Source organism: Perna viridis, chromosome 8, assembly GCF_037379345.1.
Source record: "Perna viridis isolate PV_CMFRI_1.1 ecotype Kerala chromosome 8, ASM3737934v1, whole genome shotgun sequence".
In the NCBI taxonomy this organism is placed as follows: domain Eukaryota; kingdom Metazoa; phylum Mollusca; class Bivalvia; order Mytilida; family Mytilidae; genus Perna; species Perna viridis.
This window is the reverse complement of record NC_142452.1, coordinates 22,402,524-22,542,077: the sequence shown is the minus strand read 5'-3', so window position 1 is coordinate 22,542,077 and position 139,554 is coordinate 22,402,524. Positions and strand designations below refer to the sequence as shown.

The following is a 139,554-nucleotide window of genomic DNA, read 5'->3' as shown; positions in this document are numbered from 1 at the left end:
GTATTTTCAGTTTCAATGACGAGTTTTTCTTAAGTATAAGTGTTTGTAAGAATCAGGCAAAATGGAAAAAATCGGAAACATGCATGTCAAAATCTCTCTGATCTAACAATAAAATATCACTCAAGGATGCTTTCTCTATTTGAAAAGACCATTATTTGATCTCTGCATCATTGGATTTGTTCAGAATTTTTTCAAAAGAATCTTAGAAAAATTATGTTTTTGACATAATTATCTGCCCTTGAAATGTTCATTTTCAGTGTTTTTCAATGAAATTGTAACTTAATAGTCCAGCATGATATGGAGATTCTTCTCTGTTTTCCTTGATTCTGATGGCGCAAATCGTCAATTAAACTATCAAAATGGTGTTTTTTTCATATGATGTTTCACCTACTGTCGGTTTCTTACAGGGACTGACACTTAAAAAGGGAAGTTTTCGGAGTTTCATATTTTCTTCCATTTCACCTGTAATGTACATTTTTCAAGTACTCTACTTCAAACAAGCAATTTCCTATATTCAAACACATTTATGTAGCATCATAGCTTTTTAATGAGCCAAGGCAATGCATAAGTTAACGTATTCCTGGCCATTTAAGTATTTTTGTTTTTTGTTCATGGGTAGGGTTGCCAATTTTTTTTATCTAACTTGACTTGAAATTGTTCAAATATCTGTTACCTGGGTCCATATGGAAAAGGCAATGTGATAAAGTGTTCAATAATGGTCACGATTTATTGAATAAAGATATGCACAGTTAGACTAAGTTCTTTTAAACAAAGCAATACTGAGAATTTATTTTCTTCTTTGTTTAATTAAAATATATGATTTCACTCTTAACATAACAAGGACCTTTGTTTTTACATATCAATTATTCAAAATGCATCAAAATACTATACAAACCTGTTCGACTGTTCTTTCTCTCTGATTTCAAAAGAATCGATGTACGTTCTTCGGGTGCATCTCCCAATGAGCGAACTTCTAAATCGTCATCAACAGTGTCCCCGTATATCCTAGCAATTGTGTTATATTTACCTCGTCGTTGTTTTGTCTCTAGAGAGAACAAACACATGATATAACCAAAACGAGGAACACAAAATGGCAGTATAGTGAAGGACTAATTTAGGTCGGTTTAAAACATGTTAGAGCTTTTAAGCAAGTCCAGTAATAACCCAATGTAAGATTTCAGACCGGACATTTAACTAAGTTTGGGTGCACGACTCGGTTGATATCCAGAAAATACATGGCGAGCTAACATAAAATCAATATTAGTGTACTTTGCTACCCTTGGACCTTCTTCTGGGGAGGCATTACCTGAACTATGAATGGCGAGGTCGTCTATGGTGTTGCCTTCTACACGCTTGAATAATTGTCGATCTTTGCCCCAGAGATCTTTACTACTGTTAGGCACGTATGCTGTACACAGTATGCACATTGACAGTAGTCCTATCACCCGCATCATAGTGATGATGGATTTCGGACAGGAACAGGTCTACAAAAGATTTCATGATTGCTTGATTTGTTGATTGATTAAACAGAGAAAAGGGAAACCAGTATATACTCCTAAATTAACATTATGTACCGAACGGAAAATCCAAGCAATAGTCAAAAGGAAAGTCCGTATAATAAATGGCAATACCGTGGTCAAAACAGGAAATTTGAAAACCACTGCAATGGTGCTGACTTGGTACAAGCATTTCAAAATGAAACGCGGGTCAAACCGGGTTTTATAGCGCAGCACTTAACCTCACGCTTCCATCATTGTTCATTTTTACGGTTTATTTCAATACAAATGGGCAGCGTAAAATTGCCCCCATTTACAATCTGTTAAATCAGTAGTCAAAACACTACAGAAGATATATACAATAAATTAGTGAAAATAAAATGAACTAAATACAACGGAAATTGTGTCAGTCAAAGCCACGAGTTTCAAAATAAGTCTTGGACTTTAAGGGAAAGGTGAGTCACATTCAAGATGAAATAATAATACACAAGTACACACTACAGAAACAGTATGAAATTCATCATCTATAAACCGAATAATTTTATAAGATATGGATACTGGAAATTAAACTTTTAGGCAGCTTATGAGACGTATTTTCTTGTAACTTAAGTCCAAAAGCTTGCCTCTAAGGCAACGGTAGCGTCTCACGAAGTCAGAATATTCGCTGCTAGCTCTGCTATACCTTAGGTAGTACTTTACGTTAGTTCAATTCTGAATATTTGGTCTCATTTAGTTTAATTAAAACTGTTTTAGGCAGTCCATACAGAATTTTAAATTTTTTTTTCATAAAAAAGTACTTATTTTTCTGATCCTTGCTGTGTGGTGGTTCAAGTAATTTACAAGTAAATTAGTTATTACACTCAGTGCCGTGAATGAGCCCGGTTTAGAATTTTTTTAACCTGGTTTCAATAACGCAAGATGGCGGACGGCGTCCGCTTTGACGAAATGTAAGTGTCTTATATATCTTTCTGGTACGACCTTATGCATACTTGTAACTGCTTAAAATTGTAACGCACAATGAGCAATGATATTTTTTTAATTAACCATACTCCGATACGAACGAAAATGCTTTTAATCTCAACAGAACATCGATTGAAATCTTGTTTATTGTAAAAAAAAATTAAATCAAGCGGAGGGTCGAGCATTCTTTCCTTCGTGTTACATTTTGTATCTTATAAGCGCCCATATTTTTTTTAATGAAACCGTTGTCTTTGATAATTTTACTCAAGCAGTAATCATTCCTGCTAGCTGCAGTCTGCCCTGTAGTGTGAGGGTTTCATCGTCATTCATTTGAGATCCGTGGGTACCTTTACCTTTTTCATCCCGGTTGAATTGTTGTTACTTTGACATATTTACCATATCCATTCTCGTTATATGTTAATCTTACTCGCTATACATTTTGATAATACCATTTTTTTTTTTTTTTTTTTTTTTTTTTTTTTTTTTTTTTTTTTGTTGCCAAGATAACTAAACTTACAAAATACACTGAGTATTCCTGATTTATTGGAAAATGTCAAACACAATTTTCAATTTTCATAACTTTTTAAGTGTATATTCATGGTAACGAGCTTACAGGTCTAAAGAAAACCAATGGTAGTAAAAAAAGTCAATAATTCAGTCCTGTTATAGTGTGGGGTGTTAGGCTTGGTGTAGACTATGTAGACTACTAACCAAGCTGATCAACCGAGAATTAAAAATGGGGTTTCTAATCCAGAAATTTACTAAGGCGAATCCAGACTGTCATTTACTCATTTTTGTTCAAATTTTACACAAAATGGTCAAATATTCCAACAACTAGAAAAATATATGCTCAAGCACTCCATTAAAGCATGCAAAATTACATAAATAAAACTCCTATTTACAATCCCTGGAAGACACCAATGATGTCTCCGCACATGCATGTACATTTTGTATGACACAATGCCCTTTATAAAAAAAATGGGCGTATAAAGCAATGAAGTGGTGTCCGGTATAACAGGAATAAAATGCAGTAAAAGAATAAGTCTTTATGAACTTAATATTAAAATGTAAATGAACAAATAAACTAATGAATGAAAAATAAGATAAAAAACAATTTATACATGCATCAGGGTGGACTATAGTTATAGGCAAAGGCTGGCCCAAGATGTTAACATTCTTGCCAGACCCAGAATCAGAAGACACAATCCGAAAAAATGGACTGACAGGGGAGAATTAAGATGCCTCTCCAGACTTTTAGTTTTGTGGATACAAAAGGAGTTCTGCCGACCCAAGGCCGGACCCCATCTCTTTTGACCCACTGCTAACAATATGTATTCGTGAAAATCAAGAGATTTACAGCCATTACACGTTTACTATAATATATGTTTTACTTACATTTGCTTCTTGGTTTCTGTTGAAAAACGACGACCGGATAGATATTAGATTGATCTCATGAATGAACGAACAGACACCAACTTAACTGGTAAAGTACTCACTAATTAATGCTAAAATTAAGCATTTAAATACGTAACGAACCAAATTTGACTGATCGAGTTAAAGGTGTTGAGATATGAAAAAATTAGACTAATCGTTTATTAAAAGGGAGAAATGGCATTGTCATAATAAAATTTTAACAAACAAACACAAAGAAAAAAAAAATGCCAGGGTCAAATTTGAACTAAAAACTTTTCAGCTAACAATTCAGTCATTTGGGCTACGAACACAACTTATTACATTTGATGTAAATATGAAGAGTTACTTGTGGTTTTACAGTATGTTTCTGTGTTTTACTATTAAGTCAACATCGTAAGGACGATGTGTTTGCCTCAAGCACAGAACGCTTAAAACAATGCATTGTAATGGTTACAATTGTGCTTCTTTGGAAATCCCCGACCCAAAGAGATCAATTTAGAGCAGAAAGATCGAGAAAGTATTTTCAACTATATGTGTCGCTATTTTTTCCTCCATCTGAGATTTTTCACAAATTTCCATTTTTTGGAAAAGAAGGGTTTTAGATTCTAATGAAAAGTTTGGATATTTGAACATTGTTTTATTGACCCTTCTTCTGGGGAAAACGACCCAGGTCCTTTACATATTAGTATATCAATGTCAGGAGTGAGATTGTGTAATGATTGACATGAGCGAGCGTGACTAACTTATTATAGAACACAAACTTTACAGAAAGTTTTCTTATTTAATGACTGTTAAGAGGCTTTTAATGTGTCATGTTATAACACTAACAGTAGATCAACACTGAACAGACCTTTATTTTGAACTCTTCTTTTATACAACTCTTGTGACACATTTTATAAAAAAATGATGAAATGGTGACACTTTTTGGGGGTCCAATTTGGATGGCATATTTCTATACAGAATCATGAACTTTTGTCACTTTTTTTGATAGATTAGGTCGATTTTCGTCCTTTATGAATATAGTTCAACATCATTTTTGGGTCTTTTTCACCGTGCTTTATGGTATATGGGTTTTCATTGCCCATAATTGAAGAACAGTGTGGTGACCCTATAGAAATTTAATCGTTCGTTACTTGGCATACCTCATTGGCAATCGTACCACATATCCTATTTTGATTAAACTATTTTTTGAATTGCGTTTGAAAAAAAACAATGTTTTTTTTTATTATGTGTGTATATCAAATTAACATGCGTAATCATATCAATGTTCATCCAGGGACAAATGCCAGACATGGAAAACAGACAAACACAACAAAGAACATAAAATGACCAAAATAATTAGTTTGTTTTTTAACATATGATGTTCTTGCTACATACCACGTTTCGTAAAATTCAGTTCAGTAGTTTCAGAGGAGTTGCGCTGACAAAGTAATTTATGAGAATTTTTGGCAAATTTTTTAAGTTCAAAGGGACATAACTCCTACAATAAAGTAGGAAATCAAAATTTCCTGGTAATATGCACAACTACATTATTATGTTCTTTCTACATACCACGTTTCATAAAATTCGCTTCACTAGTTTCAGAGGAGTTGTGCTGACAAACTTTGTGGTGGACACACGGACGAGCCAAAAACAATGTTTCCCCACCAAAGTAGGAGAGACATACATAAAGCCTAAAAAGCAACAAAAGTAAATGAGCAAGTCTAACCCACCAAATGTTGGGAGCATGGACCAGATGCACCGGTAGGGTGAGCGACCTTTGCTTTTCTAGAAACACCCGCCGAGCTGCTAAAAAAGCCAAGCCCGGATTGACGAAAGGGGAAAGGAAAACTATGACACGTTGTCAAACAAATCGGTTCTCATGGTCTAAATGGATACACCGTAATGATCCACGAGTTTCTGATGATACCACCGAGTAAATATGGACCTTATAATCAAATAAAGAGAAAGAGTAATGTTTTTGTATAATTTAGTATGATTTTCATTTGTCATTTTAGGAATTACAGTACATATTTTAGCATGTTGGTTCGCAGTACTTTTAATGTGACATTGAGCTTTGTTAGTTTGTAACGTATCATAAATTATGCAATTATATTTGAGGAATTAATCAAGGTGAAACTAAGCTTAAGTAATACTAATTATAAAGTCAATTGAGAATCATGTGAAAGTTAACTCTGTTACTTATTAGGATATCTAAGTTGTCATGTTAATTTGGCTATAGTTAATTCAATTTGATCAGGTTTAATTTATACTGTGAACTACCATTGTATCGTTGTTGTAATTAAATTATTGTTTGGCCGAAGATAAGCTACTTCAAGGTCTTCGTGTGGAATCTCTGCCTCTCGAGTAACAGACACCAAAACAAACATATAGCATTGACCGAAACCGCTTGGTTATAATGACGACCATAAAACTTCTGTAGTGACCACTATTTCAATCTTGTAGCAACAAAACCCTGTTCCAGAAGGCTTTATTGTAAGAAGTCATATGTGGTACAAAAAGTCTGCATAGGTACGGCAAGCTCTGACATAACGTATGAGTTGTTATATGAAAACTCCATACACAGTTGCTGAAGGGAAAACATATATAGCTAGACATCCATTTTGCCCTGGACTCAGTGTGTGTTGGGACAAAACTTTAAGATCACAACAAAAGACTTAAGAGTCTGACAAACCAATATTCAAACCATCAATTCAATTTGAGATATGTTCAAATTCCTGACTGGTCTAAAATTTGCATTACCACTATTTAACTCCGGGAAATATAGCGGTATAATTTTGAAATGTTGAGAAAATGGCTGCTCATTACTTATTTTCCTCGTTACCATTAGAACTTGGGAAAACGTGTTTTTCTTTATACGCACCACGCAGTATAACTCTGTAGTCGTAACTATGACATCTTGGAAACAAATTATAAATTCGAAGTCTGAACTTTGAACCATTGAGTCACATCTTACTTTCTGGTTCATCTGGGCGAGTTCTCGCCTCCGATACCTACAACTCCTACACTCCGTGAAACTTCGGGGAATTATAAATGGGTAATGCAACCATGCACTTTCGATTTTTTTTTTTTTTTTTTTTTTTTTTTTTTTAATTTTGTATCTGAATTAAGTTCACACATTCACGTGTATAATGAGTTTTTCGGGAACAAGGAGGGGACATTTAATATGTGATCTCGTGAGTTCTATTTTTTTTCTTTTTATTATTATTTTTTTTTATTATTATTATTTTCGTACATCTCATTTTCAAGCATATACCTTTAGTTAGTTTTTGGATAAGGCTAAACGCAGATTCTAGAGCTACATCTATTCTGTCCTAAAAGGGGCTATGGATTTTGTTTGTTAACCTTTGAATTCACCTCGATTGCTCCCAGCTGCATTGAACAAGACGTTCTGTTTGGAATTACTTATATATAATATGGCTGAACGCCTGAACTTAAATATTATGTATATTATAATCAAAATCAAGGAGAATCGCGAGAATTTTTAAATAAGGGTTCCAGGCCAACATTTATTTATTTTTGACCATATTTTGCACCGAATAAACTTTTCCAAAAAAAGTGGGTTCCAACTTCTAGTTTTCTTTTTAAAGTTAATGAAAACAAGAGCAATCAACCGAATATGTATTTGTCGTTTATACAGCTGTTATTAGCTTATTTGTATTTATTCAACGTATTTTGAAACTTCGTGAAGTTAATCCTTTCATAATTACTTTGTGAAGATCTTGATAAAGTCACGTTTTATATTCTTAAAGAAGTTTGTCAATATCATGTTACTAAAGTATATCAAAAATAACATTGATGGCTTGATTGTGCAATTTTTATGTGCAATTTTTATATTATATATATAATGTTGTGGTCCCGTTTAAATACCAACAGTTTTTAGCACCCAATCTTTTTTTTCTTTTCCTTATTCTTTCGTTCGTTTTTCTTTTCTTTTCTTTTTGTTTTTTAATTGGTAAAGCTATTATATCACATTAAACAGAAACGACACAACGTAAGTTAACCTTATGACCTTTTATTAATACACTCTTCCCAGAGAATTCTTAGACACCCACTGTATGCACCACCTTCAGCTTTATAGCCGAACAGTATGCTGCCTTATAATCACACACCATGGTAATCTGAAAAATATAAAGAAAACTTAATGTTCACTAAAGAAAGACTAAATACTGGAGCCGTGGGTTTTACGGACATTTGGTGGTAAATCACTGCTAGTAAACCCCTCCTCCACGTGCGCATATATACGACATCAAACGTTTGGGTAGAAGAAATCATCTGGCTGTGGAAGGATCTTTCGTATTCTTGGGTAATTAATGAGATTCCAAACATCAAAAATGGAGATGGTTCAATGCAGCTTTATGAAGATTTCGGTTTTATGAAAAATTCATACAAAACTAGAAAAACTTATATGACGAAGGTTTGTAAAGTCTTCTTCTGATATTTGCTACAACGTTTAAGAATGGTTTTAAGTGAACACGAACGAAATCATTTTAAAATATCATTGTAACTATGAAAACTTATAGTCTTTGAAGTATTCACTAAATTCTTATTGATTCAACTTGCTGGTCAAAATTTAAGAATCTTGTTTCATTGCAATAGAAACAGTTATCGAAGATTTTTAAACAGTATTACATGTACTGTAATAACTTGACTGCAATACAGCGGCGATACCCAAATGGCACGTATAGTCTTTCGAACCTTTACAACTCAAATCATAATTGCATTTTTTTTTATATCTAGGTATGTTTCGTTCAAATGAACAAAACTGGGGTTTTTTTTCAGATCAATTCTTAATGAAAAAATCTTTAGACATTTACAGTGTACTTCGTAAAAAATCAAGTTCAAGATTGTTAATAGCAACAATAAACATACTACTACAACAGGTATTTCTTCTTAACCTCGTGTCTTCTGGACCAGGCGACGTAATAGCGAATCAATGCTGGCGTACTTCAGCGATACAATGTCTTCTTCTGAGGCCTCCCCCGAGCCACGAACAGCTACATCATCACCTGAACCTCGAGCAAACAAATCGTCTCCAGATCCCCGATCAAACAAATCGTCCCCTGGGCCGCGAGCAGACAAATCATCACCTGATCCCCGAGCAAACAGATCGTCTCCTGAACCTCGAGCAAACAAGTCATCTCCTGAACCTCGTTCAAACAAGTAAGCTGAGCCACGATCAAACAAATCAACAGCTGAACCTCGTTCAAACAAGTCAGCTGAAACACGATCGAACAAATCATCAGCTGAACCTCGTTCTAACAAGTCGGCTGAACCTCGATCGAACAAATCATCGGCTGAACCTCGTTCAAACAAGTCAGCTGAACCACGATCGAACAAATCATCAGCTGAAAAAAAATAAGCATTCTTAAGATAACTTATCAACTGAAAATATTTTATAGGAATAAGCTGTCAGGGCAATATACATGTATTTTTGCAAAAGTTTAAACCTTTTTCATAAGCTTTTACACTAGTTTAATATGTTCCAGGAAGCTAAGCGATAGATAAATCCAGAAATGGTAAAATGTGTGCGGATTCGATATACTACGGGCCCGAAAAAATCTTCAAGGAATCATATGTAGCATAGATAGAGTCACAACTTATGTCTTTGAAACGTCTTTAACATTTATGAATTCGACAGATTTTATGAATTAAGACTGGTGTTGTGGTTCAGAATGATCGCGGACTGTGTTTTTGTTTCCAACTAAAGAAAAGGTAATTTGATAACAGACACAATAGCATGAAACCAAGTCTTTTTTCAGAAAGCGCAATATAATATCATGTTTTTTGTTTTTTGGTTTTTTTTTCGTCCCATCGATTCTCAAATAAAACTGGATGCTCACGTAACGGTTGCTTAATAAACGATCCGAATGAAACATTTAAAATACAACCTGTACATACCAGTATACTTTGATAAACGTTTTGATTTGTATGCTGGAAATGCATGGCGATGTGACAAGAAAGCATCATTGCTGTTCTTCAATTGTCTGAGAAAATCTTCTGAAGAGGCATCAGCTGAACTACGAACTAGACGGTCATCATCCTCTTTCTTTTCATCTCGATGTTTCAACAACCGACGCTGCGTGTTCCGGGGGCCTGGTATATATGCAGCACATAGTATACATAAGGACAATAAACCCACAAATCGTATCATATTGATAAGTGAATTCAGACTGGAATTTGTCTAAAAATATAGAGAATTGTTACATCAGTGCATATACACAAAAACAAAATATTTTTATATTATTATGAATTGTACACGTATTTCTTATATCTACGAATTGAAAAGACCAAAACTTGATCCACTCACCGGGCTCGGTACCGTTTCAGTCATCTTTAATATTTTTTTTAGATTAAATAAAAAAGTAATTATCTTCTAGTACACATAATCATCGGTGTTATTCTATCTCAGGATGTAAACATGAATATTGACACTTTACATTAGATAAAATTCAGAACCAAAGAAAGTTCAAGCGGAACAATGAAAAATCCTAATATGGGTATTGCATTTGACTAATTTTGAAAATGCATGCAAAGTGTGGAATGACTTTTATGTAACATAGCTCTACGAATTCAAATAAGATGATTAAGTACAGTGGAAGCGGCTAGGATTGTACAGCTACCACAAGAAGACCGAACACTGAAAGAACACTCTGAAGCCTTCTGTATGATACGCCAAAGTAAAGCAAACACACCTGCACCACAGTGCCTAAATGATATATTTTTTTTCAAACCCTATTCAAAATACATTTTCATTTTTATTATTTCAAAATGCAAAACTGTTTACTTTTTAAAGGCGCGAAGAGCAAGTGTGACCTTACGTATAAGTCGCAATGTTTTTTTAGTTTGATAAAGAATAAATACGTTTAAATATGTTGTATTTTCAACAGATCAATTGACTTAAGTGGTGTTTTACTTGTAAAGAAGATATATTACAAGTTAAAACAACATTACTATATTGCCCACTTCCTAAACTGTTTAAAAAATAGAATAAAATATGAAATTTTCCAGATATGATAACTTTTCTTTAAATTTGCAAATTTCATCGTCTGCGAAAAGTATAAATGAACAACAGACTACAGTAAAACGAGATATATGATAAAACTCTTTGATAACAGCGAAGATATATTATTTCGAAAAGAATTTTGCTCTCTCACACATGGAACATGCTATCATTTAAAGCTACATTAGCTGCCAAATTTGTTCAGTTTTGATTCTACTGAATTTTGCTGATAAAATGAAAATTTGTTCAGTTTTGATTCTACTGAATTTTGCTGATAACATGATACAAGTTTGTAGTAATGCAACTGAAGCAATAAATGTCGATAATAGCTACAGAATATTGTGAAAACAACGTTTTTTTCAAAGAAGATCGATAGCTCAGATCTAATTATTTTTCGTCATTGCATCCAAAGATTGCCGACAGGACATTAACCCGGGTTACATGTGAAAATACTTATTACTTTGGTAAAAAAATAACAATAACGTATACACAGTTAAGCACGTGTCTTGTTTACATTTCATTTCATCTATTTCTTGATTAGTTTTCAAGTGAATAATGACAGTTTCTGACCATATTTGTGCCATAGTATATCACAATACGTAAATTTCAAAAGGATCCTTGTATTATATTCGAACTGTTTCCTTTTTACGGCTTGAGTCCGACGGTCTTTCTTGCCATTGATTAACCACTTTTGCTTTGCAATCAGATTAGTTTTTGAAAAAAGCGACCCTTACAGCACATGTGTGGATTTAAGATCACCAGAAGTCACATGCATACGATTTTTTTGTCTTGCAAGACATTAAATATATAGACACCTATATCATGTATTTAACACATTTTATTTGTGGATATCGAATGAAATTATATAGGAAAAGTGCAATTTAGTAGAATTAAGGCATATTTCGACGGATCTTTTTTTACGAAAATGCAGCTTTAAATAAACATGTATTACTTTTAAAATTCTAATTGAAACTGTCCAATACTGTGCTCATTCAAGAACATATCATATCATTTCATGTTTAAAGTACATTTTTTACATTACTTTTTCTCATTATATATGTAAAAAGGAACAAAGACTTTTTTTATGCTATGACACCTTAAATAGACATCTGTTGTCAGGGAATTTGGTTTGAAAAATAGCCTTAACCATCGGTAGTACTTGTTAGGTCAATTCTGAAAAAAAATCCTTGAAACAAAGCTGTTTTAGTGCAGACAAATAAAGAAACATCAAGGTTTTTTTTCCTATAGAAAGTACATATCTTTTTAATCCTTGATTTGTTGAAGTTAAAGTAATTTACTAATCTCCAAGTGAATATTGTCATAAACGTAGTAGCTAAGGTAACATACCGAAAAAAATGCTGAATTTTAGTATAAATCAGGGTGCTCTTTTCCAAAAATTGAAAGCTTTAGCTACCTACGTTTTATAAAATATCGTGCACTAAGAAAATACCACAGGATGAAAGCATGTCTTAAGTGGTGAGAAGTAGGTGAAAATAACATTCATGATACACTTTCTTGCAAAATCAGCCAGCTGATGCTAAAGTACCGCATGCGCAAAATTCGTATTTATATTTCAGCAACAACCGAAATCTATAATTTGAAAATCTGTCTTGTTAAGAAATGAGGAAAATATAGATTATTTTAATTTTATTTTCAATGGATGAGTAATTATGTCCCCAATTTTTTGAACTTTTTTTTCAAAAAGATGTCCCCCACCACTTTTCGTTGATAAAATTAGAGAACCTTGTACGGTAGGGGCTGAAACATTCCAAATGCCATTTTTTCATTTAGATTACATTTATCACAGATTGTATATCTGTATATGTATAAATAATCAATATTCCAACAAAATTTCGAGTTTTTAAGTTTTACAAAAACAGGGTCAGTTTTGTGAACGTCACAGTGTGTACAGCGCACCCTTTACAAAGAAAGAAATTGATAAAAATGACTATTCGGGTACACCTTAAGATGCACTTGAATTAATCATTATATATGGAGGCTTTATGTGTAAATTACCGGCATTGTAATAAAAATGCATATTTTCATAAGACAGGAAGAAAGAAACCTTTTTAATTTTCAGTATGTATTAATGGCAAACTGGCAAAATTGTAGAATTTTTTTTTTCAATCCAAATTATTTTGTCTAGGAAAAGTTGCTAAATTTCAATATTTTATATGTGTAAAACAAGAGTTACGAATTATTATCTTTTTGTATATATTATGCAATATTTTAAGTAAATTTTGCTGAATTGTTGGTCTATACCGGGAGTTTTAACCATTTGTTTAGTCTCTAATTACTTGATATACAGATATATACATATTTTACTTACACAACCCACACGTCACCTTACTGAATGCCAGTTCAAAAATGATGGCTGGAACTGAAGCTATATATATATATATATATCAAATCGCGCGGTTTAAGTCTCGTGCGTGCACGAGTTTAATATATTGTCGCCAGTCAGTGATTTTCTTGTCGTGACTGACAATTTTATTCAGTTACACGCATGTGTGGATATGATAAAACATAAAACGTTCTGGTACTGATCTATTATACCTGCCAGTGTAACACTCGAACACGATCAACTTCTGTCACCGGTTTAATCTGTTCATCTTCAATCAACACAACATGATTAGGGATTTTATTTTGTGCCTGTTGTCTTGTTTTATTTATTTTATTGTATATTTGAAAGTATCACGGTTTGCTCGTCTTTTTTTAAATAATATATTGAATAATATATAAGTTGTATCGAGAAAAGACGATGAAGTAAATAGACAATTTTATTTCCACGAAAATTACAAAAATCATCATTGTCTGTTAAGGCCAATGTCCAAAATTCTTTCAAGAATTATATTGTCAAATGTCGTAAAAGTCTAAATCTATTACATGTACTGAATTTCAATTCTGGTTAAAACCTTGTATATATTAGCTTCAATTAAAACGGTCTTTTTTCGTTTATTTTGGACTAAATATGATCATGCTTGTTTTTTTTTATCTTCTAAAATTTTACATGATTTTATTATTTGTTCATTTTCTTTTGTTTTCTCCACATTCTGTTTTCATTTTTATTTGTTCGTCATGATAATATTTAGTCATTTATTAATACCGTAAATTTTTACGATCGTTGCCTTCTGTTATAAACGGGTAAAAATAATGGCGCCATAATGAAAACAACGTCACAGTGATCTACGTCCTTTAATTGTCGTCGCCATAGTTTCCCCTTCCGTCAATTTTTTCTCTGAAGATGCATCGGGCTTACCAGCCTTTGACTCCTGCTAATAATTACTATCTCAGGCATCGATGGGACCAAAGTTATTATGATGCACACAGGAAGAAGGTTGTGACAGGTATAAAACGGGTGCTCCTTACTTTGTATCACAGCATGTACATTGACCGGGGTATGACAACATTCTGTCCTACGTGGAAAATGGCGACAAACGAATGAATATATTATGTACATAAAACATTTGTTTTTAAAATTGTTTCATATAATTGTGGATTGGGTATGTTTTCAACAATTTAGCTCTAATTTAGATATACCAGTAGTTTTTCAGCATTTCCTTATGTCATGTGTTGTAAAATGCAGATTTGTATTTAATTATTTCGATTCCTAATTTTATTTTAGTATGGAATTCTTTTTCGAGCTACTAAGCTGACACTTCCATTGAAAAGAGCTTATACTCTGACGACCCATCACACATGTGCTTATTGTAACATTTCCTGTGTACATGTATATGTCTCAAAATGCATGAAGATCTCACCAAATACCATAATTTTATCACTAAAATGTCTTCCTTTGATGTTTTTTTTTTCACTTCAATAACATGTCTGAGGCTTCAATTGTTTACTATACTTTCTTTTTTTTCTATTTAACCTCGGATATTAATATATACTCATAATAATCAACTTCCATCTGTATATGAAAAAAACCGATGTTTACTCAAACTACTTCCAAACCTCATCCGTACCTAAAATACTTTATGAAACACAAGGAAATGATCATTGTTGGCTCCTATATTGGTTGTAAAATCCCGTAGAAAAGTACATTTTATTGAAGATGAAAATTAATAAATTATCTTTTTTTTTAGCGAAGCCTATGGTAGACAATAAACCTCCAAAAACGTACATGCATCTGCATATCAAGTTAAAAAAGCTACAAGTAAGATACTTGCGAAGTATATTCATCTGAACACTTTTTTAAGTCAAAATTAAAAGAAAAATAGAACTCTTGATTTCATATTATAAAACCGAAATTTCGATTTTGACATTTTCGTGTTTTAACACTCACTTGAAAACGTGTGTTGAAATTAACAACTGACTTGAATGTGCTTTAATTTGCGAAACACATTTTCCTTCGTTTTTATTTAAAGCATGTTTAGTGTGTATCGGAAACTGCAAAAATAATACACATTTCTTATGAACCCGCCTACCGCTTGTGGACGAATCATAACATATCACATCTAAAACCTTTTAAAATGTTTTAGAAGTAAAAGTTCATTTTGATAAAGCATGCCCCCAACTGTGCATCAGTACTGAAGAACTGACCTACTCTTTACAGATGGAAGAAGAACGTTTGACAACAGTAGAACGTGATAACAGAATACTACTACAGAAAATGGCCTACATAATGAAATATGGGGGTAGTGTAGATAATGTCAAACACGATTACATGAAGAAAAGGTAGTGCCCTTAAAATAATTACAAATATGATTTAATATGACTTTAGATTTTTAGGCGACTTCAATTCCGGAGCCCAAATATCACCAATAGAAACCACTCAGCGTTTCGTTTATATATGGTCGAGTATTCCCATTCCCAATTAAAGGATTAGCTCAGTCCTTCAATTTCAATTTCCGTTAGATAGATGATGCATCACTTCTGAAAATTCTCAACTTTAAGGATTGTTGGTCTACCTAAGTAAACCTAAATCGATTACTATAACACCTTGGTCTGCTTCATACATACATATACACAAATATGTAAACCTATCAATACAGCGATTACTGGTATACCCTGACCTGCCAATATACATACACAAATGTGTAAACCTAAAGTGATTACTGATACAACTTGGTCTACACAAATGTGTAAACCTAAAGTGATTACTGATACAACTTGGTCTACACAAATGTGTAAACCTAAAGTGATTACTGATACAACTTGGTCTACACAAATGTGTAAACCTATTAATACAGCGATTACTGAAACAACCTGACCTGCTTTTATACATATACACAAATATGTAAACCTAAAGCGATTACTGATACACCTTGGTCTGCTTCATACATATACACAAATGTGTAAACCTATTAGTACAGCGATTACTGATACATCTTGACCTGTTTTTTTTATATATATACATACACAAACCTTAAGCGATTACCGATACACCACCTTGGTCTGCTTCATACATATACACAAATGTGTAAACCTATACATGAAAGACAAGTGATGTTTGATATCGAAACATCATGACAAATGTCATTGAGATTTTATTTCCAATTGTTATCTTGCTCTTTTTATGACAATATGCCAACACCCCCCTACGTATGGTGTATGCATTTTACAGTTGATTCATTACTGTCGCACATTGACAACAAGGTACTTCCAACATTCTTCTAAGACATCATGACATATTCAGCCTTTGTTGCTATCATCATCATCCCAAGTCAGGGGTTTGAGTCCACCCACACTCCCTCATTCATATTTAGCGGGTATCGTCCAGCGCCATCTAGTGAGTTACCTAAATTTAACCCGGATCCAAAATCCAATCAAATCACTCGTAATAGAAACTCTTCGATATAACTTACAAAATGGCTACATACACATAACGTCATTTTTTCGCTAAAAACTCTAAACAGAATCAACAGTTATCAACAGTTATCATTTTTTGGTTATATTGATTCATTTGTAACATTTTACAACTATCAGTTACTCGTATCATTTTGATGCTTTCCGCATTTTACTCATTAGCAATGTGACGTGTCGCTTAGATAAACAGGACCTAAATACCCTTCCGGGCACTGAATGCCATTCCCAGTTTGTATGAGAATTCATACTTAAACTTTTTACTGTTTATAAAAAATTGCTTTGTCATGCATGTACATTCATCAGAAATGCCTCTTCAGAGTTAGGACCATTATTAATTTCCAATAAATTGCAGTCACATTTGAATGGTAGACTAGGACCCATTCTCGTGAAATTACGGGGTCACACGACGAGACTTACATACCCTATATTATTGTTGTTACTTTTGAATGTTTCTACAGGTATATTCTTTTTATTATTATTTTTTTTTGTTCTTGTTTCCAATTGTTTTGAGGTGATCATTAATTTGATATATAATATATTTTAATGATGTAATTGTGTCTGTTATATAGTCTCAACAAAATCAAAAGACAGAGCGAGCTCTTGCGTATAACACACGAAAACATGGCCATTCTGAAAAGAATCAATGCAAAAGAACCACATTACAATCATCTACGATGGAAGCGAGAAAATCAGGTATTATAATGATTCAACGTTTATAATTGTTTAATTTTATATTTCCGTTTCATGAACTATCTTACAGGGCTATATTTGGAAGAATATAGCAGTGACGCTTTTACATGTTAATTATATACTGAACATTTTTATTTGGATGGGACTGGTATCTTTTGTGTATTGTTAAAATGAAGTATATGATATACCGAATGCTAAATTAAGTAATTAAAAAAAAGCGGTTAACATATTCAACGATTGCCATGCATTCATATGTACTATGCTCCAAATTGTCTTTTTAGGTGAATCAGCAATACATGATGAATATATCGAAGTACCCAACCCAGTGGAAGGATCAAGAGCATTTTGAAATACACAAAATGCAACAGATAGCAGCCAACCAAAAAATCAGAGAACGGGTTAATGGTCGCCAGGTACGTAGTATTCGTTTTAACCCCAGGAATTAAATTACCAACGCTCTGCCATTTCCGTTGTGATTGCAAAATTGTACCGCGTCTGTAAGTTTGAAACCCACTAGTTTTTATATACTCTCCACACGAAGTGGCTAGGTATTATGTGATACTCTCCTGTAAGTTGGGTGTCCGTCCTTCTGTCTGTCCGTCCCCGACGGTTTCCAGGTGATTACTTGAGGACGGATCAAAGATTTTTTTTAACTATGCACAGTGATTGTTGTTTTAGAACTTAAATAACATGACATACAGTACAGGTATCTTTAACGAAGTCCTAAAATGTGGTTTCCGAGTTTTGCCATTTTGAACATTTTGCCATCCATTTTGTTTTTCGCCCTTACGTGGTGGGGTGTCAGTTAAGGTTCGATTAATGCCCTATTTTTGTCTGTAGAATTCTTAAGCGAAGCACACAATCGAGAACTAATGAAATTATCGAGTGACTTTATCATTGCCCCCAGTATCAAGACATGAATATGTTAACCCGACAGAATCCGCGAAAATCAATGAGTTTAGTACTTCTAAGTTATCTATGATAAAAACTATAATCAAATATAAAACTTCATTTTTTTATGTTGCTCTCTCGCAAATTGGCTTATAGAATGGTGACCATTCCTTGCTTTTGCGCAACAAACCATTTTCCAATTGTACCAAAAATAAAGTTTTGTATTTGCGCCAATTACAAATGATTAAATAGTAAATAAATGTAGCATTCGTTTTTATACCATCATTTTATTTGTACCACATCCGTTCGCCAGCAATATTTGTTACCCCTTCTGTTCCACAGCAGTATCTATTACCACTTCTGTTCCATAGCAGTATATATTACCCCTTCTTTTCCACAGCAGTATCTTTTACCCATTCTGTTCCACAGCAGTACATGTTAACACTCCTGTTCCACAGCAGTACATGTTACCCCTTGTGTTCCACAGCAGTACATGTTACCCCTTGTGTTCCACAGCAGTATATGTTGCCTCTTCTGTTCCACATCATCATCTGTTATCCCTGCTCAGCACGGGGAGGTGGAAGTAGGAGGGTTAAAATGGTTAAAACATTAAAAGTGCACTATATACCTTTGTCATTTTTAAATCATCATTTACAATTTGTCATCATTTTTCAAAATGTTTGATATAAGGCCGTCAAATATTTCATCTAGCTGCAACAGATTGTATTACGTCCATTTTGACACTTTGAAACTTTGAGAACATATACAATTTATTTTCACCCGAGGCTTACAGTTTTGTATAAGTACAAATTATTAAAACTTTACCTAACGTTTAATGATAAGTCTTTGGCGCAAAATGAAATTTTGAATATTTAAAAAATTGGCGCAAACGCATGACACTTTGATGGTGAAAGTCGGGAAATATTTTCGTTTCATTTTTCTCAACAACTATAATAAATCTATTTGGTACGCAACTTACTACAGTATGGGGTTCCATATCGTGGGGTGGGATTTCAGGTCTGTCGTACTCCTTCTTCCTGTTTACGGTAACCCGGTCATTTCTGCCTCGAACCCATTTTTAATTAACTTTAACTGTCATTGAATTTTGATATTATCACGTAGGTTGTCATCAGTATTTGCATACAAATGTTGTATATAGCAGAGTTGGATTCCATTAAAATAATCTAGTTTTATTGGACTTTTTACTGTTCTGTCTTTTATAGGATCCAACAGAAAATTACAACGCGGCAGAATCCGCCCTGAACGCTATAGCGAAACACCGAGCCAGTATGATGGCTCCGAAGTTAACAATAGAAACTGGTTCACTTTACAAAATGTAAAATGCTGCATGTCGAAATAAACAACAAATAATATCTGTTAGATGCTCCTTAAGCCTTTTTGTTAACATCCAGGGGGGAAATCTTTATGCAAGAAAGAATGCACTAATTCAGCAGGGTAGTGATTTGTTTGTTTGTTTTATTTTATTTTTTTTTTTTGGAGGGGGGAGGGGTTAGTGCATTGAACACTCTCAACTAATAACCAATGGACGACAAATTGTCTGTTACATGTATTTATATAATTTTATTCATTCTTAATATATTTACAAATACAATTAAAATATATTAATACAGTCTATAGTTGTTACGTAATATCACAGTTAGCTTGGTTTACACTTGCATGCATTTTTTCCCTTGTCGTAAATGAGTTATCCAGATTCTCGATGTGAAGATGGTAGTGCAGCTACATGTAAATGATTCTCCTATGTTAAAGGAGGAATTCCAACGCATTCGCATGTTTGGACCATGATGTAACAAATCATAGCAGAACATGTATCATCTCTGATATATACATTCATTTGTACTGAAATAACATTTCCATAGCAGCTTCGTGTTCGCGTGCCTTAAGTCTAAGAGCAGCAATACTTCCTGTCCTCTTAGGTGCAACAAGACCTTGACTTCCGGTATGAAACGGAAATGGCGCGAGACCGTAAAATGGTAACAAGGTTGGAAACGCTGGAACAGCTGAGGTTGAGAGGTTCAGTGGAATGTCCTGTTCTTCATCTGATTTCTTCATATGGTTTGATTTCAACTAGAATATTGTGAAAAAAAAATGATTTATTAACTTAACCTTTATTCACACGAAATAAACCTGTTTTGTTCGGAAAAGAATAAAAACTGCAAAATTTCACGCAACAAAATGTGATGAAGTAACAGTGTAATTGATTTCTCCCGATTTTCGTATTAAAAGTAAAACGCAAATTAATTTTAAAGAAAACCATTGACTTGAAGTTAACTGTTTTGATTTTGGTTTTGTTTTTGTTTGTTTGTTTGTTTGTTTGTTACTGTTTTGTATTGGGTTTTTTCACTATGGATCTTACAAATGTTATAATTTATTTAATCTAAAGCAAAACAGGGAATTTTTCTAACACTACTATGAATTTTTTGCTTTTTAAATCATGACACCCAAACTGTGCCTAGTTACCTGGGTTTGATCTAGTCTCAATGCTAACTCTTCATTTCTCGGAAGACTGGACTTTGGAGCAGGTACGAAATCAGTTTCTTGCAGTTCTTGCAACCCTCCAAAATTTCCAAGTTTTTCGTATTTTCTCCATTTTGCCCGCCTATTCTGGAACCATATCTGAAAAAAAAGGGAAAAAAAAGAATCTCAAAACACGTTTCATTTTTCCAGTTTTCTTTCAATGAGAAGTTCCTACATTTTGTTCTAACAGTGCTTAGGGCGAGGAAATACATGAATATATTATATGTATGATATCGCCTTTTAATTATTATTACAATAGTTTTCAATCTAGTATAGCTCATTGCTTAAGTAGTTACATTTAGTAGTTCTCATTAAAAACCCGACATTGTAGCTTATTACTAATCAAACTAAAATCGAAGTTCCGAACGGTAGAATTCGTCAAGTAGAAGCTACTGTTGATGGTGCTTACTTGAACTCTTGCCTCGGGTAAACCCGTCTTCTGTGACAGTTCCTCTCGGGTGTTTACATCAGGATAATGAGTTACTCGAAAAACATCTTCAAGAGCCTGTAACTGGTCTGCGGTGAATGTTGTCCGAACTCGCCGTTTCTTATAACAATTGTCATTCAAATCTACAGTAAATTAAAAATTATAGTAAAATTGCGTAATACGTTCATACTAGTTAAGTAGTTGGCACATAAGACACCGCTGAACTGTAAAAAGCAGTGAATATTTTTTGAAACAATAACTTGTGTTAATGCTTAGTAGAATGCATGGTTATGGGAATCGGTACAATAAACCTAGCCATATTTCTGTCACGATGTGGTTGTGACACGCGGCGAACCTATCCCCCATTCACCTGAATTAAATTTGTTTCCATCTCAAAATTTCACTAGTAATGCATATACACCATAATATGTGATCCAATGATAACCACGCTTAATTCAGTCTTACCAAAAGAATTCGAAGCGTTCTTGAATTTTGTGGTTTGATTTTTAAAATGAAAAAGCCTTTAAGTTGAATGAAAATGTATGCTTTCAAACTGCGATACACACCACATCTAGGGGAAAATGGAATCGTCTGGTCATCTGCTCCTCTCTTCTCCGTCCATTGTTCCTCGTCACTGATGTCGGAGCCATCTGACTTTGGTGACAGGTCCTCTCCTGGAAAACACATAAAATATTTTGGATTTTTCGCTAGGTATACAACAGTTAGTACTGATTTCCCTAAATACGATAACGTAACCCCCTTCTATACTACGCTTGAACGTAGTGTAGGGGGTATGTCATCGTATCTATGATTTCCCCTATTCCTACAACATAAAAGATTGGAATTCCGTTCCTCCATACTCCAACGTTAGGATGGCACCTAGTCAGAAAATATCTTGCCTGACAACATCAAGCATTGCTGGAGAAAATTTCACTAGACCTTGCTTTCTTTGCATATACTCAAATGTAAGGTTTAAAAGTACTTAATCAAGGTCGCCAGTATCCAAGAAAAAAGGTTGCATGGTCAGAATTAAATATTTTGTCGTGATCGAGTGTAACTAGTATTCTCGTTCGAATTGGTGATTAATAATAGAATAATTTATTGGAAAGAGTGATTAACCAAAATATGATCATGAGTGCCGAAGACCGCCTACATTAGGTAAACGAATGTGGAACTTGTTTCGCGCATGAGTTGTAATTTTAAACACAAATTTAAATAATTTTGTGAACGGCGGATTGATGTTCGTGTTGTGACGTATAGAGTGAAATTACCGATTATTTCTGTTTAAATCATCAATAATTTTTACACAGGGGAGATTTGGTAAATCAATACTATCTATAGAACATTCAATAGATTATACAGAATGTTATGTGAACAAAAAATCAAATCCGTTAGAAGCTAGCTACGATTGATTCTGAAAGAACGTGTTTCGCAATATTGCGACTGTCAGAGAATTTATTTTCAACTTTTTCAAAAGTTGATAGAGGACAATATTTTTATATGAATTTGTCTTAGAATCTGGAAGAGAGTCGAGTTTTGCTCTAAAATGTTCAGTTTTCACTAGTCGGAAATTAGATTTTCGGTCTCAACTAATCGACAGCCCCTGAGGCAGCCCTTCCTCACAGAATCAAGTTCGTTCATTGATTTCTGAACGTTTTTTTTTACCCCAAAAGCAAAAGAAGGTCAGATTCAAACACTTTGTCAACCCTCCGCCTGGATCCGCCACTGCGAAAGGTCCAAGGGAGTCTTTCAATTGTCGGTCTTGTGACACCGGAACTCCAACACGTGCGTGGTAAAATTACATTTTCGGCATGATTCAGCAATATTGATTTTAGAAAAAGAAAACCTCAAGTTTATTGGTGGTTATAAATGGTCAGTTTCATCATAAATACTTTGTCATATTTTCTACAAAGCGCTTCATTTAATATTTCTATAATTTACAGGCTTTTATTTTCTAATTGTTACACAAAACGACCGTCTGCAAATTGGTATAATGGTGATTTTAAGTGTCTTACGGACATGTTGCTAGGGTTTACTCGAGTACTCGATTTCGTTCGAGTCTTTGAAGGTTTAAACATTATAAAACTGAAACTTCATTTATCGTAATTATTAGAGATAAGATAAAATATTGGACCTAATATGAATGGACTAAAACACCCTTCAAAATGATAAATCACCCAAAGGTGCAAAGTTCGGAATCATTCTCGTCCAGGTGTGAAGCCAATTTTGACCAATATCAGTCATGAATGTTTGAACACACCTGGATTCCGAATTACAAAGATTTGATGTTGGTTCGAACCATGGGTATCTATTAGTCTTTTATTAATGAGTATTGAAGGGCCTCTAATCTATTAGATGCTTTTCAAAGTGTTTCCATTTCTTCATTATAGCCTAAAGACTATTCCCAAATAGATATCACACATTTTTAGAATTAACTTTATTTAAAAAAAAATGGACTTTGCCTCCTGAAAAGATTTAAGTCGCATTCTTTAAAAAAAAATCATATATGCTGTGATTCATACATGAAACTAAAATCACTTTAACTTTTTAATTCAGAAACAGTTACAGACCACATAACTAGTCTCAGTTTGTCATTCGATTGTTGCACTTTTATAGATTGTGCATGAAATTAGCACTTTGCAAGAGTTACTATAGTTCTTGATTTGGTTTGGCTTTGGTTGATTTCAATTCGAGATTAAAGTATGTTTAGATTTTCTTTAAAAAAATGTATAGATCTGAATACGGAATGGAGTATTGTTAGGCAAAATATAGCAGGAGTAGATTGAAAAAAACAACGTTTGTTCTGTGAGTATTTCTATGCCAGGAGTTACTTCTCTTATAGCATCAACCTGTGAAGGTCTAGAACCATAGACAGTCTGAACTTGAAATGGATTAGTACTTAAGCATCAACCTGTGAAGGTCAAGAACCATAGACAGTCTCAACTTGAAACGGATTAGTACTTAAGCCTCAACATGTTCATTTCCGTATAAAATGCATGTACGTGTAACGGTACTAGACCTTTGGGGATCCGGGAAACTGAGTTTCTTTAAACATTGATTTATTTTGTCTTTTTTATTGAATGAGTATAATATACCAAAATACCTAAGCATCGATACTTTATTTTAATTATATTTATTTTTTTTTTTTTGTTTCACTTTATCTTATTTTATATTTATTATTTTGTTACAATATTATATCTCTTGATATGAAATTAATCTGGTGAGATAAATGGTCATTCTAGGCTGTTCAAAGAGTAATCAAGGGAACCAAGGTTATAGCGGTAATCAAAAGAATGGACAGACCAGACATGGAAAACAGACATACACAACAAAGAACATAGAGTAACTAAAATCATACATACAAAGTAACAAAAGCAAATTAGAAACTCGGACTCCACTAAAAACTGGGAGGATCGACCAGGTGAACCGGTAGGGTAAGCATCCTCTGCTTTTCTAGAAACACCCGCCGAGTTGCTCATAAAAAGTCAAGTCCGAGGTAGACAAGCGAGGAAAGGAAAACTTTGACCCGTTAAATAAATCAGTTTTCATGGTGCAGATGGATACACCGTAACGATCCACGCATTTTACGCATTTGTTAGGCTGAAGTGCAAAATTTTTATTTCTCAAAATATCTTTTAGCGAGTAAACTCAAAATATTGAAAACCACTGATCAAAAAACTGATACGAAAAAATTTCTATCTGCACAGCTTTTTTTTCGTCTTGAGAAATTGAAAATTTACAGTCTGACATAAGTTACACATGTTAACACAATTCAGTGTCCAACTTCAGGCAATATGGACCGTTTATAGTAACACAATAACACAAATGTGGTTAAATTGTTATGGAACATTGTAAGTTATCTAAATTCTTCAAATAAAATTTTACATTATTAATACCTAGTTCGTACATATAAGTTACCACCCAGCCGTAAAACATATGCATTTGCTCCGGTGCGATTAATTTTGAACAGTGGTTTAGGGACCACAGTGGTAGATTGGGAATTTCAGTTTGGGAAGCGAGTCCAGATCATTTTTGGGGTAAATTTGTGGAAAAAGAGATTTAATGCAATTTTCCCCCACTTTTAGGGAGACGTAAGCAGCGACGTGCCGTTCCTTGCATCCGTGCCTGGATCCTGTTATGGGTATACAAAAATACCATTAAATTGTCAAGGAATTCATCCCGATATGTTTATGCAATTCAATCATTTAAAGCTTAATTTTGAATCTTTAAATATTATTTGTCAAATTTCTGGTAGGTTGGTTCTCTTTGGACAAACATGAAGGCAGGTTTTTTTTCTATAACATGCTGCTGTTACTGTGTCGTCATAAACGTCGATTTCAAAACTAAAGCAATAATTCTTATTTTGAGAAACTGAGATCATTTTCATAAATTTTGAACAGTATACAAAGGACAGTTGACACTAATAATAAAAAAAGCAAGCTGCTTCGGTTTATGTGTAAACTGCCCGAAACTACATAAAATAGTAGGTTTTTCGTGTACATAAGCTGTTAAAAATATTTAAAATTAGTATTCTTCTAAGCAAAATGGAAGAACAATAATTTTATATTCTACGTGTAAATTCAGTTCAATACAATGTTCCTCGAAAAAATACATAATTATTTCATTATAATGGATTTGATGATAGGATGTTTTTATATAAATACTATAATATAAATATTTTATTATTCGTACAAAAGTGTCCAAATTTTTATTGTTAAAATATCATTTTTTTCTGTGGTGCAACTTTCTAATATTTTAAAACAAATTTCAACATTAGGTACCCCCCACAAAACTGGAATGTAGCTTTTACAATTATACTCTACAACATCTCGATAAAAAATCACAAGTGTATAATAAACCTTTAAATTCAGAATAAAATGATATTGATTTCAGGTTATTCAAAATGATTAAATCATTTCAAAAAGATGGTGGCAATAGATAAAATAATAACTTGATTTGACCCTGAAACATTTCTATAACACTTCCTTAATTTGCATGGCTATATAAGAGCTCATTTATCATTTCATGATATAAAACTTACTGTATTCAGACTTTCGTGGATCACTCTTCTCTTCATTCGTCCTCAGTATAGAATCGATAGAATGTTGAGTAACTTTCCCCACATCTGGGCTCCCCTTAACAGAATCTTCAATTGGACACTTCAGCATTTTTTGATGCAACGTTTTAGACTCACACAAAGACAGATTTTCAAAGTTTGTATAACTTGATATACATGCAAAGGGGGGATCAGTAGAAGTAGACCTGGGCACCTCTTAATCCATTAGTTAGGTTTGCAGAAGAATTTTCTCAATAAATATAACTATTGTTTGAACAGTTCGGCGATATGAGCCATAAATTACTATTATAACAACGAAACTCTCTCAGTTCTTATTTCTCACTGGTCAAAATTTCAAGTGTTTATTTATTCAAATAAGACCAATTTCCATATTTGTCTTAACGACATTCACTTCAAAGTTTTTAATAAAAAAGATTAATAAAAAGAATGATTTTTGTAACTCGAAGTTAATTGATTTATATACACTTTAAAAAGACTAAACTGTCTTTTGATGTTTTCATAAAAATATGCTGATTCAATAAAGGATTGCCCTTTTTTATAAAGATTAGGTGTAAATCTGTCCTTTTTGTTGATTGTGTGAAAGATATTCTTAGATGATAATAACACCCACCATTAATCATTTGTTTAATAATGAAAAAAGCGAAAATAGATAAAAGAATCCCATGTCATGGATCTGACCCTTCACTGTAAATGCATGTAATAACTATAATATTATGGATTATTCTTTGTTAATTATAATTACTAATGCCATAGTTTTAATTACCGTCGAACAGTGAAAAAAATTCATTGTACATCAGCATATAAGCAAACTATGAAAACTGGAACAAAAATAATTTAGTACTTAAAATTCGTCCGTATTTTTTTTTCATTTTTATACGTTAGGAAACTTGCAACCCCGTTCATTTTTTTTATTGACAGCTAGGTGATTTAATTAATTGACTTTTGATTTCAAAAGAGATATAGATAAGCATCAAAATTAATAATAATAGTAATAATAATAATAATAATAATAATAAATTCAAACGATTTCCTGACAGCTGTTTACATACTTGCATATTGTATACTCTGGTACATATTCATTAAAATACGTTTACAGGTGGACGGACACAAACTAGTACAGGTAGATGGGGACAAACTAGTTTCCCAGTCTTGCGCTAGCAATTTTTTTCAACATTGTTTTCAATTATGTTGCACAACCTCTAAAAGTATGTGATTGGTGCAAAAAGTTTCATCCCGTTTTAACAATGTGTGTTTGAAATGTTGACGAAACATAAACATATGTTCTGTTGTGAGAAACCTCCGATATGTCATCTGCAGAAATTTCATAAGTTTTCTATAGTTGTGCATAGCAGAACTTTTGGCTTTCTTTGTTTCGATACTTTGGGTTAAGTATTGTTTATTAATGTTAGATTTCTAACTAAAGTAAATTGCATCTAATGCTGTGATGAGAGGTTGCTTCTTACAACATCTTTCTTTTGTACATTTGCAAAGTAAAATGTTTATGATTGGTATTTTTATATTTAGAAAAAATGGGTCGATGCCACTACTTTTGGACCAATGGTCACCGAGTGTACACACCAACCAGTAGTAAGATGCAGAATCGCAAAATATAAACACCCCCCCCCCCACCCCCACCCCATTCCCCATGCTAGAATTTCTAGAAATTATATATTTTGATACTTTTGGGTTTAAGAACCAAGTTTTTTAGATATTCCTATGTACTTGATTCTACAGCTGATGATTTATTTTGTAAGATTCTCTTTGAAACACGTCGTAGTATACAGCATACCGAAATTTTCTATATTTATAGGACTGGTATCTATTTATTTACACAACATTAAAATCCATTACTACATTGTTCATATAATATATTTTACTTCAATATCAACATGGTCATTTTGGGTGTAATGCATGACATAGTGGACGCATAACTGGTGGAAACATGCTATGATGAAAATGATTAAACATTGTACATGTATAGCTTGTTACTTTTTTGTTTTGTAGGGGCGAGGGATGGCAGTCTGGTGTAAAAGTGGCTAACCTGAAACTTTTGTGAAAGGGCACATTTACATACAGTACTTTAAGTTTACTGAATTATCGACTCTCCTGCAAAACTGCAACGACAAAATGCTACCTGCAATAGCTCCTCCCAAGCCTATAAAATTGTCGATAAAAACATATGATTGAAAATTTCGTAGTAAGATGTCGTTTATAAAGAACGAGTTCAGGGGTGGGTCTCGAAGCTATCTTAGGGATAAGACGTGTCCTAAGACTATCTTACCTAAGACTATCTTAGGATTTGTCTCTGTCCTATGTCGTGTTCTCGAAGCCATCATAAGTTAAGACGAGTCGCAATTTTCATCCTAACTTTAGGACAAATAATTAGGTGTCTTAGGATCATCTTATAGCCATTTCTCTTATTCACGCTCAGAATTTACCACAGAATGACCGGCATGCGTCGTTTCAAACATGTTTTTAAGGAATGTGCATGATTTTTTGATTGAATGTTTAACGATTCAGCGATACTGTATTCAAATAAATGTTGTTTCTGTTTCTAATACGTACATGTAACAATCGAAAATCAATAACTTCATTCGGTTTTTAAATTCACTCACATGCATATAATTAGGAAGCAATCATTTTATTTTCTTTTGTTCACCAAAAATGTGAATTTCCTGCAAAAAAAAAAAATAATAATATAATCCATCTCCCCCCCCCCAACTAATCAAATGGCTTTTGCCTTATCATATATGCATTTTTATTCATTTGATATTACTGTATAAACCATTTACCCGTATTTATATTTTTTTAAATATAAGTAATAATTTAAACATTTGACAAAATATTCTTAGGATGTCTTTATGACGTCTTAACTTGAGATAGCTTCGAGACACAACATTGTCATATGATGATCCTAACTCCATCCTATAGTTGATCTTAGAACGTGACTTAGGACATATCTTAGGACAGCTTCGAGAACCCCACCTCAGATTTAGACAAAGGTGTTGTCATTAAGCGATAGCTCAGGCATATAATACATGCTAACTGTGATGTGTTAATGGTAGAGGGTTTCCTATAATTACTATGCAGTCCTTGTGAGGAAAAGTGTTTTCTCGGCATGGCTGTAAGTCATTGTAATTTAATGTCCAATACTTAAGCTGAGCATGTATTACCGAAATACTTAGTTCTTCAGTGTTGTTATATAATTTAGGCCTTGAGTTTTAACCTTACTGGCCTTCCAGGGGGTATTATTTACTGAACAAGAATCTATCACCATATAATTTGCAATTTATTTCGAATTCATGATAATAAAATTCTAAGTCGTCTCAGAACGTGACTGTTACTGCAGTATAATAGGTCAAGATGCAACGGCGTCAATCGAATTTAAAAGTTATTCATCGTTTAATAAGTCCGTTATCGGTGTATATATGTTTAAAGTATACTTAAGCTGTGGTTGTATATATGCCACATATCAATAAGTTAGCAATGACATTAAAAATGATAAACTATTCAATTCTTCAGTTCGTCTTAGATATACACACTTGTTTAATCTTGACAAGGTACTTCAGCGTTGTCAACGAGTTATCGTTCCTTGCGCTTTATCACTAATTCTAAGTAATTTAACGGTTTTATTTTCCATATAAATACCAATTATTATTTACAACACGGTAGATGTTTCACTTTTATATCTTACTGAGAGAGACGAATTATGGTAAACAATTGGTAATTTAAAGTAGATAATTTGAATAAATACCCCCATAATTTGGCAATTAAGGAGTATGAGGGCGAATCTTACAGATCACGGATAGTATTTCTCATGCATTGAAGGATATTAAAAGATATAATTTTAATTTTTTTATAAAATGTGCGGATTGCTGATCATATTCTAGGACTAATAAAAGCTAACTGGCCAAAAACTCTTAACAAATGAGGACTTTAATATTGATCTCGAAACTAAGATCCGACAATATATCGAGCACTAATCAGTAGCTCACTTCAAGCAACAATGCAGCGGTCATAATGAATGTTTACATGTCGTATGGTATAATTCACGAAATAAAAAAATACAAAAATACATGTACGTATGAGTGCTAAAATAACATCTAGAGTTACTGATCTACTAACACAAAACTCAAATCTCCATAGCAACGATTCAGGATACAAAACAGATGGCGCAGTCATGCTTTCAGCACGGAATAAAAGTAAAAGCAACAAATATGGAAATTTGAACAAATATGTCAACAAATATTGTGCGTTTAAAACAAACATGATGAAATTTTCAAATACTTAAAACACACCTGTACGAAAGTAATAAAAAATCTCTATTAAAATTGTTTATAAATACTTATTGACATAAGAAAACGAAGTATTTTTGTAACAACTTTCCACATATCATGTTGACAAACTTCTGAATCACCTTATATTACAAATGGTCATTGAATTAAAAAATTCATTTTAACAGGCTTTCAAAACCGCGATGGGGAAATCAAAAGATGAAATGAAAATGAAAATTAGGATTTGAATGGTTTTATCAACTAAACAATAAAACTATCATTATCATGTTTATCTGTAGATAGTCTCTACAAGGTGACAAGTGTCAGGATTCGTCAGAGGACGATTTATTTAGTTATCAAAGGGAGTGTTTGATTACTTTCTACTGATAAGAAACCAGTTTTGACCGTTGCAGTTTTTTAATGATAGTCACCATTTACAAAACCGATGTGTCATATCATAGGTGGATCTACAGGTGATGCAATGGACAATACCTTGGGTACCTAACAATCGGAACTTGCTACACAGAAGAAAAACGTTTTCAGTGTAGTGGAAATGGCCGAGTAGTTCCGATGGTATCTATGTGACGAATCCAGTGGAAGTGTTTCCCCTGTACCCTCCCACCAAACCATGTGTATTAAATGTAATTGTCACGGGACCAAATAATTGTGGTTGCATAGGATCGAAAAAAGAGCGTATATGGCGAAACGACACAAATACATCAGTATATAACCTAAATCCAAAATAGTAATGACACTTTCAAAGATCACCAAAAGGTCTTCAACAAGTGAAAACTTTTAGAAATACTATCAGTCGAGGATACGAAAAAGCAAATCAGAAAGACTACCCCAAAACCTACGGTAGTTAACAGAAATATACACAAAACTTTCTTACCGACGCATGCACGTCATGCAGCGGCGGATCCAGAGTTTTGGGTACATGTACGGGGGTCCCCAAAAAAAAAAAACAATTTCTTGACACGATCACCGGTGAAAATCACGAAATGATACGAATTTGCTAGGGGGTTTGGTGGCATGCCCCCAAGAGAATTTTGAAGTATTAAACCTAAAATCTTGCATTCTGAGGGTATCTGGAACAATTTTTCAAAACGTTTTGAAAATTACAATTTTCAAAGGGGGTCCGGGCCTCCGGGGATGAAAATTATGATTTTTTTTTCACCTTTTTTATTATAAAATTTTATATTGTATGAAAGTTTACCATAGACTATGTCAGTATATATATTATATACTTTTTTCTGTGTTATGTTTGTAACTGTCTGGTAATTATCATTATATGTTAATGTCATATAAGTTATGTAAAAGGCTCATTATTAATCATTTAAATAAAACATATCCTATACCATAACCTTAAAACTATTTTATTTTATCTGTATCTTTTTTATCTTGTATTCATAAGCTGTTGCTTAATTTGTGTTATGCCTAATACAAATATCTAATCTGTTTAAATTTTCAACATATTTTAAGCTAATGCGATCCTGCTACACGTACTAACAGTCGTTACAATAGACTATGAAGTTTCTATTTAAGACATATAAATATATATATGATATTTTATATCAGATTTTATTCATCATATTTATCAAAATTTAGAGTATTACAAATTTCAAAATAAATAAAACACAAGAGCTTCATTTCTAGTATTGCACATGGTAGAACCCCTTAGTGATGGATTTGGCTGCCTTTTTCGATTGTTTTGGTTTAAAGTACTTCTTTAATACAATTTATTTTGGAATTAAATCTTGCTATATATTTGATGCTAATGGTGCTGATTTGGGGTTACTCCTTGAAACACGTGTACAGCATATTGAAATTTGAAATATATATATGATTAGTATTTTTTGTAACATGTATTACTTTACTAAAAACTCAACAGAAAATAATTGAACATACACCAGATAAGATAAACGAATTTAACAATTTTCTTGTACTGTTTGATTTTTTATAATGAAGGCAACTTTGTGAAATAAAATTAGTAAGGCACTGCTCCATTATATCTACTTGAAAGTAACAGCCGAATGTATCTTAAATCATTTGGTCGCGATTCACGACAAGTTTGGAATTCAAGGTTATTTTTAAATATTATCATATTCTTAAAAATTATGGGATGCATACCTCTTAAAGTTTACAGCTTTGTAGTTTTAAAGAAGTAAAAGCCCTTTCGAAAAAGGCTTTCAGCCGAGTCAAGTAGACACTTGAAACAGGTGGCCCTATATCTAGGTCTGGACCTCTGTACACCTGGGCGATTAATCTCAAAATACTCCTAAATTGAACAATATAAATACTCTTATCTCCATTTTGAATTAAATTTATTGCAAAATTATGATTTGGGGCAAACAAAATGAAAACATTAAAATTTGAACATCTTACAAGTTGTTACAAATATATAGGAATCATAATCTCCATGGAATAAAGACTTGGATCGTTGATATCTTCTATACGACCATATTGAAGTTTTCGTATCTTGTATGGCCATATTGTAGTTCTCAAGCCTGTAATGTTATCACAAATGAATACATGTAATTACATTGAAATGATACAAGAATTTCACAATGAAACTAAAGAATATAGTAATTATAGTAAACTTCAACTATACATATTAAGTGTGTAAATATAGGAGTCTTATAACTTAAAGTAATTTTCTTGGAAACAAACTTTGCGAAAAAATATGCTTTATATATATTTTTGTAAATAAATAATAGAAAAGTCTGCACAATTAGAAAATAAATCAGGAAATACATGAACATGTAAATTATTTAATTGTCAGAGCAAATTTGGTTTTAAAACCAGCAGACCAAGAATGGCGTTGTGTGATACATCATAAAGTAAACTTTTTTATAGCTTAACCGGTTCATAGACACACCAAATCGTAATTTTTCTCGGTTCTAAAGATAATTGAAGACTCACTTTCTATTTCATGTTGACCAATAACATTACGTATGTTGATTTTTTTCTATTATGGATACAGTGTGTATATATACTAACATATAAAAACACGCAGGGCGAATTGATGTTGCTCTTAACAGTTTCTGAAAAAAATGGGTTATGATTTCTTCATTTCCTTTGCAGGAGATGAATCATTTTTACAGAGATCCTTCATTTGTACATAACTCACGCTTTGGTTTTTCAGTAAAATATATTCCATGAAATTCTTGAAAATGAGTTGCACGGACATGCTGTTTTAGTAAAACATTTTCGGAAACTTGTAAGTCGAACATATAAATACAACAAAAATAAGTGGATCAAGTTTCTCTGCATTATGCATACGTGAAAAGTGTCTTGAAATACATTTCAGGAGTTTCAAAGAAGTTGCACTTACAAACGCTCTGTAACGATCTGACGAATGAATAGACGGACGGGCATGTGGTTTAACCGACAAATAGGCGTACGAAACATCAATGACTCTTCAAAGTAAGGGAGTTAGTTAGTTGTAAGATACCCAATCCCAAAGTCCGAAAATCACTTTTTCGTGCATGAGCTTATTAGAGTCTCCGTATTTTGCTTTTTGAAATCATATTTAATTCATTACTGAGACAGTAGTCTGGAGAATGTACATTGCCGAACTATTAAAAACTTGGCTGACATTGATTCAAACCAGCAAAGCGATTTTCGATAGGCAAAAACAATTTTAATACCACCGTTTCTTTTTTTGTATTTTTTTATAAACATTTTTGTCAGTTTTTCTCTTCAATTCTTCTGTAGCTGCGTTTATTCTTTTATTATACATTTTGTAAAATTTGTTAATAATGTTTTTTTTTTAGTTTTGGCAGAATATTTTTTAAAATTTTTAGTATGGATATCATATTTTTAAATGTTTTATACAAGTTTTCATTCTCTTATCATATAATGTTTTTATTCATTTATTTATTTTTTTTGAGAATTGCATTAATTTGTTTATATTGCATGATAATCCTAATAAAAAATAATCATGTGAGTATATATAATATATAATAAAAATCTTCGTCTAATGGTGAATTTTATAGCAGCACACCAAATGAATATTTGTCGCAGGCAATTGAGGCGTTCCAAAAATGCAGCAACCTCTTTTTCTGAAAAAAAAAATATATTATAGGTTACCGAAACTATACTGATTTAATGTTATCATTGATGCTGCAAATTAACAGGAGCTGACAAAATGTGTAATTCATAGGTGTTTTAAGAAATGCTGGAGACATAACCAGAAACACAGGAATATGTAGGCTACTATGGGTATACTTGTAGGTGCTGTGCCTCTGGGAAAATTATATAGATTGTACGACCAATGCTTGTGTGAAAGAGTGAAATACTGGTTGAAGTGCCACAGACAAGTCGGAAACTTGTTTCAGTCCCACATGAGGGGTGTCAGATTTATTTACTTTGATAGATTTGTATATTTATGGCCAATTTTGACAATAGATATAAAGTAACAGAACAAATTGAAACAAAGCAATAAAATAGGTCTACAAATTGGGACTTTATTGTTTCTGATCAGGTGTCAACTACTTTGATAACGGAGAGTGAAGTCACTACTCGTATACATAATTGACCATTTTATCTACTTGAAGGAGTTGATAGATGTATATTGGGGTGTCAATTTCTTCGCTTATGGAAAAACACTTGATATGAACTTTGGTTGCACGAATGTATTAAATGGAACCCGGCTATAAAACGAGTTTTAAAACTTCCATCGTTACGTCACGGCTTTAATAATTCCTACATTATTTCAGTTTGAGTCTGTTATTTCATTTTATGACGGACATAAAGTATTCAAGTGAAGTGCATGACATTATAAAGAAACAAGGAAACTTATCGTGTGAAAAAAATGCCTAGTTAAAAAATGAACCCCATGCTGGGACTGTAATTGCTTCCTTATTTGAAGTGCTTACTAGAGATGGAGAATTATCTTCTTCTTTTCCACATCGACTTTATTCTTAAAAAAAAAACACCATATCTACATAGAATATTACATAATATATAACATATATTCTCATTAATCATGTGTATTGTATGTTTTATTTCTGACATCTTTAACAAGGAGTCCATAATTTACTTTATTAAAAAAATATTTCGAATATTGGGTAGATCATACTCCAGCAGTACTGGAGATTGTCTGGCAAGCTATTTTCTGACTTGGTGCCATATTCCAACCTCTTACGTTGTAGGAGTAGGGTAAATCAACGATGATGAACATACAAAAGAAAGGAGGCAATTAACTGATATCAAATGACGAGATCGACGCCGGTGTCTTGAAAACTGGTGGGAGTATGAGTCGGATGCACTTGAATGGTACGGAAGGCTAAATTACTTTGCCATGGCGGCCGAGTACGCGCAAAGCTCTTGGCTGGTATGTTTTAACCACTGATGCCAAGTTGCTCACAATTCCAGACGGGTTCAAAATAAAGAGAATTGTCACTAATCTACAGTTTATTACGATCATACATAAAATACATGTTACAGGATGAAAAGTTATTTTGATATCAGATAATTTTGAAAAACTCACATTTACGGTGCGCTCAATCAAATTATCATCTAAACGTTCTCAAATTCCTTAATACGGATGGGATCCATATGGCACAGGGGACATCAACAATCCAGGAATTCTCCATGTAGCGATAACTTCCTGTTAAGGCAAGTTACGCTATCGTCAACACATACAATCTACGACCTCGGACCACCGTCCGGCACCTCGGACCATTGTCCGGAACACGATAACTTCCTGTTAAGGCAAGTTATATTAACGTCAATAATTCACAATAACCTCGGACCATTGTCCGGAACCTCGGAACATATTGTCCGGAATACAAATACTTCCTGTTAAGGCAAGTATACGTCAAAACGTCAAACAAACATCATCCACAACAACGAGTTAACTTTCAGTTACGGCAAATTACAACTCAAAAATAATATTCCTCTTGCATCACTTGTCTCGAAAAACACATCCCTTAACCACATAATAATAAATTCCAATCTTACATTCAGTCTGCAACCGTATATTCCTAAACATCAAAATCTCCAATCTTCCCTTCGTTCCTTTTCTTCTCTTCTTCTTGTCTCCTTTTTGGCCACATATCCCATTTTATTCCACTACTAAATTTCAATCTCCAATCTTCTTTTAAAACTGAAAATCAAATCCCTTATATACTTTTCAACACCAATTTTACACCAACTATTTTAATTATCATAACTTACATAACTGACCTAAATTAAGCACCAATTCAACACCAACTTAGCACCAATTTCCAATAAATCAAAAACTTTGACAACTACTTAAAACAACATCCTACATGGGTAATATGATACTGTACTTCATCACCTTTCCTATAGAAAACCGCTTAAAATCATAATAAAGGTAAACTTCTGGATATAAGAATGACGGTACAATGACTAAATCAAAATATGCTTATCTAGACATGCAACTAATTATCATGAAAATATACACCTCTACAATTGTTGACATTTGTTTAAACAGCATTACTCCAGAAATGCTAGAGGTTGTCTGGCAAACTATTTTCTGACTTGGTGCCATTACATCCTATGGAGGAACGGAATTCCAACCTCTGACGTTTTAGGAGTAAAACTGTATGTGAAACGTATGTACAAAAACTTTTTTTATTTCCTTGGAGTAATGTACTACTGCTATCAAATAATGGTCTTCAAGATTGTTGTCGGAGTTGGAGTATTGCAATCTCTTCATTCATGGTATGGCCTAAGACATTTGATTGGATTACGTAATTGTGCTGTCGCTGCTTAACTTATCGACTTCAGTAATGTGCAATACTCATTTTGTGTATGCATTTCATACACCAGCCAGGGTTTTCTACTTCTGTAAACTTGTGCAAATATTTCCTGCTTTATCCTCGTCTTCTGATTCCGACCATTGTATTCTCATGCAATTAGTCGACTTATGAACATGCGCATAATGACCGTGTCTAATGTCGGTCATCTACCACCGCCTCAATTACAAAATAAAATCTGAAAAATGATAGACACACAAGTTATATAGAACTTGCAACATTCATACGGTGGCGTAAAATTGTGTCTCTGACGGGTAATAAAACTTAATGCAATTTGAGAAGTTTATCTTTTTGTGCATACCATTTGCCTATAGAATGACTCTTATCGCTATTTTTTTCCTTTTTCAAAGCACTCCAGGTCGTGATTTACTTCAAGTCAGGGGGCAAATCATGCAATATATAACAATTATATAGACCCAAACTCAAACAAAAATTTAATAATTTTTCAGCAAAAAGACTTCAAAGATTTGTGAATAAATCATGTCGAGTACCTTGACTAAATTTAACAAGTGAATTATAAAGTAATTTCAACCATTGACATTTATGCATCTATCTGCATAGTATTTGCACTAGGAAATTCTTAAAAGTTTTATTACTTCTGTTGTGAGGCCTTTACACGGGGAAATGTGCAAATCCATGGAACATATAAATTGTACATGCAGATGTATAATATTGGTAAAAGCGCTTATCTGGATATATGTTCCTAAAAAATTTAAGATTGAATTTCAGTCTAGTAAAAAGAAAAAAGATGTCATCTTGGGGAGCTAATTTTCATTTTGCATGTCGCCCTCCTGTGTCAGTGAGGCATAAACATCAGATAACAAATATCTCAGCGAACGACATGGTTATCTGTACTAGTCTGAGCCCCCCCCCCCACACACACACACACGCGCACAAACACATATACACACTCACACACCCAAAACACATGCATTTATGATTTGCGCTTCATTCGGTTTAAGTTATACCTAGTGACACTCTGCTTACGGTATGAATTCGGGGAGTTACTGAATGGACAGAAAGTCACCAAAAAGTGGAAAGGGGGTTGAAATGTCTTCCAGAAGATGTAAGTGGTCGTGATTGATGTTAGCAATGTTTCCTATTTCTGGCTGAAAGCACGAATGTATAATAAACATTGCTTAAACTTTTCGAGCGTTAGATATTAATATAAAGATCATACATCATGGTATTCTCCTTGGTTTTTATTAAAGGGAATATATACATGCACGATTAGATCATACACTGGTTTATCATAAGACGAAGCAAATAAAACAATTATAGACAGACAGAAACGTCAGACAGAAAGGTCAGATAACAAATCTGACATCTGTTTTGCTCAATCTCACTTGCCACTGTCGTTAGTATATTCAGAGTGAATTTTAGGTTTATGTAAACCAACATGTTTCAAAGAAGCGGGATCAACATAATTCTAGAGTTTTCGTCTAACTATATGTCGCCTCTTTATGGTGTCTGCTCCTTAGTTTCATCAGAGTGTATAAATTGAAATTATTTATCTTGATTTGATTAAAATCCTGTTTCACCTCATGATTCCGCACAGGGGACCAGCGAGAAAAAATATGGGTCCTCTTATTCCTAAAGTCAATAAGATAATTTTCACACCATATTTGAGTCCAAATAAATATATTCTGAGATGAGTGGACCAATTGAGTTGGTCCTAGTCATAAATTGTAATATTTTGAGATAATTTTGAGATGACAGATTGTAACAGAAAAAGGAGAACAAATCTCTATTAATGATGACAAGGGTGGTTATTCAAATTGTGGCATCAACTTCGTGAACCCATAATGGTGGTCTTGAACTCCTCTTCGGTTTACTCTGAAAAAAAAACTTAAATTTTTTGTGTCTTACCGATAAAAATAATAAGTTAATTTACTTACAGGAGGTTGCGTTAAAAACCGAAGTCTGTCAAGTCGACTAGACTTGTACTAGAAAGGGGATACATGCATTGACTTATACAAATCCAGTTTTATCTTGGGGAATACGTATATCTTTGAATTTACCACACGACTTACAAACGTCTCAGAATGTTACGACTCTATTTGCTACACTGCTCTATCGGATTAAATTGATACAGGGAAGATAACGTAAGCTTACAGAAGGGTCTGGAAAATTCCCAACGATGTTAAAACTGTCAAATTTGCGATGCAAATTTTTGGTCGTTCCCTCCGCGGCACTCGAACTCGTACCGCTGTGACAACTATGGCAACACCGCCAGCAAAAGTCCAGCGCCCTAGACCAATCGGCCAGCTGGGCTATTGATACAATATTTTTTTTTCATTTCTTTATTTTTAAATATGTTTTTTTTTCTATTTTTTCTTCTATTCACCAACCTCTCATACTACTTCCGAAAAATTAATAAATCTAAATTTGTAAAATAATGTGAAATGCAAAAAATACCAGTTTTATATATAATTGTAAATTTCGATTTGCTGTACACGTGTTTCAATGAGAAACCTCTCATCAGCACCATTACAATCAAATATGTAGAAAGATCATGATCGAAATATATAAGTTGTATACAAGAAGTACTCATAACCAAAACTATCGAAAGAGGAAGCCAAATCCATCACCGAGAGGTTCTATCATTTAAATGCAAGGAAAGAAGCCACAGTGTTTGACATATTTTTTAATTTGGAATACTGCAAGATTTCATAAATAGATAAAATATGATATAATTCGGTGTCAGACAAATCTGACTACTGGGTTGGTGAATACCCTCGGGGACCTCGGGTCCACCAGCAGCGGTATCACAAGCAAAACAATTTCGAGTATACACATCTATAGCTGCAAGTTGAAATCACGCGAGTCGCAAGATGTTTACATGCATTCAATGCTTAGCTTACACAGAGATCTATATCCTATCTAGTATAAAATACTTAATAATGTCTTTAATACCAAATGTTAGAGGATTGGACCTCTTTGTAGTTTCGCCATATAACAAAATTTGTCGGGGAGCTGAATTATTGTAGCCAAACTCTTACTATATTTTACACTGACAACGTGGCTTTTGCCGCTTGCAAGAGTAATCAAGGGAGTCAAGGTTATAGCGGTAATCAAATGAATGTAATCCAGGGACAAAGGCCAGACATAGAAAACAGACATACACAACAAAGAACATAGAGTAACTAAAATCATACGTACAAATTAACATTACAAATCAGCAACTCGGACTCCACTAAAAACTGGGAGCATGGACCAGGTGCACCGGTAGGGTAAGCGTCCTCAGCTTTTCTAGAAACACCCGCCGAGTTGCTCATAAAAATTCAAGTCCGGGATAGACAAACGAGGAAAGGAAAACTACGACCCGTTGAATAAATCAGTTTTCATGGTGCAGATGGATATACCATAACGATCCACGAGTTCATGATGACGACCACAAAACTTCTGTAATGATGACTTCAGTCTTGTAGCATCATAACCCTGTCCAAGAAGCCTATTTGTTAGAGTTCTAGGGCGATACAAAAAGTCTGCGCAGTTTCGGCAAGCTCTGGCATAACGTATGAGTTGTGATATGAACACTCCATACGCAGGTGCTGAAGGGATGATGCCACCGATGAAAGGAAAGTTGACAATTCTGAATGAAAAGTCATCACGTTTGTCGTAAAGTTTGGTCAATAGTTTTCCTTTACCATCAATTTCTAAGTGTAGGTCAAGCTACGAGGCTGACTTCACAGTGTCTGTAGTATCCTTTATCTCGAGTTCTTTGGGTAGATGCGATGTATCAAATCTCTGAAATTAGGGTTGTTTAATGTGCCATCTATATAGCGGAAACTGAGATTAAAGAATCTAGCCAAACGATATTGCAAAGTAAGACATTCTTGCCTTCCGGAGCACCTTATGTCACTTCTTTCATGTTTTCATGTTTTGGCCATTCGTGTACTTGATTTTAAAAACGTCGTTTATCAAAACATGTGTTATGAACAATATACCTCTAACTCATAGGTAAAAAGTTATGGTGACGTTTTTTTTTCAATGCGAGAATGAGGACATTAATGTCAAACAAATATAAAGAAACAAACCATGAAAAGGCAAGAGAGAATAAAAACAACAGAAATACTTATACAAGGAAAAAATATTTAGAAACTTGAATTAAAATTTATATCTCAATCAGTGAATTTAGCATATAGATACAAAACAATTACAAGGGTATTGGTCAGTTTTGGGAATTAATAACGAAAACATGTAACCCACCAGCTAAAATGGTGTTTAACATAAACAATGAAAATGGAACATTTTCGCGGTTTTAATATCACTCATTTACCGTAACGGGTTCCAAATTTAGGGTCTCACTAATTGCCGACAAGAAGCGACAAGACATTGATTTAGCGACAAGAAACTTTGAATTAGCGACAAGAAACTAAAAAATACAGACAAGAGGAGATAGACTATATTTATTTGCTGTTTGAATAATAAAAAGATGAAAAAAAAATTATCTTTTTTAATAGGAGAACTGAAAATGGAGAAGATTGTAAGAAGTTATATTAAAAAAAAAACTTGCATATGCATAGTTAATATGAATTTGCCACGTAAAATTAAAAATACAAAAGTTAGTGACAAAAGAATGAAGAGGAAATGATTCTTTGAGCTAAATAAATTTTGTGACTTTAATAGTAAAGTTACCCATCTGTATATATCAAAATTTCCAATGCTATATTTTATTGTGGTTTGTGCGTTATACACATGCTTAAAGTTAACCAAAGTTCCAAAATGATTGTTAGGTTTTTTTTTAAATTTATTTTTGTTTAGTTTAAAATGGAGTAAACGTGTTAAAAAAAGTGTTTCGACTATTGAAGTCTCATCAGTAACGTCAACGCTTTGTCAAAAAATAGCGGCATAATTGCATATCATTTTATTGTGGTTTTTGTGTCATACATGTGCATAAAGTTGACCAAAGTTCCAAAATGATTGTTGTGTTTTTTTTTAATTTATTTTTGATTAGTTTAAAATGGAGTAAACGTGTTTAAACATTTTGCGGCACGTGTTTCGACTATTGAAGTCTCATCAATAACGCTTTGCCAAAAATAGAGGAATTTAACGGACCAAATTATTTCTTCGAATTTTCTTTGTTTTATAAATTTGTAATTTGTTCAATTTTTGAATTTAGATATTGAAGTAACTTATGTTTTATAATTTTTATTTTATTTTTGTTAGTCTCATTTTGAGCGCTTTGCCAATTTGGAATGGGTATAAAACAACAGCAAAAAACATTTTCTTTGAATTTTAAATTAGACTAATATAGATAAGCATTGAATTTTACTCAAATCATTTTCGTGTTAAAATTTGCGAATATCATTTATGAATTTTCTAAATTTAGTATATTTTTCTTTTGTCATGCGATTATTTATTTATTTATTTATTTTTATTTTTATCAATGTTTATGTATAAACATGTATACAACATTCACTGACCGTGTTGAAGGGTGCAGGAGTTGTTTTTGTCACATCCATTTTCTCGTACTAATGAAGCTTTTGCTTATTAACTGAGTGTGTTTAACCGACCTTATGCGTTTCCTCTGGCCAGGCTTTCTGGCACAAGCACTTGTATTGGGAATCACCAGTTCCCCATCAGTAGATGTTATAACATTGCTTGATGTCTTAACACCCTTTCCGCCACAGCACATTATTTTTGCAACAGAGTCAATATATTCGGCGACTGATTTAGACATTGTGTCATTTGAATGGCATTTTCTCAAACCAACTTATTCTCTTCTTGTATTGCTTATCCCTTTTCAGGGTTGCGTAGTAACACTTTAGCACAAATAAATTAGAATCGTCTGGTTGAGGTTCTAAAGGAATAAATTCCTTTTTTTATTTTTTTGCAATGAAGGCCATTCTTTTTGACACATGAGTGAAGAGTGCAGTCAACTTTTCGTACATAATATGTAGTTTTTGGTGGATGTTGTTTTGGAACCCCATGTTCCACATCCCAATACTCCATTTTCTTTGATTGCGCTCTCTTATTTATGTTTGCAGTATGATCTAGCACATAATAGACATTTTATTTAACAACTCGAGGAATTGTCATCCAGGAAGTAGCATTCTTACTCTCCAGCATATCAATGAGATTCTCTAATGTCAAATTTTTTTTATTTGATAAAGCGCGCCCCTTATCTTCGACCGATTCTGAATTTGATTCATTGTTTGGCGTCAATATATTTAAATCAATGTCTTCCGACAAATTTGGGTCAATGTCTACTGACATATTTATGTTTTGCTCCATGTCTATTGACATGTTTGTTTCAATATCTACTGATATATTTGGTTTACTTTACTCAGTTTTCTGGTTTATGGCTTCATAAATAATGATGCTAAAAAAATCATTACGGCCAATATTATTTTTTATTTTTAAATCAAAAGAATCAGTGTGTATGATTCTGAAGGTTACAACAACAATTCTTGTTACCAAAACCCTTTGATTGTAAGATCAAAGGGTGAGTGGTTTCTTTTAGGTAATTAATATCATAACTACCTCAATTAACAATTTAACGACCCACGTGCCGGGGAAAGCCCACGTGCCACCATAAGTCAGTGATTAACACCTTGTTGACTGGCGCGTGGATGAATGTCATAACTTAATTCATCCGATTGGCTGATATGCGTAAATATACAAATCTATCAGAATTTAGAATGATCAAGAATCCTGACATATCTGCATTCTTTAAGAATGATTTCAAATATTTTTACAAAAATAAAAATAGTATATAGCATCAAAGAAATAGGTAACATATATCTTAATCTTTTGATAAAAACATAGCATTTTAAAACTCAAATCTTTGCAAATTACATTATTTTTCACCCTTTTCATCAATCTATTTCTTTATTATATTTTAAAATGTCATTTAAAATAGAATATTTGATTAATATTAGTTTCTCGAAATTTTAAACCTTATAAGGCAAATTTTTACCAGGGACATTAATACGTATTAATGTCTATTTTTATCAACTTTGCACGTACATTTTTTTTTTAAATATATCCAGGGGTTTATAACATCTGCAATTATTTCTATTTTTTCATCTTTTTATAATTCAAACAGCAAATAAATACAATCTCTCTCCTCATGTCGGTATTTTTTAGTTTCTTGTCGCTAATTCAAACTTCTTGTCGCTTTTTGACGCTTCTTGTCGGTAATTAGTGAGACCGCAAATTTAGAATCTTCTGATAACATCCGGTGTTTCCAGCGGCATTTTCGAATATTACATGATTTAAAAGCCAAAATATGATAGTCCCGACCTTCAGTTTTGTATAGAACAATACAAGGCTAATTACTGAAGCAATGATAATCTAGGGTAAAATCATAAAAGTAGTGTTAGGGCCAAAAGATTTTTTTTATTGGCGGAATTCCGAACGAAAATGGAGACATTCTCCCGATCGGGCAATGCCATAAATTTGCCAAATAAGATATAGCTTCTGACACTACTGAATCCTACAAGCTTTGGGAATGATTCAGGTTCAGTACTTTTGCAAAACTGTCAAAAAATGCTACTTCTGGTAGGAAGAATGTTAAAACCCTGCAATCTACGCCGAACCCAGAACAGTTATGCCAATAATTTAACAAATATTTGGAATGCCCTTTGTTGTTTCCCACTTATTACCATGATTACTGATGAAAAATTCCTAAAAAAAAATTGGCAAAATGATAAGTGGCATGAAGTTGTCTGCTGAAAATGGATCATGATACTTTTGCTACGGGCTTTGCTCGCACTTAAGGCCATTGCCTTCCTAATATGATACAATTGGCACTGAATTGTGTTCACTTACATGCAGTATATTCTCCACATGATTTTTTAACAGTGCTTACTGCCATAGCACGGCTCTTTTGACCTTCCTCCAATATTATAGAACTGTGCCCATAGTGCATTCTAACTAAGAATTATTAGCACAATGCTAAGTATCATGGGGCTGCAAAGTACAGTGCTATAATGGACTGACTAAAAAGACTGATACAATGTACATATACCCTGAATTGACATGTTTCTGCATTACATACAGTATATATTATACATTGTATTTAGAAATCGAGCCATAATGAGCTTATAAAAAGTCATCCAGCATCATCCATTTGAGTGGATATTCAACATTGACTGCATGAAAATCCACTTTTTCAGCCTGGATGTACATGTTTGTAAATGCATTGCTACGGGTCTCACTAATTGCCGACAAGAAGCGTCAATAAGCGACAAGAATTTGATTTAGCAACAAGAAGCTTGAATTAGCGACAAGAAACTAAAAAAACTTCTTACAAGTGGAGATAGACTATATTTATTTGCTGTTTGAATAATAAAAAGATGAAAACAAAATTATCTTTTTTAATAGGAGAACTGAAAATGGAGAAGATTGTAAGAAGTTATAATAAAAAAAAAATTTTGTACATGCATAGTTAATATGAATTTGCCATGTAAGGTTAAAAATACAAAAGTTCGTGACAAAAGAATGAAGAGGAAATGATTCTTTGAGCTAAATAAATTTTGTGATTTTAATAGTAAAGTTACCCATCTGTATATATCAAAATTTCCAATGCTATATTTTATTGTGGTTTGTGCGTTATACACGTGCTTAAAGTTAACAAAAGTTCCAAAATGATTGTTAGGTTTTTTTTTAAATTTATTTTTGTTTAGTTTAAAATGGAGTAAACGTGTTAAAAAAATTTTTGCGGCACATGTTTCGACTATTGAAGTCTCATCAGTAACGTTAACGCTTTGTCAAAAAATAGCGGAATAATTGCATATCATTTTATTGTGGTTTTTGTGTCATACATGTGCATAAAGTTGACCAAAGTTCCAAAATGATTGTTTTTTTTTTTTTCAATTTCTTTTTTTTTATTTTAAAATGAAATAAAAATGTTTAAAAATTTTGAGGCACATGTTTCGACTATTGAAGTCTCATCAGTAACGCTTTGCCAAAAATAGTGGAATTAAATGCAAATCTAAAGGACCAAATTATTTCTTCGGATTTTCTTTGTTTTATAAATTTGTAATTTGTTCAATTTTTGAATTAAGATATTTGTATTAATGTCAGCGAAACAAAGCGAAACCATATGAAAATACATGTACGTAGCAAAGATTCTAACAAACGTACTTTTGCAAGGACCAGAGTGACTGTTTTGAGTGCGGTATTTATGTTAAAGATGAGTAAAAAGTGTTGCTTCTTCAGCTTGGGTGTATTGAATGCATGTATAAGATGAGTTAAGTTTTGGCTTCAGTCAGCTTGGTAGAAAAACAAGTTCTGTACTAGTAACCCTTTGAGCATTAATGACTAATAAAACAACCAATATCATAACTACCTCAATTAACAATTTAAAAACCCACGTGCCGGGGAAAGCCCACGTGCCACCTTAAGTCAGTGATTAACACCTTGTTGACTGGCGCGTGGATGAATGTCATAATTAATCCGATTGGCAGATATGTGTAAATATACAAATCTATCGAAATTTAGAATGAACTGTAATCCTTACATATCTGCATTTTTTAAGAATGATTTCAAATATTTTTTTTTTTTTTTTTTTTTAAATAAAAATAGCATATGACATCAAAGAAATACGTAACATATACCTTAGTCTTTTGATAAAACGTAGCATTTTTTAAACTCAAATCTTTGCAAATTACCTTATTTTTCGCCCTTTTCATTAATTTCTTTCTTTCTTATATTTTAAAATGTCATTTAAAATGATATATTTGTTTCTCGACATTTTAAACCTTATATAGCAAATTTTTACTAGAGACATTGATGTGCATTAATGTCTCTGTTTTTATCAACTTTGCATCTACAATTTTTTTAAAATATAACCAAGGATTTATAACTCCTTACAATTGTTTCTTTTTGTTCATCATTTTATAATTCAAACAGCAAATAAATACAGTCTCTCTCCTCTTGTCAGTATTTTTTAGTTTCTTGTTGCTAATTCAAACTTCTTGTCGCTAAATCAATTTCTTGTCACTTCTTGATGCTTCTTGTTGGTTATTAGTGAGACCGATTGCTATGAACTTAAATTACATCATTTAAAGCAAAAATGCCAATGTGAATAATAGAGGCTGGTCTCGCACATGAAGAATATAAAGAATGAACATCAGAATAAAAAAGTACAGATTTGGTGAAACACATCAGATGCACCAGCAGACAATTTTGTTTAACTTAAATCAAGAATATGAAATACATGTAGCACACTTGTAGCTTCATCTTTTTTTTATAAGGATTATTATTAAGTAAAAATACATCCTACACTACATGTACATGTAGTTAACAAAAACTTTTGTTTCATAATGAGTGAAAATTGTATATCAAAAAATATCCACTCCAGGTACTGAATTTCAGCATCAACATTTTTTTATTTAATCTTTTTCTCTATGATTTGATTGATATAATTTGGTCTGTTGACATTCCACATCTATCATGGCAGAACTTCTAGTGATCCTCTCTATATGATGTCACCAATTTTGTCAGGAGAAAAACATCAGAAAAGTCACAATTATAGAAAATGATACACAATCACCATGATCAGGCAACAACCAATTTTCATGTCACTAGTTCATACCACATTGTCCAATTACTGGTAATGTATATACATGTCTATATGTATCAAAGCCCATGAAGAAGCAAAATACATGTATACATGCTCATGTTGCATTGATATAAATATGAGTCTTTTTTCTTTGTAGTTTTTTACAGTCTTATGAACATGCCAGAGAAGAGATGTATGGTTTTATGTACAGTTACTGAAGTCAAAGATTCACAGGTTGTCTACCCTTGTTGTCCTAAATGTTGTTCCAAACTAAGATCTGATTGCTTCCATGATAGGTATGCACATGAACACCTGATAAGTATTGTCAGAAATGTCTTCATTCAAATGTATATAGAATGTGACATGTATTTTCTTGCTATTTTTTCATTTTCTAAACTACTTCACCTTTAGACTGAATGAAAAAGATGATGAATTCAGAGAAAAGTTTTCAATAATAAAATATTCATTTTATGATCAAGTCATTTCAACCAAATTTCTTCAACATGCTCAATATCAATTGCAACCAAGAAATAATACAGCACAACTACACAATGTACCTGACATTTGTTTTTATACTTGAAGCAAAAAAAAATTTCATGCAACAATTTTTTTTTCATAGCTGATTCCCCATTCATGATCAAATGTTTAAAAAAGATTGGAATTCTTTTGTTATACCAATGGCTAGATCCCAAGACTTTAGAAAGGGGTTCAAGGCTATCATTTGCTCATTTCTGTCAATATTTTGCCACAAATGAAGGGGTGGTGGTACCAACCCCTGTATCCCTCACTGTGTACCAGTGATTGTAAATCAACTGAATGATCTTCAATCTAATTATTTGAATGCCTTCCATTTACTGTCCATGGCCACCAAATTTCCTTTCTAGTTAGGACCTGTAGTATATGATGTCACTACATTACCAACTATTATTTGAGCCCAAGGTTTCATCAATAATTTAATTGTGTTGAATTAAAGCTGTCCTGGTTTATAATTTATTTTTCATTATGTTTGATATTTCATGTGCTTGGTACATGTAATTTGACACATGGTTAAGCTATGCAGGTTTTAATTCTTCTTTTTACTTACATGATCTGCTAGTGCCTGTTTTGAACGTGAATGTAAGATAGTTGTATGTTTATAAACTAGAGAAATGGTTGATAGGAAAAAAGTTTTCTTCAAAATTTAAATAAGAACATGTAAAATTAAATTGAAAGATTATTTCATTGGATCTTCCAATTGTAATTTGGACAATATACAGAGGTACATTAATGACTTGTACATGCATCATTGATCCAGCTAGAAAATTAGAATAAAAGGAAATAACCTAGGAAAAGATGAAAGTTTGACATGATAAACCTAAATAACAAGGATACACTTTATACTTTATGGGTGATTTTATAGTTACATGCAAAATATTTTAATTTGATTATATTGTGGTGAAAGAAACATTTTTGAGATGAAAAATGATATTACTGGTATATAATGATTGAATAAATTTTTAAAGAGTCACTTCTGACAAGACACATGTCACTTTACCCCTTTATTTTATGTTTAGGCTAGTTGCGACACTTGACTGTATGAAATGAATTTGGATGGAACTGCTAGCTTAAAATAAAGAGGCAGTGAACATTTGCCATAAAAGTTGCCCTTTCTCTGCCCTTCAGATAATCATGTTCTGACTCTAAATGAATTATATACAGGTACCTATTGATCCCTCTATTTCTGGATAGTGATCGCTTGTTCTAACTTTTAAAGTGATTTATTGAATATAAGCCTTTTCATGATAAAATTGAAAATGAATTTAAACTTTTTTTTTTTTTTTCAGATGGCAGTGCTTGAAATGTGGATATAATACAATTGCGGGAGAAATGGACTGGAGATACCGTTTGTCTTTGTTAATTACTGATGGACCAGTCCTTGTCAACATCTGTGTATTTGGTAGTGTCCTTCAACAATATTTTGGTCTCCCACCAAACCAGTTTGTAAGGTAATACAGGGCCAAATCTAGACATAGGTGACAAGGAGAAGTTTTAGTAAATTCTGTTTAAAAAAATAACAATAATGATATTTTGTCTATGTTATCTATAAGAAAAGCCTTTCCCCGTCAAGGACAAATGGGAGAAGTGAGCACAAACAAGGAGAAGTATTTGCTCTTTTCTCCCTCTTGATAAGGCTCTGATAACAGATTAATAAATTTAGAGTATAATTATGTATGTTGAACTTGATGCAAGTTTTACTTTGGTATCAAAACTATTACCTGTTTAAAAAGTAGGAGATATTGTAGTGCACAAAGTGGAAGCAACAAATGTTTTATTTGGTTGTTGTGTAATCCTTATGTTTATTTCTAAATGAATTTTATGTCTAAGGCCTTTGGCAGTGTAGGGCCAGCTGGTTTTACAAAAAAAATATTTCAAATTGAGATTTTCCTAAAATCCTCATTTTTTTTGTAATTTCAAGCATGCTGTTTGGTTCAAATTTTGAACCAAGAGAGATTTGAGGAAGTCCTCAGTCTGAGCTTTTTTTCTGAAACCCAAGCAAGTTGCATGTTTTCAGTAAGCTAATTTCCTTTCAGATTTTTGAGAAAGGTAGAGAGCACATATGGTAACTCAGAAGATGTGGTACTACAAGCACTCAGACAGTGTTTTGTTGGTAATTATTACTACTTTGGATTAAAGGCTTCCACACTTGTTACCAAAGATAATGCTAGAGTGAGTCTGTCTCAAGTGATTACACAGAAAAGAACAGCATGTCAGAATGCTTTACTTACCCAAGAGGACACTTCTAGTACAGTTGTTTTCCAAATGATTCCTGCAGTAGACAGGGAGGCCTTTACATTGTATGAGATTATCCAGAACTTTTTCAAGGTTCCGAGCAATGTTACTCTGAAAACAGATCATATGGATAAACAGAACATAAGTGACAGCTCTTTTATGTGGAGGAGTAAAAATCTAGATAATTCCGAAAATAGTTCAAGGTCAACAATAAATGGGAGTTCCTCTTTTATATCACTTGGTCAAACAACTGCTTTACTTAGCTGTGATATGTCAGACATTGACACATCAACCACCTGCTTAACTAAAAGCTCTGTTTATGATAAAACAAAGAATTCTGTATGCTATATAACTGGGGATGAAAGAATTGATAAAACTACCAACAATATAAACAATTATACACTGGAAAACTGCCATAAGACGAATAAATCTGGGTCTTTTAGTATGTTTTTTGCTAATAATGCAATAGGTTTTACTAAGAAGTTACAGTCTGGTTTTGAAACAGAAAAAGGAGCATCAGTTTTAAGAATTGATTCTGAGCCTTTATTCTCTCAACATGAAACTGTTGCCTCAAGAGATAGCAGACCTGAAACAAGTCCAGTTGGCAGATCAATAGAAAAGAATAGAATACAACTGTGTGTTAACTCAGAATCTTTGTTTTCACAAGATAACTATCCCACTAGTCCTGAAATACTCAGGGAAAACCAAAGCCAGGATTCTTTTATTTGTAAACAGATGGAATCTGTATGTGATGCCACTTGTAGTGTGATGGATCAAACAAAAGATATGGACAACCTGGATAATACAAGCCTTAATGGATCCCTTCTGTTGGAAAAATTAAAACTTCCTGCAATGCCGGGAAATGTTCCTGATTCTGAAGAGTTAGAATTATACTTACTGAATGATTCTAGTTTTGATCGTACTGCTGATTGTATGAACACTCAAGATGACACCTATACTTCAGAATACCAGAATACTGACACTAATACACATATAAGAATGACAGGAGTAGGTTCATCTAAGGAAAATTTATGTCTAAATGAAGACCGTGATCCAGTAATAATAAAGCAATTCTGCAGCAAGGATCCTGACAGTGGTCAGTTGAATAAAAAAATGGACTTGTCATGTGACTCAAAAAATGAAATGGATGTACAAGTATCTAAATCTTCCAAGTTAAAATATGATAACATGCTGATGGAACTTGAATGTGGTGACATGAAAGTTGAAAAATATGAACAATTTTATCAACCAGAAGAACAAAATATTATACACAAGGAATATTTTATTGATAACAATGATGAAGTTATAACTTGTGCTCCAGAACTTGGCAACTCAGATTTAGATGAGCTTTGTTGTCAGTTCAATGAAAACTTAAAAAATTATATCAATGGTAAAGATGATGACAAACTAAGTTATAAGAATGACGCTAATCAGGAATCAATCAGTGACAACAAACCCATAGTTTATATTGACTTACCAGTTAATCATATTCAGGCCTCAGATCATAGTAAAGAAAATGCAGAACCAGATAATACTAATGCTATAATTAGTTTGAATTTGAATGCTGAAAGTCAGTCTGTAAAAAACTTAAGTTCAAGATCATGTAGTATTGTGTCCGAGTCACAATGTTTGAACTGCTCTGAAGATCTGTTTGGAAATTCTGTGGAGGAGTCAAAGCAAACTAACAACGTGTATGATGAATCATGTGGGAATAGTCATTTTAGTTTGGATGAAAAAATATCTGATTGTAAGAAAAAATCAGTAAGATTTTCTAGAAGATTGAGTTTCCAGAAATCAGTGCAGCTGATAGATTTACAAATGAAGATGAAATCAAACAACTGTAATGTTAGAACTGATGCAGAATTAAATAAAAAGTCATGCTTAAAATCAGAACTACAGGTGATAGAAGAAAATCAGCAGTCTACTGAACAAAAGTTGAAAGACTCTCATACTTTGACAGGAATGGTAAATTCTCCTATTTATAATCACAATTCTATGGTTTTGTCACAAGATTTATTTTCACCTAGTCCAGATATATGTTTAAAATTCAAAAATCATACTGTCTATAGAAACCAAATGATAAACAAAGAGAAGGATATAACAGGAAACAATTCATTTAGCCAACATAGACATTCCTCAACTCCAATAGATGTTGACACAGACCAAGTTACTGAGGATATCAATAGTGACTCACTCATCTTTAATGATTCGGTTGACATAGGAGATGATAAAGAGAGCTTTTCCCCACACAATCATCTAAGCAGTCACTGTAGTGTGGGTGAGAATAGTGGCAGTTTATTTTCCATGAGCTGTTCACTATTCTCAAATTCATATACAAAGGGAAATAACTCTTCTTGTTTTTCAAATAGATCAAATTTGAAAAAAGAATCAGTGTTGAGTTCTGTTTCAAGAACTAACTACTCATGTGATCTTTTTAGTCCTTCATTTTGTGATAAAGACTTATCTCCACAGATTCATTTACCTGTTAAAAGATTGTTTTTAGACAAACAGTGATATTTTAAATAAAATATTTGAACATTTGAGCTTTGTCAAAACTTTCCAAAAAAGAACTAAATTCAACTTATTAACAAGAAAAAGGAATTTTTAGAAGTTCTACTATAATAAATTCAACAATCAAGCAAAACAAAAAAAAAAAAAGAAAACAGTAAAAAATAGGGAGATGAAAAAATGAGTCACAACATTCATACTTCCAGTGAAGTTCTGTGTTAAGTATTTTTGTACTAACAAATCATTATTCAGTGCCAACTCAAGACTAAAACAGTGTTTTAAAGGTTCAAAATATAAAATACAGATGTGTACTTCCAGTAACTTCTCATCAAGTAACAGGGACTAGATCTTGGAGAGTCTTTTGGGTTGTGGATGTCGTCACTAATTTCCCAAGTGAAAAAAGAGGTATCTGTATGTGTTCTGTATTCAGATTTTTTACATTGATTAGATTGCCATTATATCTATCGACTGTAATACACCCATTTTGAGGGAGGATATATTGTAATGGTGTCCATCTGTTCTATCATTGACAACTTCCTCTAGAACTATTCATCGAAGCAATTTCATATTTTGAGAAGAGCTTTACAAATGTACATTTTGTATATATGTAAAATTTTATTTCTGACTGAAGCGACATCAACTTTTTGCTCACAGATTTTAGATGAAATTGTGCATTAGAGTCGTTATTTATCTTTTCTTGGTTTTTGTAGTATGTACTGGAACAATGGAAATTAAACACCTACTGATTTAATTTTTTAATTGATTGAAGATGGAATGAGAAATATAACAATCTATGAAACGTATGCAGTGCTGTTGACATACATGTAAGTAGAAATTAGTTTTCATAAATTATGATAAAATACATTGTGCTTTATCCACGACAGATTTGATAAGTATAAGTCTGCATAGTGAATATTTTATAATTATGTTATAGTCAACTCAGATTAGAAAAAAGAATTAAGAAGTGGAATCTTTTAAATACCATGTACATTTGTATATTAAATATAGGAAGTTTTAAACATTTCTCTTCATGGGGAGAGAATAGGCTTGCTTATAAAAATGGAAACTGACAGAAATTTTCAAAGGTACATGTATAACTTTCTTCACTGATAAGAATTGCAAAGTGTCAATTGATATCAACATTACACTGTGGCTATTTAGATTAGATCCAATAAATACACATTAAATACAACATGTGTAGGACCTATTACTTTTACTGGTATTACATTGAACCAGTTGTTCACACCTGTATTGGATGAAAGCACAGACCATTTTTTTGCCCGAGGGTGGGCTTGGGATTTTATGTTGAGTGAGAGATTTTTTTTTCAGCAGCAGCAGTCAGAGTTACATGTAAAACAAAGTATTTGAAATTATACATTGTTAAGTAATGGAGGAAATATTGAATCATATTTTTTTCTGTCCATGACGTGAGTAATAAACAATATTTTGCTCAAATAAGGAATAATTCTTTTTTTTTTTTTTTTTTCAAAATAATCCCAGCCCCCAACCCCTTAGTACAAAAATTGTAGGTGCCTAAAGTGCAACATGTGTCACACACATACATGTACATGTAGATTATACACAAATTTTTTACCACCTAGTAATTAACAGATTTTGACAACATAAAGGCACATTTTCAAATTAAGGTATGTATTGCCTCGCAACCATTTACTTTCTTAGGCCATTTGGAAACAGCAACCCTGGAGTTGAAAATAATAACATCTCTGTTTTAGATGAGAATAATTTAAAATTGTAAATGAGTACTTTCATATACATGTAGCAATACAAGTACATGTACAATGTACACAAAAACTTTTGAAAGACACTATAATACCAATACATGTAGTAAAATATAAAACTCTATATATTTTCCAAATAAACAAAGCAACAAGAAAATTTGAATCAACTGCAGATATGTTGTATAAAAATGGCCTGAGAAATTTTGCGTTTTAAGTTCCTGTCTAATGACAGATGTTAAATCTTATACTGCTGTCTTATACATGTAGCAAATGAAAACTCTGAACTACTTAATAGAGATTTTAACATTTTTTGGTATGATTCTTGTCCTTATGGAGATCTTCCATGAATTTTTCCTTTCCATATATTCTGATTTATTATACCCTATCAAAGTGGAATGTGAAATGATTATGCTGTCTGTCCTTCCATCCATTTATCCATCCCCTATTCCCATCTGCATCTCCTCAGAAACTGCTGAATACAATTTGTTGAAATTTTCACTATTTTTTATAGCATGACACAATTTTTTTCATGTGTTTCCTAAATGATTTCTGAGGAGAATCAGGGATATTACCTAGCGAGCTTTAATCACATTTTCTACTTTATCTTTTTTTATTAGTGTTGATACGTTTCTGAAATAATTCTTGCATAGGTCACTTAAGTAAATTGTTACCTTGCCCAAAATTATCTGAATTAACACTGATTTACATATAAAAGTAGACTGAGATACTACTAGACTGTTACATTTACAGTCAGTTAAATTCTTCCTGAAGCACTTAAAGTTATAATGAATGCGACATTGATATATTTAATGATGTCAATAGGATAATTCATTGGAAAAGGTGAATAACCAAATTAAAATCTAAAAAAAAAAAAACATTAAACGAGTGTGCAGAACTTGATCAGTGCCCCATTTAATCTTATTGGGTTCTTAGCATGAGTGATTATATTTTGGTTATTCACATTTACCAATTAGTTATTCTATTATGTAGAGTTCCTTCATAACTTATTACTATTTTCATAAATTTTAAATATGATGATAGGCAGATTGATATTTGTGTTGTGACATTTTGGCGAGAGAAAGTCTGAGAACGAAATTACTGAATTTATTTCAGTGTGATTAATCAAAACGTTTTAACCAGGTCACATTCAATATATCACTGCTACTTATATAATAAGGTATATTATTGCACATCAAGATGAGGTGAACTCATTGCTTATTTTACATGAATCAGAGCCCTACTTTCTCTAAAATTTGATATCATGTAGCTTTATCATTTCTCTGTTAAATGTGTCCACTACTTAAATCGTTCCTGCAATGATGTCTTAACCTTGGAAAGGGAGAGATATTATGGGATCGACTATGCTCTGCAATCATGAGCTTTTTACTTCATTCTTTACAAAGAGATACATCAGAATATTAAGTCAACATACATGTATGGGGATGTGGTTTGATTTTTCTGGGAGTTAACCATGACAGTTTCAGTGGAAAATTTTCATAGTAATAACGAGAAATCACAGATTTACAATTACTTTTTTCTGCAATCATTAATGTCAACTTAAAAACAAATATTTCTGAAAAACAAAAACAAAAAAAAAACAAACAAACTTAAAATGTTTTACATTATGTTAGGATTACAAATTGTATTAAGCTGAAGGTTTTGACAATCTTTTTGCAATATCATTTAAATTAAGATACATGTAACTAAAGCAATTATGGAACTTATATGTTGTGTCCAATGTAATACACACGTACCTTTGTTTTCACTGTTTATCATTATGCATGTGTGATGTATATATGACACTAATCTTACCCAGTATCATTCAATATAATGCAGCTTATTTCTGGAAATTATACTTTCCATCCAAGATGATGCATGTATGTTTCAAGTACTGGTATTTCTCTTTACAGGCAGTATATTGCCTATATAAAGAAAACATTCACAGTTGTTAACTTGTCCTTTGTAACCTTGAGTAATTTGATCCTGGAAACTGCATTTCAAGTATTGGTACTCTAGTTATAGTAAACTCAAGATTGGGGATACTTGAAGTCATCATAAATGCATCTCATATATATACTTAATGTTACATGATGTCATTTATGTTTATTTGTTAATAGTCTGTATCTTGAACGTCTTTATATTGTAGGCCAAAATTTTATCGTATTCAGATCTGTTTGAGGAGGGGTGGGGGGGTGCTCCAGTGATTTTCCATTTTCCTATGTAACCAACCAAACTTTTCAAGCGTAGATGGGGCAACCACCCTATGCTGGTTAGTGATACATAATTACTGAACTCCATTGTGGATGTTAGCAGAGAAATAGCTACACCGCAAGTTAACAGATGATGGCACACCAACAAATACTAACAATAACGGCAGAGTTAGTAGTATCTCTATAAATTAAAACAGTTAAAAAATAAATTCATTTAATTTTACACATACATTGTGGCATTCATGGTACAGGTGATTAAAAATGACATTGTATTAAAACAAATCATTGCAAAATTTCTCAAAATCATTGATCACAAACCAATTAAAATTCACTTAATTTCATTCTTAATTATTCTGTTAGGTTTTACAATAACAAAGTATGCATAAAATACCATACTTACATTTCATCATCATCAAATTGCAATGTATTTGCATGATAAGAATTGTTAAAAAAAATGCTCAAGAAATGCATTGTCTCAACTTTATTTTTCAGTTTCGACAATTTAAAACACAAAACAATTTGGATAAAAATGAAGTTAAAAAAATAAAATTCTTTCAATCTGGTGCTATATATAGCAGAAATATTATATCTTTAAAATTCATGTATGGCTACAGACTATGGAGTTGGTATCATTATTCTGTAGTTTCATTGTTTAAAAGTTTGGTAAATCCAAACTCCATTTTTTACAAAACATAACTCCCTAAATAAATAAATAAATAAATAAATAAGTCCTAAACATTTGATGATATAAATCAATTTACAGAAAATTTCTGTACATACATTGTTCCACACAGCACTATATTTTCATTAAAAACCTTTCAGTTATTGATTTAAGATTTTATAAATATCACATGGTCCCCTAATACAAGTTTATTAACATCTGGGATAAAATATGTAACATCTATTTTCAATTCAGTGAAAATGTGTCATGTGACCAGCAAAATACATTAAAGAGGTAAAATAATGTATAATGACATCTGTCAAAAAAAACCATAAATATGTAAAATTTACAAACATTTATCCTCTGAATTTAATAAAAGGCTTTTTGTAGCATCCATAATACTTATGTAAAATACTGACGGCAGTAAGATGAACAGTTAAATTTTTCAACATTATAAAACATTTTTACAACTTTTTATGCAGCATCTTCACAACTACAATATGACAAAATTGCTTAGTATCACCAATGAAGTGCAACAGGAGTGCAAGTATCACCAATGGAGTGCAACAGGAGTGCACTGTATCATCTATGCTTTTCTTTGACCAGATAGTGAGAAGAACTACATGTACATGTATTGATATCAATGTTGTGAATTATATGAACCTCGACCTCAATGCTTTAAGTCACAGACTATATTGCATTATGATTTTCAATTCTAGACTGTCAAAGAAGAAAACTGATGGAAATATATAAAGAAAGTGGAATACAGATTAGCCATTACTTCGACATAAACAAAATTGCATGTAAGACTTCACAAATCAGTGTGTCCCTTCACCAACATAAAACAGGAAGATGCCAAGTTTGAGGAAGTAGAGGACTTCATTTACTTGGGTAGCTCCATCAATAAAATCAAATGCAATGAAAGAAGACATCAGCAATAGAATCTGTAAAACCAAACTTAACATAACATGGTGACTAAGTATACATCTGTGAAAAAAAATGAGTTGTACATGTACCTACTGTAAGCCTGGATCCATGGATTGGCATGTTGGGAGTATGCCCCCTCCCCAAAAAACATTTTCCCATGAACTCTTTATTTTTTACATATGCTTTCTCCCAAAATTTTCTTGCCTCACTTGGCTTGACATTTAATAAATCTGTTTCCTAGGATCGCTAAAATATAGACTCAGGTCATCAACGACAGATATGCACAATATATCTGCGCTAAACTTGTGGAACGTAAATATAATCCGGGCTTCCAGGTTAGGCATTTTAATTTGATAAAATATACATTGACTTATCTCAGATGAAGTGAAGCATCAGTGTGTTCAACTCCATTAGAAAGAGTCCCTTGAAGTGGATATCTTGGTATGCAAGGTTGTACTGCCTGAAGCTTCACTTTACTTCAAAATCAAAATAGACATAAATTGCTTTATGAAAATTTTCCTTATGTAAGATTTTCTCAAAATGGCAAACAATTTTAACTTTAATGGCAAAAACTGCTATAAATATTGCCTACAATAATTTCTAAATTTACAGTATTTCTCCAATCCAAACTTTGTGTCTGACTTTCTTACCACAGAAATAGCCACCCAGTGGTTTAATTAAGTATTATAAATCTAAATATCCACAGTTACATAAAATAACTCTATAAATAAAAATGCCATAAAAAACAAAGCACTATAAAATCTGAAACCATATCAAATTAACACATGCATCAAATTGTGAAATGTTTTGAACATGGGTTGTTCCTTTAAAGCACTATGTTTTTAAGAAATATTATTATCATTATTAATAAATAAATAAAAATATCTAAATTTGGCATAAAAAGTATTAAATGGTCCCCTTAATATCATTATATACACGAATATTTATTACTGCAATAGGCATGTAAAATTGATGGGAAACAGTTCCAAAAACTTTTTGAGACTTGCAAAATTTAAGAGATAAAACAATTTAAAATGTTTAAAGTATATCAATAAATCAAACCTTTGTTATACATAAAAAAACACAATAAAAATGTAAAAACAAATTACAAACACTCATGGTTTGGAATTATAAAGTATTATAAACAACCATGAACAGGAGGGATAGTTAAGTAAAATAAACAGAGAGTGGAATTATTTAGTCATTCTGTGAAGACATATTTGTCTTTGGACTGGTATTTTTCACTACTATCCCTGACAATGACAATGGCATATCTGGTTTACTATAACAAATGTATTTTAAAATTTAAGTGGCAGTTCGGGCCCTTTTTACCATTAAAATAAATTTTCTTCTCAATAACATGCTAATACTGATACATAACATTCTATTTAGTGTTATGTCACTGAATGATGATAAGTTACATATTTATTAACAACGGTCATTTACACAGTCCATTTGTCAAATTAATCTACAAAATAAGAATACCATGTACCTTTGGTAGGATGAAATGTACAGTGGTAAAAAAGGGCCATAACATGTTACCATGGTAATAAAGGTAAACAACCATCACTTTCACAAAAAAGTATGTAAAATTTTAATACTTGACTACAATTTTGAAATAGTCAAACTTGTCTTTAAATGATACCCCAAGGGGGAGCAAAATCAATGGTCAGACTGACCCAAGACAGGTGGTCATTATAAAAAGGTCTATCACATAGAACACAATATATGCTGATTGACCAATATCCATCATACTTGCCTTTTTAAAATTATAATCCGTTTGCTTAGAACTACAAATGCTGATGTCCAATATAATTAAAATCAGCTGTTATGACACCCAACATGAATTCTTTTAGAAGAGGCATTTTGTAGTATTACACCATAATAATTGATTTTAATACCATTGCTTAATGTAGATTTTATAATAATTACAGAGGGACCTCTCTTATCCAAACCTTTAGACTAGAAAAGTAATGTTGGCTTAAATGGGTTGGCAGATTAACAGTGGTAATGAATTAAATATTTTTTTCAAAAATATTTTACATTGAGTTAGTGGGGAAACAATCTACACTTTTATAACAGTGTTTGAATGACCATAAAATGTTTAGGTTAAGCACAAAAAGGGGTAGCAGGAAACAGACATATTTTTTTTGTAGGCCTAACATATGATTTGACAAGACTGTGGTGTTGGAATAAACAGGATCTACTGTATTCATAACCAAAAACAAAGAAAACCCAACCCCCCAAAAAACTGGCATTTTTGGTTTGAGATATTATCCAAACATATTTTGTACACTAATATTATTTTCATTCCAGTATGTTGCTAAAACTTCATCCAGAAACTGATCCCATTTGAAATTCCACAGATTGATTGCCTTCATTTTCTCCTGGGGTGACATGGCACTGTATCTAAAAATAGAAGAATAAGGAGACTGACCACACTGACATAGCACAGGTAACAGGATTTTAGACACTATGAAAAGAAAGAAGTAAGCATTTCAAATTGCTGAAAAATTAAAATTTCATTTGGTTGCAAAAATGTTATATATTCAGGGAAGAGGGAAATGAAATTTTTTCTGGAGTGAAAAGAAATTAATTGGTTTGCAATATGCAGCCATATTTTTAACACTGTGTCATCTTCTTATGTTATGGCTTTATAGAGAGAAATCAAAGGAACCAGGATTGAAACAGTAATAAAAGAAGAAAACAATCCAGGGATAGCAACTAGACAAAGAAAATACATGTTAACATACATATCAAAGATGATACTACCAAAATACCATGCACATAGAAATAGAGGTAAATGAGCAACCCAGACTATACTAAAATCTAGAAGCATGGACAAGGTGCACAGAGAGGGTAGGCACTCTCTTTTTTTCTATTAACACCCACCAAGTTGCACATAAAATGTCACATCCTTTTTAGAAGAAAGAGGTAAACTTTGACAAAAGCATTGTTAAAAAATAGAAAACAACCTGGGATAAAGAAATTCTTTGCATGTCTTACTGGTACATTATACCCTGATTTCTTATGGAGTGTTTCATTCTTCTGACTATACAAATACCTGAACAATCTTAACATTACTATACTCACTTTAGTGAATTCAATGCTAACTGTTTGAGAAATTTCAGGTCACCCTGCTTTCCAGCCAGACCCATGAAGGTCATATAAAAGTCATAAGACAAGCCCTTAGCTCCCCACACTGATGGATCATCAGCACTAATTACAACAGGATATCCATCGGCTATTAAACTAGATGCAGGGTGGTTCCGCAGATCATCAACCAACATAAGCACCTACAATATACCTACAACTGCAAAAATCTATTCAAAATTCAACACATTAAATTTACTTTCTGGGTCATGTGGGTATATAATAATCAACCTTCAAAATGTAGTCCTGTGTTTGTGTTTTTTTTCCACTAACACTGGGAAGGGGACATAGATATACCAGTGTCTGTTCGTCTGTCCGACCGTCACACTTGGCTTTATGGATTCAACTCCTCAGATTTTGTTCAGAGTTTGTTGGATTGTTAGTTACCATATGTAATATTGTGCCACAATTTTGATTTGAGAAATTTTACAGGAGTTGTGAGACTTAGTTGTATCTGTACATGCTACACAATAAGAACGTATTGTATTTGTAACTCAGAGACCGCTGTATGGATTTTGTTCAAATGTTGTAGGATTGTTAGTCACAGTATACAGTTGACAATAATCCACTCTGATTTTGATTCTACAAATTTTACAGTATTTATGGGACTCAAGCACTTCATCTTGTTTGGCTACACGCAACAATTTTGTTTCAAAAGTAAGTAAATTCACAGGACCTAACAGACATGTCTGGTATGAATAATCAAGGGAACCAAGGTTATAGCGGTTATCAAAAGAAAGTAATCCTGGGACAAAGACCAGACATGGAAAACAGACATACACAACAAAGAACTTAAAGTAACTAAAATCATACATACAAAGTGAAAAAAGCAAATGAGCAACTTGGACTCCACTAAAAACTGGGAGCATGGACCAGGTGCACCGGTAGGGTAAGCGTTCTCTGCTTTCCCAGAAACACCCGCCAAGTTGCTCATTAAAAGTCAAGCCCGGGGTAGACAAAAGAGGAAAGGAAAACTATGACACGTTGAACAAATCAGATTTCATGGCGATTATCTTACATTTTACCTGATTAGAGATAGGGTTCACTTCCACAGCAATATTTTTCTGTTTGACCTGCTGTAAGACTTTAGGATGCTTTGTCAGAGCATAGCCATGACCAATTCTAGTTGTATTGAGCAGTATTGCATCTATCAGATTGTCATCTGTGTAAGTATCCTGCCAGTCTATAATTATATGTATAGTGCATGTATGTGTAGTTTAACCCTTGTAGCACATTCTTAAAGGATTTTTGTATGAGTATATAACATATGTAAGAAAATCTTGACCAATTCAATTTGCAGTATTTATACAAAAAAAAATGGCATTCATATTAATAGTATACATATATGTAGCTCTATTATCTTTGTCATCATATGTGTCATTGTTTGTAGACACTTGGGTTTGGTGCAATTACTTAAAAGCTGCATCAAGCTTGAATTGTCTATCCATACTTAGCCCAGCTGTTCAGGGTTCAAACTATGTTGTATCAAGCTATGCCCTGCAAAGCATTTTATATACTTCATGTACCATATATTATAAAAGTTGATGGCTTAATTCTACACAATATTTTAACAAACTTTTTTGCATACTATTTACTGCCACTCAGTTTATATTTACCTGTTTCTCCAGCATGGAAGAAATATGGAAGATTAAATGGTGGATTCTGTTGCTGTGGATATAGTAAAGCATCAATGTAATACAACAATGGTTCTCCAGGATCCTCTTGGCCAACAAGATCATATCCAGCAAAGGTGTCTGGGTACTGTTTCATCAACTCCATCGACAGCGCAACATCCTTCAGAATATCGCTTGGTGGACCAAACCTGATAAAACAGTGAACATTGGTGAGATTTCATTTTTTTCTTATTCTCCATTTACATGTACCTATGCTTTGTTGTAGTCTCTGAATACCATTACTGAAACACTGTGACATTGTTTCTTGTTGAATCCCTATTGCTTATTTGTGTCTGTGTGTTTGTCTACCAAATTTGCCAAAACATAATATGTTTCAGGTGTCCCTGACTTTTTTTATTTTCTGTGCCAACTCTTCACACTTTTCTCATCATTTTTATGATATGCAATGATAAAAACAAATAACTGCTCCAAGAAACAAGGTAAAAAAATTCAGAAAAATATGCTGTAAAAAAGTACCCCTACTTACCCTAGTTTAAAAATAAAATGGATGATGGGTGTTTGTAATCAAGTTTTCAGATCTTCTTTAAATTTTATTGTTCATTTAATATTGTGTGTTACAAAGTAAACATATGGGAATAGAAGCATAAGGCTATGTAACGATTCTCAGTTTGTGATTAAAGTGTTACTAGACAACCCTCTACTCATACATTTTTTAGGCTGACAACATGGTTTATCATTACTAAAATTAAAATAAATTCTGATTTAGAGTGGATTATGGGAACTGCATTTGTATATACACATATCAAGTACATGTACCAGCCTCTGCATATTGTTGCCACTTTAAACACAAAAAACAACTTCTAGGCAAAATGTGTGGTAAGAAAGATAGTTTTATGTTTATTGGTTTTTCCAAATTCTACAAAATTCTTTCTCATAGTACCTTATACTTGAATAGATATACTTTCCACCGGATACATCTGAGTGGTCCTTCTTAAACTGTATAAAGACATCATTGTAGATATTCATAACTGCTGGCTTATCCAGTATCTGTCCATTTAACTGATACACCTATAAGAAGATACATTAGAACATGTCAGTAGGCCTTCCATAAATCTTCGTTTTCATTGAAGTACTGTGTCTAAGTGTACAGAATATAAAAGAATAGGTATGATGAATATATCAAAGAGACAACAACCCCCACTGGGATGAAAAATGTAAGCTCAAGGCCACCCATGGGTCTTCAGTAAATGATGAGGAACCCTCACATCACAGGGCTGGCTGCAGCTGGCCTCAAAACAACATTATATTCAGGTGCAGCAAAAATAGTTGAACCATATACTCCAGCAACATAAAAGTAACTGAAAGTGAAAATTAATTAATACATAGAGAGGCCAGAAATTTCTGACTTGGGACAGGTGCGAAAAATGTGGCAGGGTTAAAGTACTTTGGCATGATCACTATCCTCCAACATATCTGTTAAATTTGGAACAGTTCATTTGGGAGAGTCAAATTCTCCCCCATTGACATAATCTCTTGCGTGGGAAAATTTCATGTAAAAGCAAATTTATAATGCAAAAATTCAATTATTTAGTACAAATGTATTTTCAAAAGAAAATAATAGTAATTTTGACCAAACACCTCCACCAATCTGACAGTTTTATGTGGGATATCATAAACTTTTCATTGATTTTGCGGGAGTTCCCCTCCCCTTCTATGGGAGGATTAACAGATATGCTTTGGTGTGTTGAATGTGTTACATTGATGTGTCACTGTTACTGTAAGATATGTCTGATTCCTAAATAGATAGGTATTTAAGGTAATCATTATTTTACACTTTTTTTTTAAATTGGTGATCCTAATTTGTTTTTAAATGATATGAAAAAATATGAGAAAAGTGTCTTTTTTTTAATTAATGTTAAAGAAATTTGTATGACTTAGTTTTTCAATATAAGGAAACTTCCCTAAATAACCTATATAAAAACATGCCAAAAAATATACATTTTGGCTCAATTTTCCCAGTATCAAGTTTTGTAACCAAAGTTTTTTTAAATAAAAAAATTAAGTATGTTTATCCATCATCATTTGTGAGAAAATAATTAGGAAAATCTTTTGATAAAAATGTTTTTTAACAGGTCTCACATTTTCTGTTATTGATGGGTATAATTTTATTGCATATGTGTGTATTAAAATACATTAGGTTAATCATTTTGCTCTAAAGTCATGTCTGGAAGATATCAATAATACATCTGCTTAATGGAGAAGTAGGAAAGTGTCTCTCATTTTTTTTGGTACAAGATCTATTTGCAGTATTGTAGATAATAAGCAATTTGCATAATATATATTAAAGGTATAGTTGAATAGTGATACAATTTTTAAAAGTGGTATTTTTATAAGAAAGCGATTTCAATTTATACCTGAGGTAATAGTCCACGGACTTCTAAATACTGTACATTATCTAGTCTAAACTCATCTAAAGCCTCATAAAAATAGTCCCTGAAGACAGGAGCATAGTTGATGAGACCATTAGCGACATCAAACACATGAAGGAATTGGCGCCAAACATCGTCAATAGTTGGATATACTTTCTTTGGTTCGTCTACAACAATGCTCATACTGTTATATAACCTGTAACAAATGAAATACCTTATTTGTCTGTAAATGTTGTTGATATTCAAATACTGTCAACAATACTATAAACAATGCTTATGTACACAATTTAGTGACCCCACAGTGAGGTATGCAAAATAACCTGGTAGGATGTTGTTAGAAAAGTAAATTTATACCAGATGATGGAGGTCTAGAAATTGATGAACTTTATTTATTGACAATGTGTATCATTTTGTTTGAGATAACTTTAGAATCTGTTATTATAGAGCAATGTTTAACCATAGATATACCCTTACTCATACAGAAAGTTGATAAATGACAGCAACCAGAATTGTCTACAATATATGCCCATCTTTATACCAAATTTTAAATTATTCCATCAATTCAATACAAGTCAGGGTAAATAGGGAAGAAATTTGGATGGATGGATTGGTGGACAAGGTGCACCTTGAATGACTGAGCACACTCACTGTGAAACTTAAATTTTTTTAACTCTTGGAAGATTTGGCATTTTGTAAGAATGGTCCTTGTAGCATCTACAAATGTAATTTTTTTCAAATGTACAGATTTTATATAAATCTTTTGCATATTTCAGAAAGATGTTTTTCTCTACATTTGATTGCTCTCCATCTGACAGCATTTTTTTCCAACTACAAACCATATCACTGATATGTACAACCATGTCAATTTCAGGGGTTCAAGTTAGAAATTTCATATACCTTATAGTTCCATACTTTTTTGAAGTGATGCCTCACTTTAGTAAGCCTAAACCTAGTCTGGCAACAAATATAATACAAGAATTCCCCTCCTGTAATTGATTAAGTCAGAATTTTCCAAAAATTGAACCCAACTACTGTCAACATACAAGTTTTTGCAGTTGTCATTTTGTCATTAACATGTTCATAAAGTATCAATTTCCTCCTGTTAAAAATCGATTTCATGGGAACTATTTTTCATGCTTTCCTGCGCACCATAAAAATAACAAAAATAATTAACCACAAAAGTAACTGAGTATAAAGTAATTATTCAAAAAGCCCTCAGACATTAATTTCATGCTTCAAGCACTGACTATATATAACTAATGACTTTGTAGATGTGTACTAACATTTGATCAAATGCTGTTTTATCTCCTGCATTCCCTCTTGCTTGACTTATTGATGTCCATTTACAGCCTACAAAAGAAAATTGTACTTAAACATTTGTTGATTTATTAATACGAATTGTTTTTAATCTGTTAGACATTTTCTTTTAGAGTAATTTCTAGGGACATTAAAATTTAAAGATTACCCAAACAAAATAATGCAAAGTCCGGGCTAGACACGTGTAGAAATGGATGGATGTCATGACCCGCCCTCAAAGGTCTAGATGCTTTTGTCACTTGTGAAAGCTCCTATATTTCTTCTCTTAATTTCAAATTGCCCCGATGAAGTTTTCATAAACGGGGTTACCTAAGCCATTTCTACAAAAAATATACAGGGATAATTTCCTTTTTCTTTCATACCTTATATTTTAGGTGTTTCATTTTTAGGGTTTATGGTATGTCTAGCACAGTGCATCCTAATGCGCCCATCTCCTGAGCCCTATATTTTTAGATGTTAGCTAGAACACTTTGATGACTTACATACCTGATGGATTACTGGGTGGTTTATCAAAGAAATGGAACTGTATAGATTTGTTAGCACTTTGACACATGTAACAGTTAGGTCGGTATGTAACATTCTTCACTAACCACCATAAGTCTGTGATGGAACAGTCATGTAAGTGTAAGGCGCCACCTAAAAATAGAAATTTATATCCAAGTTTTAGGAAACTATGTGAGTAAATTATCTTGTCCTGACCATTGAACATTACCAAAATCTTTTGGTTAATCATTAACTGTTCATGACCAGCATTTTTTACTGTTCCTGGACAAACAATTGTATCCATACACCCTTGTTAGTGCTAAGGGTCTCCTAAAACAGTTCATTCATTATCACCTCCTGAGGTGGATAGTATATTGAAGAACTGGAGGTCATGCTGACTAACCTAACAAGGGGCATGCATTGTCATGTTTCAGCGGTTTTCTTACATTTCCACCACCATTTTCCAAAAGACTAGAGAGCAAGCACCTGTTGTATAAGTGGTAAATCTTCTTTGACCTATGAGTCTCCATTTATCTTAGGGTAGTAAAATGCTGTGAATGAAGTAGGGTTTTCTTTATTTTTTTACGTGCAGTCTTTTACATGTACTGTAGCTCAACCAATAAAGTAACAAAAATAAAATCACTGAATTAATAAATGAAACAGAAGAAATTAAAGTGTTTTTGTGTCATGAATCCTACAAAAAAATGCAATGAAATGAATGTAGACAAAAAAAAGAAACAGTTTAAAGACATTTTCTATGGGATTTTGTATTGAATAAGGGAGATAACTCTTGCAAAATGCTTAAATTTTGGTCACAACCTTAACAGTAGGTATAATTAGACTTTAAACTTTTACATATAAGCACACTTTTAATAAAATAGTGATAAAATTTGAATACATGTATGCCCATTATGTACGAATGCAATTTTTTATCAATACATTTATTTCTGTCCACAATTTAGGCAATGAATATGCAGTGCCTAACATGTGGACAGAAATAAATGTATTAATAAAAAATTTACTTTAAACTGTAAAATCATAAAATTGAAAACTATAATAAATCAAACAAAACAAACACAAGTTATTATTGTAAATGATTCTCTCAAACACTTCATTGTCTTCTTAATTTTTGTTCACAACTGCCATCTTCCTCAACAATCGTGCAAATATGTTAATGTATACAATAATATGTTTTTCTGTATACCTTTGTATAAAATAGAATAAATATCAGATATATATATATACAGATAATTAGATAATATTAAATGGGAAGCAACATATACACTGGTTCTTGCATCAAATTTAGTTATTTAATTAGTTAAAGCTCCATTTCATTCTTAACAAGAGGAAGAAAATGTTTGAAAAATTTGGGACAATTGCATATAAAAATAAGTGTCATCTTCATTCTGTTGTGTTGAACAGTATGTAGGAACTTGCCACATTTCACCTCCATTCAGATACATGTACATTGAATTATTTTGCTACATGGTAATTTAAAAAAAAGGCTTCATTTTAAACTGAATCAAGTGAATGAAAGTTAGTTACCACAAGTCAGTTTTACTACAGGCAAGTAAATCACCTTTTAAGTACTTCTCCTTCTAAGAATCAGGCAAAATGTGTATACGGTGTGGCACATGAAGGAGAAAAAAAACGCAGAGATATTATTGCATTAACAAAGTATTTATACAAGATGAACTCCCTCCAGAAATAACCACCAAAGTGTTTGTAACATTTGTGAAATTAACCTTCACTTTTTCCCTATATAAGCAGTCAAAAAATATCTACATCACAGATGCTTCAGGATAAATTTAAAAAGCTGTTCAGTTGTTTTCTCAATGTATTAAATATATTTAAGGCAAAAAAAAAACAAATTGAGAAAAAAGATGTGCCACCCATTGCCTGATGTTTACACAGAATAAATAAATAATGCAACAAATAATAAAATAATAATTAATACAATAAAAAATACCTATCATCAAGATATAACAAATTGGTAAAAAAAAATCCCAGTAGACACAGGTTTTAACAATATTTGGTAAATTATTAAACTGACTACTGTTTATTTCAAAGATGCCTGACAGACTGAATTTGCATGACAGATGTCTAAAGAGGACCTATTGATCCATGTGAATCAATTTATTCTCCAGTACATGTAGCTAAACATGTCACCAAAGTCATATGTATTTGATTTCCAATACATGTACTCATATTGATATCATGTGTATTGATTAGTGGTTGTGTAGATGTGTATATTACATATTAGATAAGTGAGAATTGTATTTTTTCCTGTTAAAGTGATGTTTAGTAATTTTCCACCTATAAGAAGGACTTTTAAGCAATAAACATAACTTATTGATCGTACAAGAAAAGAGATAGAAATTTTGAAGTTCAATGAAGATATGACCCACCATATAAGCTTATCTGGAGTCATTTAGTTCGGTCAGTTAGATAAGAATTCTTCTTATAATCAATGTCTAAAACCTTTTGCCTACTTAACTATATTTTATGAGCTTAATTTAGTAGCACAGAATGATAGAGTCAAAAATGTCATAATTCTTAAATTAATTCATTTTTTTTTAATATTTCAATGTTTTTGAAACAAATTTAGAAAGACTCTTTAAAAGTATTTCCCTGTTGATTATGTTACTGTTACATCAAGAGTAGACGAATTCAACCAGGAAACAGGACATATATTTTTTACCATAATCAGGCTGTATTTATGTAACTTTTACCATTAAAATAATGACGTTTTACACAGCACAGATAGTGCTTATTTTAAAAACAAAGCAATACAACAGTTATGAGCGCTGTGTGAAGAAATATTAAGTATCCTCTATGAAAAACTCCTGCCACCACAATTTATTTTACTAAATCAATAGTTACTACATGTACATGTTACCGATTTTTACAGTAGGCGCGTTGGTACTTACCTTTTGGTATTTTCCGTATTATTTTGAAAACTGTACTATTTTCTATTAATTTCTTTCCTTGAAAGAAATGAATACTTGGAGGAAAAGGTGCCCCATGTCGAGATCTGGTTATTTCCGCTACTTTCTTTTCCATGAGAATAGCATTAACCCTTTTTTCTTTAGTTGTAAACGTTATATTTTCTCCTATTTTCATTTTCTCCTCGGCGTTTAGAAAATCTTGTCGCGCTTTCAAGTATGACTGTTTAGACTCTGGTAAAGAGTGCAACGGTACTGAAAGCACACATGGCACAGCTAAAATACTGACAAAAAGAACCTTGTACATTGTCTGCTCTATAACCATTTTGTTTTGGTTTCATTCAGCAAGTGCGCTGCTATTTATAGTATAATTCTATAGTCTGTTTCATTGCGAATGTGAAAGTAGAGAATAAATAAAATAATTGTGTAAAGTTATTGACCAAGTCTTCTCTGCCAATTTACAACCACCTATCAAAAATATTTTTAATCTATTAAGTATTTCAGCTCATTAGATCATTTACAGGTCTTGAAATGTGGGGGTTCCAGTTGGGTCCAAGATGAAAGGGGGAATCCAACTTGCTCGAATTTGCCTAAATATAATCATGAAGGGCCACTGAATTATTGCTGCACTTCCGAACATTTTAACGTGCTTTATCATAGACATCACGGGTCTATGTCGTTATTAATAATGCCCCAGCAATTACTTTACAATAGTTCCAGTTGGAATATAAATTGGGGGAAATGCAAGAGACAGTTTTATTGTTTAAATGGCTTATTCGTGTTCAAACTATGAAAATTTAATTTAACGAGGAGTAATAGCATGCATAGAGAGTAACATTTAGACAAACCTCTCAGATATCAAGCTATAATTAATTCTCAGAGAAATTAATGGAATTCGGCATTGTCAGGTGTCAAAATATGCGATTATTCACGTGGATTATTTTAATGAGTATTCTGGTTGCATGCTTGGTAATTTTATAATTTTATGGTAGTCCGTACAGGCTCAGGATGGGAGTATTCAGGATAAAAAATGCATATTGCGGACTTATTTGTGGGAAGAGGGTCTCATTTTCACAAAATTTTGCATTAGTCCTTGGCTAAGTTTGAAAAAATTATTCACGGGGATTGATATAGGGTGCGTTCAAAAAAGGGTCCATCTGAAGAGTTACGGTAACACCTTGTGCGCAGATAGACTTCACATTTTTTTTCTGATTCGTTGATTTTTGATAAAATGAAAAAAAAAAGAATATAGTTTGCGGTCATTTTTAAGTGCCTTGATATTTTTATATCTTTCATGAGTAGATCAATTAATTTAACGTGTGGCTTTTAGTCCTGGTTGACTTTGACGGGACATTAGGAATTATTTTGATTTGACTTTACTGCGGGCTAGGGCTTTCATGTTTTTCGTACTAGGTAATTGCTTTTCCGGCGTCTGCATTTTAATGTTTTCTTTTTAGGCCTATGTTAGTTTAGTGTGAACCACTTGTACATACTAGGTCAATCACATTTGGTGTGCAATCGCATTAACATCATTACCTCACAATTCAATTCCACATCATCCTCGCAGTCACTGTCTATTGACTTTGAACATGCATTATTGTTAAGATTTTCATGTTTTAAAAGTTTTTTGTTTATGTCAGTTAAACATTAATTGTCCTAGGTCAAACATTTGAGTATGCTATTTTGTATTAACGTCAACATTTGGTGAACACTTGCATTAAACACTTCTACATCACAATTCCATGTACGTTTTCTATGAGTGGCGGTTCATGTCAAAATAAGGATAATTCCATCATAATTATTCCATGGCGATGGTTTTTAACAAGTATCACGATGCTTCACACAAGTATTATGATACTGGTTTAAAGCATCATGATGCTAGTCAGTATCGTGATGGTTGTCAAAAGCATCGCGATCTTTAAGTTTTATCATGATGCTTTTAACTTTCATCGTGATACTTTTGACAACCATCGCGATGCTTTTTATAACTTCCACCATGATGCTTTTAGAATTAACATCCATCGTGATGCTTTTAACTTTCATCATTTTAACTGATGTTATATGGCAAGCCGTTGTGGAATTTATTTCCCATTTATTGATATCAATAAATATTTAATAACATGTTAATAAATATTAATCTACATGTGCATAAATGATTTATTAATATCAATAAATCGATGAATTATTAACATGTTATTAAATAATTATTAACGTGTTGATAAATCATTTATTAATATCAATAAATAAAACGAATTATAAACTTGTTATTAAATCTTGTTGAGATACCCGTTATATACACTATATTTCGTTACCAAACGAGTCCATGTGTGTATTCTGCTATATTATTCAGTATGAAATTGAAGCAGTTTACGTCTGCGACACGCAAAGGGGTGACCATCCATATTCAATTTACTAATAGTATATATAATAATACTGTTTAAGCGTTAGAATAAATCAAATAGATATGGTCGAAGTGTCCCATTCCCTTGAGAAAGTAATTCACTATAAGGGCACAACACGGCTTGGGTTTTGTTGTTGTTTCTTCTTCTTCAAAATTTACGACCCGATTAGATTCCAACGAAATATGTTGGGTCTCAATTAATCTAATACAAATAAAAGAACAATTATACCCCCCACCACACACACATGCGCACAGTGTATTTATATATATTTATTTTTGTTATATTTTTTTCTTTCTTAAATAAAAAATATGTCAATGCCACGTAAAAAATCTATAACGGTACATTACATGTGAGAGATTTTGTTGATATCAATAAAATGATTTAATAACATGTTAATGTTAATAAAATGTTAATAAATTCAACAATTTATTGATATCAATAAATGGGGAAGAAATTCCACAACGGCTTGCCATAATGCTATTTTATATGGCAAGCCATAGTGGACAAAAATGCTTATTTATTAATGGTAATTATAAATATTTATAAATAAATTATAAATATTTATAATTCAATCCAAAGTGGGCAAAAATGCCTATTCATAAATATTTATGAATAGGCATTTGTTGTCCACTTTAGCTTGTCATAATTTTACAAGTATATTGATATTATTGACTTCTAGCATCATGATGCTTTGAACAAGTATCATCGTGATACTTGATCGCGATGGGAAAACTATCATGATGGAAGTATCCTTATTTTTTTTACATATGTTGAAATAAAGGTATACTGAAACACTTACACTAGAAAATCCAACCATTTTTTTCCTGTAAATATATATTTTTCAAAACATTACATTATGCAGATTCATGAAAAAAGACATATTCTTTTCTATTTTGTCATGAAAATCTGTAGCCATGGTAACATAACAAAAAAAATATATCAGTTTTCATGCACATATAGAGTGGAACCTTATTATCGTAATGTATTCTATCTGACGGTGGCCTGGTTCCGTGGCATATATACATTTTATAAAGTTCAAGATCTTTCAAACTATTTTTTGGAACAGACTATAACCTATGATATTACGAAATTTATCTTTAGACATTTGTGATATTTCTAACGGAATACATCATTGGCGAAAAGTTTTTAACCTGTTAAAGAGTTCTCCAATCACGATCAAGTTTCCAGTCGCGTTTCATTCCAACTACAATTGAAACGTAAAATTGTCAACAATCTCAACGTGGCAGGGATATTTAACGCAAAACTCGAAGATTTGGAAAAAGACAAGTGTTGATTGTATATGTACAGAACTTCAGAAAGTGTGACTCACTTCTGCTAAGCTGCTAGTTGCTTACTTTAAATCGGGAGAAGCAAAGTTGCAGAGGCTACAACAACTTTTTGTTGTGAAAATGTCATATCTTTATCAAAGTGTGAAGGGATACATATTCAAGGTAAAATGATATAAAAACTAAAGTGTATCAGCGCATGGTAACAGCTAGGTTAAAAATAAGACACTAGAATTACTTTCCCTTTCTCTATGTATTAAATTTATCCATTTAAAAAATTGCATTAATTCATATATCTTTTTAAAATAAAATTGGGATGTGAAATTATTTGTTCGAATTCTTTTAGGTGGTTGCTGTCAGTAAGCCATGATATTCCATTCTGATTTGCATGGCTTTGGTTGCTGTCGGAGTCATTAGGCCTTGATATCAATATGTTATGTCATTTCAAATGGGTTGTATCCTTATTGTATGACTTATGGTCTATTCTAATTCTCAACCCTTTATGGGAATAATTGGGATTGATTTTACATACGATGGGGACATAACTTTTTGTAGGCTTAAACTCAGGTCTGGAGCTGGCATGTCAGTTAACTGCTAGTAGTCCTTACTTTGTACATTTGTGTATTTATATTCAGTTTCTTTACTTTTGTTGTAACAAGGGACACAGACTTTTTTTAACTGATTTTTAACTGTAATATTTTTTCCACAGTGGCAAAATTTTAAAGGGGAGGGTTGAGATCATGCCGAAGTACTTTAATCTTGCCTGTCCCAAGTCAGGAATTTCTGGCGTTTGTATGTCTTGTTTCGTTTTCACCTTTAGTTTATTTTTTATATCACTAGAATACATACGGGCAACTCTTTCGCTGTACCTGTGTATAATGTTGTTTTGGGGTCACCTGCCCTGTTGTATGAGGACTTCGTTTTCATTCATTAAAACCAATGGATGGCCTTGAGCTGACATTTACATCACCGTGGGGTTGTTGTCTGACATATCACCACACCTATTCTTGTTATATTGATAATGTGGCCTACTTCTATTTAGTTCAGATAATCATGAAATTCGCTGAGACATTTTTCTTTATTGAATCTATTGTTTGTGCCTCACTAAGGGAGTTGACCAGGCAAAATAAAAATTAGCCTCCCAATACATTATAACTATTCATACTAACTTTTTTATAAGCCGCCTCACAGCTGATGTTTATATACATTTAGCAACCTAAAAAAAAACAACTGCCATGAAGCAACATGGTTTCTGTAAGGTGTACAATGTATGTTAGGCCAATCAGAGGTCCTAATGGGCCACTTAGGATAGGACATTTGCATTTTCTATACCAATGCACTAGATTATCATTTCTATTCTTCATCCCTAGCTTAAAAATATATGCTGTAGTCCTATATTCCTTGAATTCTAGATTTTTTAGTCCATCCCCTGCCATGGACTATCTGTTGCACTGCCAGTCCATCAGCAAATACTGAAAATTTCATGCTAGAAATTGATTACTGGTGTGATGCTCTTGTTAAATGTATATATATTATTTCTTTACAGACCCCTCCTCCAGAACCAGATAAAGACAAGGAAAATCCTGATAATGAAAGCGAAAAGGAAAATGGAGACGTGATAGACGAAACTATCCCTGGTTTGTCAGACAAGAAAACAGATGAAGTTAAAGGTACTAAACTTGTTGCATAGTTATTTACAAATGTATGAAGTGCTTTAGTTTCTATATTTATTTATGATGGCTGGTGTACAAGTAGTACTGCAGGTACACTACATATATTTCTTAGAAAACAAAGCTGCAATTTAAGTAAGCATTTGTTTCTTGAACCTTACCACTGATTATATAAGTAATATGAATAATTGCTAAGATATTAGTACATTTTGTTTGGTTAACCTAAAGTAAACCTAAACTTAAATATTCATATAAGGGATAAACAATAAGATATACACGTACATGATATAATAGGCTTTAAATTATCATCTAGTATAATAGATAGCCTGAAAACCTGATCACATGGAAAAATATATGTTATAAAACTGAATCTGTTGTGCACATTTGTCTATTACATCAACTGGTTTCATTCAGCATGAATGTTAATTTTCCCATCTACATGGTGAAGGGAAACAGTGGTTCCACTGTAACTCCACCCTGTCTCGACTAATGTAACTTTTTTTCAGTTCTTTTCTCTGTACATTATTGAAATCTTGTAAAATTGTGTAGGGTGGAGAAATTAAATTGCTTGCCAACAAAAAATTGAATCCAGTATGATTACATGTACATCCAAACAGATAAAGCCATAATACCAAAAGTCTAATAGCTAGCCACACAATCAGATAATGCTTTACAAAGAAATTTCGTAAAATTTAGACCCAAAGAGATGAGTCTGCATACTTATTCTATGAATAAAAATCTTTATTTCAGATGATACACCTCAGGGTAATATAATCTGGAGGATGTCTTCGGGTGTTTATAACACCACAGCCAGTGCTGTTGGAATGGGAGTCGGTGGAGTGAAATGGGTCGCTGGTAAGAGTTACGACGTTGGAACAACGGTAGTTAGTAATGTCAAAGTACCAAAGCTTTCTAGTCTGAAGAGGAAAGATAAAAAAGAATAACATTTGTAAGATTAAGTTTTTAAATTTCATCAATCTGTATTATCTATTCTGTAAACTCCAAAAAATGTTCTTTTTTTTTTTTTTTTAATTTCATGTAATATTATTCAGAGATTAAATTAGTGGTGGTCTGAGGTCTACATACAGAAGCCTCAATTTTTAACATAATGCACACAAAATTTCTTTTACCTGAATGCCAGAATGCTTTTACTTGACATTTTTTGACATTTGATTTTTCGCAAATAGACCATTGATTTGTAAGTTGGAAAAGTCCAGGACCTTCTGTTTTTTTTTGTTTGTTTTTTTTTAATTTTGAACCTCTGAATATTGCCTGAGAATATTGGTGAATTTGAAACATACAGATTTCACAATGTCATATTTATATATTTATTGCAAATACATGGACATAATTTAGTGAGTGAGGATTTTTTTTCTGTAAAATGAAGGAAAAAAAGCAATATGATTTGAAAAGATAATAATGTACTTATAAGTTCATAGTAAATTCATAGTATTTTACACCTATTAGTGTAGATAGTTAAAATGGTCACTTAATTCAGGAAAGTCATACCTAGAGATTATGAATATTAAATCTACCTATGATTATCTGATTATGGTGTATCACTATGATGAATGTTATAAGCAATACAATTCATTTATTCTGAACTTATGATTTTTTTCATTCATCATGCTAATGGCTAAACAGTGTGGCAGAGCTCAGTGTTTTGTTACCCAAAGGTCACCTTTTATTTCGGGCTGGTGTGTCCAACATCAAAATCTTTCAAAACCATGTAACAAAAAATTCCAAAGTTACTTTTCATCCTATACTTATAGATATGGTAACAAATAACCAAAATGACCTGTTTTCCATAGGGGTAGAAAGTCACTGTGTAAAAGCTCTACCTAATTTTTAGAAATTCAATGTATGTGCCTTGTATATGTATATAAATTTTGTAATGAAAGGAAAGGGAGTTAACCTCAGTTTATTGAATAAATCAATGCAAAGTGTTACCTATATAACTTGCCATATCTAATTGTTAGTATGTAGATTTACATATTTATAATAGATATATTAGTTTTTATTTACTCAATAATCATAAGTAGTTAGGTGATCTCTAGTCATTGTACATTGGATTTTATGCTTATATTTTTTTTATTTTTTTTTGTTTTATCTTCTTTATGTTAAAAAGAAACTTGCAGCTCTGTTATTGTTAATTGTTATTCTTCAAATATTAAGGTCTAGCAATGTGCCAAAATAGAAATTGATCTTGTGTATCAAAAAGGGGAAGAAGAATGCTATAAATTCTTGCTAGTGAATTTTATAAGTGGGGAAATATTACTTTAAGAGATTGATATTGATTATTATATTTATTGTATATTATAGGAAAGATTTTTTTTATTAGGTTGTACATGTACATGTATTTTTATATGATTTGTAAACTGAAAGGCAGAAGAAAGAAGATACACCACATGATCTTTTCAGTATCATGATTGTACATTTAGTACATATTAGCAATTCACATACATGTATTCTGTTTATTAGCATTGAAGTCTTGCAACTTCTTTATCGGGGTCTAATCCACAATACTTGAAGTCTGGGAATATATTCTTAACTTCCATGGTAACTCCAATCAAAATCTTGGGACTGTATGACACCATTGGCAGTGACAAAAATTCTCAGGCTCAAGGAATTTTTTGTATGACTTTCAGCTTCACAGGATGAATTATGGCATACTGTTGTCCGTCCACCATTTGACCTCCAACAATAACTCAAGAAAGTTTCTACATCTTCTCATGAAACTTTGGGAAATTGTTTATTTCTGATAATGTAAGTCTTCATTCAATGTTTTGTCAGACCTATGTTTTCCACATGTATTTTGATAGATACATTTTTTAATGTCATGTTTTTTTGTTTTTTGTTTTTTTTTTTTTGGGGGGGGGGTATGTCCTAATTATGTAGTGTTTTTAATCATGACTAGAGGATATTGGATATTAGTTTTAAGTTTATAAAAGGACAGATGTATCATGCTGGGATTGTGCTGCTCTTTATTCAGGTTTCATGCCACTGAGACCAGTTGATGTATAAATCAAAGAGAATTATATTGTCTTAATCAGAAGTCTGTTATAAATAATTATATAGACATACATGTAGCAGGACAGTTGAGTAAGATGCTAATCTAAGCCTGAAAGGGTTTAAATCATTACTGTGTATTGAAAGATTTATAGAAAATCTGATTATTTTTTCAGAATATTTTGATACTCATGATTGTTAGGTTAAAAAATGTTTTACCAGTATTAGATGTATGTGCATGATGTGATTCACCTACTTTCTGTATTCTAACCTATTAAAGAACAATGAATATTCAGAAATAGCTAAATTGCTTGAATTCCTGGATTTCGTGAAAGTGTTGTTGCATTTCTTGAGAATTTCAGTTAGGTTTGCTGTTTTCATTTAAAAATGTAAATAATAATCATATATGTTTTTATAGTAAATCAACATTTTTGTGCAATATGCTGAAATTACCCAATATAACTCAGCTTGGTTGCTATACCAGATGGTTGTACTTAATTTAAATAAGTATTATAGTGCCGGTAATAATCTAGTCATGCTATGAGACATACTAGTTGTTCAAGTTTCATTATAATTGTTTTTGTTCACAGGAGACTGTGTTTTATTTTTTTGTGTATTAGTTAATCGGAGAAGGATAATTTTTTTTATATAAATTCTAGTCAAAATGTGTTCAATATATTTGTGCTGATAGCTTTCCTGTACTTAGATTGTAATGAAAGAAACTTGTAGAGCATACCTGTTAACTCTTGGAATAGTATATTTGGCAGATTCTCCCCTAATGATGCTATCTGATGTGTGTCATTTTTATGAAGTGCAAATTTTTTTTGTGTAAAAAATCAATTATTAAGTATTTTTCTCAGAAAATATTGTAATTTTAACCTAAAGCCTCACACAAATCTTACATTTTTATGTGGGAGGTTCTAAATTTTTCGTTGAGTTTCCCCCTAATGTGGGAGGGTTAACAGATATGGTAGTGTCAAACAGGCCATTTGTTATTTTTTCTCATCTAAGGAGGTAGACCTAGAGTAACAGAAATAACTCTTGACATTAGTGGTATGTTTGAATCATATTCAATTTCACCAGAGCCTTTCAAGCTCTCCTTTGAAACGGAATGAAATCGATCCAAGTTACTTTGATGCTTTCATAAGATTGATATCAAATGCTGAATACAAAAGTTCCAATGATTTGCAAGAGTTGTGTCCCTTACCCTAGGTCTATCTCCTGAAATATGTAAAACCCACCAAGTAAAAGTAGATCTACTGACATAGTTTTCTTTGTGGAAATATTGCTGTTTATCAACCAGCTTTATATTTTTGTTAATGTTGGTCCTACTTCCCTGTATAATTCAGTGACTTGTCCTTGAAATTTCAATGAAAATAAAACTGGTGGGTTTTTTTTTTTTGCTAAAGCCGTTAGAATTATTTTCAAATATGAGAATACAGTTACATATAGTTTTTAGAATGTACTTAATAAGGAAATCGATGTTTTAAGAAACACTAAATTGAAGTTTGATGGTATCATGTAAAGCTTAATGCAATATATATATGTATATAACTTTTATTGTAATCTCCAAAACTTCTTGATCAGAATCTTTATTGTCTTATTTTTTTCAGTTTATTTGTGTTTATCTTTTAAGTTATTAGCTGACTTGTACTTAATTCATAAACAGGATACTGATGGGTTTTCCTTATATCTTTATTTTGTCGCCTTATCTTTGTCTTTCTTATCGGAATATGATAGTTATTTCAAGTATGTAATATTCAACTGTTTCAGCTATGTTCTAGTTATGTTGACTTTATGTTTAGATGGAAAACATCTTCATGCTTTCAATAGGAATCCCTACAATTTTTGGTGATATTGGTAAGGATTATTCCTTCCCTAGTGAAAATTATTAGACAGTCGGAAAAAGTACACAAACTAAAATATCTACAAATTTAACTATTTTAGTTTTTGAGGTAGATCTACACAGAGTATCTTTTTTGGTGATCTTGCAAATATGTATAGAAGTATGTCCTTTCAATTAGCTAATAATGGTCCTTAAATTACATATACTTTAATGAATTTTTTACATAAAACTACATATAATTTAATTGGAAACATTTATTCTAAAAATACTTTTTTTCAAGGGGGAGATAATTGGATGTAAAATGTAAAAGAAATGTAATGGGGAAAAAAGATTTTTTTTTTAAATATGACATGAAAAAAGTTCTCTGACCTCTAACTTGTAATAATGTGGAATATCAAATACATTTTGTACATTGTAAGTACTCTGTTTACAAATGTTGAAGAAATTATATAGACTGTAGGTATTGTATTTGTATTGTTCTCAAAATAGGGAAAATTCTCTACATCTTGAAAAAAATTTCTAATATTTAAAGTTAATTATTTCAAAATCAAGTTTGGTGACCTACGATTCTAAATTATGTTCATCCAACATCATCTATTAGGAGAATTAGGAAGATGTGATCGACCTAAAAGGGTACTTTTGTAGTAGTATTGCAGTAGAGCTTATGCAGTCATGATCAATAAGGATTCCCAAGATAGAGACGAAGAAATATGTGTATAAACTTGAAAAATTGGCTTTAAAAATATACAGCAATATACATTTCTTCTTCCTAGTCAATATTGTCATTATCCTTCTTAGGAAATATTTGTTGAATTAAAATGCTTGTTGAGTTGTTGAAAAAAATTCTCCAATGCAGAAGTCTGTGGTAACATGTTATTTGTATTTCCATGTGTAGAACATGTGAAACATATAATTAGAAATGTCCTTTAAAAAATAATAGATACATTAGGTGCTGGTTAATTATTGCATAATATGCTTGTAACCTAGATTTTTTTATGTAATTTATCATGATTTATGATTATTATAGAGAAGCTATGGTTGTTAGTATCAAACCTGTCTAAGTAGATTTCTGAAAATTTTATACCAGTGGTAGTATTATTTTCTACAATGTCAAGAATTGACATTGTTTTGAAATCCAGATATATATATTTTTTTGTTTTGTCATTGGTGATATGTTATGTGCAGATGTTATGAATAAAACATATTTTGTCTAATGTAATACTTTTGTTTATAAAAAAAACTGTCAACTGTAGGTTCTGAAATTACAAATACCAACACATTGTAATACAACCTATAATGATGTGAAGCTGCCTTTGTGCTGCCATTGCCATTCATAGAGATTTAATTTTTGGTAACTAAGTAGATTTTTTTTCATTTTATAGCAAGGTTCCAAACAATAAAATGATGGTTTTTGGTATTGATTTTGTGGGGGTTATGACCCCAACCATTGTAAGCATTCACTTTTACTGCTAAGGGTAACACATGTACACATAGTACACCAGGGATTTTATATTACTATTAGTATTATCCCTAAGTAAACTGAGGTTTCATTACAAGGTAAAAACCATTGTAGAAACATGAGGAGTGCAACAAAATTTAATAACTGATCAATAAAAAAAGTTTTTGAACTACAATACTGTTTCGGTTAAGCCGCAAACTAAGTTCACGACTTCATAAAAATCTAATTTTTAAAATGGTTTGCTGAATTCAATGTTTATTAATACCCTAAGCGTACTTCCGGTTCGTGAGTAACTTTAAACGAGCTTGGTACAGTGTATGGTAGTTCCTGTTCCTGTGATTTTACGCCGTTATTTAGTCCAAAGTTTCCGTTCTGAATATTGATTCTATTTTCTTCATCTATTTCCTCTTCATTTCCGTTTCCGTTCTGTTCATTTTTTAGTTGGTTCAGTCTCTGTATGTTCTGTCGGTATCTTGGTTGTTCCCATGGCCATGGAGGTCTATTTAAGGGTTTGGAGACTGGAGGATTAACGTTTTCAGATGTCCATTCCGGATGCACTACGAAGTATGCTTTTGACGAAAACGCGTTCTAAAAGAAAAAAAATACATGAAGCTTAATGAACAACCAGAGAATGCCTAACGAAGAAATGCATAATATGTCTTATTGATAAGATAAAGTCTCGGTTGGTTTATAAAAAAAAAAAACAACTAAATGACAAGACACGCCTTATTTTGACCAAATAAACATTATCGTTCACTGGTACAGTTTTTAATTTGAGAAGATAGAAAGCTGGTCATTTAGTCGTACGAGTTCAAAAGTCATGATTATCTTTCGAAAATATAAACTTTTCAAAACACTTATGATTAAGCTAACTCATACAAACATTTTAAGTGTCTGTCACTATAGTAAAAGCACATTAATCTTTCATAATCTGAACATATCAAGTCTAAAGTCGATAATACAGTTACATATAATGAACAGGTTGTCAAAACAGTTAATCTAAGGATTAACGTTCGGTCCTATGTAAAACCATAAAATTACACCATCTGATCATGAAACATTCCACTTTTAATTGGAACCCACGCCTTATGTTCATTACAATAAAATAACAGAAAACAACTCCAAATTTATAGCAGATAGTGCAAAATAAAGCCACGCGTGAACCTGAAACTACCCATTTAAACGAAGTATTTTACCCCTGAACTTGACAATATCCGAAAAATTATTCAAACTAACCACGAACATGACAATGTATCCAAACTAAACACGAACATGGCAATTTATACAAACCAACCGTGATTTTGACAATTTATACAAACCAACCGTGATTTTGACAATTTATACAAACTAACCAAGATTATAAGAATGTATACAAACCAACCATGAACCTGACAATTTATACAAACTTTCTCTTATTTTGAAAATTTATACAAACTAATCGTGAACCTGATAATTTATACAAACTTTCTATTATTCTGAAAATTTATACAGACTGTGAACCCGACAATTTATACCAACTAACCGTGAACCTGACAATTCATACTAACTAACTGAATCTGAAATTTATTCACAGCAACCGTGATTACTTTATACAAACCTACCGTGAATAAGCTGTCTTGGTGACTGTAATCTAAGTTAGGAGGTCGCAGCTCTCTAAAAAAAAAAAATAAAATAAATTCATTTGAAATAATCTCAAGTAATTTTTTCAGTTTTTAAGTGCACCGGAAACTAAATAGATGTATATCAAATGATAAAATATAAATTAAAACGATAATTATTAAATTTTCTCTAGATATATCCAAACGTTTAAGTATATGTAACAAAATTAGAACAAAGTAATTTTCAAACAGCAGCTGAAAATGACGTCTAAATTAAAGATAATTCATTCGAACTGCCAAGTCATCGAACCAATCCGATGCACTTAATGCAAATGTTTGGTTTACCGTGGTTCATAATGCATTGTCGGATCTATCGGGGTAATTCTGTTCGAAACCCCTTTCATTGGAAAATTTTGTTAATTTTGTGTAAAAAGTCGGCGAGTTAGGCCAGTGTTAACCTGAACACCCTCGTTTTTAAATTTATTTCTGAATGGGAACCCCCTTTTATAATTTTCTGATACCGCCCTTGAATGTTTGATTTCAGAAGAGCCTTCAGTAATATTACATATAAATAATTGAACACAGAATGAGAGAAAATGCTATACATGTATTATGATCTCCTTTCATCGCAACCTTATATTTCCACCAATCTTGTACCAAACTATACAAAAAACCACAAATGTGCTACAACATATGCGTTTCTGTGAATATTATGATTCTTTGCAACTTATTTACGGTGATATTAGCAGAAACAATCGCTACCTTCTACGACGTCGATATCTGAAACAAAATGACACCGTCAATAACTTATAAATAAGAAATATAGATAAGAAGAATAATCAAGTGATTTATTTTTGTATATATTTTCAAGAAAAATGTAATTGATTGATTTTACGTAAAACACAAGGAACACACTTTTATCAAGACTATTTTGGTGGGGTGGCAAGAACTGGAATCAAACTCCCTTTTTTGAACCACCAACTATAAAAATGTGCAATGCTTTAATTATCTATTTAGCCTTAAAACTAGACATTATCGTCTCTTTTTACCAACTGATTTTTTTTAATAATGAGATCTGTCTTCCGCTCACTGAATTATCTAGCTTCTGGACAATGTCATAGCCATATTTCAAGTCTATATATCACTAGAATAGCAATTGAGGAATTGAGTTCAATTCCATTATTTTATTCGACATTTAGAGTCAACAAATTTTGTAGGGGTTATGGGATTTTAGACAAAATCAATTAAAAACTCATTAGCCCTGGAGGAAATAGGCTACCTTTAGGTGACACTATGAAATTACATGTACTAGTATGATGGTAAATATTATTGTCATTATTTATAAGTCTTTTATGCCCATAACTTAATGACATATCATACATCTAGATAAAAATATACTTTTTGTATATATATATGCATTATAAGTTTGTTCAAACCCTATAGCGCATACCCTATATCAGACCCCTCCACGGACCAAACTTGAAGTAAAGTAAACAATATATGATATAATGAACATGACATAACAAAATATGTATCCAATGTGGTATCAACCCGAGATTTGGGGTGATATATGAGTCTCGGGTTGATACCTCATATACTAGTATGTGATACAGATTTTGACATGTAATATTCAGTATATATCGCATTGAGATTAATAATAGTACGGCTTTTAAACAGTAGTCCGAATTAAATCGGAAATCTAACGTCATATGCTTACACTTTTACCATGGCCTACTTAAATAATGATTTTATATAATTGCTACTTTTAAATAACATAAAATGCAGATTTTTATTTCCTTTAAATCTCAGTTGGATTTTAAATTTACAATATACTTTTGAACAACAAAGAGAAAGCATGGCTTTTTGATCTTTTTATTAAATCTCTGTTGACAATAGCTTTTCTTTTGAAATGTAGTTTTCTTTTTTTTATAATAAAAAAAATCATTATACGAAAGATTTTGATATTGATATTTGAAGCAATGAAAATATTTTGTAGATGTGATTTCGTTAATTTTTTTTTCAAATACTTGTCTTAAAGATAGAGAAAGGGGTAAATGTTTAACAACTAGGGATATATGAATATAATATCCCAGTATCAATGCATGGTGCCACATACAAAGTCTTCATAGATTTAAGAACAAGAAACAAAAACTATAAAAAATGTACCAATGGTCTCCGAGACAAATGATGACCATCTTAATCATTGCTCAATTAGGTATCGGGTCAATATTTCGTTACGAAAGAAGAACCGACCACTTTGGTAACTAGAGGTGGCAAATGTTACATTGCTATTGTTCCAGTTTTCAGGCCAAAATAAGGTCAATCAAACTGATTCATCGATCAGTCACCTATCACAAATCCAATGCTAATTATTGATCGACTAGCCTTTATCGATCACGTTTCAATCTTATGATGGCCTGATCGATTTTGATTGGACATTTCTGTTCAAAATGCTCAAGATCAAATCTTTGAAAGTCACTGATCACTATGCCTCCATGGTGTTTTGAATTATAGAGTCGTAATCAGAACATTTATTCAACACAGTGATATAGAAATGAAAATCAGCTCAGACAGGGTCTAATCGGGTCACTGGTAGAGTAAGAACAAAGTTTTAAATGGAACAGAGAAAACAATACCTGACCAACTTAAATGGTAACTATATACAATGTAGGTAAAATTGTAAGATAAGAAAAGAAACATTGTAACGATTACGACAAAGTTCATGCTGTTACCATGGAAACGTCTTCCGAACTGGGTGGAAAAAAACTTATACATGTATCTGTTCGTTCGTTTGTCGATGACACCAAACAATATTTGTATGCAATTAAAGCTGATGAACGCGGTCATCTTTAACAAAACATGTATACATTGGCCATTGAATTTGGAGAGCGTCTGAGCATCATATATAGCTTTTCCACAAATACAGCTACGCACCGCTGAGAAAATCGTATTTTGGTAGACACAAAATTTACTTCTTTTCCAAAGACAATTAAATTTAAAAAAAATACATCAATGCTTCTTTGGAAGGCGATGAAATCGTGATTCATTGATGAACGTTTTATTTTCTGGTATTTTATATATATAAATATAGATAAAATACAGACCTAGAGCCTGGTACTATTGTTGTATCGTTCATTGTAAAAAAAACGTTCACATGATATAAACAAATGAAACGTCAATTTTCGAAAACGGGTGTACATAAAAGTCCGACAGACAGACAGGCAACAACATTGGCCCCTATAACACGAAGGAGGGTCGTTACAAATAAAGAGATGCAAACATACTGAATTAGTAGTAACACATGTACAGTAAACATAAGAAAATCTTACTCTGCAATTTTATTCCTCGTTGCTGGGTCTGTTGATTGAGACATGGTTCGTTCTCTGCGGTACTCCGGGAACACCAAACCCTCCCAATACCTCGGATGATACTGGTCTTCTATATCAAAAGTTAAACTCCTAGTGAACATTTTCGTCTCGAATTTCCCTTTTATACCTTCGATAATAAGTAAAAACACAATTAGTATTCAATCAATAAAAACGACTTATAAGCTTCTAATGTATTTATGGTGTATACATTAACTGCATATACATTTAAATATATTAATACTCTGTACTGTAAATGTCCTTTGTAATACGTAAACTTAAGAATCAATCGATTGTGAGATTAATTATTCAATAACATATAACTGTGTTCGGGATAGATAGCACTTTGATTCCTGTGTACATGTTGGTGAATTGAGGTGTAAGGAAGACATTCAATCAGCCTTGGGGTTCTCTACATTTTTTTTCTTTTATTTAAAATACTAACATGGTGCATATTGTTTGCATTAGGTATTGTCGTTGGTTGCGTAACTTTAATTAATGCTATAATTCCTGAGTTGCACAATATTATATACATGCTGTTGTGGTGCATTACAACAGTATGACATTAAGATATACATCCGTTTCACTGGGTACAAAGTTTTAGTCCTACACCGCCCCTTAGGTGAATGGATATAATTCGGTTCCACTGTCCCAAAAGAGCTTGTTGCAATATAACTTTATTTGGTGCATGGGACAAATTTGTGCGGAAACAAATGCCTGTAGTTCGTCTCCTTCCAGACTTTTGAAGAGTCAGCCAGATAAATCAACAGTCCAACTGACAGTGAAACATGTTATAATATGCAATATCTCTTAAAACAATACTATCATTTAAGTTTATTTTGAAGAAGTGTCATCGTTCTGTTATCGTGTATTTTATTTCTTTTGTCGTCGGGGCTTTTTAGTGCTTACTTGAAGGTGTGTTTACACTTGAAAACCTTTTGGTGATCTCTCTAAGCATATTTACTATTTTCATAAAGGCTATACGATGCGTTTGTTGCGTTTCACCATATCTGTTCTTTTTTCTACAGTGTTCAGTAGCGGGTCCAGATAGGGGAACCTGGGACTTGGACCCTCCCCAGCTCCCCTTTTTAAAAATTTGCTCATAATATTGTGCAAATTTGGGAAAACATGAGCAAATAATAGTCTGAGGTCTACTAAAGCCACTAAAAGCATTAACAATAGATCACAAGTTTTAGGACATTTACGGCATCGATCTTTGGATTTGTTGGCATTTAAATTGGGTTAGTAACACCATGTAGATTACATTATCTTAACACCTGTCTTGTGTGTGTGTTGGATATCTCATATATCATAAGATCCGTTGAACAGATTGGTCAAAACATGATAGTCGCGGTAAATACTTTTGGAACAACCCTAAGATCTAATAAATTAGGGAGCTAAAGCATTGAGGGGCTCTAAGACGTTTTATCTTGCAACTGGATATTGCAACAAACGTGCATGTAGCTAAGCAAACAATCATTCTGAATGTACTGAATGGCAGTGCATACAGTGTAGTCCCTTACAGACTGTAGCAACAAACTTAATTAATAACACACGAACAACAACAACAAAAAACACAAAAAATACAATACCAAGCAGCTATCGAATGTACAGAGTGGTTTCTGTATGAATATAAGAAAAGTGATGTAGATTTAACGATTGAAAGAAGCTGAATTAAATATTTGAAGGAAACAGTTATCAGAATGGACATAGCAAACTTAAGAATGTAACTTATCTATAGCTATATATTAATGACAAAATTGTCACAAGAAAAAACGCAACACAACTGTAAACATGGCCAAAGTCTAAAAAATATAAGGGCTATAACTTAGCAAAAGATTAACAGACCAGAAGAAAATTCGTACTTATTCGGCAACTTGTCATGGTTAAATAAATGAATCCAGTATCAAACCAGGGGGTGTATATTAGAACAGTCCTTGATTACATGAATATTACTAGCAAGACCAGAAAAAGCGTAAAACAGATTATTGTCGTTAATTTCCTTAGTCCAAAGGTTATAACTCTGTAAAAGAATAACGAAACAGACCAAAATTTGAATTTGATCTGTAACATGTCATTGTAAAGGAATGTACAAAATATTAAATTAATATATGTAAGCATGACGAACAATGTGAGTACTTACATTAATTTTCCAAGCCCAATTGCATTAACTCCAAAGAAATAAAATAAAGCACCATAACAAAATTCAAACTTGATTTGATTTGTCGTGGAAAAGCAATGTACCAATTATCAAATGAATGTGTAGAGGCATGACGAAAAATGCACACAAACTTATCTTTGCAACTGATGGCTGCAAACCTCAAGTCTCTGTAATTTGCCGATACGGAACTAATAATAATGAGGTACAATGCTTGAACTACTCACATTGGTGTCACGTATGTTTACATTTACGAATAAAAATATAATTCCTACAAGCCCAGGTGGATAGGTCCTGATTATAAAAATCAATCAAAACTTTCTTCTTGTAGTATGCAACAATGTAATTCCATACTTTACGCTTGAACTTCATTTTTTGTACCTGGAAACAAGGAAAATGATGTTTCCCCTTTCAGTCCATAATAAATGAAAGGTTAAGGTTTAAAACACCTAAAAACAATCCATGTCTGACCTCTGTAGTATGGAACCTTGTAGTACAGTTTCCTGGAGATCTATACACTTTCACTTAAGTTTTTTTTTTTCATTTTTATTAAATGTTTGTTTTGGTGCCTTAAACAGTTGGGTCTTAATAAAGCCCCTAAGTCAATTTTTTTTAGCTATGGGACTTCTTTGTATAGTTAAAGTAAGATCCACGATATAATAAAAAACAAAAACAATTGTAGGAAAACTCAGTGTCTACAGACAACATCAGTGCCATACTACCATTAATTGTATGGAATCTATAAATTTGGATGAGATTTATATTAAAAGATTATGGAAGGACTATGATGCCATAAGCTCACAGTGAACTTAAATGAAGATAATCTGGGTACCCATAATGAAAACATGTTTGTTTTAAATTGATTATACTGATACAGATACCTGTATAACTAAGAATTTCATTTTCAAAAAAGTACCATAAGAGAACAAAAATACAAAATTGGTTACAAATATTTATTTTCTAGTAGATTTGTAATACATGTTTTTTCAATACATGTTTACATTATATTAATCCTACATAGTTCTGCCCTATCAGAAATATACATAAATCTGCACAAAAGTATGAAATACAAACTATCATCACTTATCATTTACGATTCACAAACAAAACCAAAGTATAACTAAAAACTTTAAAAAGTTATTTACAAGCAATTTCATTCTTTTGGATATGAACCATATGAGGGTGTGAGACACATAAACCGTCATATCAATTTAGATTTACCAACTATGTCTTACTTTGATATGGTAAGTCAGGATCAGGATGTAAAATGAGCCTGATAATAATAGTAACAAAGCAATAAATGACATCTGTGGATGCAGCTTGATACAATCCCAGATGGCTTAACAAAGAGCAAAAAGTACAAGTAACGACACTTTATCAATTGCTCTGATTTGGATTGGGACATGGCATAGTATTCTGACAGAGTGAATGTCATAGTTGACAAACAGTAGAATTACCATCAGATACCTAAAGTTAATGCATTAAATACACATCTTCTTCTTTACAACAATGGATCATTAAAACAAAACAATACTGCCATTTAAAAGTGTTGATGTTTGTCACCTCTTCAGGGTCTCTTTCACAATATTATCAAGATTAATTAGGGAAATTGTTTACATTTACATACAGGCAAGTTTAATAAAAATAAAAATGAAACCCCATCCTCTCAAATAAAAACACTGTGTGGAAATTGAGTTATCCCCCTTTTTCACCATAATAAACACTTGTACATGTACTAAGTTTTGCTAAATTAAATATCCTTGATCTTTTTTGGCCTCTTATACCTAAAAGTTGAGGTTATACTTCCAAAGCCAGTCAGATCCCTTAATTTGCTTGAAGGTACACACGTACTTTATATACATACTTCATTAAGATTCATTTGCTGTTGTTCAGTTGTTATAATGGATTTGATGAATATTGCCACTTACATATTAAACCACATCAATTACAAAATAAAAATAATTTAACTTTTTTTCTGAACTAGATCTTTACATGTCCCAAAGACTTTATAACAAATCCAATAGAAATTCACCAAGCAATGGGTATTTCCTTACAATATTCTAAGATTTATGACCCCTTTTAGCCACTAATGACTCAACGGCTACGACCATAACCCCTAAAATGAATCCCAAAACTTTTTTGTGGTAAGGAATCTTTATGTAAAATCTCATTCAGATCCTTTACAATGTTACTAATATACAACCCCTCACATTCACACTACATGGAAAATACATCAACTTATAAAAATCTTATGTTTAAACAGAACATTACAGAGACTACTTTGATAACAAGATACAAATGAATTTTGAACTTTGAATAAATAAATAGGCAAATAAGGAAGTAACCATTAGAGCTATATGTATACATGAGTCAGATTTTAAATATAAAGGCATGAATGCCTAATGTAAACAATTTTTAAAAGATAGACTGAACTATCCGGAAAAAAAAAATTGTCACATAAAGTTTGATGTAGATCTCCTATACAAAATCATATGGTTGCTGCTTTACTTGATCTCTTAATTAAATTTGAACAGTTCCTTAAATATAAAAATCTTTAATGCAAATAAAAATAATGATAATAAAAAAAAATGCAGCAAGTTTAAAACTCTTCAATAAAAATACAATGTTAATTAGAAATACTGGGTAAGAAGGAATTTAACCCTATAACAAAAATCAACAGAATCACATATTTTTATAGAATTAGAAAATCGATGAAAAGGAAAGGAAGTTACTTTCATTGTACCAAACATTATTGAAATCTATAACAGTGTTTAATAGTAGTTTGTCAGCTTGATGGTACATGTATTTGCCCACAAAAAAATCCTTCATTTTCATGTATCTACCTAATCCATAAACCAAATTTGTGGTTCTTTAAAAAAGTTTGAGACATATTAGTAATACACAACAAAATAAACAGTAACAATTCAAGAAAACAAACAACCAAGAAAAAAACGAGGTATTCCTTGATTCAATTAAAAGAAACTGGATGTCCTGTTACATGATGGTAATCATACATGAATGTGTACAAGTATTACATGTAAATCATAAAATAATATTGATTATGATAAATTCCTTTATAAAAAAAACAAAAATAAAAAAATGAAGGAAAAAAACCCAACTTAAAAACAGGCCTCACAAATCCATGAACACATAAGTATAACAAAAAAAAAAACAATTAACAAATATACAAGTACTGTAAGAAAATCTACTTAACAATAACATAAATACTGGCAAGATATGAATAAAAAACATACACATACCACAACATATAAATTAATAATGATAAGCAATAACAATAAACATTGTATCAAAAATCTATATCTCCATTAAAATACTTGTTACTAAATTGATCAAACCCTATGGCTAGCTGTCCATTATCTTTTACCCTGACTGGGAAGACTAAAGCACTTCTGTCTTGCCCTTTAGGATGTCGTACTTTTCCATTGACTAAGTCAAACCTCCAACTATGCCAAGGACAGCGTACACACAATGTATTGTCTGAAAGTTCTTCTATGTCTCCTAAGTGCAGTGGCCCACCTGACAAAGGTAAACAATAAAAGTAATGCATATATAACATATTGTAATACTACATATACAATGTACATACAAAAGTTCATCAATTTGATGTAAATAATCATGTGTGCGTGTTAATGAACTGTGAATTTGAGAAAAAAAATTAATGCACGTTGCACATTATAAAGTGCAGAATTCACAAATTGATTTGGCTTTATTTGAATTATATTTTTGTGGCAGTGATATAAAATTAAGGTTACAAAAAAATGTACTGATATTAAGAAACAAGTTTAGATCAGCTGGGTAACTGAAAACAAATTTTAAAGACCATTCAAAATTTAACTATACATGTACTGGTATATGTACCTGCATGCGGACATTTTTCTTTGATGGCAAACACCTCCTCTCCATATCGAAACAAAGCTATTTTCTGTTCATTACAATTAACTAGGGAACCAGTCTGGCTATTTTGCCTCAATAAACCAGGTTGTTTAACCGAAACCACTTTATGTTTCTGGGTTGGCTCAGACCAATCAAACAAATCTGAAAGAATATACATGTATACATACATGTACATATTGAAATAGCCCAGTGTTTCGGTAGGAATAACATTATTGATAACTCTTATCTGAGTCTAAGTGACCCTGCAACCATCCTTTTATACATGTATCTATTTGGACATTCAACTAAAAAAGGAGGAGGGATTCAGGGTCTGAGCTGGGAATTATTCGTACAATAAATGTTACTTTATGTGTTTGGCAAGCCAAAGTGGGCAAAAATGTGAATTTATTAATATTTATAAATAATCATACATATTTATAATTGCATTTTACATACATGTATTTATAATTGCATTTTACATACATGTATTTATAATTCATTTATAAATATTTATAAAGATGATGTGATTTATAAATATTATAATTCAATTATAAATATTAATAATTGTCTTGAATTTATAAATATTTATAATTGAATTATAAATGTTAATAAATGAATTATAAATACACAAAATTCATTTATAATTATTTATAAATATGAATATTGAAATAGGCATTTGTGACAATTGTGTCCACTTTGGCTAGCCATATATGTGCACTACAGCCGGAAATTTACCCGAGCCGATATTCTGATCTTTGCAATTTTTGACAGGTACCCATAGTGACGTTAGACTCGAAAATAAAATTTTGCCAATTTTAAGTACATTCTCCATCTTAAAATTTCCTCCAAGTTTTTCGGTCCATCTGTCCAAGCTTGATATCCAACAACAACTGAGATCTATTTTGTCTCAAATTAAGTTTCGTTTGTTTTTAAAATGTACTTACCATTATATTTTATCCCATCCACGGGAATAAACAACCGAGTTGGACCTTTTTCTTGCATTCTTGTTCAAAAACTAGCGCCATGTGCTTGTGTTTACATTTGTATTATTTACAAAATGTAGGACAAGGTCGCTTTATTTGCCGAGTCGGACCTTCAGGAAGGTAATCCCCTTCATTTGTCGACCCTTATAATTCAGATACAAAGCAATTTTGTTAAACGGCGAAAAATTATTAGTAAAATTCTTCTAAAAGGTTAACTGATGATCAAAATCAAAATATCTTTTTATTAATGTCAACCACTTCGTATTAAAAAGAGGTAAAAACAACCCTTAAAAAATCATCAAACTTTAAAGTGTACTTGATGAACAAGAAACAAGATACATTCTGAACAGCAGAGATATGTATCTAAAAAAATCGAAGTCAGAGTTTATAAAAATTCCGATTAAAAATATCATACTAATAAAGAAACGCATAAATCACAATGTCAAGGCTGCTGCAGTTCGAACTATTGTTTAAAAAGAGGAGATATTGCCGATTCAGGGTCAGAGCTGGAAATTCGGACAATAAACACAACTGATAGTGGATTTACTCGTGGCAATTTTCTGATATTTGCAATTTTCGAAAGGTTTTATGATATAACCAGCAGACATGATGCCTAAAGTATTTAATCTTTTTACCTATTTGATTTCTCGTCACGGTATATATATATTTAATATAATAAAAAAACTAAGTCTATTTTTTAACAGTAAAAATCCTAAATCACTGAGATTGTCTTCCAATTTCATACATCAGATTGCATGAAAAAAAAGAAAAAAGTCTTATCAATTGATATATAAATTGTATTTTCATAACCCTTTATAACTTCAATTCAGTAAGCTACATTTGTAACTACTATACATTATATATAACACATGTTCAATATGTTCAATTCATGTAATTTTGATATTTGCCAAAACCACTTATTGTAACTGCGTTAGAGCTAAATAAAATATTTGTATTTGTATTTGTATATATATATATATAGCACCTGAAGCTACTTTTAGAATTATTCTACGTTTCAATATTTTAAATCAGAACCAGATATTAAGGATTTCACTGTTCCTTATAAATCGATTTTTATACTCCATATAAATATAGGAAGGTAGAAGGAACCATCTGTCACTTTTTAACATAAAATCTATTAACATCATGAGAAAGAGTAATCAAGGGAACCAAGGTTATAGCGGTAATCAAAAGAATGTAATCCAGTAAATGATGAGTGAAAATATGGATTGTAATATATTTAAAGTTCACTTTTTTAAGCCATATACTGTCAATAAGTCTGAAAAAGCCATCAAATTAAAGGTATAACAAAATAGAAACCCTCGTAACACATTAAGTACTAGAGAGGAGGTGACCCGTCCAGCCCTTGACAATTCCCAACGATGTCAGAACTGTCTTTTGCTTGTTCCCTCGGCGGGATTCGAACACGTACGGCTGTGACATTTTTGGCAACACTCCCTGTACGAAGCCCAACGCCCTAGAAAGCTGGCTCAGTTATGCCATATATGTTTTTGTTCGACAGGTCATTCCTCCTCGTAGGATAACTCTAGGGTTTGTACCTTAGTGCACTATGTATGGTACACTATTTCAAAACCATCAAATCCGCCTTTTTCAAAGCCACCTGAACATTTTATCTCAGATCAATTGTCTATTTTGAATTTTGTTTTACTAATTATTTCAAATGGATAAGTTCTTGGATGGCCCCGGCATACATACCACTTAACTGAGACTCCTTGGATACAGGAAAATAAATGCAAAAACTGTATTAAATGGCAGTGGCGCATCCAGAGTTTTAGGTAAGGGAGGGAACCCAAAAAAATTCTTAACATAACAATCTTCTTTCTAAGTATCTGCATGCTTACTTTTATGTCAAATGCAGTGTTACTAAAATTACAGGTAGTCCTCGACAAATGCCCGGATTAAGAAGAAAAAGGGTTTTCCACGGAGCGCCATATTTTTTTTATTATTACTTAGTATATTCTTATTAAATAGGATGATTATGCCGATGACATTTCAATGTTTTACTGTGATGTGAATTTTGACAAATTAAAATGATGAAACTTATTTTAGAAAAAAAGGACTGTGTTAACAGAATGGAATTATTTAACTAGAAAAATACAGGTGTCAAAAACGACATACTGTAGGCAAATATACTATCATTAAAACTAAGGCACTTATACGTGGTCATAGCCATGATAGAGATGTTAGACATAAATGTAGTTAGACATACATGTAGATGTTTTTCATCTGCTTATCAAAGCTGATTCAGAGCTCGCTTGTAACTTACTGACATTTAATATATAAATAAATGTATTTGAATTAATTGCCTTTCGTTTTTATTATTTGACTTACATGCTTTTGTTTGATATGATGCTTTGTTTATAATGGAATGCATGCCTGATTTTTTTTTTTATCTTTTTGCTCTTTGTAGTTTCTCAACTTTGAAATAAATCTAATTAATTTTTTTCAATCACCATTAAATCACCATTCGTCTTTATTTTGGTATCCCGGTTTTACACAAAACGTAACATATGTTCCAGCTCTCATTCTGGTGGGTGGGGTTATATATTTGGTCAGGTTACTGTATTTACAAGATCGATACAACTTTAACCATTAACCTGGACACCAAACAATATCGAATGTTTACAAAATCATAGTAAAGGTTTTTTTTTCTTTTTCTTTTGTTAGCATTTCATACAGCAGATGTAAAGTAAAAATACTATCAACAGCAGAATATCACTGAATCCAAACTGGTATTCATTTAGTAAAAGATAATTATCTAAAAGTGTTTAATCTGGCATTTAGTCTACCGTACATAATTTACCCATACAGCTCAAAACAGTAATGGGTCTATAATATTTTGGATCTGTTTTTGCTTCCTTGTTTTTTTTTTAAATGTAATAATATTCCCAACTAACCAACTCTTGGGTACAATTCCAGATTCAAATATTATATGGAACAGTTTAACATAAATGGGCATAAGGGAATTACATGTAGTTTTCATATACTCATTGATAACTTGATCATCGAAACAGGCTTTTCCGGTTTTCAAATTCTTAACACAATTCAGAATTTCATCTTCAGAAGTCTCAACATTTAAGATAGCATTTGATTCGTTTTTATCATTGTAAAAGTGTATATTTAGTCCTTCATCTTTCTCGGCACTATCTAATTTAAAAAAAAGCTAAATAGTGTATAAATTATTGTTCAATATATCCCTATATTCATTTGTACTGCTGCTTCTAAGGGATTTTAATTTCTTTCTCACTTGAAGTCGGTGTTCAACCATATCTTTATTTAGTTCACGTTTAAAGGCTTATTTTTCATTTTTAAGGTTATTCTTATCATTGAGCGATCTATCATTTTTATGACATTCGTCTTTTGGCTATACGGAATGCCTTTCGTTTTTCCCCAACACTCTTTGTTAAACCAAGGTTTGCTGTCTTTTTGGTTTTTACGATTTTTCAGTAAACTTTTCGGGTTATGCAAGCCAAGCACGTGTTCGACAGGTTTATACGAGTCAAGCACGTGTTCGACAGGATTATACGAGCCCAGCACGTGTTTGACAGGTTTAAGACGAATGTCATTGGTATCAAGTCATTACCGTGCTGCTGTGTAAGGGCTCTTGTATTAATTTGACATAGTTCTTCAACTATTCTATTAACCTCAAGAACATCTATGCATTCTGTATTTTCGTCGACTTTATCACTGTCCCATTTTCCAATTTTCTTTCCAATAAAACTACCATCCTAAATCTCTCCTAAACCTAGGAGCTGTGAACGTATGGGACAGTGAACGTCCGAGTATAATGATGAGAAATCTAGAAGTACATGCACAGTATCAATAAATGACAAAAGTCAGCAGAGCATATACAACAATATACAACACTCATTTTTATCACCGTCAACTCTCCCGTTTAATACCAGCAAATTATTATTTCTACAAAAATCTAACAACATAATTAATAATAATCTGTTTGGTTTATTCACTGAATTTTCTGGAAGTATATAGACATTACCAAGGATGATATCACCGTTCGTTTCAAGCAGAGTTTTATATATTTTAAACAAAGAGACTAGTTAACTCTCTGTATTCATTGCTTGATCATATTTATCAAATTCATTTTTGAATCCAAAAGCAATACCTCCAAATTTTACTCTACTTAAAGATTTTCCATTTTTCAGTACAAACTTATACCCTGGTATCATAATTGCATCTAGCTCATCAGTTTTAGACTCAGCAATTGAAAAAAAAAACATAATTATTCACCATATCTATAAATTCGTGATACTTTCTTTATTTACCACCCCACCACAATTTAACGTCAATAGTTTTGATATTACTAGTTCACTGTTCAAAATGATTTCAACATTCTTGTTTGACCCCCTTGGATATCCTAATTTTAAGAATGTCTGTTTGATGTGGAGAATATTTGTCTGCGCTTATTGGTAGGTCGATTGACAGGAGTGTGTATCGTCGCATCACTGTAAGTTTTTGGTTTAGTAGTCATTTTATCGTCTTCTTCAAGGTTGTCATTATACACCACATCATCCACGTACAGAACATCACGAACCAATTTCACTTGACATCCATACGCTATCTTTTCCTCCATTATTGGATACAGACAACTTCTCGCCTATTCGAACATTTCAGAAAATTGACGGTTAATGCCAAAATGAGTGCCTTTCAACCATCATTAGATAGAACGGCTTCAAGATCCTTCATGTAATAGCGAGCTATGATTGGTCTCTGTCGACCTCTGTGTCAACGTCCAGTCGGGGAACCACTTCCAAAACGATGCACATTTTCAAGTTCATTGTGGTAGTTAATGCGTAGCTAATCCCTAAAGAATGATTGTATTATTTATTCGTCCTTCTCATCAACATGTTCTCTGTAACCCGTGAAGATAAGGTTGTACTTCATTGACCTACACCGGAAGTCCAGGACTGTATTTTGTAACTACTCGGTCTATTCTTGGACATCGCTTATAGTGGCTTTCACTTCTTGATGCTTCTCATCTGCATGATCATCAACATTGCACAGAACTGCATTGGTGTAAAACTTCATTTGCGTAACATCTCGACTATTTTTCTAGTGTTTTCCTTAGTCGAAAACGTTGCTAATTCCTTGAAAATCGATACTATGAGCGCTTAAAGCAACCTTTATACTACTTATCTCTCAGTCGAGCACAGAATTCTGGTATGATTCAGTATCATTTATGGAGATAAATGGATCTTTTAGTTTCAACAGATGGATACGAAACAAAATTTTCACTAATTATAGGATTTTGACATACATTATCCATTCTCATATGTGTTTTAAGACTTTCTCAAGTATTCAATATCCACTGCATATGTTTTTGATTGAAACCTGGTGATTACAAAGCCAGTTTTGAAATCAGTACACTAACGAAGAAATTCTAGTTTGAAGAAATTTTGTAAAATTGTCCATTTCATGAGTAATTCGATAAAAAAAAATCGAAAAAATTGTAATGATTTTAGTTGACCGATATTACGAAATATGTCAAAAACATTTAGTAAAGGAGTTGGATTACATTGGCCTGTATATTTGCGAGAATCAATCATGTTGTGTCGAAAACACAATATTATGGTTAAAAAGTGACTATTTATATATGTAATGTTATATCATGATATATATATTCGTAAACCATTTTGTACCCTATGATCATTGTTAGAAAACATAAACACCTTTGATGGCATAAGAAATACACTAAACCATTGCAAAAAATTGAAAATCTTAAATTTTCCATTTTTTAATTTTGGTTTTTGTTGTCACAAATATTTTTAACGGAATTAGGCATTTTCTACTCTTCAAACATTGTTAAAATGTATTATAATCACTAATTTTTGTTCACTTTGAGCATATATTAGCTAAACAGTCTCGACTACGCGAATTTCAAGGGATTGGGGGTAAAATTTTGAATTTTTAATTACTTCATTTTTGCCAAAGGGTTACCAATTTTTTTTATATCATAACAGTGAACAAGAATATATTGGCTTCTGATGATACCATTTGTATTAACAAAAAGAAACAAGACGCTTCAAAGTCAAATAATTGGAAATGACCCTGTGGCCTACTTTCAGACAATTGTTTCAATGACAACACTGTACTTATTTTTTTAGGCACGCAGGCAGAATTACATTTTAAATAAACTTATCTATCAGCCTATATATGTCTGCAAGATCTCTCTAGGGGGAAGGTTTCCTTGTCTGGTCCATGGATTATAATGAATGTTATACATCAGTATAATATATCAGATGAATATAGATTAAACACAAACGCAACATGTATAATTATATATATTTACAATAACTTATTTTGAAAAAAAATGCAATTTTCAATTTTATAAAGTTCTGGACGCCTATTTGCACATAACCATAAACTTTTACATTGTCCAAGAATACCGGAAACATTGATCGATACATTTTGTCCTTAATCGTCAAGAAAATATGTTACTTTCGTCAATTCTAACAAAACTGTAACATTTACAAAAAAAGAAAAACAAAACAAACAAAAAAAAAACAGGCAGAGATGTATGTCAAAATGATAACTATATGCAAAGGGTGTGTGGAAATGCGTCCATTTTTTATAATCCCTTTTTTTAGAAAAAGCGAAAAGCAATATTTCGTCCCATGTATTTAAACAATTCACACACAATTGAAGTATACAACATATTCCATGTAATAGACAGCAAAAACTGTATAGTGATTCTTAAAAAAAACAAAACAAAACAAAACAAAACAAACAAAAAAAAAAACAAAAAACAAAAAACAAAAAAAAAACCAAAAAAAAAAAAACAACAACAACAACAACAAAAGAAAAACAACAAAAAACAAAAAAAATATAAAAACAAAATCAAAAACAAACAAAACAAAACAAAAATGAAATATTGCGTCTATCAACATACTACATTTATGATTCATAGACCGTAATGTTACCCTTTGCATTTTCTGAAACATGATTAACTGAAATAGGACATATTGTTCTGTATCCTTTGCCAATAGTACTAATTGTGACAGACATTATTTGTTGTGTGTAAAAAAGTAATCAAGGGAACCAATATTCTAGCGGAAATAAAAGTTGCAGTTTTAGGTGAGGATATGTGTAAATAGCACTACGCATGTGGCAAATGAGTTGTACATCCAAATTAAAAAAAAACAAACAACTCTCTATATATATATATCAATGACGGAATTTAATTTATTTGGTATCATGACAATCACTAATATAAATTAGGTAAAATATAATTTAAACTCAAGTCGCGCTTTTCATCATCTTGTATGTTTGCACGTTGTCAACAAAGGCGTATTCACAAACGAAGTAAAATGTTTCAGAACAGGATACATCTTGCCACATGAATTTTACTGGCGGTGTTGCTGTTTCGTTTCTGTAAGCCCCTAACCGATATCCAATCTCTGTGGAATTTTAAAGTTGAGCATATTGCATTAAAGTACACACATATCTATACATAACAGTTTTACTAATCGTACATATGTCCAAGTTAAAAAACTTATAACAAAAATAATTATTACTATAATTAAATTTTCATATATTATCTAAGTGTGTGGAGAAAGAAATGTGTTGGTGTAATTTCATACTTGTTTCATTATTCCGTAATGAAGATTTTCTGTTATACAATAGAAATATGTAAATGTCTGCCTCATAGTAACCAAATTCAATCACAGGATACAGGTTTTTTTTTCTAGATTTCATTTTTAATTTTGCTGCAATAAATCACGACTTACATTTTGTCCAGTATGTATTTCATATACGAAAAGGACTTTCACGACAACTTATTATTTTTTTATATTATTCCTATGAAATTAATTGCTCTCGGAAAATGTTGGCATACTGAACGAATTTTATAGACATCCTGATCACCATATACCGGCCCGCTATGAACATCGGGGTTTGATAAAGTAACCAAAAAAAATGCAAGATTGTGAAAGCGCTTTGACTATTACAGATAAAAACGAACATGAGTAAAATTAAATGTGAAAACTTTTGTGAAAAAATCAAAACGACATTATCGATTTAATTAAATCGGTGTCAATATCTTACTCGCGCCCCGTCAAAATTTGAGATTCTTTAAGAATTCCATATATTGCAGATCCGAACTGGTAGCATCATTCTGAAATTTTAAAAAGTAATATTCAAAAAAAAAAACAAAAACAAAAAAAAAAACAAACTCCAATTAATGTTTTTTAATGGCAAACACGTGGGGACAGGCACAAGTCGGGGCGAGTAGTTTTAATTCATAGCTACTAAGTTTTAATTGAATTATCAACACTGCCACTTCATAAATGAGAGTATGCAATTAAAAAAATGTCAGGCATTTTATATATTAATGTACAAGATTTTGAATAACACTGTTGCCCCGTGCAGGTCCGGGTGTTAAAAGAATAGGCCTGCAGCAGCGCTAAGCTTGTCGTAAAAGGCGACTAAACAGTGCTCAGAACCTTAGCCGGGGGCTAGGGCGCTCTGCCCACAGAGCTACTGGGATGTGTGCCCCAGGTGGTGGAATGGGGTACCCCTGGCGTGTTACATGCTGGGGTTGTCAGGCTATAATACGGAAAACCTGACCGCAAACCATAGTGGTACTCCGTGTTGGGAATGATGCCACGTTCCTCGCACGTTAAAGAACCCTACTGTGGTATTCCCCCGGAGTAGGAACCATAGGGCTCCGCCACAGGAGGCTAAATTGCCCGACCCTTCCCACCTCTCCCTATTTCCAGTGGCAATCAAAATTTGTCGACCCCGTTGTCCTTGTGTCCCATCCCTCTTTCATTTCATCATCATTTCATGTTCATTTATCAATTTCATGTTCATCGTCTGAATATAGCTGAAATATTGCTGCTCGGACGTTAAACCCCAACAAACAAACAAACAAACAGAATAACACTGTTAGCCTATATTAAACAAATACTCTTTTCGTTATAAATGATTCAACTATGTGCCGTAGAAATAGCATACAATTATGGTATAAATCTTTGTTGTACAAACCGCTGTGTACATAGAAATATTCCCAACCAATCTCAGCGTGTTGTAAAACTGTTGTCGTATTGATAAAATCTTCATCGAATGTCGAGCATCGATTGTTTGCAGAATTATATGCAAACGATGAACACCTCAGATTCACGCTACAGACGTAATGACATACTATGACACTTTCGGTGATAACAGTTCCTAAATTTGGTGCTAATATACCGATTCCTACGAATTCCGTATTACCGTTAGCGTTGCTATGACGCTGTTGACCAAGGAAGGCAAGTTAAGGAAAACTAACCAACGCAACTCGAATGAAGCTGTATATGACCATGTTTACATCATTTAACAGTATTTGGAATACCATTATAATGGCTTCTGTAGGTTTATATACCCCTTTCGGAAATATTGATCTATGCTTGACTGAATATCTGAACATATGAAGTGTTGTTTTCTTAAACAACCCCACGCTAAAAGTATTTGGATTTTTTTTTTCATATTGTCTCTTTAACAAAATAAAGAGATAAGATGGAGGTCAAAGATTTACCTTTGTCAATACTTTTTAAAATGAGAATAGTACGATAAACATTATAGCGTGTAGTTTTCTCAGCCAATGCGAAGTTGTTTCTGATATCATACTATTTTTGTCGGTAGCCACTTGCAGGCATATTCATCAGAGAAGGCTTTTCTCCCGGTTTAAGGGTTTTGCAAGTAATGAACCTAGCCGAAATAACATTGCAATTCTTTCATTTGAATGGGCAAATACTCTTATGAACATCATATTGACCAAGCATTCTGTTGAATGGTCGATAATATAACTATACAGACATTTGAATTTTGACATATGAAGCTAATTCAAGATAGACAGGGCTTAAGTAAGCCATATCGTAAGAGAACACTATTATAACACACTGGGGAAGAACTAGGTTCAAAATACCTACAATACAGATATACAAGGGTATATATTTTGGAAATCCACCCCTTCTGTGATATTAAATTAATGCGCCACTGTTTTTTTTTCTTTTTCACTCTTTTTGACAGTCCTCTTGTGGTTTGGATTAATAGATTCGATATTTTAATACTCTGTATGATAAGGAGATTCAATGAACAAGCAGCATTCAAATGACAGCAATGCGTAAGTAGTACCATCAGACCTTATCTATTCGACCTTGAAGTCTTATTAATCAATGGCTCCATTAGAGCCCCGTGCAGGTCCGGGTGTTAAAAGAATATAGGCCTGCAGCAGCGCTAAGCTTGTCGTAAAAGGCGACTAAATAGTGCTCAGAACCCTGACCGGGGGCTAGGGCGCTCTGCCCACATAGCAACTGGGATGTGTGCCCCAGGTGGTGGCATGGGGTACCCCTGGCGTGTTACATGCTGGGGTTGTCAGGCTATAATACGGAAAACCTGACCGCAAACCATAGTGGTACACCGTGTTGGGAAAGATGCCACGTTCCTCGCACGTTAAAGAACCCTACTGTGGTATTCTCCCGGAGTAGGAACCGTAGGGCTCCGCCACAGGAGGCTAAATTGCCCAACCCTACCCACCTCTCCCTATTTCCAGTGGCAATCAAATTTGTCGATCCCATTGTCCTTTTGTCGCATCTCTTTTTCATTTCATCATCATTTCATGTTCATTTTATCATCAATTTCATGTTCATCGTCTGAATATAGCTGAAATATTGCTGCTCGGACGTTAAACCCCAACAAACAAACAAACAAACAAGCTCCATTAGATGGATTCCAATTACGAAAATAAGCTGTGAAAATTAAGCTTATATTACTTTAAAACAATGGTTTACATTGCATAGAGGTTGTAGCAGCACTGATATCAGGTTATATACGACTTAACTTAATCTTGACATTATATTCTAAAGCCCTTGGAATTCTGAATCTTGAATTTTAATGTTTCGCTTTAATTATGCTATAGACCGTTTCCCGCATTTCATATTACCAAAAAAAAAAAAAATAAATAAATAAAAAATAAAAAGCACTATTAGGGACATCTTCAGTTTTTTTTTCTTTAAAAAGTACATATGCTAATGAGCGCAAACAGTAAGTGAAGTCAAATTTCATGCCCTTAAATTAATTAGTACGGTAAACGAATTGCATGGTGAATTAAATAAAGAAAGAATACAAGTTCAGCTGAAGACCACCATTAACAGTATCGAAGCACACACGCTGCGTAAGCTATTTGCTTAGAACACTGATATATCATTGAAACGACCAGAGACGTCGACAGTCAAGTATACCTATTTGGAACTCCACAGTGGTGATTAATCATTGTGAAATGGTGATATTAACGTTGGCGTTGCTATGACGCAGTTGCCCAAGGAAGGAAAATGAAGGAAAACTAACCAACGCACTAAAATGAAGTTGGTTTCCAACTACTGCTCTTAAGATGCCATGTATGTTGCCTTGCTCGAGTTCTGTGCAACTGTTCAGTCGGTTTTTCGTTTGAGTTTTAGCACCACACTAACTGTTCGGGGAAACCTCAACTGTAAAGCTCTTCGTCTGCCATCTTCTATCACTGCACGATGTCAAAAAATGATAATGATTTTTTTCATTGGTCTCGCCGTATCTCTTCCCAAGAGTACAACCGTCACCTATATTGATACTAGTTTGGTACTAGTTTCTTTCTTCCAGATGATTATATATGCTATATGATTTATGGGAACAATATTAGGAAGCTGCTGTTTTTCACTTTGATATGAACCGAACGGGCAATTTCTAATTTGATTGATCATTCTCGATGACAAATTCGTTTTCGATAGATTTAATGCTATGATGCGTTATGTTTCCGTGGATTCTCTACTGTCATTATATGATGTCTACAAATATTGGAAGAATATAAATTTGTCGCTACATTCCTATATTATTATCTCCTTTTACTTTATTTCGTAGTATTTGGTTCACAATCACAAGGCACAATTTGTAAAGGATTGGTACCAACTGGCATGTGTAAGACAAGGGAAGTGAAGTTTCATGTGTAGACAGAGTTGCTGTTGTGTGCACATGATATTGCTGTTGCTACTTTCCTCGAAGTCTTGACAAACAACTCACTTTTTTTGTTTTTTCCGCATGTCTATATTCTTTTCGCTTTGAACTTGATATGTCTCTTTTGGGTGTCAATTTAACTCTTTTATCATCTTTTCGATTTTATAAGACTTTCGTAACCTATAACCATTGTTACAAGTTGAAAAATACCAATTACATAAATATTGCAAATTTCGTACACGTGTTTCGCACCAACAGTGTCAATATCAAAAACTAAATACCTAAGGAAGCTCAATATGATACCTTTATACCTAGTCGTGTTATCTGCTACACTTACTGCTTTGAAGCTTTGTTCTGACTAGACAAGCACTGGTCTTCTGTAAAGTCACTGTGGTCCTCTATCATGTATATATGTTTATATAGATGTATTAGTAACCAGCCATTACATATTACAGATGTAAAGCGTTGACAAACCTAATCATTTTTTGAAAAAAGATCGTCGATGATCTGTTTCCAAATGAGCAACAAGTTGATGTCCTTTTTTAGCAAACTTGTAATTCTTAGTTGAAAGTAATTGTTTTCATATCATTTAAAAAAATAAATTAAATGTGATTTTAATCTATCGAGTGGTATCAATACCTTATAGACAGTCAACAAAACAGAGGACGAGGAGGCCACCAAATCATGACTGTCTCAACTAGAATCATGTTGTGTAACCTACTTATTAAAATATTACTTAATTACTATATAATACATTGTATATGAGAAGACACTAATTGAAAGTAGTTGCTTCAACTGATTCTAGTAGTAATCATCTTAAATCCATTATATTATAGGGAAATTGTACAACAAGGATTTAAAAAAATGACGGAAATTTTACATTTTATACAAATTAAAGCTATAAATTAAAATCACTTATTTTTCATGTTTTTACTTAAACTGGCAATTAGGGGATAAATTAATTCCGCCTTCCGCCTTTTTGCCAATTGTATTCCATGCATAAAACAATTGTTATTGACTGCTGTCCAGTGTCCAATATTTTCCAAGAAATCGTTACATTATATAGTGAATTAAAAATATAGTTTGCGAACAGTTATGAAAAACATAAATAATTTTGAATAATATCTTTTTTTATTTGATCAAAATGCTTTTTTCTACTGCTTTGTCCATATTAAGCACGACTGATCTTCTTAATCCAGCTTGTCATTCCACTAGCAGAATACAAGCGTAACATTGCCTATTCATATAAGATTATAATACAATATAGATCCTTGGTTGTTATTCTAAATCTTTATACTCTTCCTAAAAATCCTCATTTATTTCCAATCACATTCCTTGCAATGGAGTCGCCGTGCTCTCCAAGAGCAAATGAACTTTCAATTCTACACTGATACAATGTTTGCACTCCCAAATGACTGGAAAGCGTACTTTTTGTATAAGATGTAACATTTATAAAGTTATTGCTTTTCACATGCTGAAAATTTCTTATTTGGGTTAAACATTCTCGGTGTCTTATGATTTCAATTCTCAACGGATGCATCGTCTTTTACCAATTATTTCTCAAGGACGTCGTCTCATCATGGTCTTTCTATTAGTTCAAAGTACCTTGATTATATTTTGTCTGTGTAGGAGCAATATTGCATCCTAAAAGTTTAATTTATAGTGTTTAGGTCTTTAAAGGACATTCTAGTGTTTCTGAAAGGATTTATGCAGATTTTTACATGTTGGTAACACATTTATTCCTGACTTTAGAAGGAAATGAAGTTGGATTTGAAGATTTAGTGACCATGGTACGCATAAGGTGTCGCTGTTGTAATATTCACATATTAACCTTACACTTCTGATGAATGATTCGACTTCTTTGTTCCAGTCTGTTTTCTTTTTTTCTATTTTGTCTCTATCGACTATCCATTTCTATTCATTTAGTACCTTTTGATTATATAAGATTTGGGCGTCTTACTGACACTATTCTAACACGATATCTTTATATCTTTGTGAGCTGTCTGCTTAAACTACTGCTTTTGGAGGCTGAAAACAAAATCAGTTTCGACTTGAACACGTGCTGTTCTTACTTGGTCATCTTAAGAGATTTCTGTGCCTTAAGTCTTTTTTCCCTCTCTTTATATAATTATATGTAAAAAATAACAAATAGGTATTCTTTATTTTCCATTTTGTTGAATATTGTAGGTATATCCAACTTAGATAACGCAAGATAATGCGCTCTCTTAAAGGACTTCGAATATGGTTAGGATCTATTTCCTAACTTCTGTTTCAACGTCTGTTGAATTTGTTCATATATGTTAGCCCTATCGAACCATTAACATTTCTTATCATTTGGCTTCATAATTCTTCCTTTTTCGACATGTGTTGTGGAAGAATTTGTTCACCAACATTTGTACTACAGCTGTATTTATTTCCGGTAAAGAAAACGTTCTGGTTGCTCTAATGATTACCCGTATGACTGCTGATTTATGATGGTCAATCTCTCTTACAGCAGGAAAACATTTTTATACACAGTGAATTTATAGTAAACCTTATCTGAGACCCGTTTGTCTACTCTATGTAAACAGTCATTCATATTCATAATTTCCGTACATTGTCGTAATTTTTTCTTCCATGAAGAGAACGGTCAGTTCTATAGATACACATGTTGCTTTCTCCTAGGGCTGCATCTACTGATTGTCCGGTCACGGTGATTATCTATTTAATAATTTTATCCCTATCCCCCAATCTAAACAGAACAAAAAAATACTTGCTGGTATTTTACATGGCCAATCATAAATACATTATTTATGATTTCCAGCATATAGATATTCTCACCTCGCTCACACACTATATTCTTCACATTTGCCACATGGCTTTTATTAAGAAGCAGGGATGGCTGTAGCTTTGATAAACAACCTTTAATTACTTTCATTTTTGCCTTCAAATCTAAAAGTTTGTTTTATTATTGTATATATTACACATGCATCAATACCAGGTAGACTAAATTATAATGTTTAGTTGTGTATTATTCAAATTAATTTGGCTTACAAGTCCAATAATTAAGATTCATAATATCAGGATTCATCTTAACCAAAAGTCAACTAGTGTGTTACTGGCAGTAAAGCATCAGAAAGCACTAAACATGCTTATATTTTTACTAAAAGTAACATACAACTGTGTCCAGCCCAAATTTCACTTGTAAATGGGTTAAATGAGCAACTCGGCGGGTGTTTCTAGGACGCTTACCCTACTGGTGGACCTGGTCCATGCTCCCAGTTTTTAGTGAGTCTGAGTTGCTCATTTACTTTTGTTACTTTATATGTATTATTTAAGTTACTGTATGTTCTTTGTTGTGTGTGTCTGTTTTCCATGTCTGGTCTTTGTCCCTGGATTACATTCTTTTGATTTCCGCTGGAATCTTGGTTCCTTTGATTACTCTCTGAAACATGTAGACAATACTGAACACCTCATCCACAATATAATATATTACTACAATGTAAAAATAAATGACGCCATGTATAAAATTTTATTTAAAAAAAAACAAAAGTGCAACAAATAATATATCAATTCTAATTATAAGAAAATCATCTAAAATATATATAAAGATAACAAAATTATGAAGCCGAATATTTGATTATCCCTAAAATGTATGAAATCATGATAAAATATTCTGACTATTCCTAATATTTAGATTTGATTGTAGAAATATAAAATCATTAACAATAATTTCAATAATGCATTATTGCATATATATAAATATAGATACATACAAATGTTTTACTTATAACTGAACAAATGGTAAGCAAAAATGGTCCAAAGAAAATGTATCATACTCTCAATGCATAGAATATTTAAGGTTACCAAATGGAAAAAAAGCCTCTTAAAAAAAGATAAAACAAGCCAAACAGTTAGTAAGTATTAAAACACCAAAATCGGGATTAAATAGACCATCATCATCTCACTGACTCAATAAACCAGAATGTGTATTTTTTCGTAACTTCTTGTACAATTAATTAAAGAAACTTAAACAAAAAACACTTAAGGATAATTCCTATCTCTCACCCAATTACAAAATGTTCAAAATATAAACAAAGTCATCCAACAGATCAGTACGGCATATCTACATAAAACTTCTTCCAAAATACCAAGTTTCTATGGTAACCGTAACAAAAATTATTGACAGACAATATGATCACTATTTAACTCTAGAAAAGCTGAGGGTATAAAAAGAATTTTAAAAGACTTTGCTAAAATGATGACAACATTCTTTGAAAGAAAAAAATGAAATACAGCTGTTACAGAAAATTTTTCAGTTTTTAAATAGGGATAATGTATAATACAAGGAATGTAGAATACATGTAAACTAAAGATTGTATCATACCGTCTGCATTGCTGCTATAATTTTTATCTTATTTGGGATAACTTGGGACATAATGATTAGCATGTCAAACTTTGGGATGCAAGGCATGTAGTGTCACAGCTAATGGTTTAATATTTCATGAACTATAATTCCGTAACAGACAGGAATGTTTAATTTACTCTAACAGTAAATGAGAGCTATTCATGCTATTATTGTGGTAAATGACCAGGTACTGTATAAAATATGTGACATAGAACTGCCATATAAGTAATGATAGGTGGATCCAAGGAGAAGAGGGGGTAAACCTCCACCTAAGGTTAAAAAGAGATTGGTTGATTTAATACAAAAGTAACCTGAAATTATTGAAGCAGGACCTCCTGGACAAATCAATGGGCCCCTTTTCAGAATTAAAAGATTTTTCTGATCCTCTACTTGCAGTAGAATTATTATAAGTGTTGAAGATTTCTTTTATTGCGATTTATCATACACTTTGCAAACAAAGTTTGAGGGGTACTGGTATATAGGAATCACCCCGCCTATATGTCCATATTTCATGTTGTTAGTTAAAACTGACAATGACATGTGGGCCTTAACTTCAAGCAACAATATCTATTTTTACTCTGACATAGAAAATTATCAGTGGGTATAATCACAGAAATAATTAACAAAATGGCAAATATCACAATAATACATTGAACACAATTTTGAATTGCAGTAAGTAGGATTCTTTTTAAAGCAAACATTTCATCACAAATTATTGTAAGTCACATGATTGTAAATTGGAATCTATTATAAATACCAAAAGGCACTTTTCACACATAATACACTAACAGCATTCACACATATACATAAATGGATAGGAAAACAGTTCACACTACTCTTATTTTGTTTATAATTAAATTCAAGTAATTTGTCTTACCAGATTTTTCACAAGTAACATTTTTTATCAGACTCTGGGCCAGGTGTCATAAAAAATCTCAGATGGAGATTTTCTTCAAATCTTTTCTCAACTCAAATTTCAACCAATCAGCTTGCTAAAATTTTGAATTTGAGGATTTGAGGAAATCTCAATTTGAGATTTTTTTTATGAAACCGGGATCAGATGTTTGATATTGAAATCAATAACCTTAGCATCACAACAACAGAAATTGATAACTATAAAAGGTCTAAAAATGAAACAAAAACAGTTTCTGTAAGCCAAAACTAACGAAGCTGAAAGATAAAAAAGATAAGTACTGCTTTCCTCTTTTAGCAAGTACTCATACTGTAACCAACTTATTTTCAGGAGCAATTTGTTTCCTGTATTTTCAGGAGTAAGAAAGTACTGTGAAAATAACCTGCCATAAATAAGGCACAGAATACTAGTATGTACATCTCTGAGAACATTTACAATAAGAAGTGAAAATAAATAGATGTGGAAATAATTAATTATATGCGAAAATAATTGGTTTACAATATATTCACATTTTTTTAATTTCAAATCAATTACAGTATATATACATAAAAATTGCTGCCAATATAAAATTAAACAATAATTATTTTATCATTCTGGCCTGGGTTCCATTCAAAATCTAAAATTGATATTTGTCTCAAATCCTTGAGTTTTCCCTCAAATCGTCAATAATATTAAAGAGATTTGATTTGTCCAAATTTGAGTTGAGGAAAGACTTGCAAGGTAAAATCTCAACTTAAGATTTTTTGTGAAACCAGGCCATGCTAATTTGTCAGTTAATATCAACGAAATTTTATACATAGACTTTGGAATTCTCATTAATAAACAATAACATCTAACTGCATAAACACTTTTCAAACAATTATTTTACTGGCATATACATACAAACATATAAAAAAATATTTTTTTTATTCATACATGTAATTCCTCTTAAGAGGGTTAAAGGTTATTGATGAAAATTTCATTCTCAAGCAGTATTGTGATGAAACAAGGAATACACATGGAATGACAGCTTGATATAAAATGCTAAAATGTTAAAAGGCACATTTTTTACACTTGTTATGATACACAACAACAAATACATCCATTTCATTGAAGACAGACTCCTTTAGAATAAGGAAATTCAATGGCATTCAATAAATGGTAGCCTTTATTGTAACGAAATAACAAATAAAAAAATCACAACTGTCATCTATTAAATATCACAGTTTTAAGTTTTCTAATATCATTACAGCAGTCAATGAAAAACTTCTAGAACTATTGTTTTTTTTTTCATTTTTCAATTTCAGGGCCTAAATTGATCACCAAAAAAGAATTGGATATCAAGTGGCTATATTATTTTATAAAGATGAACACAAATTTAGTTATTTATAGAGAACATTCCTAATGTATTTCCTACCAGAATTCTTAAACTTTGATTAAGGATATAAGCCACAATGTATTTTCTAATAGCATTTCATTAGCAACTTTGTTGAGCTGCACACATATATGTGTATAATATGCTGACAGCATTGAGATAAACAACCCAACTATGTTTCAAAACATTTACGTTTGTACTTACTGTTTCAGGAGCATAAATAATTACTGTCAGATAAATTGCTTTATCCAGTAGAATGAAAGTGGATCTTTAGAAGAGGCTTTTTATCACAATAATTCCTTCAAAGATTTCATAAAAAATGGGTCAAATACAAATATGGCTGAATTGCGGTAAACAGGAAATAGTAGTGTGACTGACCTGAAATTGCATCCCACGATATGGGACCCCGTACTGAGGTTAAGAACCAAATGTATAATGTAACTGAGAAAAATGATATGAAAATATTTTACCTGCCTGCCTGACAAACATTTACCATTCTGTAGGCCGATTTGCACTAATGCAACCTGGCAAAAATCAGTCAAGGAATTTTAAATGTAGTTGAGCAAAAAGATAAAAGTGTATTGAAGACAGATACAATAGCATAAGCTCAAAGTCCAAGTGAGCAAAAGACACTTTCACCACAAAAATAAATACCGTATAATCTTGTCTGGTCCAATGAGAATATACATTTAGTAGACCAAATGTCTAAATAAACAGTCCCAACTAGTCCATAAAAAATTACCCTGACATTAACTCTACTAATAAGGGATGATTTTTCAGGATAGGCCATTCCAACTTAATTGATTGTGCTCGTTTCTCATTCATCTCTGTAAGTTCCCTGAGACTAGTAATTTTGTCAATAACCTTTGACAAGAAATGATTGTCATCTTTGTGGTGAGTATCACACATGTATTTCAGACATGTCATCATTTTCCACTGAATGCTTTCAACTGCCTCTCTGTCTTGTAAGGTACAGCGATCTGAAATTTTGTGTAAATGCTAAATTAAATACAAAGTACAATATAGGTTTTAATTGCAAAATTTTTCATTGTGAATTTCTCTAAGAATTGTTACAGGAGTTATATTCACAAAAAAAACTATCAAATTCCTGACAATTTTCTGGCTTCATTTACATTCAGAAATAAGAGGCAATATAAGATCATGTTATTGTGTTATTGAGTTTGCATACTTTTAGCTATAAAGACCAATAAAAAAGCAAATAAAACAATAAGTAAGCATTCAAATAAAAAAAATAATACTCAGGCCCCAGTGCCACAAATATTAAAAAAAATACTTAAGTCTGAGAATAATCTTAACTTCTATGGTAACTCAAATCAAATTCTTTGAAATTGATGATGTCACAGTTAAGAATTTTCTCAGACTTAAGTAATTTTTTAAAGTCTTTTTTAAGGTTGTTATAAAATGTTTATCATGAGTGCTAATTCATATAAAATCAGTTATGTGGCACATGATAGGAATTTATTCCCTAATATTGTATGGCTTTGTATTAATTTTATACATTTTTTGCAGAAATTTGAAGTCTCCTGATTACGGCACTTTTCCTTCTGCGATATTTTTTAATGAATGCACTATGAGAAATGATGTAACTTCTTGTATTCTTGAATATTCTTTGCAAATCATTTTTGTTGTAGAAAGAAGCCTTTTTGAATCAAAAGTATATCAGATCAATGCTTGTTATAACTTTAATTCTTCCATATGAACATTTAAACAAGCAAATCCAACTACAGTTAGAAAACCACCATTCGCCACCTACATATAGCTTTTGAAATTTATTTGACTTTTTCAAAACTGTGTACTTAATGGTTTAGCTTCCGACATCAACTATTTAATATTGTAAATTCATAGACCTTTGTGATGTTTTGATTGCTAAACTGTGAAATCTTAAATTTGTGATTGTCAAAACTCGCGTAATAAAATTTTTAACATTATTGCTCAGTGTATTTTGCAGAATTGCTAAAAGTCACATTTTCAGCTAAAATTACATTATAAAAAATGCATGCAATAATTTATGAATACTGGTACATATTAAAATTAATGAAAAAAATATGGAAGAACACTTGGAACTATGATAATGTTCATCTTTGCCAACACAAGTAGAATATTACATTAAATGTACAAACCTGGAGAAACAACCAAGAAAGACCGTAGTATTGCAATATCTTCCACTGTAAGATGTAAGCTTTGTATTTTTTCACTGTGTTGGAACAAAGCTTCAACAAATTCACTTCCTACTACTTTAAACAGTTCAGATTTATGGTGAGTTTGTTTTAGGATACCTGTTGTTACACCTAATTCTGTACATACAAATCTCTGGTAACCAACAAACCAAAACTCAAATCTAGCAGCTGTAAAAGAACATATACATGTAAATGATAATACCTCTGACAAATTTAGGCAGTCTGTTCCCAACACACAGTGTTTGGTTGGCACAGGAGCCCTGTCCATTTGGATGGGATTTAAAGGTGACAAGCTTTTTTACTATCATATTTTCATAAATAGATGTAAATGTTAACATGATATACCTTCTTATTTGTCTCTCTAACATGCTACTTAGCTTTGATGCTGTGATAGTGTCAAATAGATGTGTTTTGACATATTTTTTCCCAGTTTGATTTTGCAGGATCTGGTCATTTTTTGCAACTCATCTGGCCCCCATGGTGGTTGTATCAAAATTAGCCCGTCAGGTATAACATATCTAATAAAAAATTCTGAATCAAATTTATGGCAAAAATCAAATATAAAGTAAAGTCTAGGCAAAAACAAAGATTTAAACTGCTACTTCAAATAATTTGCCTTTAATCAATGCTGCCTGGTCATCTAGTGATAGACTGGAGAATCCAGGGATATGTTTGACAAAGTTGATGTATCTGGAGATACCATTCTCTAAGGATGTTGCTATCTCACTCATCAGTTCTATCCTATTATCTATGTCAATACCCGTAGTGTTGTAAAATCTATTGAACTCATCCTCTGGAAGTTTATCTAAATCCCCAAATATATCAGTCTTAGCTCTGTGTTGCCTCTGAAATGTTGCAATTTTTAAAACAATGTTTATATTACAATTATATTTATATACAAGTAGTGTACAAGGATATACATAATATACATGTTTACCACATCTTTACAATACTAGAAGCCCTGCCTCATTTGTTATTAGTGATTTTTTTTTAGTAAATCAAATGTGTCTGTAAGACACTAATGATGCCCCCGCTCGCTAGATTGCCAAATTAGGAACATGTTTATTTTTGTATGAAGACATGGTTTACAGATTCAGAAATCCTTCCAAGACTTGTGTTACTCATGGTCTGGGGATCAATTTGGAGATAAGAAATTCCTAAATATATGCATATCTACATATTGTATCCTGGTCACAAAGTGTCATGAAATTCTGTTTGGTAGTGGCAGACTAGTTACGATGAGAAAAAGGGAACTGATGGACATATTAATGCACACATAAAAAATGTTAATACCCAAGTCCACAAATCCTTAACTTTGTTGCTTGGGATATATTTCTGACAAAAATAACAAAGTTTAACTATCACCCGGTTCTGTAATATTTCTTGAAAATCATTATCCTATGACCTTGCACACCATCATCATGCATATGAACATCCTGGAAAAAATATTTTAGATGTAGTTCAAAAGCTACAGAAAGAGAAGCCATACAAGCCATACTGCCCTATTTTTGATGAAAATAAGTAAGTCTAACTTTCACCAATTTCCGTAATATTTCATGAAAATCAAAATCCTTTTGACACTGCACACCTTCATCATGTGTAGAAATAAAATGTAAAATATTTTAGATGCAGTTCAAAAACTGCATAAGGAGACAGCCTGACAAGCCATGATCCATATATTTCTGAGTAAAATGATAAAGTGTAACTATCACCAATTTTCATAATATTTCACGAAAATCAAAATCCTTTGGCAATGCACACCTCCATCAAGTGAAGAAATATCCTGTGAAATATTTTAGATGTAGTTCAAAAACTGTACAAGGAGATAGCCGGACAAGCAATGATCATGTGTAATCTGGATGGACGGACGGCACAACAGACGGATGTACAGACAGGGGTAAATTACTATATTTTATTGCGGGGGCATAAAAAGGGCATTAATAGAACATTAAGTGAACCCCACCATAAAATGGTGAAAAAAAGGGTAAGGCAAAACATTCAAAATGGCGTAACACAAAAACTACATTTGGGATTTTACTGTAAACTTAACATATACATGTATGTCATGGTACTAGCAAGTATAAGGCATTCTTTCCATGCTGAAGTTATATAAACATAATCTTATCTTAAAAAATGTAAGAGATTTTCTTTTTTTTATGATAATGGTATGTTATAAATGGTGGCAAACCTTCATGTTGATGGTATAACCTAAAAATTAGGGAGATAGTGAAACCTTTTTACATTGGACCCTTTAGGGACTTAAGGATATGTTTAGTTCTGGGAATTGTTCAGTTTATAAAGGTTCAAAATATGATCTGACTTGACAAGTAATCTGATTTAGAAAGGATTTTTGTTTAATCAGGATTTTATTCAGAAAGGTATTGCTGTACCAAAAAAATGCCATTGGGAATACTTGTGCACTACTGAGCAAGCTATCAGACCCAAAGACAAGAGTACATATTTAAAAGCTCAAATTATCTTCACACAAAATTATTCATCAAGATTCAAGGAAAGAAAAGCAACTGATATTGATTGATTATTGTTTTATGTCTTATGATGGATATTTTTTGTCACGAAAGATGCTTTGATCAATCAAACAGACCTTGCTCAACATGCTGTGTTGGCTTTTTATTGTGCTAGCTCACTGAAGTAACAGCTTGCTGGTAGGCATGTCATTATTCTGACTGCAAGCAAAAAAGTTTTTACTCTATTTCTAAATTGCCATGTACTTGATTTAGAAGCAGTGACTACCAATTTTACCAATGCTACTATGAGACCAATGAGTTGCTTGAAAGAAATTGTCCTAAGATAACAAGATAATGAAATTTTGTTCCTTGCTTTTTCGTAATTTCATCTTTTTTTGTTTATGATATCTGTGGTGTTTACATAATAATCTGTTTCTAGTGATATCCCTTCTAATGTTACTACAGTGCACAAAAAAACAAGCATTCTGAGAGTATTGCATGACTATACAAAGTCCCCTACATGCAAAAATTAGTTGATGAAAATAGAATGCTAACTTCCTGCATAACTTACCAACCATAAATAAAGTTTTGGAAAACTTAGGATTTGGATCGATTGTCCTTATGCTTTGAATAAAGTTACATGATCAACTAGAAATACTGTGAGCTCTGTCAAATATCCTCCCCACCCCCCACCCCCCCTCAAAAAAAAAAATCAAGTAAATAAAAAATGCCTTTTTTCAAAGAGTAAAACTTCAAAACATGGAATCATGAAATTTGACATTTATACAAATCGATAGGGAGCTTACTTCAATAGATATGAACAATTCACCAAAGTTTCATAAAAGTTAGTGAAAGTGTTTTTGAGTTATTGTGCGAAAACTTGAAAATACCCCTTTTTTTTAAGTATAAAAATTCATAATACGAAAAGGATAAATCTGAAATTTATTAAAACTGTAAGGGAGCTTATGTCAATAGATATGAACAATTCATCAAAGTTCCATAAAAGTAAGTGAAAGTGTGTTTGAATAACTTGAAAATCCCTCTTTTTTTAAGTATAAAAATTCAAAACATGGAAATGAAAAATCTGAAATTTATAAAAATCCTGTCTTAGACGGGTGTATAAAAAATCAATGAAGCTGAACAAAAATTGAACTTGATCTGCAACTTGCAATGTACCTAATATGTTAAGGTAATGAATCTTCAAGCATGATAAAAAAAAACAAAAAAAAAAACTGATTTGCCAGACTAACAGACTACAGAGTGGAAACCTAAAGTCCCCTTAGGGTAAAATTGCAAGAACAGGACTAATAACTATCAGTCATATAAATAAATTTTTGTAATTGAATTTTTTACACTTTAGTGATAAAATATGATAATTATCTTAAATTCCATTCTTTAATGATATTTAATGATACTTGACCATATTTTTAAAGTTCAATTATACCTGTTGTCCTGCTTCTTGCAGATATACCCCATCTTCTTCAGCATACTTTTCAATAGAATGGTTGTCATGAGACATAAAAAATGGCAAAATATCCACTTTTTGAAGATCAATCAAAATAACTTATGTATCCCTTATCTACATTTGTACATTGTATATAAAGCCACACACCAGGGTTTGACACTAACCTTTCTCACTAGGTAACCCACTGGACTTTCTGATACACAAATTAGGTAGTCCTCAAAATTATTTTGCAGTCCTGTCCTTAGAACTTATAAAATTTTAAGATTTAATTAAGGTAGCCTAAAGGACTACCAGGCAAAATTTCAAAGAAGTCCTCTTTCAAATTAGGTAGGTACAGGACTACTGTTAGTGTTGAACCATGCATACCAATTAGAAAATCAGTTCATCCATTGGAAATCAAGACAATTGTAATAAAATACAGACAAATGGACAGAAAAGGAGATGCCAACATGAGTGGGGGTATAATTTACTGTGCAACTTACAAAACAGTCCTGAGTAAGTTTGTTAATCATCTCATCATTTGTCCAGTAATCATAGTTAACACCATACATTTCTTTCTGTGCCTTTATCAGGGTGTTGACTAGTTCCTTTACTTCATCAATACTATTATTGGTAGGAAATGTATCATAGATATGGTGCTGTGTTTTCTCTATTCTTTCTAAGCTTTTTATTTCTCTAATATCTTGAGATCTCTTTTCATGAGTGTAACGTCCCGTTTTTATTGCTAAAAAATAAAGAACACTAAGATGGAAATACACAATCTAAACAGGATGTATGTGAATCTGACTTAAGCATATAGAAGATTAGTGCAATTGTATTTAATTTCATGGTACAAGTGTATTAATTTTTCATGAATTCTTATAATCAGTTATTACTTTGCAAAAATAAGCACCATCAACTTTTCAGCATATGGTAACTTTCAGTATTATGCAAACTTTTCAGCATATGGTAACTTTCAGCATTATGCAAACTCAATTACTCACGAAAATGTTTGAAAACCACCAAGTGCAAAAATAAAAACAATTACAGATTTCTGTTATCATTTAATAAAGAGAAATTCTATATCATTTGGTCATATTATCTACTTCTTGGATGGCTAGATATTTTGCGCTATCACATCATTATGATTGATTGTTGTGTAATTGTGATGCATTGATGTTAAAATATGATTGGTCCAAAGTGGCATGGTGACATTTCTCAGGTTGTTCTCTTGTAAGATCTGGTGATGTCAAAGACAGATATTTGCTTAAATTTAATCACTGATGCTGAATGTCAAGAGGCCAAATATTTGTGAGGGATTAAAGAGAAAAAGGTTTTATAACTGGTGAAATTTGAATAATGCAAATTATCAACTTGTGTAATTTAATTTCAACATCATAACAATCTAGCCGAGGCTCTTTTATTATGATGTTGAAATTAAATTACACAAGTTGATATTTTGCAATATTTAACTTTCACTCATTATGCAACCTATCAATGTACTTTAAGAATATGTTTGACACAAGGTATGTTAAAGTACAAATACGAATCAAAATGTAAATTATATATAGGTCTATCCTGACAGCTTAAATAATTCTAAAAGAAAGATAACATACATGTACATGTACATATATTTATGGTACAGATACATACCAGGGTAGAAAACTCACTTAAATTCTAGCCAGCCAATACATTTACTATATGTCTATATAAATTTTTGCTAAAATCAGCCAGCCCTGCAAAAAAATAGCCAGTCTCGGGCTGCCGGGCATGCTACTATTTCTAACTCAGTAGATACCTACATGTTCTTATTTTCTATTCACAGGTATTATTTCAAGGCTGTACCAAAATGTCTTTTAAGAAGAACAAAGAACAAAAAAAAAAAAACGCAACAGATAAAAAAAATGATACAGAGCAAGTATAAGTCATTACATAAACATTATCATACCACTTTTTGACATTCCTACTTTGATACATTTGTCAAAGCGACACTTGGGACATACATTCCTTTTCCCTGGTTCTATCACACACTTGTTGTCTGATTCTACACATTTATATTCTGTTACCCGTTTTATACTTCTCCTGAAAAATCCCTGAAATACAGTTGAGAATGCAATTAATATTACTATAAAAAGAAAAGACTAAAACATACATGTAGTTTTCCAGAAACTTAGAGTAGTTTATTCATGTACTACAATGTGATAATAGGAATGGAGCGCCAGGGACATCCTACATATAGTATGTAGATCCTCTGACATGGATGGTTCAAAATCTTTCTGTCCGTAGTGATGTATTTCTGAAGTGACTTAAACAGTTTAAAATATATTTTTGTTTCTGCTACCAGCAAGGAAAAAATAGGGTAGGTATATGAAGGTAGAGTAATTTTTTTTTCAACAGCATTTTATATTGAGTTAATTGGGAAACAATTTAGACTTTAACAGTGCTTGAGCCAAAATGGTTATAAAATGTTTAGGGTAAGCACAAAAAACTAGGGTAGGAAGGGTAGCAGGAAACAGATATATTATTCTTTTGGCCTTATAGGGAGTCTCCCATTTATATTCATGTTGGTTGAACATCAGCGAAATACTTGTAACACATGCATTGCAACAGAGCATTATCAATAAAGTTAAATGTAATTAGAGTACAAATAGCACCATCTCTAACTAAGTAAAGTCTAAAATTATATCATTCATTAAATTGATACATGTAGCATTGAGTTACATGTATTTGATGTTCCCTGTGAAACATATTTCGATAAATCACATCTGAAATATAGTAAGCAATTTCACTCTTTCACTTTCCCTTGAAAAAACTTCATATAACTTTCTTCATTGACTTAAACTATATTTGATGGCACAAATGAATCGGATAATCAATCTATCAATAACAAATTTGAAATCCAATTGAAAATTTTTAATAACTTTGAAAAAAACATATATTATAAATACATGTAGGATAATCAACTGGTTATCAAGGATAACCAAAATATAGTGACATGTGCACAGAACAAGTTCTACACACTCGTTAAATCTTGATGTTCTTAAGAGACTTGTAATCAAATTTTGGTTTTTCACTCTTTCCACATGTTCCAAGTATTATCCTTTTAATGTTTTACATATACATGAATATACATATACAAAAATGTACATATATGTTTCTAAACATACAGGTATTTGGACAGTTTACCTATGGTCTAGACTACATGTACATGTAGATTGTATATACCAGTACCTACATTGGCATTAGGTCAAAGCACTTGACCTTTTGACTATGAGTACACAGTAGCTAAGACATGTGCATAACTTTTTAAAAATAAATCTGTGAAATTTTTATTTGAAATAATGGCTTGTGTTAAAAATGAAGCAAAAGGCAAACTTATGTCATTACATTATATAGAACAATGTTGACATATACATTTAACTCATATTGAATGAGCTTTTATAGATGGAGCTTTAACCTGCGTTGAAAATCTTACATACGTGTACATTTAACTCCCTACTTTTTGGTAACAAAATGTACACAACCTACTTATACAGATTTCTAAAAAAATCAAGGGCATGCAGTGCTCACAAAAGGATAACTAAGTATGGAGCTAAAACAAGTTAGCATCAATGAATTATATTTTACAAAGCATACCTTACAAGCTTCACATGTATTTACTCCATAATGGAAACCAGATGCCTTCTCACCACATATTCTACATGGAGGTAAATGAGGAGTCCGAGGAGGCTGTCTGTCCTTATTAACAACCTCAGTAGTTTGTAGAAACGTTGTGGGAGAGGAGGAATCATTATTTACAGTTATTTCATCACTGACTACTTCTAATTTATAGATTGGTTCTGGTGAGGATGTATTGATTGTCTCAGAGAAAAAATCTTTGGTTTGTGTAGGTTCAGTTGATTGTGATAAGGTGAACAGTTTACATTCATCTATGTAATGTTCTACTTCAGGGTTTGGTAAAGTTATCACTTTATCACATTCCTGTATATCAATGTCAATTTGACCATCATTTGGAGATCTTTCTTCTTCATCAACGGGTTCAACTTCTAACTTAATTAATGTGTCACATTCTTGTAAATGATGAACATGTACCGCAGATATCTCGGTATTCTGGTCACTGTTATAATTTATTATTGATGTTGATACCTCATTATCTCTATGACATGATACTGTACAATCAGAGTCCAATGGTGTATAATTTGGGATATATACAGATGTGTTATTGTATGAAGTCACTTTCGCTACTGATTCTTTCTTTAGATGATTGTTAGCTTCATTATTGCCAGCCAATTCATCAGTTTCAACCTCTTCCTCACAGCACGCTATTTCATTATCACACATAGTTATTTCTGCATAGTCAGCTACTGAATCTAGTACAGAATTGTCAATTTTCTCTTCCATGTTAGAATAAGCTCTTTCATTTATCAGGACTCTTTTTCCATGACTGTTGCAGCCTGGAAAAGTTTTGGTAAAATATAACACTAAAATGCAGAAGACCATGCACAATTGACAAATTGGAAATACTCTTACATGTATCCACTTTCTCTGTACTGGACCATGCAGAAATTGTGAAAATTACAACCATGCAAATATTATATGGGGCTGAGGAGCATATACAGGTATAGAAAATTTTAATTATGCGAATTTTCACAAAATAAGGGGTTCAAGACTACTATTAACTGTTTTTTGCCCAATATTAGCAACCCTAGGAACACTCACAGGTACTGCAACTGCATAGATGGTACTAACATTCTATAAAAAAATATTCAAATCCATTGGGGAGTTTTTGAATTTTCATATCATGTGCAAATGGATAGACAAACAGACAAAAGAATGAAAATGCATAAATCAACTACATGTAGAACATTCATTGCTGTGATTTAGAATTTTTAAGGTTTCACAGCTGTCAACACTAATTTTAACTTCTCTACTCATCACAGTGGAGATTATCTGAGTAGAATCACAGTGTCTCCATCTAACACTGTGATATCATCATTCATAAATATACTAGTAGGCTAGTACATGTACACATAGTTCAATTCCTATGCTTACATTATAAAATATATTCAATAACGGACCCTTTCTACCAAAGTCTGGGTGAAAAATTCATAGGATTTAAAATGTTACATCTTGATCAATCAACAAACAACAAGAAATTGTTCTGGACATAAAAAAATCAACTATATGTTCATTCTGTACCTTTTTTTTTTTACCTTGATCAGACATTGGATTGCAAACTAGGGTTCAGTTCACATTTACTACTGGGATAACAACCAATTACTTAAAATAAAAACAAAAAAAAGAACATTAAGCAAAGAAAAGAAAAGAAAAGAGACAGATGGTTTACCAAGGTAACTGACATGCAAATGTAGCACAAGAGTACATTGAGTATTTGAGTATGAGCTTCCACTTCTACATGACCTTACATGTTATCTTTATTTGGCCAAAATAAGCATCTTGGAAGAAATTAGTCAACAGAATTGTGCATAATGCTGACCAAAATCTTAGGGAACATTAATATACATTGTACATTGTAATTAGTAGACCTTATTAACCCTTAAAGATACATTGTACAATGTACATGCACTAAAGTTTGGAAATTTCACAGCATATACTGATTAGTTGCATGTCACAACTTTTTTCTGTCACTATGGCAGGGTTTAAATTAGTGGTAGTCTGAGGTCCATGATGTCTAGTATGTTCAATGTAAACTTCTACTTCAGGGTTAGGTAAAATGTGTGATATTTTGGGAGTGTAATTTTATTTTTTTGGCGCAACAATATAGCTGGTGTATATCTTTTTCTAGAGCTGAATAAATTAAAGAACCTTAGTGAGCACGCTCACATACCCCATCTGTCCCCATGTTGGATATTCAAGTAAATTTGTTTGTAAGAGAAATATATATAGAAGGACTCCGATAAAAAAGGAATTGGTGTTTTGTTCAGGCATTAGGAAAGATTGCAACAAAATAAAATGTAAAAAAGGTTTTTGAAAATGATCTTTTCTTTATCTTCTAACGAAATTCTGTTACTCAGAATGGTAGTTTCAAACTCCAAACAGTGATTTCTTTGAGTTTTAATTAATCAAAAGTAAATATCGTAGTGGAACAAAATGTACACTTGACCTGTAACTTATCATGGTGAACTTATATACAAAAATTATGTCATAATCTCAAGCGTTTAGAAAAGAGTCTGAAAAACGGTTACTTCTGTGAATTTACATGTAGCTAAGTTCAAGGCTCGTAATTTCAGTAAAAATCATTGGAGTGGAATGAAAGTTTAACTTGACCTTTAACTTATCATGGTAAACTTATACACCAAAAATCATGTCATATCTGCAAGCGTTTCCAAAAAAAATCCGGAAACTAAAGATGGACTGACGGATCACAAAAAACATTACACCTTCTGCAACTTTGTTTCTTGGGGTATAAATCTATTTGTGTATTTCTATATCCCTAGTATCTGTAGTGACTGTGTGTAATTTGAAGTTTTGAGGGTTTTTTATATAAAATATTAGAGTGTGTAATTTTAAATCACATACATTGTATTATACCCATGACAAGAAAGGCATGCCATATACATGTACATGTAAGAACTTCTACTAACATAATGTTTACTTTTATCTAATAGCCATCATAATTCAAACTCAGAACTCATTAGAAATTTCTTTCAAGCAACTTTTTAATTTTGTACAAAGCTAATGTGGTATAAATATAACTGACAACTGTACCATTTGTCATTTCAAGAATAGTGCATCATCATATGGAATGTACATGTACAAGTATTGTAATACCAATTCAATCATTTGCAGGTAATGATGAGTTCTTGGCATCCTAAAATTAATATACAGATTCAAGTGCACTGCTGAAAGTGCAAGACAGAGAAATCTTTAACGTCCAAAAGTAAGATTTAAAGTTCTCTATCAAGCTAGTGTGTTGGTGGCTTAAAAACCACAGGGTAGTGATATGCGTCTAGTGCAGTAGTGATCGAACGTCTCTAGATCCAGTACATAGCTTCTACACTACCAAGACTCCTTCAATTTGCCTCCCCAAGGTAACACACGGTAACTTGGGTCTAGTACTCAAGGATAACATGAAGGGGATCTCGGAGTAACAAGGACCCTAAAGGTGCAGAGTGCAGGCCCACCGGCGCGTGGAACACGCCCTGGCTCTCACCAACCTTGCCCCACCTATGGGTTAAATAGATCGCTGCCTTGTGATGGACTGTTGAGTTAAAGGCTACGGGAGACAACCCAGACAGAAAACGATGGTCAGACTGGGATCAAACCTTTGGAAGGGAACCTGTCTAGCAGAGGAAACTCTGATGTAAAACCCGGCTAGAAAGGAGTCGTCACCCATGGTAGGGAACCTATCTAGGAGAGCAAACTCTGATACAAAAGCATGTGAGGGACTTGCTGACCAGCACATTAAAATAAAGCTGAAGCTAGAGGGCCAACCCCCCACTAGTGGATACAAATGGTTACAGAAACGATTACAGTAAAAGTCATTCCTCGGACTCGTCAACGACTAGAGAAAGAGGACCAAACAAAACATCGAGGACAGCAAATGACGTGAAAGCTGATGAAGTTGTTCTCACCAAAACAACCAACAACCATAGGCACTTGGAATGTTAGAACAATGTATCAAAGTGGCAAAAGCTTGCAAATTGCGAACGAAATGGATAGATACAATATCGAAATTCTAGGACTCAGCGAAGTAAGATGGAATATAGCTGGAATGACAACACTATCTTCAGGTCATACGGTCATATTCTCAGGAAATCCAAATGAAGACGACATACATGACAAAGGCGTGGGATTCATGCTTACAAAGAAAGCCAAGAAATCGCTTTTGGAGTGGAATCCAATATCTGCAAGAGTGATATCAGCTAGATTTGACACTCGATTCCAGAAAACAACATTTATACAGGTGTATGCACCAACAAACACCGCAGACGAAGATGATAAAAATGACTTCTACAACTTATTACAATCAGTTGTTGATGCCGTTCCTAAAAGAGACATCCTTATCATCTTAGGAGATCTGAATGCCAAAGTAGGAGATGACAGAGGATGTAGAGAAAAGGAGCTAGGACCACATGGAATAGGGCAAATGAATGAGAACGGAGAGATGTTAGCTGACTTTTGCGCTATAAACAGTCTAGTAATTGGCGGTACTTGGTTTCCACATAAATCTTGTCATAAAACCACCTGGATTTCACCATCTGGAGACACTGAAAACCAAATAGACCACATAACAATAAGCCGTCGATGGAGATCTTCATTACAAGATGTATGAACAAAACGTGGAGCAGACGCAGCATCAGATCACCACCTTGTAATTGGAAAAATTAAACTCAAGCTTTTAACAACAAAGAAAAGAGAGACTACAAAAAGGAAGTTTAATGTTGAGAAGTTTAAAGATCAGAAAGTGAAAGAAAACTTCCAAATTACACTCAGGAACAGATTTAGTACTTTATTAGATCTTGACAACGAAGAAATGAACAATGATATTGATGACATCTGGAACTCAACAAAGACAGCCATTCTGGAAGCATGCGAAGAAACAGTTGGTTTCATTCAAGTGAAAAGAAAGAAATGGATGTCAGATCAAACATGGGATACAATATCTGAAAGAAGGGAAATAAAAGAAAAGTTGATGAGTGCCAAAACCAGACAGCAAAAGAAAAACCTGCAAGACCTTTACAGCGCAAAAGACAGAGAAGTGAAGAAAAGCTGTAAAAGAGATAAAAGAAACCATGCTGAAAAGTTAGCAGTAGAAGCCGAAAACGCCTGCTTAAAAGGAGACATCAAAACATTGTATAACATCACAAGACAACTCAGTGGAAAGATCTCTCAAAATGAAAATTTACCAGTCAAAGATAAAAACAACAATACCCTCACAAAGCTAGAAGATCAGCTTGACAGATGGAAAGAACACTTTAGTGAGGTATTGAACAGACCACCACCAACAAATCCACCAATACTTGAAGAAGGTCCAACACTTAACATAGAGACTGACAAAATTACTGAAAATGAAGTAAGAAAAGCCCTAAAACATCTTAAGAATGGGAAAGCAGCGGGAATCGATGGCATACCACCAGAAGCCCTCAAGTCCATGAATGACACTACCATTCAATATCTTCTTGGGCTATTAAACCAGATATGGGAAAAAGAAAAAATTCAAAAAGACTGGCAAAAGGGACTCTTGGTAAAACTACCTAAAAAGGGGGACAAATCCAATTGCAACAACTGGAGAGGAATAACTCTTTTGTCCATTCCTAGTAAAATCCTATGCAGTATAATCTTACAAAGAATGAAAGAAGAGATTGATAGCAAGCTGAGAGATGAACAAGCTGGATTTAGACAAGAACGATCATGTGTCGACCAGATTGCTACACTCAGAATAATTATTGAGCAAACGATCGAATGGCAGTCATCCCTATATCTAAACTTTATTGACTTCCAGAAAGCATTTGACAGCATAGATCATCAGGTCTTGTGAAACATTCTAGGACACTATGGGATTCCACCTAAGATTATTTCCATGATTAAGTTACTGTATGAAGAATTCTCTTGTCAGGTCATACATGCTGGTACATTGATGGATCCTTTCCCTGTAACAACTGGCGTAAGGCAAGGATGCATTCTCTCTCCCCTTCTCTTTCTCATAGTCATCGACTGGATAGCAACACAGCTTACAACAACCCTCATGGTATACAATGGACACTAACATCTCGTCTAGAAGACCTCGAATTTGCAGACGACATATGCACACTATCGCATCGTCTTCAAGATTCCCAACACCAGGTCAACCATCTCGAAGAAACAGCTAAAAGAACAGGATTGTATATCAACACAGCCAAAACCAAAGCCATGAGAATCCAACAAAACCAGATGGATCCAATATTGGTAAATAACCAACAGATAGAGAATGTAGATAAATTTACGTACCTTGGAAGTGTCATGAGTACAACTGGAGGCACTGACGAAGATGTACAAGCCAGAAAGATGAAAGCATTACAGGCTTTTTCCATTCTAAAGCCAGTATGGAAAAGTAGAACACTGAGAACGGCTACTAAGATCAGAATTTTCAACAGCAATGTTAAGTCTGTCCTGTTATATGGTTGCCAGACCTGGAGAGAAACAGAAAACACCATGAAATCTATACAAGTCTTTGTTAACAAGTGCCTAAGAAATATACTGAATATCAGATGGCCAGAAAAAATAACAAACAAGAAACTCTGGCAAAGAACAAAACAACAACCAATAGAAAACACCATTCGAACCCGAAAATGGAAATGGATTGGTCATACTTTAAGGAAGAACAATAAAAACACTACAAAGCAAGCTTTAGATTGGAATCCCCAAGGGCAAAGAAAAAGAGGAAGACCAAAGAACACCTGGAGGAGGGGTTTGAACTCTGAACTGAAGAGAGTAGGACTAACGTGGAAGAATTGTAACACCATCGCCCAAAACCGAAGCGAATGGAGAGAAACTGTAGTTGCCCTATGTCCACCCATGGACGAAGTGGAATAAATCAAAAAAAAAATCAAGCTAGGGAGGTCAGTCAAAATATGAAATATATAGAAAGTGTACAAGTATATATTAGTTTGAAAGAGCCCAAGAAATGTAACTTAATGGTGCAAAAAATTTTAAAATCGGTCAAGGGGTTCAAAAGTTATTACAATTTAAAGTTCAAAATTTTGGTCATTTTTCTTGCAAAGGCAAAAAATTTTGGGCACTTTTGGGGCCCAAATAAGTCAAATAGGTAAAGAAATTCATACATTGTGTCTTCATCATTTAAATAAAGCCATTTCATACTTTGATTTAAGCCATTTTGAATTCAAAAGCAGTTTTTAGCACAACAGTTATTGTGATTAAATTTGTAAAAACACATTTTTATAAAGAAATAATTTAATTATATTTAAAAATCATCAAATGTTGAAAAATAAGGGTAAATTAAACATTTTTGAAAATTTCAGATTAAAAAAAAAAAGCATATTTATGCTAATATTGATCAAAATATCAACATACCATTCAAGCTCTGTGGAATCAGAGAGCATTGCAATCTTACCCGATGGGGTCTGTGATTTTCTTGTCTTGCATTTTGAAGCATTGTTTGGTTCGTTTTCTTACTTTAAAAAACAATTTTGTGAGTAATTTAACATTTCAGAATATCATATAATTCCTTTGTATTTACAACACTTGTAACTTCATTTAATGTCTAATTGTGATGAAACAAACACCATATGTTTATCATATACGGTTTAAAACAGTTCATAACAGATACAATACAGAGAGAAATACCATGACTGATCACTGACATAGTGGTACACCACTCTATTTGTGGTAACCAACAATTTTTTTATACAAATAGATAGTTCCCATTTTTTTTTATTAAATTTTGAATGGTACAAAAATGTAGGTTATGTCTAGACCGAATTTCCTCTGACCTTGCAACCCTCCTCTTTTATATTTGGATATTGATATGTCGGGTTGGGGTCAGAACGATGCACCATACAAAAAGTTGGAGATTAAGCGGTACCGCGGAGTATCGCCCTTCAACTGCTTGTAACGACTTTCAACTTGAAATTCGGACTAGGTTATGTCCAACGACTCCATGAAATCTTGAGAAATAATATTGTCTACCACTCTAAGAGCAGTGAGGAACGGACATGCATTGGAATTAAATAATAATAGCGAGCACTATTATGTACATGTAATAGCGCATTTTTCTTCTCATGCATATCTGTTTCTCACTTATAACTTTAGTCTTTTTAGACAAGCTCGAGAGCTTTGCAGCCTTGCTACAGTCATCTTAGAACAGCATAGTGCAATTGTACTAACAACCACCACAGTGTTCATATTTGTGCACCACTACTATAAAGGGACAATGGTCGGTTTCATTTTTGGTCGAGTTTAACCAACCTGTTTCGTGTCAACTTTGCTTCTGTTTTTAACAGGGAGACAATTTTTGTTTTCTTTACAAAGGGAGATAATTTGTGATTGGTTCTGCTAAATTCAAACCATCGTCCCGGAAAATAACAGTAGACTGTACGTAAGCACGAACAGCTGGAAATGTGGAATCTCAGAAATGAACAAATTCTAGTTATTTTTTAGACTACCGAACAGCACTGCTAAATGTTGCCGAAAAAATTCATTTCTTTTTTCAGGATCCTTTAATTTTCTCTGTTCATGAGCATGTCTCTCGCTTGGCAGTGTGATCTGAGTAAGTATAATTAAGAACTGTAACGGTCTATTGAGTACTTTTGATGTTAACTATGGTATTGCTTCATTTATGTGTTGTCTTCCGTCATAATTCTGTTTTAAATATGTTTTGATTTAATTTATGCTATTTGTTAGAGTATTTTCAATAATGTTATGTAATTTTCATGTATTTATATAACTCCTTTTAGTATTGAATATAGAGGGTATTGAGGAACGACAAAGCAAGAACAAGGAAACATACGAAGTAAATCAATTATCCGTCTTTTTATTTTTTATTTTGCAGAACTTTCAATGCCTTCCACTATTCAATAATAAAAAGGAGTTCCACATTCGTCTATATGTTGGCCCAAAATAACTACCACTCCTAACTTTGTCTCATATGAAAAAAAAAGCACTTTCTGCATTATTTTCGGACAAATAGATACTTAAACCTTGAATATATTTTTATTGAGCACCGTAGTGAATGGACCCGAAGTGTTTGATTTTTTGGCTAGATACTTATCAAGCCTTTAGCAAAAGAAATCCATTTGTTAATTGGTGTATACTGCAAGAATACGGGCCGAATATTTGTAAAAGAACGATCGGAGTGCCTGCAAACTTATGTAACGAACGTATCTTTTAATAACTCCAACCACTATAATGATTAATGATGTTTAAAGATCTCACTATAATGATGTTTAAAGATCACGGTTAAATTTCAATTATTATATTGTTTCAAGGTCTAAATTTAAAATTCCAATTATTATAATGTGTCAAGGTCTAGATCAAAAATTGTAATTATTATAATTTCGTTTCAAAGTCAAGGCGAATAATACCTTGAGTTTCTTTAATTACTTTGTTGGACATTATTCCTCTTAATAATTCTGAATGTATTTATGTTTCAACGTTTCTCTTTTTCCCTGTGAATACTTCAAATCTGCATCATCGTAAATCATAGTTTAGTTTAAGGGCTTTGATTCTCCAGGGTCGTAATTTTCTAACGTCTGTAAAACCTTATTATTTAAAAACAAATCTGATGAGGACCTTACAGTGTTGTAGTACTTGTGCATGTCTCAATATGTCTGAAACGGGTGCCTATGATGTGGGCACATTGTGCTTGCGCTTAGTTTCGCAGATTAAAGTTTATCACTATATTACTTTCAAGGCATGAAAGGAGATCCACATATTTTAATTTTATTAACTTGACCTTATTTTTTACAGCAATGATAGATTATTACCAAGAAGTTTATACAAATGTAATAAACTACTCTAAAACTCTTTTTTATCGTTTTGCCTTTATTTTTTCTTATTTCTTTAAATGAGGTAATGATTAGTATCAAAGGAATTATATTTGGACAGTGTTTTGTTTAGGGTTAAGAAATAGTAGGGATTTTTATGAACTGGCGACATTAGATAATAACGATCCTGGAGAATTAAAGCCCTAAAAGAAAACTATGATTTACGTAGTTTTGAAGTTTTGACAGTGACAAAGATAAAAGTTGAAACATGAAATACATTTTATTCTGAGTTAGTCATTGTAAAATGTGTAGAAAAATACAGTAAATATAATACGATTCACGCAATTTGTCAAAATTGTTTCAAATGTTTAAATGTATCATTGAAAATACTTTGTTCTATACACGTATGCAAGATTCCTGAAAGATGCAATTGTATCTTACTACTTTATCTGAAATTTATGCGTCTTCCCCACATAGTTCAAGACTTTTTAAGGGTTATCTTCCTTGATTTTCTTGCATGTGATTGCATTTGTTCCTCGCTTATTAATTGTTCATATTTTCTGAACTGATTACCACTTTTGAACGATGGCAATGTTATGCTACTGGGTTGTATTTCAGTGGCAATAGCTAATCATAGTAGAAGCAGGATGTTTAGCGCTCTATAAAAACTGGTTAACACACATTTTCAATAGAAAATGCCGTTACCAAATCAGGTATTTTCCTTTCAGACTATGCCTACATGCAGTTTATCAGTTAGGTAATTTTATTATTACCCTCCATTAAAATAGATATATGATTTACATTTATGCCTTCAATGCTGCTGACTGCTGGGTGTAAGTTTTTTTTCAGCAAATCAAGTCAGTTGATCCTGTGAAGAAAATATCGAAAAAGATTAAAGCACGCAATATACATTGTAAACTGCGACTTGCTTTGTTTAGCAATGCTTGAAGGTATTTATTACATTACCATATTTTGAATTCCATATGGATTTCTGTATTGTTTATTATATCTTAATTTAATCTTCATATTAAATCATTGGTCTAAATCAGTTTCAATTGCTTTTTAGGGAACCGAGTACATTAAGGAACTACATCATTCAGTATTGAATTACTACAAGGACAAAATCAATATCGGAAATAATTATCATTAAAAATAATTTCAACTCTTAACAGTTTTTGCCGTGCTTTGTTAAAAGATCGGAAATTTAATTAGTTTATATCTATAAAGATACACTCTTCTTCTATAATCCAACTGACATTAAAAAAAATACTGTCAGAAGTATTATGAAAAAACATTCCAATAAGCTTTAATTACTTGTGTATAGTGTTTCTGCTACTTATTATGAAATTTAATTACAGATGAGCATATTGTCGGTTCCTTAATTGAAAAAAGAGCTAAATCCGCATGTTCTAAGTTTTCTCATGCGAACATGCAGCTAACATTGTCACAACAAATTACGGAACCTTTAATATGAATTCTTTTCTAGAAACACCCACCGAATTTCTTCATATTATGTCAACTCCAGTATAGGGTAGACGAAAGAGGATTGTAAAACTATGACACGAAGAACAAATCTATTATCGTGGTGCAGCCATGAGTTCACGATGTATCCATTTGAGTTTTGAAGTACTGGCTTCAATCTTTTAGCACTATAACCCTGTTCCAGAAGCCTGATTCTAAGAAGTATAGCGCGGTACAAAATGTCTGCGTAGTTACGGCAAGCACTGGCATAAAGTATAAATTGTGATATGAAAACTCCATAAGCAGGTGTTACAGAGATTCTGCCACAGATGAAAGGAAAGTTGACAATACGGAATGAGAAGTCATATCGTATGTCGTATTGTTTTGTTCACAGTTTTTCTTTACCATCGATCTCTAAGTATATGTCAACACATGAGGCTGAATTCATAGTATCTGTATTATCATTCATCTAAAGTTCTTTAGGGTAGATACGATGTATAAAATCCCCGAAATTAAGACTATTTAACGATAACACGTCATTTGTATAGCGGAAACTGGGATCAAATGAACTGACTAAACAAATTTCCCTCTTGTGGATCAGGTCAACTATGAAATCAGCCTCATAGGAGTAAATGAACAAGTCAGAGAGAAGCGGAGCACAATTTGTTCCCATTGGAATGCCGACCGTTTGTTGAAAACTCATCACAACTAGCTTCAATAAATAATATCGAGTTTAAACCAAATTTAATCTGTTGATTATGTTATTTTTTTGCTGTACTAACACTTGCTACGTTGTTCATGTGTTGTGACCGAAGGACAAATACACGGAAGAAAAATAAATCAGGCATTTATGACAGAGAAGACCGATCAGGCATAAATAGTCAGAAAGTTAATGAACCTAAATAGTTTTAGTTGTTGATAATGAATGATCTTTATCTTGATTGAAACATTTGAATGCATTGTTACATGGTACCAAAAGTATTTAAATCATAAATCAAGTATAACTTATTATAATATTTATGTTTATCGTCGCATTTTGATTTTTTTTCTGTGTGGGGAAATTGTAATTAAGCCCGGGTAGAACGCTTACCAAACATATACATTTTGTAAAAAATATCATTAAATGTTTAAATGTGACGATGTATCAATCCAAAAACGAATTCTATTCATACCAGTAGTCATTTATAATGTTTATATTAAAATGACATAGGCCAAGGTAATATTTCGGTTTTGTCCGAACTAATGGCACTGTATTATGGAGGGAACATCAAAAGCTTGGCCCTATTTGTGTTATTCTGTTGTGTTATCAAGAAAGGTATATATTAAAAAAAAAACTAAACCAGATTTTTATTATCAAATAGAATCTTATTCGGTTTTCCAAAACACAATGCTGATTCATATGAAAGATATAGAATGTGTATTTATCTAAATCCATATATAGTGCAAATATATACTTCGTCGTAAAACTTTTATTTAAAGTTGTTCACTTGATTTGTTTTCCAAATTATATATGTACATGTTGCAGTATATAAGCGTATGTACATGGAGAACAGACACATATAACAAAGAACACAAAATAACTAAAATAAAACATATAAAGTAACAAAAGTAAATGCAACTCGGACTCCACTAAAAATTGAGAGCATGGACCACGCGCACCGGTAGGGTCTTCTAGAAACATCTGCTGAGTTGCTCATAAAAAGTCAAGTCCGGGGTAGACGAAAGAGGAAAGGAAAAATATGACACGTTGAACAAGTCGGTTTTCATGGTGCAGATGGATACATCGTAACGATCCACGAGTTCATGATGACGACCATAAAACATCTGTAGTGATGACTTTAATCTTGTGGCAACATAACCCTGTTCTAGAAGCCTAACTGTAAGAAGTTTAGCGCGATGCAAAAACGTCTGCATATTTATGGCAAGCTCTGGCATAATGTAAATTCATTGATGATTTCTATGGTGTTATGGAGTCAGAACAATTGAAAATGGCTAGGAATGACCTTTCCGGCAACACAGTGAATTTTTTTATAGTTACCATAGTAATAGCGTTGCCAAAATAAAAAAAAAGAGTGTCATTGTTTTCCACGTTTCCATGGTGACTTCATACAGATAAATATGCAATATTCGACACTTGTGTTTTCCATTTTTCCTAATATTCTGGTCCTTACCTAGAATTGCTTTCAAGGTGTCACACTTGCCATAATAAGTAACATTTATTTGTATCATACATTGTATGTTGTTCTATCTGTAAATAATTCACTTTATAAAGTAACATTTTTAACACTATTTAATGTTTTAAAATACGTTTGTTCTTTTTTCATGTGGTATGTTAAAAGATTGTTTTCAGTCAGTAAATAAGCAAAAAAAAAATCAATTTTAGTAATAACTGGTCAATTTTGGAATTACACGTGTTTACTTAAAACACAGAAATATTACACTTATTGAAAATTTAGTAATAATTCGTTATAACTTATTATGCTTATTTACAATAACATTTATTATATCATAATAACAAAATGCAAATTTAGAGTTATGTATTTGAGCAATAAGGTATAAAATTATGTAGTCCTAATAACTCGATCTAGAGGATGACACTTTTATTATAATTATTCTTTACAGGAGAAACGGATAATTTCTCTTCTACATTCTTTCTCGAGATGTACTTTACCAAAGCATTCTTTCGTTAAATTTTACAAGTTTATCAATTAAAACTGTTTCCTAGAAAGACAGCAATATCTCTTCAACATTGATAAAATAAGGAGGAAATAAAAAAACAACTAAGAGTCAAAGAGTAATCAGGGGAACCAAGGTTATAGCGGTAATCAAAGAGTAATAAAGGGAACCAAGGTTATAGCGGTAATCAAAGAGCAATCAAGGGAACCAAGGTTATAGCGGTAATCAAAAGAATATAATCCAGAGACAAAGACCAGACATGGAAAATAGACATACACAACAAAGAACATAAAGTAACTAAAATCATACATACAAAGTAACAAAAGTAAATGAGCAACTCGGACTCCACTAAAAACTGGGAGCATGGACCAGGTGCACCGGTAGGGTAAGCGTCCTCTGCTTTTCTAGAAACACCTGCCGAGTTGCTCATAAAAAGTCAAGTCCGGGGTATTCATTCCATTCCACTACTGCCTTGTTTGTCTGTATCTTAAGGTTCGTCATCATCTTTTTTTACAAATATGGGTTTTATCTCACAACAATGTTTTCATTACACTCCCGAAAAGCATGCGCACTGGACCCTGATAATTCAAATTCATATTCATGTTCTGCTTTAAAGTTCAACCAAAGTCAATATCTCGGATATTTCTTGCTAATATATTTTCATTTACCATGTTAACTATTCATTAAACGAAGTACTGAAACTATGCTTTATATACTCTTGATCATAATTTTTTGTTAATTTATATCTATATTTCTTTCGTCGGAAATTATTGCTAATATATTTTCATTTACCATGTTAACTATTCATTAAACGAAGTACTGAAACTATGCTTTATATACTCTTGATCATATTTTTTTGTTAATTTATATCTATATTTCTTTCGTCGGAAATTATAACTTAAAATTAGTCCATAAAGGTAAAATGTAACCATTTCGTGACCTAAAACAGGTAGTGTTGTTTTAAAATTTAATTAAAATAAATGAGTATAACGATTTTATGAAGGGCGAGTATGCACATATCTACGGCTGTATGTCCTAAAGAGTTCATTATCTGGTGTTTGATGTTTTTAAAATAATTCACAGCAAAATACCACCAACAGTTTCAGAACACATATAATGCAAATAGTAGGTTTGCGCGCGCTGGTTTCACCCAGGATAAAATTACACATGACCTCAATATAGGGCAAGGTACTATAACAAAAATCCTCCGGCGCCGTGCTCAGAAAACAACTGAAGTAAAAAGCATTGCCTTGGATGCCACGACATACTTCTATCCGTGATGACCGCATTTTGTACCGTATTTGTAGAAATAACCGGATAAATTCGGCATCAATCCTATGCATTCAACGATGGCTAGCATGGGCGCAACAACATGGTCGTTGCACTTTGAGACACTGGCGTCACATTATTTTTACTGATGAATTCAGATTTTTGCTCCATAGATCTAATGAAAAAATGCGAGTGAGGCGCCAACAGGGCAAACGATTCAGAGAGGACTTCATTGTGGTACTGTGATGGCTCTAGGTGGTTCTGTGCATATATGGAGTGTAACTAGAAACGGTAGGAAAACTGATTTAGTTGTGCTCCGAAATACCGTCAATGGCGAACGTTATCGACAACAGCTTCAAACAAATCTCATTCCGTAAGCAAGGCAACACTTGAACAAAAACTTGCGCCACATCGTGCAAGGATAGGACTGGACTTATTCTCCGTTTACTCCTGATTGCAACCAAATTGAGTATTCGTCGGATACACTTCACCAAGCAGTTCGAAGCCGCAACGTCAAGCCATCAAATCTTGACGATATTGAAGCCACTCTGAATGTCGTAATGTTCAACAGAGAAGTATCAATATACTGATCAAGAGCATGCCAAACTTGCAATTTTCTGCTCTTTTTCTGTAGTATGACGAAAGCAAACTTCTACAAAAATATTTTCGTTTTTCTAAAATGTTTTTGTGGTAAATTATGGTACTTTTTAACGTATTGTTAACAAATATGACCTCTTTTCTTATACAATGCCCCTTTTTGAATAAACAGTGCTCTATCTTCAATGTGTTGCCCAGAAAAAATATATTCCATATCAAGAGTTTATGTCTTGATGTGACATTCTACATCAAAGCTCATGCCAAGTTTAGGAACATATTCTTTATATCATAAACAACAAAATATAAATAACCTATTTTAAAATAAATCTTCCAAAATTCATATTTAATGACTGAAATTCAGATATTCCTGATCATAAATGTAATATGCAGGGTAGGAGGACATTCATTTGCATAAAATAATTATCATTTCTTAAAAAAAACTTTATGATTATGATAATTTATTTTGAGGTCCAGCTTAATACCAACATCAATTATCATACAATATTTAAGTTTGCATTCAAATTAATCACGGGAAAAGTTAAGCTAGTTTATTCTATTATTTTACATACCACTTATAACTTTCTCATATCTTGGGTATGATATATGCATTGGTAATGGAAGTGACGTGATTATCATATGATTTCATTATGGATATAAATAGTAGTGAGCTGAGCTCGGAGTTTTACATTCAACTGTCGAGTCTGTATTTTACATATGCTTAATGTGTTTGAAAACGAGGTTGAGTTAATAACGCATGAGTGACAATCGTCGCAATGATTGGTCAATTCAGTAGGCATTTAGTATTAAACGAGTTCATCGGCGCGGATTATCGCTTCGTCTATAGATAGCCATTCAGGTGTGTAGCACAGCGTCTCAACGCTGTATGACTGTTACAGTCTGTATGTTCTTTGACCCTATCTTATCTACGGTTATGTCGTTTTCTCATAGGAATGTAACATTCCGAGAGAATGCTTTGCTTTAGATTTATTCGGACCTTTCGGCTTTTTTATACG

General features: G+C 32.4%; 9 protein-coding genes across 15 annotated transcripts; 3 read left to right on the top strand and 6 right to left on the bottom strand.

Annotated features, from left to right (window-relative positions):
• Positions 1-7,868: 7,868 nt before the first annotated feature.
• LOC148609862 (uncharacterized) lies at positions 7,869-13,267 on the bottom strand. 2 transcript variants are annotated; one of them, XM_088540671.1, is made up of 4 exons: positions 13,202-13,267; positions 9,771-10,053; positions 8,742-9,217; positions 7,869-7,990 (listed from the first exon to the last, which is right to left on the bottom strand). In XM_088540671.1, the coding sequence occupies exons 2-3, from the start codon at positions 10,021-10,023 to the stop codon at positions 8,763-8,765; spliced, it is 708 nt and encodes a 235-aa protein (XP_088396797.1). In that variant the 5' UTR covers positions 10,024-10,053; positions 13,202-13,267; the 3' UTR covers positions 7,869-7,990; positions 8,742-8,762. The 2 variants fall into 2 exon arrangements, with proteins under 2 accessions (XP_088396797.1, XP_088396796.1); XM_088540670.1 differs by having other exon boundaries at positions 8,768-9,217.
• A 793-nt stretch (positions 13,268-14,060) lies between these two features.
• Positions 14,061-19,897, top strand: LOC148609861 (sperm axonemal maintenance protein CFAP97D1-like). The gene is made up of 6 exons (XM_088541501.1): positions 14,061-14,219; positions 14,961-15,031; positions 15,431-15,552; positions 17,253-17,376; positions 17,655-17,786; positions 19,488-19,897. Exons 1-6 carry the CDS (start codon positions 14,117-14,119, stop codon positions 19,602-19,604), a joined length of 669 nt encoding a protein of 222 aa, XP_088397627.1. The 5' UTR covers positions 14,061-14,116; the 3' UTR covers positions 19,605-19,897.
• Positions 19,896-26,508, bottom strand: LOC148609860 (retina and anterior neural fold homeobox protein 2-like). Its single transcript, XM_088541500.1, has 5 exons — positions 26,271-26,508; positions 21,796-21,903; positions 21,212-21,372; positions 20,746-20,901; positions 19,896-20,352 (listed from the first exon to the last, which is right to left on the bottom strand). The coding sequence occupies exons 1-5, from the start codon at positions 26,395-26,397 to the stop codon at positions 20,116-20,118; spliced, it is 789 nt and encodes a 262-aa protein (XP_088397626.1). The 5' UTR covers positions 26,398-26,508; the 3' UTR covers positions 19,896-20,115.
• Positions 26,509-44,534: 18,026 nt separating this feature from the next.
• LOC148609859 (uncharacterized) lies at positions 44,535-53,985 on the top strand. 5 transcript variants are annotated; one of them, XR_015914573.1, is made up of 5 exons: positions 44,535-44,675; positions 48,052-48,118; positions 49,708-49,869; positions 50,455-53,566; positions 53,872-53,985. XR_015914573.1 is itself a non-coding variant. In XM_088541299.1 (4 exons), the coding sequence occupies exons 2-4, from the start codon at positions 48,056-48,058 to the stop codon at positions 53,165-53,167; spliced, it is 3,000 nt and encodes a 999-aa protein (XP_088397425.1). In that variant the 5' UTR covers positions 44,535-44,675; positions 48,052-48,055; the 3' UTR covers positions 53,168-53,790. The 5 variants fall into 5 exon arrangements, 1 of the variants encoding a protein (XP_088397425.1); XR_015914571.1 differs by having other exon boundaries at positions 48,052-48,180; XR_015914574.1 differs by having other exon boundaries at positions 48,042-48,118.
• Positions 53,986-57,302: 3,317 nt separating this feature from the next.
• Positions 57,303-71,009, bottom strand: LOC148609858 (adenosine deaminase AGSA-like). The gene is made up of 9 exons (XM_088541300.1): positions 70,645-71,009; positions 67,718-67,867; positions 67,198-67,264; positions 65,900-66,110; positions 64,426-64,553; positions 63,468-63,673; positions 62,877-63,034; positions 61,792-61,994; positions 57,303-61,107 (listed from the first exon to the last, which is right to left on the bottom strand). Exons 1-9 carry the CDS (start codon positions 70,982-70,984, stop codon positions 60,972-60,974), a joined length of 1,599 nt encoding a protein of 532 aa, XP_088397426.1. The 5' UTR covers positions 70,985-71,009; the 3' UTR covers positions 57,303-60,971.
• A 3,231-nt stretch (positions 71,010-74,240) lies between these two features.
• Positions 74,241-82,086, top strand: LOC148609857 (transmembrane protein 263-like). Its single transcript, XM_088541304.1, has 3 exons — positions 74,241-74,512; positions 75,894-76,017; positions 76,768-82,086. The coding sequence occupies exons 1-3, from the start codon at positions 74,471-74,473 to the stop codon at positions 76,959-76,961; spliced, it is 360 nt and encodes a 119-aa protein (XP_088397430.1). The 5' UTR covers positions 74,241-74,470; the 3' UTR covers positions 76,962-82,086.
• Positions 82,087-82,454: 368 nt separating this feature from the next.
• Positions 82,455-89,455, bottom strand: LOC148609856 (uncharacterized). 2 transcript variants are annotated; one of them, XM_088541302.1, is made up of 5 exons: positions 89,438-89,455; positions 87,259-87,424; positions 84,692-84,709; positions 83,933-83,984; positions 82,455-82,919 (listed from the first exon to the last, which is right to left on the bottom strand). In XM_088541302.1, the coding sequence occupies exons 2-5, from the start codon at positions 87,396-87,398 to the stop codon at positions 82,590-82,592; spliced, it is 540 nt and encodes a 179-aa protein (XP_088397428.1). In that variant the 5' UTR covers positions 87,399-87,424; positions 89,438-89,455; the 3' UTR covers positions 82,455-82,589. The 2 variants fall into 2 exon arrangements, with proteins under 2 accessions (XP_088397428.1, XP_088397429.1); XM_088541303.1 differs by lacking the exons at positions 84,692-84,709; positions 89,438-89,455 and having other exon boundaries at positions 87,259-87,495.
• Positions 89,456-90,391: 936 nt separating this feature from the next.
• Positions 90,392-94,412, bottom strand: LOC148609855 (Rieske domain-containing protein-like). The gene is made up of 3 exons (XM_088541615.1): positions 94,291-94,412; positions 93,332-93,508; positions 90,392-92,989 (listed from the first exon to the last, which is right to left on the bottom strand). Exons 1-3 carry the CDS (start codon positions 94,346-94,348, stop codon positions 92,760-92,762), a joined length of 465 nt encoding a protein of 154 aa, XP_088397741.1. The 5' UTR covers positions 94,349-94,412; the 3' UTR covers positions 90,392-92,759.
• Positions 94,413-109,829: 15,417 nt separating this feature from the next.
• Positions 109,830-131,064, bottom strand: LOC148609854 (vitamin D3 receptor-like). Its single transcript, XM_088541288.1, has 8 exons — positions 131,022-131,064; positions 130,128-130,228; positions 122,730-123,547; positions 121,042-121,186; positions 119,597-119,838; positions 115,801-116,029; positions 115,128-115,352; positions 109,830-113,966 (listed from the first exon to the last, which is right to left on the bottom strand). The coding sequence occupies exons 2-8, from the start codon at positions 130,207-130,209 to the stop codon at positions 113,725-113,727; spliced, it is 1,983 nt and encodes a 660-aa protein (XP_088397414.1). The 5' UTR covers positions 130,210-130,228; positions 131,022-131,064; the 3' UTR covers positions 109,830-113,724.
• Positions 131,065-139,554: the final 8,490 nt, after the last annotated feature.

Bases quoted from the DNA above. Each gene is read 5' to 3' on its own strand.
- LOC148609856 (XM_088541302.1), bottom strand. From the start codon at position 87,398: ATGTTCACTAGGAGTTTAACTTTTGATATAGAAGACCAGTATCATCCG. The intron at 82,920-83,932 runs GTAGGTTTGTAT...TTTTTCTTTTAG, and splicing joins ACCAAGACAGCTTATTCACG to AACGCGTTTTCGTCAAAAGC.
- LOC148609855 (XM_088541615.1), bottom strand. From the start codon at position 94,348: ATGCAAGAAAAAGGTCCAACTCGGTTGTTTATTCCCGTGGATGGGATA. The intron at 93,509-94,290 runs GTAAGTACATTT...ATATTCTTTCAG, and splicing joins GGATGGGATAAAATATAATG to ATTTGTTTGATTGGTCTGAG. The intron at 92,990-93,331 runs GTACATATACCA...TACCTTTGTCAG, and splicing joins AGAAAAATGTCCGCATGCAG to GTGGGCCACTGCACTTAGGA.
- LOC148609854 (XM_088541288.1), bottom strand. From the start codon at position 130,209: ATGCTTCAAAATGCAAGACAAGAAAATCACAGACCCCATCGGGTAAGA. The intron at 119,839-121,041 runs GTATGATAATGT...TTTATTTTTTAG, and splicing joins AGTAGGAATGTCAAAAAGTG to CAATAAAAACGGGACGTTAC. The intron at 116,030-119,596 runs GTAAGTTGCACA...GCAACATTTCAG, and splicing joins AACTTACTCAGGACTGTTTT to AGGCAACACAGAGCTAAGAC.
- LOC148609860 (XM_088541500.1), bottom strand. From the start codon at position 26,397: ATGCTGAAGTGTCCAATTGAAGATTCTGTTAAGGGGAGCCCAGATGTG. The intron at 21,373-21,795 runs GTGTGTATCGCA...AATTTACTGTAG, and splicing joins TCCATTTTCCCCTAGATGTG to ATTTGAATGACAATTGTTAT. The intron at 20,902-21,211 runs GTAAGCACCATC...CTTTTTTTTCAG, and splicing joins TACCCGAGGCAAGAGTTCAA to ATATGGTTCCAGAATAGGCG.
- LOC148609861 (XM_088541501.1), top strand. From the start codon at position 14,117: ATGCATCGGGCTTACCAGCCTTTGACTCCTGCTAATAATTACTATCTC. The intron at 17,377-17,654 runs GTATTATAATGA...TTGTCTTTTTAG, and splicing joins GATGGAAGCGAGAAAATCAG to GTGAATCAGCAATACATGAT. The intron at 17,787-19,487 runs GTACGTAGTATT...TGTCTTTTATAG, and splicing joins AACGGGTTAATGGTCGCCAG to GATCCAACAGAAAATTACAA.
- LOC148609858 (XM_088541300.1), bottom strand. From the start codon at position 70,984: ATGGTTATAGAGCAGACAATGTACAAGGTTCTTTTTGTCAGTATTTTA. The intron at 67,868-70,644 runs GTAAGTACCAAC...TTCTATTTTTAG, and splicing joins AATACGGAAAATACCAAAAG to GTGGCGCCTTACACTTACAT. The intron at 61,108-61,791 runs GTGAGTATAGTA...TTCTATTTTTAG, and splicing joins TTAGCATTGAATTCACTAAA to ATACAGTGCCATGTCACCCC.
- LOC148609862 (XM_088540670.1), bottom strand. From the start codon at position 10,023: ATGATACGATTTGTGGGTTTATTGTCCTTATGTATACTATGTGCTGCA. The intron at 9,218-9,770 runs GTATGTACAGGT...ATTTTTTTTCAG, and splicing joins ACGTTTATCAAAGTATACTG to CTGATGATTTGTTCGATCGT.
- LOC148609859 (XM_088541299.1), top strand. From the start codon at position 48,056: ATGAACATGCCAGAGAAGAGATGTATGGTTTTATGTACAGTTACTGAA. The intron at 48,181-49,707 runs GTATGCACATGA...TTTTTTTTTCAG, and splicing joins TCTGATTGCTTCCATGATAG to ATGGCAGTGCTTGAAATGTG. The intron at 49,870-50,454 runs GTAATACAGGGC...ATTTCCTTTCAG, and splicing joins CCACCAAACCAGTTTGTAAG to ATTTTTGAGAAAGGTAGAGA.
- LOC148609857 (XM_088541304.1), top strand. From the start codon at position 74,471: ATGTCATATCTTTATCAAAGTGTGAAGGGATACATATTCAAG. The intron at 74,513-75,893 runs GTAAAATGATAT...ATTTCTTTACAG, and splicing joins TGAAGGGATACATATTCAAG to ACCCCTCCTCCAGAACCAGA. The intron at 76,018-76,767 runs GTACTAAACTTG...TCTTTATTTCAG, and splicing joins GAAAACAGATGAAGTTAAAG to ATGATACACCTCAGGGTAAT.